General features: G+C 39.2%; 5 protein-coding genes and 3 pseudogenes across 7 annotated transcripts in view; all 8 read right to left on the minus strand.

The window, feature by feature from the left end:
• Positions 1-14801: 14801 nt before the first annotated feature.
• LOC136168599 (hepatitis A virus cellular receptor 1-like) lies at positions 14802-34521 on the minus strand. Of its 2 annotated transcripts, none has more exons than XM_065936258.1 (9): positions 34400-34521; positions 33937-33991; positions 31526-31858; positions 28186-28908; positions 27071-27166; positions 23902-23957; positions 19232-19346; positions 18315-18351; positions 14802-15712 (listed from the first exon to the last, which is right to left on the minus strand). In XM_065936258.1, the coding sequence occupies exons 2-9, from the start codon at positions 33977-33979 to the stop codon at positions 15610-15612; spliced, it is 1506 nt and encodes a 501-aa protein (XP_065792330.1). In that variant the 5' UTR covers positions 33980-33991; positions 34400-34521; the 3' UTR covers positions 14802-15609. The 2 variants fall into 2 exon arrangements, with proteins under 2 accessions (XP_065792330.1, XP_065792338.1); XM_065936266.1 differs by lacking the exon at positions 14802-15712 and adding an exon at positions 18111-18215.
• Positions 22944-23711, minus strand: LOC136168611 (sentrin-specific protease 8). The gene has a single exon (XM_065936288.1). The coding sequence runs from the start codon at positions 23663-23665 to the stop codon at positions 23027-23029; it is 639 nt and encodes a 212-aa protein (XP_065792360.1). The 5' UTR covers positions 23666-23711; the 3' UTR covers positions 22944-23026.
• A 10689-nt stretch (positions 34522-45210) lies between the features above and the next one.
• LOC136158480 (plexin-A1 pseudogene) lies at positions 45211-49944 on the minus strand (annotated as a pseudogene).
• Positions 49945-53553: 3609 nt separating this feature from the next.
• On the minus strand, positions 53554-87581 carry LOC136158492 (hepatitis A virus cellular receptor 1-like). The gene is given in 9 exon segments (XM_065920303.1): positions 53554-53797; positions 71028-71064; positions 72235-72349; positions 76779-76834; positions 79954-80015; positions 81071-81546; positions 81588-81763; positions 85418-85738; positions 87539-87581. Coding segments are annotated over 9 exon segments (1530 nt in total).
• Positions 87582-91072: 3491 nt separating this feature from the next.
• LOC136168618 (beclin-1 pseudogene) lies at positions 91073-92798 on the minus strand (annotated as a pseudogene).
• Positions 92714-106489, minus strand: LOC136158503 (plexin-A1-like; annotated as a pseudogene).
• A 2571-nt stretch (positions 106490-109060) lies between these two features.
• On the minus strand, positions 109061-126647 carry HAVCR2 (hepatitis A virus cellular receptor 2). Of its 2 annotated transcripts, none has more exons than XM_065918990.1 (7): positions 126519-126647; positions 125214-125552; positions 124279-124362; positions 118783-118823; positions 117243-117369; positions 113654-113690; positions 109061-111663 (listed from the first exon to the last, which is right to left on the minus strand). In XM_065918990.1, exons 1-7 carry the CDS (start codon positions 126571-126573, stop codon positions 111504-111506), a joined length of 843 nt encoding a protein of 280 aa, XP_065775062.1. In that variant the 5' UTR covers positions 126574-126647; the 3' UTR covers positions 109061-111503. The 2 variants fall into 2 exon arrangements, with proteins under 2 accessions (XP_065775062.1, XP_065775063.1); XM_065918991.1 differs by lacking the exon at positions 126519-126647 and adding an exon at positions 126203-126254.
• Positions 126648-142260: 15613 nt separating this feature from the next.
• MED7 (mediator complex subunit 7) overlaps positions 142261-144179 on the minus strand; it is a 14850-nt gene continuing 12931 nt past the window's right edge. Inside the window, exon 2 of the mRNA XM_065918992.1 lies at positions 142261-144179. This exon is cut by the window's right edge and continues 1266 nt beyond it. The gene's annotated coding sequence lies outside the window, so the exon portion shown is untranslated.

Here is a 144179-nt window from a genome sequence, read left to right on the forward strand (position 1 = left end):
CATATTAACTTTATAGTCTAATACTTAGAATTATCAAAATTTTAAAAATATTTATTTATTTGACTGCATTGGGTTTCATTGGGGCTTGCAGAATCTTTAGTTGCAGCATGCAAACTCTTAGTTGGGGCACATGGGGTCTAGTTACCTGAGGGATTAAACCCAGGCCCCTGCATTGAAAGCACAGAGTCTTAATCACTGAACCACCAGAGAAGTCCTGAATTTATCCACTTTCAAAAACCTTAATTTCTAGTGAAAACTGAGAAACAAGCAATTACATACTGTCTTTTACTTTAGCATCCCATTGATTGGCAAACTTGAAATACTATTTATAAAAACTCAACATGAAAAGACTAAGATTGTTCAAAATTAGGAAAGGAGCACATCAAGGCTGTATATTGTCACCCTGCTTATTTAACTTACATGCAGAGTACATCATGTGAAATGCTGGGCTGGATGAAGCACAAGCTGGAATCAAGATTGCCAGGAGAAATATCAATAACCTCAGATATGCAGGTGACACCACCCTCATGGCAGAAAGCAAAGAGAAACTAAAGATCTTCTTCATGAAAGTGAAAGAGGAGAGTGAAAAAACTGGCTTAAAACTCAATGTTCGAACAGTGAAGATCATGGCATCTGGTCCAATCACTTCATGGCAAATAGTTGGGGAAACAGTGGAAATAGTGACAGATTTTGTTTTCTTAGGCTTCAAAATCACTGCAGATGGTGACTGCAGCCATGAAATTATAAGACACTTGTTCCTGGAAGAAAAGCTATAACCAGCCTAGACAGCATATTCAAAAACAGAGACATTACTTTGCCAACAAGGGTCCATCTAGTCAAAGCTATGGTTTTTCCAGTGGTCATGTATGGATGTGAGAGTTGGACCATTAAGAAAGTTGAGTGCCGAAGAATTGATGCTTTTGAACTGTAGCGTTGGAGAAGTCACTTGAGAGTCCCTTGAACTTCAAGGAGATCCAACCAGTCAATCCTAAAGGAAATCAGTCCTGAATATTCAATCGAAGGACTCATGCTGAAGCTGAAGCTCCAATACTTTCGCCACCTGATGTGAAGAACTGACTCATTAGAAATGGCACTGATCCTGGGAAAGATTGAGGACTGGAAGAGAAGGGGACAACAGAGGATGAGATGGTTGGGTGGCATCACAGGTCAATCAATACACGTTGGAGAAAGTTCTGGGAGTTGACAATGGACAGGGAAGCCTGGTGTGCTGCAGTCCATGGGGTTGCAGAGTCAGACACAACTGAGAGACTGAACTGAAGATCGTGGCATCCAGGCCTATCACTTTATGGGAAACAGAAGGGGTCAAAGTGGAAACAGTGATAGATTTTCATTCTCGAGTACCAAAATCATTGTGCACGGTGACTGCATGAAATTAAGACACTTGTTCTTTGGAAGAAAAGCTATGACCAACTTAGTGTATTAAAAAGCAGACATATCCCTTTGATGCCAAAGGTCTGTATAGTCAAAGCTGTGGTTTTTCCAGTAGTCATGTGAGAATTGGACCATAAAGAAGGCTGAACACTGAAGAACTGATGCTTTCACATGGTGGTGCTGGAAAAGACTCTGGAGAGTCCCCTGGCCTGCAGGAAGATCAAACCAGTCAAACCTAAGGGAAATCAATCCTGAATATTCATTGAAGGACTGATGCTGAAGCTGAATCTCCAATACTTTGGCCACCTGATGTGAAGAGCTAACTCATTGGAAAGGTCCTGATGCTGGGAAAGATTGAAGACAAAAGGAGAAGAAGGCAGCAGAGGACGAGATGGTTAGATAGCATCACCAACTCAATGGACATGAATTTTAGCAAACTCCGGGAGATAGTGAAGAACAGGGAAACATGATGTCCTGAAGTCATGGGGTCTCAAAGAGTTGGACTAGACTTAGTTACTAAAGAACATAATTTCTAAAATACATGTGCTTTCTTAGAGAAATGTCTCAATGTGGCACCAAATGCATTTATTAATAGTCTTGAATCTTTAGTTTCTCTGCAAAATGATGTCTACATTCAGTAATTAATGTTTCAGTTACCTTGTTTAATTTGGAAGGGGACTTGATATTTAATAAACTTTCTACATTCAACTTAATGTAGGAAAATTCTAAAGTTTCAAGTTGCCAAATTTTAGAGAGACTAGTTATAAGCAGATATTGCTAAAACATGATTATATCTGAAGAGCTTACCTAAAACTTCTTATCTCATTTACAGTTAACAGACATATTTTATAAAAAATTTCATCATACCAACTTATTTTTCTTGCTGACAATAAGATCTTATTATAGTAAATTTAGGTATAATAAAAGCATTAAATTTAATGTTGATGGCTCTAAAAACATGTCTATATTAATTAAACTGATACATTTTTACTTTTACTTCAAATATTAAATACTGAGTATTTCTTAGTTCACATGAACCTAAAATTCATTCAGGTTAATTTCTTTTATATTTCTGAGAATCTATGTAAGTATTTAATTTTCTTTAAGTAAGGTAAAGAGAGGGCATTTACAAGTTAAATTTGGGAATGCTCTCCAGAGGTAGACATATCATATCAATAAGGCTCACACAGACATACAGACAGTTACAACTGGAGATTTCATAGCTTCATTTTTAAAACTTAGTCATGAATCAGGTATTACAATAACTAACAGTTGAAATAAGTTGTTTACTTGCCAGATTTTAAAAAGGTTTCTCCCTTTTTTGCTTAGTCTCAGAAATTAGAGATGGCCTAGATACTAGTTCCTGAGGGCCCTGGTAAAGTCTTTACATCTCAAGGCACCAGAAGAGAAATGCAAACTTCTCCTAGGAGAATCAAGTCCAACTTCCCACCTAATCAGCCAATCCAGATTTCTCCAGTATCTTTCGACCAAACTCCCAGTGTCTTCCAACTTTGGGGAGGTGGGGGAGAGGGGAGCAGCTATCAATTATACACTGCCAAATAAAACTCAGGATCATCAGTCAACAATCAGGAGACGTGAGAACCAAGAAAGGTCTACTCAGATTCATCTGGACTCGTCGAGGAGGAAGACAGACACAAGAGACCCTGCTGGTCTTGAAAGTACCAAGGGCTCTTGATCCTCATAAAGTTCAAGCAAAGGAAAGTCTGGTCTGTGTCTTTTCATGGTCCCCAAAACGGTCAACTGAAATAATAATGCACAGTGTACCTGTGAGTTTCTGTTTTATTTGGAGACTTACTGAGTACAAGGAGATGGCCTCGGGTGGAGGGAGGGGATGTCGGCATGTCTGTGATATTGAAGCTGTGCCGTCAAGGGCACACAGTAGAAGGTTGCTAGTCACAAGGAACAGACATCTCAGTTACCTGATTTTAGGGCTTTTCTAAGGATGGAAAGATGAAAGAAATTTGGATTCATAACATTTTCTCTTGAAAATATCATCTGAAGGCCTAGTCTGCCAGTTTTCCCAGAGCACAGAATGCCTCATTCCTGATCTCTGCCCTGAACTCCTTTCAGGGTGTGTTGAAAGTCAGCTATTGTCGTGGCTACAGATTCAATCCTGGTAGAGCCAAGTGGGGAACAACATTCTTTAGAAGCCACAAGAATTAAGCAAAAATGCAAATAATTATGCCTACCCACTCATTCTACAGGATGTTTCAGGCCACATCTTACTGAGTGATATCAGGAGAATGTTTCAGGAAGCAGAGTCTGGACTAGACAGGTTCAGATCACAGCTCTGTCACTAGATTTCCTCATTTGGAGAATAGCACTGAAAATACTTGCTCTATCTCTATTTTATAAAAGTTCATAAGAACTTTTATTATGAGAAACAAGGCTGTGGGAGCCCTGGCTGGGGGTGCTTCAGTCTGAAGAAGGCCTTGGTTCAAGGAGGTCCAAGTCTCAAAGCTTCCTCGTCCTACTTGAGCACAAGCTCCCTCCTGTTGCTGAGTCTTCACATGCTGTGCCCTGAACTACTTGCTAAAAGTCAACTCTCCCATAAAACCAAGGGGTATGATTATATGTCTATAATAGTCCTCCGAGGCGTCGCAAAAAGTTGGACACAGCCGAGCAACTGAGCACAGCGCAGCTTCATGGTGCTACACACGGGAATTCAAGGAGGTGACGAGCGGCGTTCTGCCAAGGAGTACCTATTTCTGGATACACGCTTTCCTCTTTTTCAGACACTCTTGACCCCACTTCAATCAGCACCAAAGGCTAGGGAGGAAAATCTGAAAGGCCTCATACAAAAGTTGGCCATGCCTTATTTATCTGGGAGACATAGCCAAAGCCCAGTATATCAGTGATAAAAATGTTCTAATTTAATTCAGTTCTAACACTCTTATTAATAATATATTGACAGTAACACGGCATGATTCATTGCATCAAGGATGAAAAATATCCAGAATTGTGCGATCAGGCAGAGACAGGGATAAGGAAGCAACTAATAAAATTGGGCAGAATGATAAAAGTGATAAACTTATAACTGGACTACATCACTACCTGACTTACAACCCTCCTATGGATCTCTCAGGGGAAAATAAAAAATCTAACTCCTTACTCAGATTTACAAAGCCCTAGCACCCGCCAATCTCTCCGATTTCTTTTACCACTCTCTCGTTGCCCACAGGACTCCAACAACTGGAGTTCCTTCAAGTGTATCCCTACTTGAGGACCTTTTCCCAACTGGTGCTTCTCCCTAGATCCCTATTCTTTCACCCCATCATTTTCAAATTGCTTCTATTCATTACGATCCCTGCTTAAATCTCACCTTCTCAGACAGTCCCTTGGTCTTCTATCTAAAGTAGCCAACCAGTCAATGCCTTTTATTCAGTTCTCTGCATTTATTTACCTTGCTTCCTATGATGTATTTGTGTGTGAGAGAGAGAGAGACAGAGAGAAATCGATCTCTCCTCCCTCTTGTACACTAATATCCAATAGAACATTCTATGAAGCTGAAGCTCTATGGGTGTTGTGCAAGCACTTGTACTTTGGCCACTACAATCAAAGAATTAATTATTTTTTCCATTTAACATGATTTATATTTAAGTTTAAATAGACAAACATGGCTGCTATGTTGGATGGCACTCGACATAGACTATAAATAAATCCCTTCAATGTAGGCCTCCCCCTTTCATTCTCTATCCCTGAAAACTTGTTAGGGATTCGACAGGTATTGTCTGAATAAAGTATGAAAGTACAATGGCACAGAGAGAGGCTGTTCATTGGCAGGGGCTGGGGTTTTGGATGGGGGAAGTCTCTTCAAAATGTGCCATAAGAGCTTCACAACTGGAGAATGGGAAATAGGCAAAGGGTGTTTTAAGTGGAAGAAATGATGAGTAAGAGCCAAGACAGGGACATAGAACCAAGGCTCTGTGATGTGCAGTAAGTGCAGTAATTCCATGTGCAGTAATTCCATAGGACTGAATTTTCTGACAAGCTCTCTCCCCTGGAAGCACACACTATGTCCTCAAGGCTCCCAAACAGCACAATGGATTTTTCAATTTGAGCTATTCAACAGTTGCTACTCTAGAATCAACTTTGTGACCCCTTGAAGATACATGACCAGTTGAGGGCTAAGGCTCAGACAGCAAACATGAATTTCCACCTGCTTGCTCCACAGGAAATGAAGCCCCAGCGCAGGCACAGAGAATGAGAGGACCAGACTCACCTTTGAGAAGGAATGCAGCGGCCACTATGGTGAGAAGCGTGAGGACCTATCTGGAAGCTATTGCAATATTTCTGTCTGGGGGTACTTCAGTCTGAAGAAGGCCTTGGTTGGAGGAGGCTCAAGTCTTAGAGCTTTCTAGACCTACTTGAACACAAGTTCCCTCCTGTTGCTGGGCCTTCACACATGCTGTGCCCTGAACTACTTGCTAAAATTCAACCTTTCCATAAAACCAAGATGTATGATTATATGTCTTTAACAGAAGAGAGGAGGGAGAGCAGCTCAGGCCCTGGTTGTTTCAACACAGGACCAGCAGGGCTTCCTGCAGAGTGTGGAGTAACAGCCTAAAGATGACTCCAAGCGATGTGGCCTGAGCAACTGGAAAGCCTGGAGGTACCATCAAATGAGACGGTGTAGCTGTGTGTTACAGTTTGGGAGGAAATATTGTGGACTTCAGACATGTTGAGTTTGAGATTTCTCAGACACCCAAGTGAAAACTGTTCAGTGGAGATGATCTGGGCTGAAAATACTTATTTGAGAGACATCAGCATAGATATGGGATTTTAAAGCCATGAACCAGAGATGATGCTCAGGGAATGTCCTTGGCTTAGGGACTAGGCCCTGGGGCCTTGTGTAAAAGGTGGAGGTGGAAGAGGCACCACCACACACATAGAAACAAGCCCATGAAGCAGGAGGAAAAGTAAAAAGTAAATGGGATCCTAGTGCCGCCAAGTGAAACAAATGCATTAACAAAGAGGCAATGATCATGAATCAAATGCCCCAAAGGAAAGAAATGAGACTTGCCTATAGGACAGAGCAAGCTGGATATCATTAATGACCTTCATAAAAGCAGTTTCAGTAAAGAATAGTTGAATAACTGTCCACTTTCACAATCTATGTCACATATCAAGAAAAGCATTTACAAGGAAATGACTCGAGAGAGGCATCCTCTACCAAACTGCAAGCAGGCTTCGTTGCTAACCAAGACTTCTTGGGATTCTGGATGGTCGACATCCACTGGGAGGGTCACAACCAGAGATTAGCTCCCCAGAAAAGACACACAGCACACCTGAGACGGCGCGCCCATTGTACCCCCAGAAAACAGAGGGTCTGGGACAGGGGAGGTGTTAAAACGCAGCCTCGAATGGGGGGGGGGGGCAACTGTGCTCTCCAAATACCTGGCCACCTGGGCTGCTCGAACCTGGGAAGGGCAGAAAACGCAGGCCCAACCAAGTTTGTGCCTTTGTGGAGTACCTGAGAACCTGAACCTGAGCGGCTTAGACCTGGGAAGTGCATGCAACCCAGGGCCCGCCACAGACAGTTCCCGGCAGAGCAAGCTAGAGCCTGAGCAGCGTAGACTGGGAAAGCACACACGCCATAAGCAGGGGCAAACCCAGTGTGGCGGGACACTGCGAGCACTCCCCACACAGGCCAGCGATAATTGTTTGCAGTTTTCCTCCCTCGCCATAGCACAAATGAACAAGTGAGCCTAAAAAAGTGACCACCACCACCCCCTTGTGTCAGGGCAGAAATTAGACACTGAAGAGACCAGCAAACAGAAGACGCTAAAATAAACAGAGGGAACCACTTTGGAAGTGACAGGCAGAAATTAGACACTGAAGAGACCAGCAAACAGAAGACGCTAAAATAAACAGAGGGAACCACTTTGGAAGTGACAGGTGCAATAGGTTAAAACCCTGTAGTTACCACCAACTGCATAGGAAGGGGCCTATAGATCTTGAGAAGTATAAGCTGGATCAAGGAACCATCTGAAAATGAACTGACCCCATACTGTCTGCAACAGCTCCAGAGAAAGTCCTAGATATATTTTTTACTGTTATCATTTTTTAATTTTCTTAAATTTTTTCTAATTTTGAAGTCCTCCATTACCCCTTTAATTTTCATTTTATAAGCTATTTTAACCTTGCAAAAAAAAAGATTCAATTTTTAAAGCAAAATTCATATATATATATATATATGCATTATAATTTTGTGACTGTTTTGTTTTTTTAATATTGTATTTTTGAGACTGTAACCTCTAGATTTTTAATCTTAGCATTTTGGTAATTGTTATCAATTTTGTACCTTTAAGAACCCAATCTTCAGTACCCATATTTACTTGGGACCGAGATTACTGGCCTGATTGCTCTCCCCCCCTTTTGACTGTCCTTTTTCTCCACCAGGTCGCCTCTATCTCCTCCCTCCCCCTTCTCTTCTCTACCCAACTCTGTGAATCTCTGTGTGTCTGGGTTGTGGAGAACACTTAGGGAGATGATTACTGGCTGGATCTGTCTCTCTCCTCTTGATTCCCCCTTTTACCCTCCTGGCCACCTTTGTCTCCTTCCTCCCTCTTCTCTTCTCTGTGTAACTCCATGAATATCTCTGAGGATCCAGACTGGCTAGTTTGTGCTTTCCCCTTGTGATTCCCCCTCTTCTCCTCCTAGTCACCTCTATCTCCCTCCTCTCTCTTCTCTTCTCCATGTAACTCTGTGACCTCTCTGTGTGTCCTGCACTGTGGGGAAACTTTTCATCATTAACCTAGATGTTTTATCATTGGTGCTGTATAGATGGAGAAGTCTGGAGGCTACTGTAAGAATAAGACTGAAAACCAGAGGCAGGAGGCTTAAGTCCAAATCCTGAGAACAACAGAGAACTCCTGACTCCAGGGAACATTAATCAATGAGCTCATCAAAAACCTCCATACCTACACTGAAACCAAGCACCACCCAAGGGCCAACAAGTTCCAAAGCAAGACATACCACACACATTCTCCAGCAACACAGGAACATAGCCATGAGCTTCAATATACAGGCTGCCCAAAGTCACACCAAACCCACTGACATCTCAAAACTCACTTCTGGACACTCCATTGCATTCAAAAGAGAAGAAATCCAGCTCCACCAACCAGAACACTGACACAAGCTTCCCTAACCAGGAAACCTTGATAGGCCACCCGTCCAACCCCACCCACAGAGAGGAATCTCCACAAAAAAGAGAAACCACTAACTGCCAGAATAAGGAAAGGCCACCTGAAACACAGCAATACAAACAAGATGGAAAGGCACAGAAATACCCAGCAGGTAAAGGAACAGGATAAAAGCCCACAAAACCAAACAAAGGAGGAAGAGGTAGGGAATCTACCTGATAAAGAATTCAAAATAATGATAGTGAAAATGATCCAAAACATTAAAAGCAAAATGGAGTTACAGATAAACAGCCTGGAGACAAGGACCAAGAAGATGCAAGAAATGTTTAACAAGGACCTGGAAGAAATAAAAAAGAGTCAATATATAATGAATAATGCAATAAATGAGATCAAAAACCCTCTGGAGGGAACCAACAGTAGAATAACAGAGGTAGAACATAGAATAAGTGAGGTAGACAATAGAATGTTAGAAATAAATGAAGCAGAGAGGAAAAAAGAAAAATGAATTAAAGACATGAGGACAACCTCAGAGACCTATGGGACAATGATAAACGCCCCAACATTCGAATCATAGGAGTCCCAGAAAAAGAAGACAAACAGCAAGACCATGAGAAAATACTTGAGGAGATAATAGTTGAACACTTCCCTAAAACGGAGAAGGAAATAGTCACCCAAGTCCAAGAAACCAAGAGAGTCCCAAACAGGATACAGCCAAGGCGAAACACCCCAAGACACATATTAATCAAATTAACAAAATCAAACACAAAGAACAAATATTAAAAGCAGCAAGGGAAAAAGAACAAATAACACACAAGGGGATTCCCATAAGGATAACAGCTGATCTTTCAATAGAAACTCCTCAGGCCAGAAGGGAATGGCAGGACATACTTAAAGTGATGAAAGAGAAAAAACTACAGACCAGATTACTGTACCCAGCAAGGATCTCATTCAAATATGAAGGAGAAATCAAAAGCTTTACAGACAAGCAGAGGCTGAGAGAATTCAGCACCACCAAACCAGTTCTTCAACAAATGATAAAGGATCTTCTCTAGACAGGAAACACAGAAAGGGTCTATAAACTTGAACCCAAAACAACAAAGTAAATGACAACGGAATCATACTTATCAATAATTACCTTAAATGTAAATGTGTTGAATGCCCCAACCAAAATCAAAGACTGACTGAATGGATACAAAAAGAAGACCCCTATACATGTTGTCTACAAGAGACTCACCTCGAATCAAGGGACACATACAGACTGAAAGTGAAGGGCTGGAAAAAGATATTCCATGCAAATATTGACCAAAAGAAAGCAGGAGTAGCAATACTCATATCAGATAAAATAGACTGTAAAACAAAGGTTATGAAAAGAGACAAAGAAGGATGCTACTTTGATCAAAGGATCAACCCAAAAAGAAGATACAACAATTATAAATACATATGCACCCAACATAGGAACACACAATATGTAAGACAAATGCTAACAAGTATGAAAGGGAAAAGTAACAGTAACACAATAATAGTGGGAGACTTTAATACCCCCACTCACACCTATGGATAGATCACTAAACAGAAAACTAACAAGGAAACACAAACTTTAATTGATACAATAGACCAGTTAGACCTAACTGATATCTATAGAACATTTCACCCCAAAACAATGAATTTCACCATTTTCTCAAGTGCACATGGAACCTTCTCCAGGATAGATCACATCCTGGGCCAAAAATATAGCCTTGGTAAATTAAAAAAAAAAAAAACACTGAAATCATTCCAAGCATCTTTTCTGATCACAGTGCAGCAAGATTAGATATAAATAATAGGAGAAAAACTATTAAAAGTTCCAACACATGGAGGCTGAACAACATGCTGCTGAATAACAAACAAATCACAGAAGAAATCAAAAAAGAAATCAAAATATGCATAGAAATGACTGAAAATGAAAACACAGCAACCCAAAACCTATGGGACACTGTGAAAGCAGGGCTAAGGGGAAGGTTCATACAATACAGGCTTACCTCAAGAAACAAGAAAAAGTCAAATAAATAACCTAACTCTACACCTAAAGCAATTAGAAAAGGAATAATGAAGAATCCCAGGGTTAGTAGAAGGAAAGAAATCTTAAAAATTAGGGCAGAAATAAATTGAAAGGAAAGAAAAGAGACCATAGTAAAAATCAACAAAGCCAGAAGCTCGTTCTTTGAGAAGATAAATAAAATTGACAAACCATTAGCCAGACTCATCAAGAAACAATGGGAGAAGAACAAATCAACAAGATTAGAAATGATAATGGAGAGATGCCAACAGACAACACAGAAACACAAAGGATCATAAAAGACTACTATCAGCAACTATATGCCAATAAAATGGACAACTTGGAAGAAATGGACAAATTCTTAGAAAAGTACAACTTTCCAAAACTGAACCAGGAAGAAATAGAAAATCTCAACAGATAAATCACAAGCACGGAAATTGAAACTGTAATCAGAAATCTTCCATCAAACAAAAGCCCAGGACCAGACGGTTTCACAGCTGAATTCTAACAAAAATTTAGAGAAGAGCTAATACCTATCCTGATCAAACTCTTCCAAAAAATTGCAGAGGAAGGTAAACTTCCAAACTAATTCTATGAGACCATCATCACCCTAATACCAAAACCAGACAAAGATGCCACAAAAAAAGAAAATGACAGGCCAATATCACTGATGAACATAGATGCAAAAATCCTTAACAAAATTCTAGCAAACAGAATCCAACAACATACTAAAAAGATCATATATCATGACCAAGTGGGTTTTATCCCAAGGATGCAAGCATTCTTCAATATCCACAAATCAATCAACGTAATACACAACACATTAACAAATTGAAAGATAAAACCATATGATTATCTCAATAGATGCAGAGAAAGCCTTTGACAAAATTCAACATCCATTTATGATAATAAAAAAAAAACCTTCCAAAAAGCAGGAAAAGAAAGAACATACTGCAACATAATAAAAGCTATATGTGACAAAGCCACAGCAAACATTATCCTCAATGGTGAAAAATTGAAAGTATTTCCCTTAAAGTCAGGAACAAGACAAGGGTGCCCACTCTCACCACTACAATTCAACATAGTCTTGGAAGTTTTGGCTACAGCAATCAGAGAAGAAAAAGAAATAAAAGTAATCCAGGCTGGAAAAGAAGAAGTAAAACTCTCACTGTTTCCAGATGACATGATCCTCTACATAGAAAACCCTAAAGACTCTTCCAGAAAATTACTAGAGCTAATCAATGAATATAGTAAAGTTGCAGGATATAAAATTAACACAGAGAAATCCCTTGCATTCCTATATACTAACAATGAAAAAACAGAAAGAGAAATATAGGAAACAATACCATTCACCAATGCAACAAAAAGAATAAAATACTTAGGAGTATATCTACCTAAAGAAACAAAAGACCTATACATAGAAAACTATAAAACACTGATGAAAGAAATCAAAGAGGACACAAACAGATGGAGAAACATACATGGATTGGAAGAATCAATATTGTCAAAATGGCTATTCTACCCAAAGCAATCTATAGATTCAATGCAATCCCTATCAAGCTACCAATGATATTTTTCACAGAACTAGAACGAATAATTTCACAGTTTATATGGAAATACAAAAAACCTCGAATAGCCAAAATAATCTTGAGAAAGAAGAATGGAACTGGAGGAATCAACCTGCCTGACTTCAGGCTCTACTACAAAGCCACAGTCATCAAGACAGTATGGTACCGGCACAAAGACAGAAATATAGATCAATGGAACAGAATAGAAAGCCCAGAGATAAATCCACGAACCTATGGACATCTTATCTTTGACAAAGGAGGCAAGGATATACAATGGAAAAAAGACAACCTCTTTAACAAGTGGTGCTGGGAAAACTGGTCAACCACTTGTAAAAGAATGAAACTAGAACACTTTCTAACACCATACACAAAAATAAACTCAAAATGGATGAAAGATCTAAATGTAAGACCAGAAACTATAAAACTCCTAGAGGAGAACATAGGCAAAACACTCTCTGACATAAATCACAGCAAGATCCTCTATGACCCACCTCCCAGAATATTGGAAGTAAAAGCAAAACTAAACAAATGGGACCTAATGAAACTTAAAAGCTTTTGCACTACAAAGGAAGCTATAAGCAAGGTGAAAAGATAGCCCTCAGATTGGGAGAAAATAATAGCAAATGAAGAAACAGATAAAGGATTAATCTCAAAAATATACAAGCAACTCCTGAAGCTCAATTCCAGAAAAATAAATGACCCAATCAAAAAATGGGCCAAAGAACTAAACAGACATTTCTCCAAGGAAGACATACAGATGGCTAACAAACACATGAAAAGATGCTCAACATCACTCATTATCAGAGAAATGCAAATCAAAACCACAAAGAGGTACCATCTCTCGCCAGTCAGAATGGCTGCTATCCAAAAGTCTACAAGCAATAAATGCTGGAGAGGGTGTGCAGAAAAGGGAACCCTCTTACGCTGTTGGTGGGAAGGCAAACTAGTACAGCCACTATGGAGAACAGTGTGGAGATTTCTTACAAAACTGGAAATAGAACTGCAATATGACCAGTAATCTGATGGGCATACACACCGAGGAAACCAGAATTGAAAGAGACACGTGTACCCCAATGTTCATCACAGCACTGTTTATAATAGCCAGGACATGGAAGCAACCTAGATGTCCATCAGTAGACGAATGGATAAGAAAGCTGTGGTACATACACAATGGAATATTAATCAGCCATTACAAAGAATACATTTGAATCAGTTCTAATCAGGTGGATGAAACTGAAGCCTATTATACAGAGTGAAGTAAGCCAGGAAGAAAAACACCAGTACAGCATACTAATGCATATATATGGAATTTAGAAAGATGGTAACAATAACCCTATATGTGAGACAGCAAAAGAGACACAGATGTATAGAACAGTCTTTTGGACTCTGTGGGACAAGGCGGGGGTGGAATAATTTGGAAGAATGGCATTGAAACATGTATATTATCACATGTGAAATGAATTGCCAGTCCAGGTTCGATGCATGAGACAGGGTGCTCGGGGCTGGTGCACTGGGATGACCCAGAGGGATGCGATGGGGAGGAAGGTGGGAGGGGGGTTCAGGATGGGGAACACATGTACACCCGTGGTGGATTCATGTCAATGTATAGCAAAACCACTACAATATTGTAATGTAATTAGCCTCCAATTATTTTCTTTTATTGTTTATAAAGGAATACTTTTTTAAAATTTATTTTTATTAGTTGGAGGCTAATTACTTTCCAATATTGTAGTGGGTTTCGCCATACATTGACATGTATCAGCCATGGATTTACATATGTTCCCCATCCTGATCCCCCCTCCTGCCTCCCTCTTCATCCCATCCCTCTGGGTCTTCCCAGTGCACCAGCGCTGAGCATTTGTCTTATGCATCCAATCTGGGCTGGTGATCTGTTTCACCCATGATAGTATACTTGTTTCAATGTTATTCTTTCAGAACATCCTACCCTTGCCTTCTCCCAGAGTCCCAAAGTCTGTTCTGTATATCTGTGTCTCTTTTTCTGTTTTGCATATAGGGTTATTGTTACCATCTTTTTAAATTCCATATATATGCATTGGTATACTGTATTGGTCTTTATCTTTCTGGCTTATTTCACTCTGTATAATGGGCTCCAGTTTCATACATCTCATTAGAACTGATTCAAATGCATTCTTTTTAATGTTGGCCTCCAATTAAAATAAGTAAATTTATATTTAGGAAAAAATAAACAAGCATCCAGCCCTCATGGACCACTTTTGTGTGAGTAGCTCTGAATGTCCTCCAAATTACTCAAGCATCAGTGATTTTAGGGTTTACTCAAAGTGAAATCTCCAGTCTTTTAACTGCTCATGTAGAAATGCTTCTACATGATTAAAATTATCCTTATATTTAGCCTTTGTCTAATACTTCTGGGAAAACCAAAATTTAACTGCATTGTAAAAAAGAAATATAACACAGGTATTGATTCAATATGAAAAAGACCTTTTATCCTTCCAAAACAATTTCAAAAATCAAAGTGGTTTGAGGACAGTTTAGCATTTTGTAGACACTGGTTAACACTCTCAAACAATACTATTATATTTGCAAACTCTATTTTCTAAAACAGAAAGTCTCTTGCTACTCCCTCCCTCTCTTTTTTTCTTGTATTTATTTCTGCCCTGCCTCATTCTGAAATTCAGAGCCTGCCAGTAGTCAACATAAGCACCTAGAACTATGGCACTGATGTAGCAAAATATCATAAATTATATGACTATAGATTTTCTTCTCCTGGTGTCTTCATGCTCTACTCAATACCATTGCTTCTTCAAACTGCTCAAATACCATCCTCCTCCCAAAGAAAGCATTTAATGCCTTGTATTTCAGAACCCTGAGAAATCAAATTTGTCTATAATGGCAAAATCACACTCATCTCCATTTTTCTATTGCGTAAATAAAAATCTGTACACACCATGATTTGAAACCTTGCGGACCCTAAGAAATATCACATTCAAAATCAGTTGATTTAAAAAAAAAAAAAAAGAAGAAGCATGCAATGCTTGCATGTTAAGTCCTTTAAGTCGCAGACTAGATGTCCTGATTCTAAGTTGAATTCAGGTATTCTTGACAGCCTTGGTAACTGAGGTGGAAGTGTTTTTTTCTATCTTCCCAATGAGAATTCTTGATGGAAAACAGGATTCATGAGGTCTAAAGAGAATGTACAATTCTAAGAAGTATGTTTCATGCTTTGAAGGGACCTCTGCAATGATCAGAAAGTTGGAGCCAATTTAGTATAAAAAATTAGGACTCTTGTGACATAGGTTGACTTTACACAATTGAGCTAGCAACACTCTACCCAGTGCCCCTGACTCATAGGAACGCCATGGGAAACTGACTGAAAAATTGTGCAGCTGATTGAAAGGACTCTGACACGGTATCTCGTCACTGTCTTCTACAGTCAAGGGCATAACACCTTAGAATCTGGATCCAGGACTTAGTGATAGTCATCAATAATGTAGACATTGTCTTCTGCTTGGATAGGCTTCAGAGCTGCATTTTTCAAAGCTCCAATGTGAGAATCTTTCAATGGAATCACGCTGTAAAAGAATAACATGAGTAAGAGAAAAGAAGACCACTTCTCAAGTATGAGCAGCATATTTGTTTACGTTCAGTCAAGCCTGGGTATGTGCATTTCTCAGAGCCCCATTCAAACATCCTATGAAATGAACAGAAGTTCCAGAATTGTGACTATGAAGTTACAGGAAATTATTTTTTATAAGGAGATAGAAAGTCACACCTTTTCGTTTCAAAAAACTCACACTGGTCTCTTTCAAGACACTCGTGCAATAGAACACAAAAATTTATAATCCAAGAAGACAAATACCACACATCAAATTGAAGTACTAAACCAGGATGCACAGTCTCAAAGATGGCCAGGAAATGGTTTGGCTGGCGTTTTTCTAGCTGAGGACTGTGACCCTTTAGCAAATATTATTTAGTGGTATGTATCCTGTATTTAAGATAAATATATATAAGTATACAAAATATCAGAGCATATCAGATGTAGTAAAATAGTATTGCTTCACCTAACTGTGTTCTAGATCAGAATCAAAACTCACAGTCTGCCTTAACAGTCAAAATTAGAAAGCCATGGGTTAGGTGAGTTTTATAACATGAAGACTCACACATCAAGTGTACACAAAGGTCATTTGTGGAGTTTTGATATCAATGCTTTTATAGAAGTTGCCTGTAGTCACTATTTTTATTACCTAAGCCTGTCCAGAAATGATATGAAATGCACTGAATCTTCACTCAGCTCTGATCTTTAAACAGATTAGTCATACATGTGTGGAAACAGGTTAGGTGTCAGCAGCTCAAAATGTGTCAACATGATATAGCTGCCCCAAAAATAACATCATGAGGAAATATACCTTTTTGTTTTGGTTTTGTTTGCTTTTCTATATTATACAGTATCTTCTACAATAAATATTTTCTTTTCTAATTAAAAGATGAAAAACTGAAATTTTAAAGAAGTAAACATTGAAAGAACAAAAATGAACTAAAAGGATGTTATATCATTCATGCTTTTCTGTCTGTAAGGAGTACTTTTTATTTTTTCCACTCTAGGAAGCTGACAGTCAAAAACTCCTAGAAGTCTGGGTTTTGGACTCTAAGAGACCTGCTGTGTGATGTAACCTTGGATGTCACTTAACATCTCTAAAACTGTTTTTTAACTTGTAAACTGAGAATAATACTACTACCTGTGTCACAGGTTTATTACTGTGAAGGGCACGTCTGCGGTAATAAAATCCAGCGTCTATGGAACACTTGCAAAGCTGGAGATTATTCAAGGCATATTTTGTGGACTGGCTCATGTGATTAGGGCTTCCTTGGTGACTCAGACAGTAAAGCGTCTGTCTGCAATGCTGGAGACCTGGGTCCAATCCGTGGGCCAGGAAGATCCCCTGGAGAAGGAAATGGCAACCCACTCCAGTACCCTTGCCTGGAAAATCCCATGAACAGAGGAGCCTGGTAGGCTAACAGTCCATGGGGTTGCAAAGAGTTGGACACCACTGAGCGACTGTACTTACTTACTTACTTGCTTCATGTGATTAACTCAGATGTAGGAAAGATTGGGTACAAACATCCAATGAAAGAGAACTAAGAGTAATGGATGGCAGTTAAAGAGGGACGAATTCAGAATCAAAGAAAGACTTAGCTTAAAGCCCAAGATGGACCAGATGAAACAGTTTATATGGTTGGAAGTAGGGAGTGGTTTCCTACCTTTACAGATGTTTGGGAAAATGACTCCAGGGATGCTTACAAAGAAGATTTAATTTTTTATTGGGTGAAGTGGTAAATTTGCAAAAACTGTAAATTGAAATGCCTGTGAGGCCAGACAGCTAACGTAAATGAACAGAGCAGGCTGGGTATGGAATAATAGGGATGGTGGGAGGCGTGGGGAGTTGGAGGCATGTCCCTACCCACTGCCTTTGCAGGTCTTCAGCCTGCAGGTGTCTTCCTCCAGATTTTTGCAGAGCTGCCTTCTGCTTCTTTGGAGTTCACTCAAATAACCTACTGCTCTGCTCCAGTATTCCCCATGGTATTTCTCTGGAAGTTCTATAAGGCCCTGCTTATTCATTTATATGTTTTCTGCCTGTTCTGCTCATCTTTTTGGAATATACTAGAGATTCAATAGACATGCAATAAACAGAGCACTGAATGAAATTGAAAAACAGTCTAAACAACCCACTCGAATGATCCCTGAGACAATATCTGCAATTTAGTTCTCATGCTCTAAGAGATAACATTTGAGGTGTTGTTTCTGTAGCTGTTATGACACAATTCCAGGGAAACATAGAGATGCTTGGAGAAGGAACTGGCAACCCACTCCAGTATTCTTGTATGGAGAATCCCAGGAACAGAGGAGCCTGGTGGGCTGCCGTCTATGGGGTCGCACAGAGTCAGACACAACTGAAGCGACTTAGCAGCAGCAGCAGCAGCAGCATAGAGATGCCAAAATCATCACTGGAAGGTTGAACAACAATGGAGGTGCTCTATATACTAGATTTTTCTGGATCCAGAGTATAAAATGGAGAACTAAGAAGGAAAAGAGGAGAGGGACAGAGAAATTTTCCTTATGTTTACTAGAGTAAGAACATCAAAAGGCATTACTGACACAAACCATTTCAAACTTACCGTAGTAGCTCCACCTTGCTACCCAGGCAAAAGTATCCTAAATTGGGGGAAAATGAAGAGAAAATTAAACATACAAGCCAAAGAGTTCATGAGATTTTTTTTCCAAACCAGTATATTATTATAGTTTTTACTTTAATATGAGCAAAATCAGTACAGCTCTCAAAGTCTAAAAAAAATTAATTTAGAAGAAAGAATATTTTTAAAAAGAAGGAGAAAAAAATCAATCTGGACCCTAAACTGATAACTCCAACTAACTTCTCTTGAATCTCCAGAAGCCAAATAAGCCCCTTGGTGTAAAGTATCTTGTGATTCGTAGGTTTAGTGTATTGACCAACATGCCCTAGCTTAATTTTTGCCATTATATTTCACTGAAAAAAACCCTGAATATTGCACTTCTCGCATAGAAGATGGGCTTTACAAACTCATACACACACAACTGGTGGAAGGAGACCAGGAGGTATTGGATAACTGTCATCTGAAACCCTTTGTACTTCTCCTAGCTCCAAAATCATGTACCTTCCTCATGTCTCTTGTGCTTCTTCTATTAAGTGGATGCTATAAAACCATCAACAGTTTTACCCCCAATAGGGATAAAAATTTGTTATTGAGGGAATGGGAAAAGAACAAAATGGGAGGGAACAAGTCTTGTATATTACAGTGGGTTTTGACTTCCAAGTATCAGCTATACACAACCAGTGCTTATTTCTCCATATTTAATTTCTCCTATGAATAATTTAAATATCATGTTTATGGAACAATCAATTTAAGATAAATAAAAAATAAGGAAAGAACAAGGTAAGAACCAAGGAAGTTACATGACACTGATATATGGAATATACAGCTACATGCATTTGACTCAAGAATACTCCTGTGGGCTCAAGAATATTCCTCAATATTTTAGTCCTGAGGTGACTTACTTCTCCTAATCCAGAAAACCACAAACATGAGCAACAATGCCAAAATGGTAACAGAGATTCCAATGTAGACTCCCTTGTTGGTGCTCATCCATGTTTCTTGTGCCAGTGCCGCAAGCTACAGAAACATCAGCAGATCAAACACAAAACAGAAAAATAAAACCATCTTGTTAGAGTTATAGGCAGATAACATCTCAGAAAATAGTATACCCAGACACATTATTGTTTATTAGCCCCTGGCTAGTTCTGCATCATGAGGGGTAAGACCAAGCAATGTAAAGTTATAGCGTTATGATGAGATTCTAAGACAACTCAAAATTCAAACTGTATTTGGGGTTGGTGGAAATGTTTACATCTTACTTGCGGTGGTATTTAGACAAGGGTACAGTTTTGTTAAACTCAAACTGTATGCTCCAAATGAGTATGCTCTATTATTATAATTTATACATATTGTAATATAATAAGTTCCTTTCATAAATAATCCTCTTATGATACTAATAAAAAGCAGTTTTGGTCCCTATACAAGTTACCATGGTGGTGCTATCTGAATGTGTTCAGTTCCTGAAACTGGCCTTTAATTAAAACACTTTTTTTAACTAGAATTCAAGATTCTATGTCTTTGTAAATGGGCATGAAAGTAGCTGCTCAGATTCATGGCTCTGCTTAACAATTAAAATGCTGTGCAATTGGGAAAAAAATTCCTAGTGTGAGGGATCATCACGTAAACCCAAAACATACCAGGCCATCATGCCTGCCTCCTCTACATAACTTAATTCTAATTCTAAAGATGTCCCACCAGGTAGGTATTTTAACAGAAAGGAAGTGGAAAATCAGAGAAAAAGATTAAGTCTCAAGTCTCCTCCTGCATAAGAGTTTAATCTCTGGAGTCAGAATCCCAGATTAACTTTTATTTAGTTGCTCTGTGACCCTAGCAAGTTATTTAGCCTCTCCAAACCTCTTTTTCTGTCAAATACAGATTAAATAGGGTTTTGGGGAAAGGTACTTCAGGTTCCTCCTGAAAAACACTATGATGAATACAGAGGAGGGTGACCTAGCCTCTGAGCTGTCCTTGCCTAAACGGAAAACACTCAGTGCCTTGGGAGGGAAAAGCTGTGTTACCACCTTACTTGTAGGAGGTAAAGCAGTTAGAAAGAACACAGGGTTACAGGAAGCAGTCTTTGCTTGCTTTTTAAAAAATATTATGTTACATAAAAACTGGAAGCTCATTTTAGAGTGTGTAGCTCAGGAGTAAGAAAGGAAAACAAAAATCAACCATAATTTCAACATCCAGAAATAGTTTTTATTACCATTTTTCATTACATACCCTTCTAGAATTTTATCTTTCTAGTACTTTCCCTAACAGACACAGTTACACTACCCAATGTATACTACATAATATACATCATTTTATTTTGTGTCTATAAACTATATAATATATATTAATATAAAATTTTTTTTTCACTTTTGGCAATGCTACATGGCATGTGGGATCTTAGTTCCCTGATCAGCCATCGAAACCTGTACTTACTTCATTGGAGGCATGGAGTCTTAATCACTGGACTGTCAGGGAAGTCCCAATGCTATCTGAAAACTTAGTTTTTTCATTTAACAATTGACAATGTCTTCTCATAGCAGTAAGTACACTGCAGTGACAACATTGTTAATGGCAATAAATGGGCATGCTTAATTGATAAGTAATTAATCTCCTATTATGGAACATTTAGGTTGTTTATCATATTTTCATGATTATAAACAGCAGCAAGATATATCTTGTTTATATATCTTTATGTATATGTTCATTCTCTCCTTAAGATGCAGCTCAAGAAGTTGACCTACTGGGTGGAAATATATGCTGCTTGGTTTCAAGATACCTGGGAGACACCTTGATGTCTTCACAGTCAAGACACAAAAAAACCCACGATTGGGCTACCACCTTTTGTGAACTTGCTTCTATATTGCTTATATCATATAGAAGAGATTAACTGCTACTAAATAAACCTGTCCTGCAGGTAACTGAGGTCAAAAACAATCTTATCATTCAGAGTGTGTGTTTCTTTTTTTTAAACCAGCATAAGTCTGACTGACAGGACATTTAAATGGTGGCAGTTCTGCTATTTAACAAGCACAAACAAATTCAGCCCATATCCATCAGATCAATCAGTACCCATATCATCAGTGTAATTAATCTTTCATATCATTCCTACCTGGTAGTGTTCTCATTACACTAAGTTATGCAATATAAGGCCACTTGACATCACATTAACTGCACTTTCCTTGAACATGAATTTCTCTTACAATGTCCATGCTGCAACTTCTCACCACTTGCAATCAAGATTACTCTCATACCTGAATCTGTTCATGTTTTTTGCTTCTAAGAGTTATTTGCACATAGTGAAAGGAAAGTTGTTTTACCCAAGGGATCCAAAAGTAAAAATCTCACTGATAAATTCCTCTAATTTACACACAAAGATGAGGCTTTGATGAACATCATGAGACTATAGCCCCTTGGATTTTTCCCAAGCTAACTGTGGGGAAAGTGTGAGAACAAATTACAGAATTACAAAGTTGTTGAAGACCTTAGGACCTTAATATGTCATCATATGGGGAGGATTATATATAGAAAGACCCAACAGTGGCATCAAATTTTCTCTATAGGAGGAAAGTTGGATTGGAAAAGGATATTAGGGGGCCTATGTTTAAGGAATCGTACTTTCATTGACATAATATTTTTGGTGGGGATGGCCCCCATTCCACTACATCAATTCAAGGCTTGTTATTTCTCTAACAATGATTTAAGTCTTTCTTGGTATGTAATGTTAATTCACTATGCCTTAAATAATTCACACTTTTTTTCTTATTTTATGGGCAGCAGAAATTCTGGTGTATATGTGTGTCTAGAGTAAAATATCACTTTTCAGGTATTTCTAACAAAGTAGGGCATCTATATAGACTTTAAATAAAGTATCCCTATTTCAGAGTCAGATTCTTTTCTTCCTTTATTTTCTTTTTTCTTTTTTTTTTTTTTTTTTTGAAGGAATAGCATTTCATTTTACTCTTGGTTCCACATTTCAAAAACTACATTGTCTGCTTTTTGAATAAAGTGAAAGAGTTGAGAAAGGTCACTTTTTCTCCTTTGTATCTCAAAAATAAACGAACTTTAAGTTTCAGATGCAAAACAAGAGGTCCACCACAGACAATAATTTTAACAAAGTTATTCAAGATTCCCCCTTTCTTAAAGTGCTCCAGGAATTAGATGGGTGACTATGGGCTAACACCATCTTTATCAAGTATTGGCAAAGGTTATAGCTGGCAAAGCCTTTGCTTGTTGAATGGAAGAGGTATCACAGGACTGAGTAACTGATAAAACTTCAATCTTGAATTAGGTTAGGTCTTGATCTGCTTCCAGCTAGTTGATCTCTTGAAATATGCGAGCTGTGCACTAAGTTTTTGGTTGCTCTATGATTTTCTTCTTGCTTGTAAATTTCACATATTCTTAATTTGTTTTACAGATCAATCTTTTTTCTTTGCACTAAACCGATGTGGATAAGGAGCCCAAAAGGGAATTAATCAGTTTTGGTGCATATTTTGAAGACATCTTCACAGAACATATTGCTCTGAAGTTAGGGTTAAAGTGACACTTTCCATTAGGATAATGTGGAGGACAACACTCTCTCAGGAGAAAGTAAGCATTCTAAGCTTTCCTTTCCCAGGCATCTCCCCTCAGGCACTGAGACTTCAGCCATCCAATACATGGGGACAGGCAGAAAGAGACTTCAAAAGTCAAATATATTTCAACAGCTAATTTTTAGCAAGTCTGGCAATGAGATCTTTCCATTCTTCTCTCTTCTTTGTGATGTATGTAGGAGTGAGTAGCTGCAGTAGTGATTCTGGCTGTTGTCTAAAGAAGTTCTGACACAAGGCCTCAGTGTTACATATCACATACATCCCACAGTCATAGCTGTTTTGTTGAGCAGGGGCTTTCTCTTCCACAAAGGCCAGTTTGTCTCCTTTTCTGCCTAAGAAAGCCTCTAGTTTCTCTGCTACCTGTTTTGCATGGAATGTGTTACTACTACCATAAGAATTATAATGAAAAAAGCCATTTTTATCTTGCAGATAAACCAACAAGCTCCAGTGGGTTCCCCCAGCTGCGTGGTTGGAATTATCATTGATGGCTAAAAATATAACTCTCTTATTGGGGATGTCCAAGGGTTCAAGGAACATGGCGATTTCTGCTGGGTTGCCAGTGCACTTGATGAACTGAGTAACTTCGGGGCTGATGAAACAGACGTGGTCAGAGCAGTCATGAAATTGACTGTTGGCAAAGTACTCAAAGGCAAACCCAATAACATGGTCATTGAGCCAGCTTGGAGGATCCAGTAGTGAGACGTCTGATTGCCGCAGTAGACTGTCCATGTAACTCAAGACTACTGGGTCCATCTGGTACTGACCAGGGCTGCTCAGAAATTCCAGAAGCTGCTTCGGGCCTCACCAACCCTACCAGCCTCCAAGCAGCTCTGTACTGGCCGGAAAAGCCTCTTTTCTTCCTTTATTTTCTAAATTAGAAGGAATCAATCTGTGAACTAGTCTGATACTAGAAATCTCTAAATGTAACTTGATTACAGAAGAGACATATAAGTGAATCAGGCTAATAAAATAGGAAGGAATATACTTACAGGTTGATTGTTATGCCAATGGGGATCTGGAGACTGTGTCACAGTGCCATTTCCATCTGCTCAACAAGAAAGAAAATTAATAAGAATTACAAAAAGATATTGAACTTTCCTGCAAACACCAAATATATTCACACTGCCTTTTGGTAATGAAGGGAAAGTTGAATAATCATATGGCCTAATGCTGTAGACATCCCAAGTTAATACCAAGTTACTAACATTTATTAATTTAAGCAGTAAGGTTGTGCTTCTTAACCATTTTGTCATGGACACTTTGAAAATGAACCCTTTTTGTTTCTCTCTGTGGAAAAAAAACTGCATGCTCACGGAAAATTTACTGACAATTTTAGACAAGTCAGAGTGACCCATTCTCAGAACTAGGTTAAAAATTACCAATTACGGGTAAATAATCAATACTTTCATGGAAGCTCAGAAACTTCCAATGAGTGCTCAGAGGTCATTACACATCCAAAGAGCAGAACCACTCTGTTCAAAATGAACATTACATTGGTTTTATACTCAAAATGTGAGTGAAATCCACTAAGATACCTCAAACAGGTGGCATCCAACTCCTACATTATATGCCTGTGTGCCCAGACACTGATCCAAATGTGCTTTAGGAAATATGTTACATCACTCCCAAGGCCAGTATACTTTATACTACCTAAAATTCCAATACAAAAGGATATTATGCCTTAAAATTTTGAATGTCCAAATTTTAATAGTGTTTTGAAATATCTCTTTTGTCACACAGAACATATACTGTTGGCACTTCTAAGCAACTATAGGTCAAATACACAATACTCTCTTTACTGAGGATCTATTAAATACAAGCACTTTACTACCTTATACCAATTTTCTTAATCCAAAATTATAGATGAGATACTGAAATGGTTGAAGTATCCAATTCTACTAAAGGACAAGAGCCTCAGATCATAACCACTGCACACATTATGTTCCTATTCAATGAAAATACTACAGGTCTCAGAGATTCCCATACTACTGACAGAGCTATAAAACCATCATTTTCTAATGGTAGTGAAAATGAACTAATCATATCCCCCTAAATTTTCACATTTTACATTACTGTATCTACAGTTTAAACATTCTGATACTACTTCTTCAAGAGACAAAGACAGTACCTACAGTCTAGTCTCTGTGTATGATTTATGTTATAACCTTAAATCCTTAAGCTATAGAATGAGTGATGTTGTAAAAAAAAAAAATAGGAAGGACTTGAGTCAGATAAAACTTGACTTCAGTACTGACATGTCACTTACTAATGTGACCTTGATCAATGTCCTTTACATACATATTATATACATATGCATGTAAATGTATGTATTTATGTTTCTAGCTGGAGTAACCTTGAACTACAAGCTGTTGATAGCACCCGTCTCATAATTATCACAGTAGATGATGTATGTAGGGTTCTTAACATCATATTACACAAATATCAGGTATCACAATTATGTTGCTATACAACTTAGGAGCAATGGGGAAGGGACACCATGCAATGACTTTTCCAAATATCATGTCTTTCATTCCATACACACATGGAGTGAAAATAAAACAACTTGCTCATGGGCGAACAGCTAGAAACTGCCATGGGCGGGCAGTTGAATTGGAAGCTGTTTGTCTCCGAAGTAGAACTAAATCTTCTCCTCAGTCTGGCAATGGCAAGAAATAAACCTTCCCTGAAAGAATTAAATGAGATAATATACAACAATTTCCTGGCACATGCATCTGAAAAGGAAGGTGCAAGCCATATGAAACCAAAATTCTGTCTGGACTAACATTCTTTGCTTTGTGAGGCTTGAACCCACTGAAGTGTGACTCGGGCACTGTGAGGATTTGGCTGAAGGGCCTCAGAGATGCTGCCAAGACAGCAGCAGTCACAGAAGTCGTGAGGACACAGCTGCTCTTATGTCGGGTCCATGCTGGCAAGTCTACCTTGACCAGGTTTTAGTGACATATTTTAGAGAACAATTTCCCATTTCCTACTTTGTTCGTCCTCTTAGCCTAAAACTGTGGGGTACAGTTGCTCCAACTGCTCTTACCTGTATTTTTATCTGCTTTCTCTTTGTTTTTGTGCCCAGAAACAGTTCACACCAAGGATTCCACTTTCAAAACCAAATGTCACTATTAGCTAATTCCAATTAAATTGGTCCCTCTCTGAGTCCCCCTGCACGTCCATTTTCAATTAAGAGCTTCCTTGACTGATTGGCAAAGATGGCCACCCTGGGTGTCTGCTACATATTAGTACCTCCTGAACATGATGAATCATACACACAAGTCTTACAAAGCCTGACCATGTTTGGATGCTTCACAGGCACATGGACAAATAAGCCTGTTCTACATTACAAAGGGGTTCACATGTGGTGCTCTCCAAATTTACCACCATGGGTAACAGAGTTAGCTGGGAAAGATGACAATTCAATATCATCTTTCTACATTATAGGAAAAACAGACTAATCTTACATCTTAAAAGAATATGGACTTTCCAAAACAAGGGAGAACTGGGAGACTTTTGTAGTGGAATAGCACAATCCTAGTGGGACCTGCCTCTTTGGTTCTGGTGTCCATGTCCTCAACCCAACTCAAAGTGTCCATGTGAAATGAAAGCTCGACAAGGCAGCGGGGGAGCCTCCTGGCTCTGTGTAGTTTCTGGGGCTTAGAGGAAGCATAAACAGGTGACCAGTTTGGTCTGGACCAGTTTGGATTTAATTGTTTTAAGGCTCTGTCCAGGGAAGTACACCTAGGAATAAGTTTAAAGACAAGGCTGATTCATTTTATTTAGAAAAATGTGGATATGCATGTGGATGGTCCCAATCATACAAGCTGCCTATGTCACTCAAATGTACATATTTCTGGACATTCTAAATAACAGTCTAAATTGTCACTCTATCACTTACCTTGTAACTGTGTCCCAAGATCTTTATCTCAAATAATGCTTGTAAGAATAAGTAATATTTCACCCATTTTCCAAAAGATAAAAACAGATTTAAAGAAGGTAATAAGACATTTGTTCAAGTTGCATAGCTGAGTGGAATAGCCATTGTTGGCATTCAAGTCTCGCTTCTCTTATTTCAGAATATGTGCTCTTAACAATGTGCTAACATTTATCAAAATTTGAAAGCTCCCAGGTGTTCAGGAAAGAAACTGACGTTACCTGTTGAACAAGAGTGCCATGGTGAGCTGGTTATGTTTGTTTCATACACGGTAGTAGGCTGGGTTTCTGCTGTCTGAGTTGGAGAAGATAAAGAAGCTATAGGAATGACAAGAATGGAAAAATAGTGTTCAATTGGTGGAGGAAAATTTACACCCCCAGCAGAAATAACAAAACGAAATCAGAAATTACCCTTTGACTCTTTCTTAGAAATATATTAATAGATGCCCTTCACGTATTACCCTGCTATGTAGGCATTTCATTATCATGAATAAATCTGATCTAGGAATGATCTGAGAGTTTAACAACATAATTAATTATTTCACATTTTATATTTCTTTTGTTGTTCAGTTGCTAAGTCGTGTCTGACTCTTTGCAACCCCATGACGCAGCTTGCCATGCTTCCCTGTCCTTCTCTGTCTCCTGGAGTTTGCTCAAACTCATGTCCATTGAGTCAGTGATACTGTCTAACCATGTCATTCTCTGCCACCCTCTTCTCCTGTTCCCTTCAATCTTTCCTAGCATCAGGGTCTTTTCCAATGAGTCAGCTATTCAATAAGGTGGCCAAAGTATTGGAGCTTCAGCTTTAACCTCAGTCTTGGGGTTGTCATAAGAATTAAGGAGCCTAATACTCATAAAGCAGTTAGCATGTTTCCTGACACAGGAAAGAGAGTAAGCATTAACTTCACTGAAATCTTATCCTCAAGTGTTGGGTTAGGCTTCAAAACGGATTAAAAGGTCTCTATTCAGAACTCCTTGTAAGACAGAATCTCATTCACTTGGCCCTGTTCTGGCACCCTTATTTTTTCCTCATAATTCTATGTTAAACTGGGCTAAAGGCACCATCCTTTGTATATGTTCATGACCAGTGGTCTGGCTTTTTTTTATTTTTGCTATTAATGATTCCTTTGAGAATCTAATAAAAACCATAGATCCCTCTCACTCTGAAAATGCTTAAAGATACAAAAGATGAAGTGGTTCGCAGATTCTGTGAAGCCAGGTTTGGGAACCTGTTAAGAATCCTTACCCTAGATTCTACATCTCCCTTAACATAGTACCCTGGATGTAGTATATCCTCTCCTTTAAAACCTCTTGCACTTAGAAGCATTTTTGCTTACCTGGCTGGAGGTCCCTTGTGGGTGCTGGCACTGGAAGAGAAGTAGAGGACCTCGCTGTCACTGGAGCAGTGGTGACCGTCATGTTTGGAGTGGTGGTGTTGATTGTTGATGGCATAGCAATGGTGGTGGTTGTTGGAGCAGTTGTGACCACGGTGGTTGGAGTAGTGGTGGTGCTGGTTGTTGAAGTTGTGGTGGTTGTTGTTTTGGGGGTAGTAGTGGTGGTTGTTGGAATAGTGGTAGATGTTCTTGGAGTAGTAGTAATGGTTGTCTTTCTTGTAGTGGTGGTTGTTCTTGGAGAAGTGGTGGAGGTGGTAGTGGTTGTTGGAGTCCTGGTGGTTGTTTTTGGGGTAGTAGTGGTGGTTTTTCGAATAGTGGTAGTCGTTCTTGGAGAAGTAGTAACGGCTGTCTTTCTTGTAGTGGTGGTTGTTCTTGGAGTAGTGGTGGATCTGGTAGTGGTTGTTGGAATCCTGGTGGTTATTTTTGGGGTAGTAGTGGTAGTTGTTCGAATAGTGGTAGTCGTTCTTGGAGAAGTAGTAACGGTTGTCTTTCTTGTAGTGGTGGTTGTTCTTGGAGTACTGGTGGTAGTTGTAGTGGTTCTTGGAGTAGTGGTGGTGGTGGTAGTGGTTCTTGGAGTAGTGGTGGTGGTGGTAGTGGTTCTTGGAGTAGTGGTGGTGGTGGTAGTGGTTCTTGGAGTAGTGGTGGTCGTTGTTGTTGTAGGTGGAGCTAGAAATCAACATGAAAGCAAGGATTCATTAAGCGGCAGGAAACAAGAGACTTGTGCTGGGCCTGTGCACCAACACAACCAAGGAGACTGTCCCCAGGCAGAACTCAGCACTTATCTCCCATGAACTCCAAGTTCTTGTCATTGGTCAACTAGAACCTGTGACTGAGGAGGGAGTGAAGACATGGTCACAACAAGGCAACAGCTGCATTTAAAGGATAATATTGCGGGAGGTGTTGATATTAAAAAATGACACATGGGACTTGTGTTGAAGCACTTTGTAAAGACTAGTCATACATATCAGATTTACATATCTTCATAAACATCTGTGAGGAAAGGAAAAGTGTCTACAGCCTGAAGCTATCTTTGTCTTCTTAGCAGTACATGACTGGAACACAAATAATAGTTCCCAAGAACCAGAATATTGACCAAATAAACAGCATTCACTTCTGTCAGTTCTAAGGGTACCCTCCCAACATATCTGCATCCTAAATGTGGATTAATTCACATCATTAACATACAGTGGATAACACAGATGCCATTTGCCACCTGGGAAGCCCTGAAAACAGTCATAGATAGTATATATATGAATGGATGGGGCTGTGTTCTAATAAACCTTTATTATTTAAAAAAAAAAAAACTGTTGGTGACCTTATTTTATAATCTGATCTGGTCCTAAGGCTAATGTATGCTGACCTGGGTCTAATAGTGTAGTTAAAGATTTTGAAGAACAGTGCAGTCTCAATCCCCTCCCTTCAGTTTGAAATGAAACCTAAAAAAAAAAAAAAAAGAGGAAGCAAGAAAAAAATCTGATCAAAGGAGTATAACAAGAAGGAAATTTAATCAGCTTATTTCACTAATGTTCCTTGCTCAGGAGTAAATATTTCCTAAGGAAGAATGTAGGAAACTAAGGCTAGGAAAAGCTGCTGTGGAAGAGACCTATGAGATGTTGAAAGTAAGTGTACTCTGTGAAAAGAGCAAGAAAACTTAAGTAAAGTATTGGGTTGGAGGCAGAGAGTCACTTTGGCTCAGTTATGAACCTGTTTCCCACTGGACAGAACAGTGACTTTGCAAATATTCATCTGTTAAAGAATTTCTAAGCACTATAAATGTCCCCTATTAATTTCTTTCTTTATCACTTAAAAAAAAAAGTATTCCTCCAGACCAATCATATAATTTCACAACTCCAAACATAATCTCTTCTCCACACACAGCCTCCTGCCACATGTGTATAGTACCAGCATCTTTTGGCTTTCTTAAATTGCCTCCAAGATGTTTCCCCAGAGTCAGCTATTTTCTGCATCAGAATTGACCTTCTTTTACTTGCCTTCATCAAATAACCTAAGTGTCCTTGATGAAGATAGGAAAAATTATGAAACTGAAATATCAAGTTCATTTAAATTAAAAAAGAGACCAGGGAGGTGGGAGGGGGGGATCGGGATGGGGAATACGTGTAACTCTATGGCTGGTTCGTGTCAATGTATGACAAAACCCACTGAAATGTTGTGAAGTAATTGGCCTAAAACTAATAAAATAAAATTAAAAAAAAAAAAGAGAGACCTAACTTATACAGGCTCTGAGTATTGGGTTCCGTTTTCATTAGAAACTTTAGTAGGAGAATACTTACTATCAAAGAGCACCAGGAACCAGGAAATCCTTTAGAACCTGCTCCTTTCACCAAGTGGTAAGAAAAATTAAAAGTCTACATCAACATAGAAAAACATAAGTTTTCCAGACTTTTGGATTTCACAAAATTCCTTAAAGCCAAAATTGAACAGTTATTGAGTGAAAGTGTTCTCATATTGCAATAGGGCAATTTTAATTTTTATACAAGGAATTGAGTGATATGATGTGAGTGAAAGTGAAAGTCACACAGTTGGGTGCAACTCTTTGTGACTCCATGGACTATACAGTTCATGGGATTCTCCAGGCCATAATACTGCAGTGGGTAGCCATTCCCTTCTCTAGGAGATCTTCCCAACTCAGGGATCGAAGCCAGGTCTCCCGGTTTGCAGGCTGATTCTTTACCAGCTTAGCCATGATATGGTGTGAATTGTGCTTCAAAAAATCCAAGGACAGAGGAAGGGGATGAAACTATATAGGCTCTTTCAATGTATATGCAACAAAATCACATTGACAACTGTCAAAATCAAATGATACATTTATTTGACAAGACCTTATATTACCTGTTTTGTATGTGTGAAACTCTCTATGAGTCTTAACATGTTAAGAAAGAACATTTGAAAATTCTCTGAAGAAATGACCTCAAAGAAAAGGTCAGATTTTCAAGAAGAAGAAATTCAGCTCCATAAAAATACTCACTATATCTCAGTGTGGAACAGTGAATGCTTTTTCATGAACCAACTACTATTCCTGAAGCACTGCTCAGGAGACAGTTTGCTGACTGGGAAGATCCTCTAGCCTATGGTCTTGAATCAAGGTTACTCAACACTTCACTCTATACAAATACAAGATATTCAGTTGAAGAGTTGTTAGAAAACAACATCATAGGGAACTTTTCTTTCCCTACTAAAGGAAAAGAAAGTTAATATCAGACAGAAAACTCTTATCTCTGGGAACCCACAGAAAGTGATCAAAGAAGTAGGAAGATAAGCTCACCTGGATTTACCCTCAACTCTAGGGTGGTTTTTATGTCATTGAACCACCCTCTCACCTCAATTCGGCAACAATACAAGCCACTGTCAGACAGGGCAGCATTGTTTATGGTCAAAGACACATCTCTTCCGCCAATATTTCCATTTAGCTGGTAACGTCCATCCCTCCGATAGGTGACTCTGTAGCCATCAGTCCAGATGATGTTAGTTCCGCAATTAAGCCAAGGACATGCCCCTCGGCCCCAGCACATGCTTGTGACTTCACCATTATAGTAGCAGGGTAGAGTGACAGACTGACCCGCCACTGCAGTCACTCGGTGGTAAGAGGTTACAGCATCTGTAAATAAAGAGACACCAGAGCATGCATCTCAAAATTTTAACTTTAATTTTATTTTCATTTTGTTCTTTATATAGCTTATGTGGTTTGAAATTATCTAACCATATTTTGAGTTTTTGAATTTAATATATGCATTTTTCTTGTAAACATATTCTTTAGCAGTGTTATTGTTAACCAGATATATTTGAGGATGAAACGTCATATAAACATTTTTCTGTACTCAGGATTACTTCCTAATAGGACAGATTTATGAGAGAAACTATCAGGAATTTAAAGTGCAGAAATATGTCCAGTCTTCTGGTGAATATGATTCCAATTCCTCTCCAAAAGGTTTGAAACAAACGACACTCCAGTAATGAATCAGTGTGTGTGCATTTCATCCTGTGTTTGGCAGGTATCTGCTTACTAAATTTTAATACATACAGGTGGTATTTCCTCTCCCCTAGATTCAATCACAGTCTCAGTTGAAATCTGATTTTAAAAATGTATTAAATCTAAAATTTTGATTTTCAATTTTATTGCGATTTTTTAATGGATATGTAAAAAATTTCACCTCACAAATCTTTTCTAAGTTAAAGAAAAAACATCGAATATTCTACTTACAGCATCATTGGCTAGAAGGCAGAAGACAAGTAAATTCTTTAGAAATCAGTTTTTAGATAAAAGGGTTTATAATACTCTCAGAAGGAATGAATGCTTATAATGGGCTTTTTTGGTTTTGTTTAGCTGCTAATATGTATTGGACTTTTTGCTACCCCGCCAGCCTGCTCTGTTTATGGAATTTCCCAGGCAATAATACTGGAGTGGGTTGCCATTTCCTTCTCCAGGGGATCTTCCCAACTCTGGAATCAAGCCCATGTCTCCTGCATTGGTAGGTGGATTCTTTACCACTGAGCCACCTGGGAAACCCAGCATGGGATTTAGGATGATTAAAAAACATTCAGGCAGGGATCCCTTCTTGTAAGTTGATGACTGTCCTGCAATGGAGTACTGTCCAGTTAGCCAGGGGAAATCAAACAATTGGACAATATTCAATCAAACAGTAAACTTCACCTCTTAAACACAAACAGGCAGGAAAACTCTTTCCTGCAGTAGAGGTTTAAAACACTGTATTGCCAAATGAAGTCTGAGTGGTCCTTAAAAGAAATCTGAGATTCAACAACCAGTCATAGTTAGAACTGGGCTGTAAGTCTGGGAAATGCTCTGGGAATAAAACACTCATTGTTATATAAAATAAGTCCACTTTTTATTACTGGAATTCTGATTATGTTTAAGTTTGCTTAATATCATTTTTGAATTATAAAGGTAATTTATATGCTGATTATAGAAAGTTGTTACAGAATATAATTTTAAAATGTACTTTTCGTCATATTCCTACCTCTAGAGATTTTTTAATGATTATGTCTATTCCTAAAAATTTCCCCTATCTCCCAGAATGTTAGGATATGAGATAAATAATTGTGTTTATTAAAAATTAGTTTTTTTGTTTATTGATTAAAAAACAAAATTTTGAAAAAAAAAAAATTTTGGCCACATGGCACTACATGTGGGATCTTAGTTCCCCCACCAGGGATAGAACTCGTGCTTCCTGCATTGGAAACACACAGTTTTAACCACTGGAAATCCAGGGAAGTTCAAATTTTTTTTTTTTTAAAGAAACAGTTACACATAGTTAAAAAAATCAAAAAGTACAAAATGGTACAATAAAAGACTCATCTCCTTCCCACCCATCCCCATTTCTTCTTCCATCCCTTGTCCACAGTTACACTTTCTAACATACAATTGAGTACTTCATGCATACACAACCATCTACCTACTCTTTTTTTTAATTTAAACACAAACAGCAACATAAGCTGTACTGTACTGCAGGATGCCTTATTCACATACTCATAGATTTTTAAATTCTTAGCATTTAGCAATTTCTTTGGCTTAAGTTTTCAGCTTGGTTCTTTGCTCACTAGTGGATCCCATTACCTTTGACAAAGCCCTAGGTGTTAACATCTACTTTCCTCCAGTGCCCCCCCAAACCACCCCCTACATCCTTGGGGTTCCAGAGCACAATCCACTTATTCACTTACCTGGCAGGAGTAGGAGGCCCAGGATGGCTACCCAAGGATGCATGATGCTATTGGCCTGAAGGAAAGAGAAAGCAGACTGCTTGGTGTGGCCCTCAATCAGATGGGATCAGAACAAGTCTTAATTCTCAGATGGCACCTTCTCCTTTCACCCTTACAGGGTGAATCCCATAAACCTGCCTGCTGGAAGCAAGACCACACTTGCAAATGCTTCCGCTCTCTGTCTGCTCCAGGTGGCTAAGAGGTCTGCCCCTTCCAACAGGCAGGCACAGGTGTCCTCTGAAACATCCTTACTTACACAGCTCCTTTCCTGCACTTAGAGCCCACGCTGACTCTAGGTGCTGACAGAGGAGACAAGGGAGCAAACACAAAGGAAAGGAGAGGAAGGCTCAGCAGGAACACCAGAGCAAAGCCCAGACTTCCCATGGCAAAGCTGCACTTATCCTTAGCCTTGAAGATGAGTCACCTGGTTTTCTGGCGAGAGGAGGGTACTTCTTCCTTTGTGGTCACAGTGGCTAGTCCCCAGCCTTAGTCAAACCTTCAAATGTCCACTGAGCTAAGAACTCAGAGTTGTGAGTTTCACTTATGGCTCAGGAGACTGCCTCTCAGATAGCTCTGAGGAGCCACACCCAAGAGGGGTGGAGAGATAAGCTTCTATGTGATTTTGGAGGAGAACAACCAAACATCTCAGTAGAAGGTTGCCACTAGGTACAAGAAACAAATACCTCAATTAATGCCTTTAGCATTTTTCTAAGTACAGGAAGATGAAACTTGGATTCATAAAAGTTTCTCCTGCAAACATCTAACTATCTGAAGGCTTGTTTTACCAGTTTTCCCAGAGCACAGAGGACTTCTTTTTGGATCACTGCACTGAATTCCTTTCAGGGTATATGGAGTGTCAGTGACCACAGGGGCTAGTGACTTAATTCTTACAGAACCAGATGGCTAGGGACACTCCTTAGCTGCCAGTGCCCCCTCATGGTCATAAATTCAACCATGATTTAGGAGGCAGCTCATGGCCACTCTATCCCACAGTGCAGAGAATACCTTTTCTCAGTCAGGCCAGTATTCTGATGATCTTCAGTGTGGTATTACTGGACTAGGCACTACTAAGAGTAGACAAAAGTCTTTGGACCACATGTCTTTCAAATCTGTTTCGGTCCAAGCAGAATCCCGTGTTGCTTCTTCCTGTATGTAGAGCTACACTATAACAATCTTGAGTTCATAAATAAATGTTCACATGTATAGCTCTTAAATAAATATATATACACAAGTTGCCTAGTCATCATTTTTATCAGAGGCTTAGTCACCCATTTAGTAATGCAAGAAATCACAATCTTGTAAAATAGGCCAAATGCAAGTAACATAGCTAGTAGCAGCACTAGGGTCATAAGTAAATATTTAGGCCAAGAGTTTCAATTAGGTGTGATCCAGTATATTACCAGCTCATCTGACTCAATCTGTCTTGTACAAATCACTGTCTTAAAGGGAATGAAATACTTGTATTGTTCACAAGGCATCCAGCCTAATTCCCTAGTGTTATTAGGCTGATTATCCTTAGTTCAACTATTCCCAATGTAAGGGAGCTTTTAAACTTAAATGATTTAAATAATCTGGTGGGAGTCATATAAATCCACCCTGTAACTGAAGGAGGGTCCCTCCTAATAATCAGGAAGTTATATTTGCTGACTGAAATTTAGTTTGTTATTATTGAGCTTGAGCAACTTTAAAAGAAAATTCATATTATAGCCATGGTCAGAGAAAGTACCACTGACTGGCCAAGTGAGGGAGTCCTGTCTGGAATATCAACAGTCGCCTGAACAGAACTGTAGCTTTCTTCTGGAATAAATTTCCTAAGGGTCATCCAATTAGACCTGTGGAGAGGAGAAATCCACCAAGGTAACCCAGAAGTACTAGATTAGATAACTGGTCATAAGCCTAACAATTGGATTAATTTTTAAACTCTGTGTAAGGCTTATACCATGATAAAAAAAAAAAACATGCATTTATGAAAAGGTACAAGAAATTATCAAAAATAATTATATAATTATATCCATATTTCTATAATTATATAATATGACATTATTATCTAATGTAACTATTATGCTGAACTGTAACTAATCATACAGGTCAGATTGGGAATCTAGGGATAGCTGTCCACTTCTGATGTTGTCTTCTTTTTGTCTTGGTGTCAGTGTAGTTTCTCCTCTGTTTGAAATTTTTTTAAGGTGAGTCTAAGGGCTCCATTGCAAGAACTCTTTCTAAGTGGAAAATACAAATCCAAAAGTCAATTTCTTTCATTTGTTCTGTGCACCAGTTAATCAAGAATACCTGACAAGTGTCCTTTGATCAAGGTTGGAGACAGTCCTTTAAATTATGCCTTTCCAAAATGCATAATCTTCTGGTTATACCTCATGGGGCATCTGATATTCATCCAAAGACAAATTACAGTGATATGCTTCAGAAACAAACGTAGAGTATCCTTTTAATAATTCAATTAAACTTTATAATAACGTAACCTAACAACAGGGGTCTATCTAGGAAGTGAGTCTTTGGCAGTACATACAGACCTAAATTAACAATACTAGAATTTAATATCCATATGTGTAATTTTTCTCTCTAAAATTATGCTGACATCTATCAAATAAAGGCAAATTAAGAGTAATTTTTTTGCAAAAATAAGTCTGCTTTCAGTAAACTTGGCCTGATTACTTATATAAGTGTAATTGATCATACAATCCTTTTAAAAATTGGTTTAGGTGGAACTTTTTATTAAGAATCTCAGATTGAATTTTTAAAAGGTTTCTTTCTCAAGGCGAGAAAAGTCATCCCAAGGGCATGCCATCAGATCCCACCTGTGATACCTATAGATCTGGATTAATTTCTCTCTTTTCAGTGTTCCAAAGTGTCTTCAGATTCCTACAACTGTCAGGAGGTGGACTTTTTTTTTTTACTTGATAAGTCTGCTAGCAAACTAAGAGTTTACAATTTTGGAGGGATCAGGTAGAAATAAAAGACAAATGTTTCAATTTTGCTTACAAAGGTATCACTAACCAAATTGCTGTAAGTCATAATTAGTTTAAGGGGAAAGGTTTCCTTATACCTGGAAAACAAATTAACAAGCAGTAATATCTCAGAACAGAAAAACCATAAAATCTGTAACAATGTTCTTCAGTTCACTCAGTCCTACGTAACTAATTCTTGATCTTTTGTTAACAGTTTCATAAAGCTTTTAAAAGCTTGCACTTGTCAAAATCCTTTCTGTGATTTTTCTTGAAAATCATGCATTTTTGCAAAGGCATTGGGACCAAAGAGTAACTGTCTGTGAACAACAAAGAATTTTAAAGACATGGTTAAAGATCCGATTGTGATGCAATTGACAAACTTTTATACTCCTGTGACAGAACATTTTAAGATAATAATCAGAATTAAGACTGATAACATTTTACTATGACGTACCAGATTCTTAGGAATTCCAATAATTTCTAGGGTATCTAAAACATGTCCCCATACAATATAGCCTAAGGATGTTTATCACCATCCGTTTGAAATGCTTCCCATGCAGTTTAACATAACATATAACCCTAGTTAGTTTAATATTTTAATCTTTGATAAAGAGAGAAAACAATTCCCTTAGGTGTTTCAGGACCTTCTGGAAAATCTCAAAGTAAGCTAAAGGTCAATGAACTTCAAGTAGAATTTGATCTCTGGCAAGATTGTCAAAAATATCAAAAGACTTTAAAAAAACACTTGGTCAGGTGGCATCAGAGATCACTGTGAAACAATACTTATTCACTTAGCCAAGAAGCAATAAAATATTTCAAAGGCAAATACAGAAAGCTATTTAAAAATTACTTAAAATACAAAGAAAATTAACAATCTGTTACAAAAAGTAGATCAATATTCTTAAGAAAACTCTAACCTCTTAATAGAGAGAAACCAAATTCAGGCTTTGTACCATTTTGCCTTTAATATTGAAATTCATTTGCCCAATTAAATTAATTCTAACCTTAGTTCTGCCCAAACAAAATCCTTTCTAAAGTTTCATTTTTCCTCTCAACCCTACACATTTCTATACTTATAATAATCTGTCTCTTCTTTCTTATTTAGAAATAACTAGCAGTAGAACAAAATTATTTATTTTCCTTAATAAATGCATTTTTATTTCATATATCTTCTTCTTACTTGCATACAAAGCTGTTTTCCATATCACCTTTATAGTCTAATTAATTAGAATTATCAAATTTTTAAAAATATTTATTTATTTAACTGTATTGGGTCTTCATTGGGACATGCAGGATCTTTAGTGGCAGCATGCAAGTTCTTAGTTGGGGCACATGGGGTCTAGTTCCCTGACCAGGGATCAAACCCAGGCCCCTGCATTGAAAGCAGTCTTAATCACTGAACCGCCAGAGAAGTCCTGAATTATCGACTTTCAAAAACCTTAATTTCTAGTGAAAACTGAGAAGCAAGAAATTACATACTGTCTTTTACTTTAGCATCCCATAGATTGGCAAACTTGAAAAACTATTTATATAAACTCAACATGAAGAAAATAAGATCATTCAAAATTAGGAAAGGAGTACATCAAGGCTGTATATTGTCACCCTGTTTATTTAACTTACATGCAGAGCACATCATGAGAAATGCTGGACTGGATGAAGCACAAGCTGGAATCAAGATTGCCAGGCGAAATATCAACAACTTCAGATAGGTGAATGATACCATTTTAATGGCAGAAAGCAAAGAGAAACTGAAGAGCCTATTGATCAAAGTGAAAGAGAGTGAAAAAGCCAGCTTAAAACTCAGTGTTCGAAAAATGAAGATCATGGCATCTGGTCCAATCACTTGATGGCAAATAGTTGGGGAAACAATGGAAATAGTGACAGACTTTATTTTCTTAGGCTCCAAACTCACTGCAGATGGTGACTACAGCCATGAAATTATAAGACACTTGTTCCTTGGAAGAAAAGCTATAACCAACCTAGACAGCATATTCAAAAACAGAGACTTTACTTTGCCAACAAGGGTCCATCAAGTCAAAGCTATGGTTTTTTCAGTAGTCATGTAAAGATATGAGAGTTGGACCATAAAGAAAGTTGACCACCAAAGAATTGATGCTCTTGAACTGCAGTGTTGGAGAAGACTCTTGAGAGTCCTTTGAACATCAAGGAGATCCAACCAGTGAATCCTAAAGGAAATCAGTCCTGAATATTCAATCGAAGGACTCATGCTGAAGCTGAAGCTCCAATGCTTTTGCCACCTGATGTGAAGAACTGACTCGTTAGAAATGGCTCTGATGCTGGGAAAGATTGAGGACTGGAGGAGAAGGGGACGACAGAGGATGAGATGGTTGGATGGCATCACAGACTCGATGGACATGTAATTGAGGAAGCTTTGGGAGTTGATGATGGACAGGGAAGTCTGGTATGCTGCAGTCCATGGGGTTGCAAAGAGTCGGGCAGAACTGAGAGACTGAACTGAAGATCCTGGCATCCAGTCCCCTCACTTTAGGGCAAATAGAAGGGGGCAAAGTGGAAGCAGTGACAGATTTTCTTATCTTGAGTACCAAAATCATTGTGGATGGTGACTGCAGCCATGAAATTAAAAGACACTTGCTTTTTGGAAGAAAAGCTATGACCAGTCTAGACAGTGTACTGAAAAGCAGAGACATCCCTTTTTTGCCAAAGGTCTGTATAGTCAAAGCTGTGGTTTTTCCAGTAGTCATGTGAGAGTTGGACCATAAAAAGGCTGAATACTGAAGAACTGATGCTTTCAAATTGTGGTGCTGGAAAAGACTCTGGAGAGTCCCCTGGACTGCAGGAAGTACAAACCAGTCAAACCTAAAGGAAATCAACCCTGAATATTCATTGAAGGATTGATCTTAAAGCTGAATCTCCAATACTTTGGCCACCTGATGCAAAGAGCTGACTCATTGGAAAGGTCCTGATGCTGGGAAAGATTGAAGACAAAAAGAGAAGAAGGCAGCAGCGGATGAGATGGTTAGATAGCATCACCAACTCAATGGACATGAATTTTAGCAAACTCCGGGAGATAGTGAAGGACAGGGAGGCATGGTGTACTGAAGTTATGGGGTCACAAAGAGTTGGACTAGACTTAGTGACTAAACAACATAATTTCTAAAATACGTGTGCTTTCTTAGAGAAAATGTTGCAATATGGCACCAAATGTATTTATTAATAGTCCTGAATCTTTAGTTTCTCTGCAAAATGATGTCTACATTCACTAATTAATGTGGACAAGGCTCTGTGATGTGCAGTAAGTGTACAATCCCATAAGACTGAATTTTCTGACAAGCTGTCTACCACGGGAGCCCCCACTATGTTTTCAAGGCTCCCAAACAGCACAATGGAGTTTTTCAATTTGAGCTATTCAATAGTTGCTACTCTAGAATCAACTTTGTGACCCCTGAAGATACATGACCAGTTGAGGGATAAGGCTCAGACAGCAAACATGAATTTCCAGCTGCTTACTCCACAGGAAATGAAGCCCCAGTGCAGGCACAGAGAATGAGAGGATCAGACTCACCTTTGAGAAGGAATGCAGCGGCCACTATGGTGAGAAGCGTGAGGACCTGTCTGGAAGCTACTGCAATATTTCTGTCTGGGGGTGCTTTAGTCTGAAGAAGGCCTTGGTTGGTGGAGGCCCAAGTCTTAGAGCTTCCTCAACCTACTTGAACACAAGCTCCCTCCTGTTGCTGGGCCTTCACACATGCTGTGCCCTGAACTACTTGCTAAAAATCAACCCTTCCATGAAACTAAGATGTATGATTATATGTCTTTAACAGAAGAGAGGAGTGAGAGCAGCTCAGGCCCTGGTTGTTTCAACACAGGACCAGGAGGGCTTCCTGCAGAGTGTGGAGTAACAGCCTAAAGATGACTCCAAGCGATGTGGCCTGAGCAACTGGAAAGACAGGAGGTACCACCAAATGAGATGGGGTAGCTGTTTGGGAGGAAATAATGTGGACTTCAGACACGCTGAGTTTGAGATTTCTCAGACACCCAAGTGAAAACTGTTCAGGAGAGACGATCTGGGCTGAAAATATTTATTTCAGAGACATCAGCATAGAAATGGAATTTTAAAGCCATGAACCAGAGTTGATGCTCAGGGAATGTCCTTGGCTTAGGGACTAGGGCCTGGGGCCTTGTGCAAAAGGTGGAGGTGGAAGAGGCACCACCACACACATAGAAACAAGCCAATGAAGCAGGAGGAAAAGTAAAAAGTAAATGGGATACTACTGCAGCCAAGTGAAACAAATGCATTAACAAAGAGGCAATGATCATGAATCAAATGCCACAAAGGAAAGAAATGAGACTTGCCTATAGGACAGAGCAAGCTGGAGATCATTAATGACCTTCATAAAAGCATTTTCAGTAGAGAATAACTAAATGACTATTCACTTTCACAATCTATGTTACATCTCAAGAAAAGTGTTTACGAGGAAAGGGAAAATCAAAAGAGAATGAACAATGAAGTCAGGGAACTCTTTCAAGGAAATTTGTGACAAAAAATAAAAGGAAGGGGGAGTTTGGAAGTAGGGTTAAGAGAAAGATGATAAAAATAACAGCATGTTTGTATTATCTGGAGATGAATGAGTGGAAGAATTGATTTGGGCAAGGAAAAAATGCATGGAGTAATAGAGAAACAGAATTCACTGTCCAATAAGGGGATTCTACTTAGAGATGACTGGGGATAGCACATCTTCAAGAGCAAATGGACGAGGGACTCAAACACGACCATTTGGAAGTGCTGAGGTGCCTCTGGAAGCAAGGGGTCATGAAGGCAAGACCAGCCCAGGAGGCCAATGGTCTCCAGCTCTCTGCAGTTGCCCACCATGAGGAAGAACCCACATCAGGGGATAGCTATTTTTTAAATCTTCTCCAGTATTTAAATAATTCCATCAATAGGAATTGCAAAAAGCCACAAGAAAATATCAGGCTTCCCCTTTACATTTTAGAAATATTTGACTTTACAAACCACAGATTAATGAACAAAATTGTTCACAGAGATACACATACTCCTCTTACCATTTTCTTGATACTTATAACACCCATCTAACAGTTAAGAGAGACTCAGCAAAGGGATGTATTGACTCTAACTCACACAGCTTCTGTTGGTTTGTTTGTTCCCCTTCCCTGCCTCCTGGGATTTTAGTTTCCCAATCACAGAGCCATTCCACACCCCCTGCAGTGGAACCTCTGAGTCCTGCCACTGAACACTCATGGAATTTCGCACACAGCTTTCAAGTGAGCCTCAATGAGTATTCCTTCCTCCAAAGGTACCACACATTTCTGCTCAGGTTTCTTTTCCTCTCTCTTTCCCTCACTGATGTTGCCCAGGAAAAGCTTAAATAATTCCAATGTGTAAGTCCATGATTCTATTTAAATGAGGATTCCTCTCTCAAGAGATACAAATCCATTTTATATGAACTACCCAATTTCTATTGGTTCATTCATCATTGTATTAAGATTCCATATTTTACTGAGAAAGTTCAAGCAGCAAAGTTCCAGCTTTCTCTTCAGCGTAAGACAGGATTGTACTTACAGGTGGATGTAAGTACATCCATTGATGAACTTGGATTCAATCTGTGATTGGGAAATCCCACAAGCCATGCAGGGGGACCATAAAAACAAACAAAAGCTGTGTGACTCAGTCAATACACCCCTTTGCTGAGTGAAGAGAAGTACTGTACTTTCCAGAGGATTGTACTTACAGGTGAGTTAGGAGGTAGCTTTCCAGCTTCTCTGGTGGTCTGTCACTGATTCTGTCTCTTTTCTCCTTATGGATAAAGATGGAATTCTAGTTAGTCCTAATCTCCTTGCCACACCTTTCCAGAGAATGTTGGGAAGTATCTTTAGAAGTTGAACTTCTCTAGTCTGCCCGTGTTTTGGCTGGATTTGATCCAGTCACTAAATAGATTAATGGGAGATTTTAGTAATCTGGAATAGAATTTACTCTCTGCTAGGCTGCTTTTATTTTTTAATTGAAGTAGAGTGGATGTACAATATTATATAAGTTAGAGGTGTATAACATAGTGATTCACAATTTTTTAAGGTTATGCTCCATTTACAGCTATTATAAAGCATTGGCTGCTGTACAATATGTGTTGTACAATATGTCCTTGTAGCTTATTTCATACCTAGTGGTTAATATCCTTTAACCTCCTACCGCTGTTTCCTCTCCCCCATTCCCTCTCCCACTGGTAATCACTAGCTTCTTCTCTATATTTGTGAGTCTGTTTCCTCTTCAATTATATTGACTAGTCTGTTTATCTTTTAGATTCCACATGTAAGTTATTTCAGTAATACAGTATTTGTCTTTCTCTGACTTGTTTCACTAAGCATAATACCCTCCAAATACACCCAAGCTGTTGCAAATGGCAACATTGTGTAGGTATATATACACACTGTAACTTCTTTATCCATTCATATTTATGGACAATTAGGTTGCTCCCATCTAATCTTGGCAATTGTAAATCAGGTTTCTATGAATATTGGTGTGCATATATTTTTTGAATTATTGATTTTTTTTGGTGGGGGGATATATAACCAGGAGTGGAATTGCTGGGTCATACCATAGTCCCATTTTTAGTTTTCTTATAAATCTCCATACTGTTTTCAACTAAGGATGCACTAATTTACATTCCCACCAACAGTATACAAGGGTTGTCTTTTCTCCATATTCGCCAACATTTGTATTTGTGATTTTATTTATGAAAGCCATTCTGACAGGTTTGAGGTGATACCTCCATGTGGTTTTGACATTTTGATTTACATTTCCCTGAAGAATAATAATGTCAACATGTGCCTCTTGGCCATCTGCATGACCCCTTTGGAAAAATGTCTACTCAGGTCTTCTGTCCATCTTTTAACATGGTTGTTTTTTGATGGTTTATATATTTTGGATATTAACCCTTTATTTGTCATATCATTTGCAAATAATTTCTACCTTTCATTATGTAGCCTTGTTGTTTTGTGATGGTTTCCTTTGTTGAGCAAAAGCTTTTAAGTTTAATTAGTCCCCATTTACTTTTGTTTTTGTTTCTCTTGTTTTAAAAGGAGAAGATGAAAGAAAACATAGCTTTTTTTTTTTTTTTAATGCACAAGCTTTCTAATTCAGCATGTATTCTTTTGCTTGCTGACTGCAACATGGGTCAGTTGCAGACAGCAACTGGTCATAGCATCCTGCTGCCAACCAGACCATTGGGTGTGACCTGAGACCTCAACACTCCCAGCTGCCTGAGCAACGTAAGCAGAAGTCCATTGTTCCCCTAAAACATGAGCAACGGCCCCCAGATGGCCCCTTGCTCCAAGGGGTCAGCATGCTGTTGGGAGCCAGACTGAAGCCTCTGAAAGGTTGGTGGTGGGTCAGGGAGTGGGGAAGAGGGTGGCCATGACTGCTCCTGGGACCTCTACAGCTGAGAGCTCAGCCTGAGGCAGGGTGTGGGGGATGCAGGGCATGGTGAGGGGGAATAAATGAGAAAAACATACACTCATGACCAGGAGCACCAGGCCCCAATAGCTCCCAGAGGCACAGCCCTGAGGACATAACAGGAAGTCTCTTGGGCCCTGGGTGGAGCCATCCTGCAACCCCTCCATAGGATGGACCCAGGGCCTCTCTCTGGGTGAGGTCGATGTGTCACTCCAACCTCAGCCATGGACAGCATGTGGTGAATCAAGAATTTGGGGGTTCTGAGTGTGTAGCGATGAGCATAGGGGTGCTGAAACATAGCAGGTGGGTGGTGATAGCCCAGACAGACTTTAGCTCATCATGACAGAGCCCTGGGCATTCAGTCTCCCCCCTGGGCCACCAGTCAGGCCCATGTCCTTAGACTCTGAGCAGGAAGCCAGGCTCAGCTGAACACTCCCAGCCCCTGGGCCTAGTCCTGGCCTTGGCAACCTGGTCTCTCTCTCCCAGAGGATCCAGCCTCACCTCCAGAGCCTTAGCAGTCAGCTTATTGGCCCAAGAAGGCCCCTGGTCACACCTGGGTTTCCCAACCCCATGGCAAGCAATTCTGGACATAGAGGTTACTTCAGGCATCGTCTCATCCACATCAATTAGGAACTAGGACCCTGGCTAGCTCCAGGGGGGGTTAGTGCCAAGGGGACCAGAACTGGACTCATGGCCCCCAGCACAGGGCCCCCGGCACAGTTGGGACCAGGCCTCTTCTACAGAACTCCCAGCTCTGGCTGCTTGATAGGGGCCAGCCCCAAATTCACTCAAGGCCCCCTGGTCAGATGGTCATAGGCCCCGGACTCAGCTACTCCGGGGTACGGTGTCTACTACTTGCTCCAGCTTGCTCCAAAGCAGCCGCCACCAGGTCTGCTTATCTTTCTCCAGGGCTGTGTCGGGGTCTCATCCTCGTACTTGGTGATGTAAGAGTAGATCTCATCCAGGACACTCATGCTATTGAATTGACTCTGGTCCAATGTGAGATATGCACTGTTATCCAGGTAGCTGATGGCAGACCATCCTGGTGATGCTGGCATAGTAAATCTCCACCTCGCTCTTGTAGCTAAGGATGTCCCTGGTGTAGAGTAGCTTCTGGGAGGGCAAGTCCTTGCCCAGCTTGTGTTCAGATGTGGAGCAGGAGTCCATGAAGGCCTAGGCCACCACTGACAGGCAGGCGTCAGTGCTGCTGCTCTTGTAGATGTTGAATAGCACCTGTTGTTTCTTGATCATGTTCAACCAGAAGCACAGGAGCAGGCAGTTTTTCTTCCAGGTGTGATGCATATCTACATCAGGTATCTGGTGCTGATTGGCCTGCTCATCCAGGAAACCAAACGTGTACTTGATGGCCAGCAGCAGGTCTGAGCCCCAGTGCATGCTGAAGATGATTTGGGAAAGGGCATCCATGAGCTTCATTATCATGCCCTTGATGGCCAGAAACCACATGAGGAAGATTGAAGACCGTCTTGCTGCCTCAGGTGCCACTGAGCTGTTCTAGGTGTTCATGGTTCTTGACAAGGAACACTGCTACTTTTTATACCAAAGAGTGCTCTGCCCATGTTTTACTCTGGGAGTTCCATGGTGTCTGGTCTATTTATGTCTTTAACCCATTTTATTTTTGTATGTGATATTAAAGATGTTCTAATTTCATTCTTCTACCTGTACCTGTCCAGTTTTCCCAGCACCAATTTTTGAAGGCTGTCTTTTCTCCATTGTCTATTCTTGCCTCTCTTGTCATTGATTAATTGACCAAAAGTATATGATTCTGAATTCTCCATCCTCTTCCATTGATATGTGTATCTATTGAGTCAGTACCATAATGTTTGATTACTACAGATTTGTAATATAGTCTGAAGTTGGGGAGTATGGTTTCTCCACCTCTGTTCTCTGTCTCAGTAATGCTTTGGCCTTTTGGGGTCTTTTGTATTTCCACATAAATTTTAAAATTGTTCCTATTTCTTTGAAAGATATCATTGGCATTTTGGTAGGGATTGTATTGAATCCATAAATCGCCTTCGGTAGTATGATCCTTTTAACAATATTAATTCTTCCAATCCAAGAACATGGTATAACATCCCATCTGTATTATCCTCAGTAGTTTTCCAAGTACAGGTCTTTCACCTCCTTAGGTAGTTTTATTCTAGGAATTTTATTCTTTTTGAAGTAGGCTGTTTTTAAAAGATTACAGGTCTTGATTCAGGGTCAGATTTAGGCCTGAGAAGTCATATGAACTTTGAGACTGTTTGTACAAAAAAGGACTTTAACTATGTGGGGCCAAACCTCTGATTCGTACATGAATAAACTGAGGACCAGAGAGAAATAGAGGAGAGCACCCACAGAAATCACTCGGGACCAATGCAGAAGTGAAAGCCAGGTTCACCTACCCCTACTCCACTGTTCCTCTTCCTCAACAAACATTATTTCACCTGTGTTTTTTGTTGTTGTTTGCACCACTCAGCTTGTGGGATCTTAGTTCCCCAACAAGGGATATAAAGACACAGCCTCTGCAATCAAAGTTCAGTCCTAACTAGTGAACTGCCAGGGAATTCCCATTTATTTCACTAAATATTCATCAAGCATCCCATACTAACCAATGGAACATTTTAAGTAGATAAAGCAAACCCACAATCTCCACCCTTCAAAGTTTAGGAAAACAAGCCACCACTTTCAGTATGAATGAAGTCATCATAGGAAACAAGCTTATGGTTCAAGGGCAAGGTGGAGTTACAGTAGGAATATACAGTTAACAGATACACACTACTATACATAAAATAAACAAGCAACAAAGTTTTACTGTATAGCATAGGAAACTGGTGACTCAGATGGTAAAGAATTCGCCTGTAAGCAAGAGAGCCAGGTTAGATCCCTGGGTTGGGAAGATTCCCTGGAGAAGGGAATGACTACCCACTCCCAGTATTCTTCCCATGGACAGAAGAGCCTGGCAAGCCACAGTCCATGGAGCTGCAAAGAGTCAGACATGACTGAGTGACTTACATTTCACACTATAGGGAAATATATTCATTGTCTTGCAATAAACTGTAAAGGAAAAGAATCTGAAATACATCCACACATACACATGTGAATCACTTTGCTATAAACCTGAAACTAACATAATACTGTAAATCAACTGTACTTCAATTTAAATTACAGGAGTCAAGTTACACTGTGCCCCAATACAATTTATATGCCTCTCTCACATATTAATACCATGTCCACTGATGTCCCAGGTTTTGAAGTTGTGAGTGAGAGGACGTCAGAAAATGGAATGTGAGCTGAGTGAGCTCCTGCTCACACAGCTAGAGGCGCTGCCTAGTGTGAAACAGAACATCTCCCCAAATTATGAGATGATGGGTCCTTTTTCTTCCTCCCCAAAACCCAAACAACCTTTTCTACTTAAAACACTGACATCAGTGATTTGTTTCGGAATGAAAACTTTCACTTTTAGCTATGTGCTTTGCTGCATTATCACATGATTGCAAGTCATTTCCTCTGCATCCATTAGGGAAGATGGGTGGGTCAAAAAAACAAACCATGATAGCACTGGGCTTTCATCAGATGGTTAGGGTAATTTTCTGAAGGACTCGGTACTCTTCCAAACCAAGCCCACTGCAAGACTTGGGCCCAGTTGAACTCCTGTGTTAGTAGAAGTTATTCAAAATGTATGCTGAGCTTTGTCAAAAGTTTTTTTTTTTTCCCATTTATTTTTATTAGTTGGAGGCTAATTACTTTACAATATTGTAGTGGTTTTTGCCATACATTGTCAAAAGTTTTGTCAAGGCACTGCATTTGTAGTGAACATTGGGACTTACCACACTGACAATAGAACCCTCCAATTGTTAACTAGCTATGTTGCTAAAGAATGTCAACATTTTTTGGACTCTGTGGGAGAAGGCGAGGGTGGGATGTTTCGAGAGAACAGCATTGAAACATGTATATTATCTATGGTGAAACAGATCACCAGCCCAGGTTCGATGCATGAGACAAGTGCTCGGGCCTGGTGCACCGGGAGACCCAGAGGGATCAGGTAGAGAGGGAGGTGGGAGGGGGGATTGGGATGGGGAATACATGTAACTCCATGGGTGATTCATGTCAATGTATGACAAAACCCACTTCAATACTGTAAAGCAATTAGCCTCCAACTAATAAAAATAAACGAAAAAAAAAAGTGTCAACATTTTAAAATTTCAAAACGTCAAACATCAAAAATCAAAAATGAATTATTTTGAGTGAAAGGAACACTATTGAAATAAATTGCTTTCAAAAATGACTGCCTTCAGAAAAAACATACATTTAGTCATATACTGAATGGTATATTTCCTTAAAAATATACTATTGTTCTATTGTCATGATACTTCAAATACAATCACATCCTTTGCCACAACAATTCCATGTCCAGAATCATAAATATTGGAAGTATACAAATGCACATAAATTTTTGTATATTTGAAATGGGGGGAAAAAAAAACTAAACATCTATGTGTGGGGAAGTGATTTAATAGATTAAGCACCTTTGTCCTACTTAATACCACATAGCTGTCTAAGTAAAGGCTGTTGTCCCATTCTCACAGGGAAAGATGAGCTTCTGTAAGTAGTGGAAAAAATTAGGTTACCGTGTGTGTGTATGAGTGAAAGAGAGAGAGAGAAATTAAGAGAATAGCCCAGAACTTTCCTAAATCTAGAGCCACTAGCCACTAGTGGCTATTGAGCACTTAAGAAGTGACTAGTCAGAATGAACATGTCCTCTAAAAGGAAAATACTCACTAAACTATGACGACTTAAAATGAAGAAAACAAAACAAAACAAAAACAAAAACAAAGAAAACAAAAACACTGCATATCTACTGGACAATGCTGACCTAGGATTGTTCCTGGGGAGTAGGACTGGGGAAAAATTTTGATGGAGAGGCCAGGGAATAGGGATTTCCACCTTTAATCATTTTTCAGAAAACACTTAACTTAAATTTTAAAAATCAGAGTAGGAATCCAAGCAAAATTTATAGTTTAGTTGATATTATGTATTAGTCTTAATTTCTTAGTTTGACAAATGGTACCATGGTTATGTAAGCTGTTAACCAAGAAAAAAAAAATTTCTGAATACAGGAACTCTGTACTATCATTGCAATTTTTCTGCAAATCTCAAATTATTTCAAAATAAAAATCTAAAAAAAAACGATGAGAAAAACAAGCACTCTAACAAGATGTATCTTCTGCTTAGAGACTCTTACTAGGAGTCTCAAAGTACCTACTGTAAAGTAACTCGCCTACCCACAGTTCCTTGTAAACACATTTGCTTCAAACAAGGCAGCTAGGATTACAAAATACCATGTTGCTTAGCTCCCACCTGAAATTCCGTCAAGTCCAAAAACTCGTTTCTCCCTTGGTGATTAGAAGTTGTCTGGCTGCTGCTTAGGTACCAGGAATTGTTGCTGGAGTAGGAGGCTTGCTCAGAGAACAGGAATGGTGCCGGCTCTCCAAAGACTTCACTGGGGCCTGGGCAGCTAGAAGTTTTCAAAGCCCCTTCACTTGCTCCTTGCTGTCTCATTGGCTCCTTGCTTCAGCCCTTGGACTAAAGCAACACCAAGGTCAAGAGGTTTTGCTAAGATCTCATCCTGAACTTTGAGATTTAAAAAATGAATACAAAAATGAATATTATAACAACCTTCACTTATATTTATACAGGTGTTACTTTCTACTTAAAGGTTTCCAGAACAAGAAACTAAACTCAGCATCCAAATGATTAGGAATGGCAGGTAAAACTGGATAACAAAATTAAAAACAGATTTGATATAGATATATAGATATATGGTTATTTCAGAACAGGCCAAATGAACATAAATTTAAACACTGCATTGCAGTGTAAAATACTTTTATTTTATATGAGGTAGGTTTAAAAGGCATGAAATGTGGAAATTACAAAGGACAACATGTCAGATTGTCATGAGGCATGTTGTTAAGTATAGACTATAAAGCTCTAACAAAATATTTTCCAAAGGTGACCCACCCACAAAACAATTATGTTAAAAATAATGTGGGTATCTAAACAGACATTCTACCACCACAACCACACCTGCATGGCTTAAATAATTTTTTTAAACATCACTACTTTCTCTGGAAAAAGAGTCACACCATAAGCAGAAGGAGCTTGACTAAGAATTTACGAAAGAAAACTGCTACTATGTATATGAGTGACCTTTATAATTATAGGCAATACAACTGAAAAAAAGATGTAGAGCATCTAGAATCTTGAAAGTCATATTTTTGACTCATTCTCTACTGCACAGTTTTTCCACTGAAAACTGCTTAAAATCTGAGCTCCCCTTAAGCTTAAGAATTCTCTAATCAAGTGTTCCAGGTGCCTCTCTCATTTTCCCCTCTTTCCAGCTGATTTCCAGAAAAGAATGACAAAATTCTTCAAAATTACAGATCTAGGGCATTTTTACTTACCTCTGAAAAGACTTTCTCAGTAGAAATCTAGAGACAAAATTAATTTGTATGCAGTTAAAAAAAAATTTCGAACTTAATTGAAAATTAAATTTAAATGGAAATAAACATAAGGGGATGTTCCCAAATAAATGAATGACAAGTCAAACCACTTGGAATTTCTGCCTTGGGAATTCTAACACTAACAGTGATAGGCAGATAAAGCATGGCAATATCTTAAATTTTCAGTCTGAAAAGATCAGGGAACGTCTTTATGCCCTGTGGGTGTCTATGGCAGAGATCTAGGAGAAAAATTTTTAAGGTACTTCTAAGAAAAAAACCACACATTCAATCTTTTTATGTTGTTTCTAATTAAGTTACCACTTGTCGTCACCCAGACTCTTTGGGGGTTCCATGATAGTTTGTTATCCTTCTGCCATCTTCCTCATTACAAATGACTGAAACAGAGTTGATCCTACCCTGAAAACCAGGATCCCAATCCCTGCTGGAACCACTCTTGACACATCTAGAGTGATGCTACACACTACTGCTGGCTGTGACCCTGAACTTATCCAAAGTCTTCATTTCTTTCTATGAGGAGGAGGGTGGACAGGAAAACACTGCGATCATACTTAAATCAAATTTTTTATTACAAAAAAATAGAGAAAATGATTCAAACAGTTATAGAAGCACATAAAAGGAAAAAGTGAAACTCTTGACTATTTGCCCCTGTGGAATAACCATATTAATTTGGAATATGCTTCTGGAATACTTTACAGTAAAAAGAAAAAAATAGAACTAACTACACTATTCTAGAACCTTTTTCTTTTTATTAGCAATATAGATTTCTCCTTTGACAATTAACATAAGCTCTGTGAAACTAGGGATTTTGTCTGTTTCCTTCACTGCTATATTTATAGGAACTAAAACACTGTCTGGCACAAAGTAGGTGCCAAAACATGTTCACTAAATGAATGAATAAGATCCTCCTTCCTGTCAGATCAGTCACAAGTTCCATGGGGTCAGGGATGTGTTTATTTGGTCTCTGTGATCCCAGCACCAGAGAACCTGGCACAAGGTAAGCACTTAGCTTCTGTTGAACTAGCAAAACAGCTCAAGGATGAAACTACCTAATTTTTTTTTTAACTGTTCCAGTGTGTTGACAATACCACAATAACCAGCTATTCCCCAATTCATGGAAAAAGTCTCTCACAAACACTGTTGCAATAGTTGCTCTTTACATTGTTTAAAGTTTGTTTTTTTAGGATAAGAATCCTTATTTTTAAAAAAAGAAAGAAAGAAAGAATCTCTTTTGTGGGGCAATCATTGACCTGGTTTAAATGAGTTTTGAAATCTCTTCCATCAAAAATTTCATAAATTAAAAACACTTAAGATTAATTTTTCAGTTTGTTTAAATGCCACTGACTGGAACTCTGCAAAATGATCTCCCTTTCAAATCACCAGTAGAAAACCAATGCTTCCCAATCCTGTCTAGATGCAACCTGGACACTGTAACAAACAGGCTGCCTGCATCCTTGGTGACCAATATCTCCTGCATGCAACACAGCAGCAGTTTAGTCATCACCCAGAGAAGGCAATTTTTAGGCAGGTCTCTATTGTTGATTCATCCAGCAAAAGGAGAAAGGAGACAGGAGAGTAACAGACTTCCAGGGCCTGAGCTGGAAGAAGATGCTGAGAAACTAAGAGCTGGACAAGACCAGAAACAGGAGCTTAAGAGTATTTTTGAGTTCCCCAACAAGTGAATGTACAGAGCTCTATCTGAACTCTCCAATGGAAAAGTTTTTCCAGAAATTTACCTTTCTGCTTATTTAATTTTCTCACTCCAAAGATATTAGGTAAATCTCTATTGTGTGTCAGAGTTGTGCCATAACTGGGAAGGAAAAAAACAGGCAAGATGGACCTACTATCCACCATCCTGGCACTGAAGCTTAAGGACCATTGTCGAAGCACAAAGGGATCTAACTGAAAAATTAAGACAGCTCGAGACCTTTACCTACTTTGCAACAGGGAACAGAATTTCTGTCCTAGTCACTGCTTCTTCTTTTATGAAAAACCCTGCTGCGTTTCTCTCCGTGAATGGAGAAGTCGGTCAGAGATCTTTCCCTTTGAGTACACCCCAAGCAAAACTGGTCAACACACACTGAGCGTACTTCCCTTTTCTCCAGGAGCATCTGCCATAGCACAGGCCTTGCTGGGCCATCTTCTTAACTGAGGCCAAGGAGAACTGTGCTTTGGCACTTACTGTTGCAGAGTCAACATTAAAGAAGTATAAAACGTGAGGCTTTTAGGGAATCAAGACGATCTAGTCCTACTCCAGTAGTTTCCTAACCCGTTCTGTGGATCACAGAGCTCTTTGAGAATCAGTGACCCATTTAGACTTCCTGTATGGAAAAAGACACACATATATCTCAGCACGTAATTTCCCCTGTATTTTCAGGAGTTTCAGGGACATACAATGTAATCAAATATCTAGAATTCCAGAGATCCCATATTAGGAATTCTTACTCTCTGTAAAAGCCCACTTGAGCGCTAATGTCCCAGTTAGCAGTCTCTGAGTTGGGGGGGTGGAACACAGAGGCAATGTAGTGCCTGGGTATTACCACACAGGTCCCAGCTCAATCCTCGAGTGAGCTAAGTTATCTTTAAAATGTGGAAAAGCTCTGCTTGGTGGCCAAGGACAGAATTTCTAAAATCAGTCAGCTGAGCCATCTCATGGTTTCAAAGAAGACAACACCAAGCCCCAAAGTAAACTGGCTGAATCTGGTGGCGTTGAAAGGTGACAGCGTCTCAGAGGCTGTTAGGATTGCTGCCTACTCTTGATGGAGCAGCAATACTCGTATGGATCCTCCACTTCATATACATTTTCCTCAATGATATAGATGTTTTCCTCTGGGTGCATCCCCTCTGCTGCATTTGCCAACCCTGAAGGAGCAAGGTTGGCCAAAGTGATGAGGCTGTGGAAATAAAGTATTGTAGTTGAGTTAAGCATTTTCTGGACAACATGTAATAGAATGGAGAGAACGGGCTTTGCTGAAGAGTTAGCAACCAAGGCAGTATACGATCCTTGATCAGGTCCTGACTAGGAAGGGAAAATATAAAATAGCAATGAAATAGTCTGGGGAATAGTCTGTACAAATTCAAACTACTCTGGATTTTCTTAGGTATAAAAGTGAAATTGTGTTACCTTAGAGAATATACTTATTCTGAGAGAATATATTTATTTACAGACTAAAGTGTTTATAGGAAGTGTCAAGATGTCTAAAACACCTGGTTCAGAAAAGAACATAATTGTATACATAAAAAGAGAAACAAAGTAAATGTGACAAAATATCATATAACATGCTCAAATTGCTTTGTTATTTCAATTATTATGTGGGTTTAAACAATTCCAAAAAGAAAAAGGAATGTGTTATGGATCCAGTGAGAGTTGAGTTTGAATTCTACCTCTGTTGCTTACCATCCATATGATCTAGGCTAAGTCAGATTTGCCTTTTCCATCTATTCATTCAAGAACTATTTAGTGTGTTACACACTGAGCCTATGCATCAAGAGATACAATAGTGAACAAAACACAAAAAGCTCCTGGAGGCACAAACATTATATCATTTATATGTGAAAATTAAAAACTTACAAATAGGTTTATTTATAAAACAGAAACAGGCTCACAGACACAGAAGACAAACTTATGGTTGCCAAATTAAGAGGGGATGACAGATAAATTAGGAGTATGGAATGAACAGATACATACCACTAAGATGACCTTTAAGCTCAGTTCTGAAAGAAGAGAATGAGTCAGCCAAATGAAGAACCAGGGTGAGCATCTAGGTGGAGTAAAGCCCTGGTAAAGATGGTGATAAGTGGCTGAAACTGAAAGCATGACTGGAATAAAAGAGTGGCACAAGATGAGGTCTGAAATGGAGGTTAGGCGAGATACTACAGGACCCTAAAAGTCATAATCAGGAGCTTGGGTTTTATCCTAAGACATAAGAAATAACTGAAGGCCAGAAATGTGATATAACTGGGTTTCAAGAAAATCACTTTGGTTGCTATGTGGAGAATGAACTAAAAGGACGTATGAAAAAAAGAGCAGGTAAGTAAAGAACTGTCTCAGGGTAAGATAGTGACAGAGAGGCACAGAATCATGAATGGATTTTAGATATATTTTGGGAAAAGTGCAAGAAGTGAATGTGGATTGTGTGTAGTTGGGACTGTGTGTTAGGAGTGAAGAAAGAGAGAATTCAAGGATGGCTTCTAGCTCAGGCAACCAGTTGGATGCTAGTGAAACACTATGATGAAGACCCAGAGAGGGGGTGTAGAGTTTTAAAAAGGTGGAATATGGACTCTAGTGCTCCTTTTTGGACACATTAAGGTGAGAGACAAATAAGTGGAGATGACACCTGAACAGCTGGACAATCAGTACCAACATCCTTGAGTGCTGAAAACAGAAACTAAGGATGACATTTAAGTTTATAGAAATATAGGTTGTCATCAACCAGAGGGTATGGAGAGAGGAAAAACACCAGCTCTGGGGAATCTCAACACCTAAAGATCATGCTGAAGAAGAGAAAATAATAAAAATGACTGAAAAAGAGTGGCCAAACTGAGAGTGGTGCTTCAGAAAGTCAAGAGAAGGAAGATTTCTTTGGAATGAGTGAGGGTCAACTGAGTTGAATATTACTGAAAGCTGGATGTACTGCATTGAAGACAGAGGTATTTACTGGGTTTATCAAAATGGAGATCACTGAGCTTGAACTAAAATTACTTCCATGGCAATTCAGGTGTAGAAGCTAAATGGGGGGTGGGGATGTTTGAAGAGTACAGAGGAATGAAATGTAGGAATAACTCATCTGAGAAATATGCCTGTGAAGGAGAGGAGAGAAAGGGGAGTAGCTGGAGAGAAATGTGTGAACTAGATCTTGTGATCTTATTTTTATGCTAATAAAAAAAAAGCATAAAGAGGAATGGAGAGAGAGATGTTTCCAGAGAAAGCGATCAAAGGGAGAAGGAAGTGATGGCTATGGCAAAGTAGTTGAAACAGGCTTTTAATTCTTCATCAGTGCAGTGAGAAGGGAGGGAGGTTTGAACAGCAGTGAAATATGTGATGCTCATCTCAGACACTGCACTAAGAAGATACAAGATTGCTGCACATTTCTTAGTGCCAATTTATGGCTTTGATGTCATGATTAAAAATGTGTCACCCCGGTTGTGTGATTTTCTCTAGCAGCTTATAGGGAAAAGACTGCAAATTGTACACAACTTTCTCATCTATTCTTCTAAGTAGTCATGTTTTGAGTTTTGGCAGTAAACAAATGTGTGTACAAAACATGACTTCTACTCCTCATCAACCTCTTTCCACACCCTTTTACACAAACCATAACGGTCCCCAATAAACAACCCTTGGCAGAACTGAAAAAAGTGGGTGTTATCAATGCTCCTTATCAACCTGTAGACTCCATATTCATGTGGTCAATTCCCAAACTCCACTGCTACCTCTCCATAAACTCAGGTAAGTGGGAGTGAGTAGCTTCTTCCTCTGTACAATTCATTTACCATTAACGGCAGAATAACAAAAGGGTAAGCGGGACAGCCCTGGTTTCAAATCCTTTATCAATTAACAGTATCACATTGGACTAAAAGTTACTTAACCATACAACACAATGGCTCTCCAACTGGTAAATGAGAACAATATTAGTACCTTTCTCAACAGGGTAATTATGAGAATTTAATGCACATAAAGCACTTGGAAGCATAATGCACATAAGCCACACACGATCAGCAGCTCATTCTGGTTTTCCCTGGACTGTCCCAGTTTTAGCTCTGAAAACCCACATATTCGGACGCCCCCTTCACTCCTGGGAACTTTTGGAATCATTTGTAATCCTACACACAGCTGATGTTTACGGATGAGTAAGAAAGATTACTAAAATAATAGAGGTATAATTCCTTGGCTTCTGCCGCAAAGAGTAGAGAATATATCACAATTATTAAAGTATGTGAGGCTTTCGGAGTGATGGAAGTGTTTGGTCATTGATTGTGGTGATCGTTGCCTGAGTGAAATCATCTACAAAAATTCATTAAGTTGGACACATTTTAAATATACAGTTTATCTCATATAAATTATAATTATTTTTAAAAAATAAACATAAGTAACTGAGAAGTAAAATGTTTGCTGAGTGCCACAATGGAGGAAAATAACAAATGCTGCAACCTTGACCATGACCCAGTGTTAAAGGAACCTGCTACCCCTCTTTAAAGAACCACACTTAAGAAATAAATTAGAAAATGCATAGAAGGAAGTGATTGCTGATTCATGAATTTAAAAGATTTATGTTCTTTACAAAATAAGAAAACAGGTACTAGAATCAACCTGCCTGAATCTGAAATCCAGCTTTGCCACTTACTGGTTCTGAAACCTTGAGAAAACCTTGAAAGTTTACCATCTCTAAGTGTTACTCTCCTCTGCCGTAAAAAATGGGAATAACAGTACCATCTACCTTATAAGATGGTGGCGATGATAAATATAAACATGCTTGTGACATGGTAAGCATCGATTAAAACCGAGCTATTATTAATCTTGCGGTTTGAAAGGACTAAAGAGTATTCATTCTAATTGATACAATCTAATAATTAAAATATCTAGGTTTGGGTTCTTTCCTATATTAACAGGTCCTTATCAGAGGGAGAGAAAAGCACCATCAAATAATTTACATTTGAGAATGAAACCACCAGAGATAAGAATCAGAGCCAGGAAAAAACATTTTGGGGGCGGTCCTAAGATGGCAGAATAGGACGGGAGATCACTTTCTCCCCTACAAATTCATCAAAAGAACATTTGAAGGCTGAGCAAATTCCACAAAACTTCTGAATGCTGGCAGAGTACATCAGGGACCCATAAAGGCAGCCCATTTTCTTCGAAAGTAGATTTTTTGCCTAACGGCAACTCCCAGCGGAGAAGCAGCCCAGATGCTCACATAGGCCACTAGCAAGCAGGGGCTGGAGAAAGAGGCCCAGGCTGCATTGCTTAGGGTAAGGACCAGGCTACATGCCCCGAGGGCAATCTGACTGAACTAACTTGAGATAGCTTCCCAGACTGTGGGACAGCTATCCCACAAAAAGTCCTAACCAAGGACATCACCAGGCCCGCTCACAGAACAAAAGACTGAGCAGAACTAGCCAATTGTGGACTGGTCCACCCCCACCAGAAACAGGCAGGCGAGGGCAGCCAGAGCTGGAAGGAGGCAATCGCGACCCCAGAGAGGCATCCTCTACCAAACTGCAAGCAGGATTCATTGTGAATGAAGACTTCTTGGGATTCTGGTTGGTCGACATCCACTGGGAGGGTCACAACCAGAGATCAGCTCCCCAGAAGAGACACACGGCACACCTGAGAAGGCGCGCCCGTTGTACACCCAGAAAACAGAGGGTCTGGGATGGGGGAGGCATTCAGACATAGCCTCCAATGGGGGACAACTGTGCTCGCCAAACACCTGGTCACCTGAGCTGCTCAGACCTGGGAAGGGCAGAAAACGCAGGCCCAGCCAAGTCTGCGCCTTTGTGGAGTACCCCAGAACCTGAACCTGAGCGGCTTAGACCTGGGAAGTGCATGCAACCCAGGGCCCGCCACAGACAGTTCCTGGCAGAGCAATCTAGAGCCTGAGCAGCGTAGACTGGGAAATCACACACGCCATGAGCAGGGACAAACCCAGTGTGGCGGGACACTGTGAGCACTCCCCATACAGGCCAGCGATATTTGTTTGCAGTTTTCCTCCCTCGCCATAGCACGAATGAACTTGTGAGCCTAAAAAAGTGACCACCACCACCCCCTTGTGTCAGGGCAGAAATTAGACACTGAAGAGACCAGCAAACAGAAGAAGCTAAAATAAACAGAGGGAAGCGCTTTGGAAGTGACAGGTGCAATAGATTAAAACCCAGTAGTTACCACCGACTACATAGGAAGGGGCCTATAGATCTTGAGACGTATAAACTGGATCAAGGAACTATCTGAAAATGAACTGACCCCACACTGTCTGCAACAGCTCCAGAGAAAGTCCTAGATATATGTTTTACTATTATCATTTTTTAAATTTACTTAAATTTTTTCTAATTTTTAAGTCCTCTATTACTACTTTAATTTTCATTTTTATAACCTACTATTACCTTGCAAAAAAAAAAAACCCTATTTTTAAAGCAAACTTCATATATATATATATAATAATTTTTGTGACACTGTTTTTTTTCTTAATATTGTATTTTTGAGAATCTAACCTCTAGATTTTTAATCTTTGCTTTTTGCTTTGTTATCAACTTTGTACCTTTAAGAACCCAATCTTCAGTACCCATTTATACTTAGGAGCGAGACTACTGGCCTGATAACTCTCTTCCCCTTTTGACTGTCCTTTTTCTCCACCAGGTCGCCTCTATCTCCTCCCTCCCCTTCTCTTCTCTACCCAACTCTGTGAATCTCTTTCTGTCTTCCGGGCTGTGGAGAACACTTAGGGAACAGATTACTGGCTGGATCTGTCTCTCTCCTTTTGATTTCCCCCTTTATCCTCCTGGCTACCTCTGTCTCCTTCCTCCCTCTTCTCTGTGTGACTCCGTGAACATCTCTGAGGGATTCAGACTGTGGAGAGTACATAGGTAAGTCATTACTGGCTAGCTTGCTCTCTCCCATTTTGATTCCCCCTCTTCTCCTCCTAGTCACCTCTATCCCCCTCCTCTCTCTTCTCTTCTCCATGTAACTCTGTGTAACTCTCAAGGTGTCCCACACTGTGGAGAAACTTTTCATCATTAACCTAGATGTTTTATCATTGGTGCTGTATAGATGGAGAAGTCTGGAGGCTACTGTAAGAATAAGACTGAAAACCAGAGGCAGGAGGCTTAAGTCCAAATCCTGAGAACAACACAGAACTCCTGACTCCAGGGAACATTAATCAATAAGAGCTCATCAAAAGCCTCCATACCCACACTGAAACCAAGCACCACCCAAGGGCCAACAAGTTCCAAAGCAAGACATACCACACAAATTCTCCAGCAACACAGGAACATAGCCCTGAGCTTCAATATACAGGCTGCCCAAAGTCACACCAAACCCACTGACATCTCAAAACTCACTTCATTGCACTCCAGAGAGAAGAAATCCAGTTCCACCCACCAGAACACTGACACAAGCTTCCCTAACCAGGAAACCTTGACAAGCTACCCATCCAACCCCACCCACAGCTAGGAACCTCCACAATAAAGAAGAACCACAAACTACCAGAATACATAAGGCCACTCCAAACACCGCAATATAAACAAGAAGGAAAGGCAGAGAAATACCCAGCGGGTAAAGGAACAGGATAAATGCTCACCAAACCAAACAAAAGAGGAAGAGATAGGGAATCTACCTGATAAAGAATTCAAAATAATGATAGTGAAAATGATCCAAAATCTTGAAAACCAAATGGAGTTAAATAGCCTGGAGACAAGGGTTGAGAAGATGCAAGAAAGGATTAACAAGGACCTAGAAGAAATAAAAAAGTGTCAATATATAATGAATAATGCAATAAATGAGATCAAAATCCCTCTGGAGGGAGCCAACAGTAGAATAACGGAGGCAGAAGACAGGATAAGTGAGGTGGAAGATAGAATGTTAGAAATAAATGAAACAGAGAGGAAAAAAGAAAAATGAATTAAAAGACGTGAGGACAACCTCGGAGACCTCTGGAACAATGTTAAACGCCCCAACATTCGAATCATAGGAGTCCCAGAAGAAGAAGACAAAGAGAAAGATCATGAGAAAATACTTGAGGAGATAATAGTTGAACACTTCCCAAAAATGGGGAAGGAAATAGTCACCCAAGTCCAAGAAACCCAGAGAGTCCCAAAAAGGATACACCCAAGGTGAAACACTCCAAACACATATTGATTAAATTAACAAACATCAAACACAAAGAACAAATATTAAAAGCAGGAAGGGAAAAAGAACAAATAACACACAGGGGGGTTCCCATAAGGATAACAGTTGATCTTTCAATAGAAACTCCTCAGGCCAGAAGGGAATGGCAGGACATACTTAAAGTGATGAAAGAGAAAAACCTACAGCCCAGATTACTGTACCCAGCAAGGATCTCATTCAAATATGAAGGAGAAATCAAAAGCTTTACAGAGAAGCAGAGGCTGAGAGAATTCAGCACCACCAAACCAGTTCTTCAACAAATGCTAAAGGATCTTCTCTAGACAGGAAACACAGAAAGGGTGTACAAACTCGAACCCAAAACAACAAAGTAAATGGCAACGGGATCATACTTATCAATAATCACCTTAAATGTAAATGTGTTGAATGCTCCAACCAAAAAACAAAACTGGCTGAATGGATACAAAAACAAGACCCTATATATGTTGTCTACAAGAGATCCACTTCAAAAAAAGGGACACATAGAGACTGAAAGTGAAGGGCTGGAAAAAGATATTCCATGCAAATATTGACCAAAAGAAAGCAGGAGTAGCAATACTCATATCAGATAAAATAAACTTTAAAACAAAGGCTGTGAAAATAGACAAATAAGGACACTACATAATGATCAAAGAATCAACCAAAGAAGAAGATGTAACAATTATAAATATATATGCACCCAACATAGGAGCACCACAATATGTAAGACAAATGCTAACAAGTATGAAAGGGGAAAGTAACAGTAGCACAATAATAGTGGGAGACTTTAATATCCCCACTCACACCTATGGATAGATCAACTAAACAGAAAATTAACAAGGAAACACAAACTTTAAATGATACAATAGACCAGTAAGACCTAACTGATATCTATAGAACATTTCACCCCAAAACAATGAATTTCACCTTTTTCTCAAGTGCACATGGAACCTTCTCCAGGATAGATCACATCCTGGGCCATAAATATAGCCTTGGTAAATTCAAAAAAACTGAAATCATTCCAAGCATCTTTTCTGACCACAATGCAGTAAGATTAGATGTCAATTACAGGAGAAAAACTATTAAAAATACCAACACATAGAGGCTGAACAACATGCTGCTGAATAACCAAAAAATCACAGAAGATATCAAAAAAGAAATCAAAATATGCATAGAAATGAATGAAAATGAAAACACAGCAACCCAAAACCTATGGGACACTGTAATAGCAGTGCTAAGGGGAAGCTGCATAACAATATAGGTTTACCTCAAGAAGCAAGAAAAAAGTCAAATAAATAACCTAACTCTACACCTAAAGCAACTAGAAAAAGAAGAAATGAAGAACCCCAGGGTTAGTAGAAGGAAGAAAACCTTACTATGACAAAACCGACTGCAATGGTGTGAAGTAATTAGCCTCCAACTAATAAAAATAATTAAAAAAAAAAAAGAAAACCTTAAAAATTAGGGCAGAAATAAATGCAAAGGAAACAAAAGAGACCATAGCAAAAATCAACAAAGCCAAAAGCTCATTCTTTCAGAAGATAAATAAAATTGACAAACCATTAGCCAAACTCATCAAGAAACAAAGGGAAAAGAATCAAATCAACAAAAATAGAAATGAAAATGGAGAGATCCCAACAGAAAACACGGAAATACAAAGGATCATAAAAGACTACTATCAGCAACTATATGCCAATAAAATGGACAACTTGGAAGAAATGGACAAATTCTTAGAAAAGTACAACCTTCCAAAACTGAACCAGGAAGAAATAGAAAATCTCAACAGGCATATCACAAGCATGGAAATTGACACTGTAATCAGAAATCTTCCAGCAAACAAAAGCCCAGGACCAGATGGCTTCACAGCTGAATTCTACCAAAAATTTAGAGAAGAGCTAACACCTATCCTGCTCAAACTCTTCCAGAAGTTTGCAGAGGAAGGTAAACTTCCAAACTCATTCTATGAGGCCACCAACACCCTAATACCAAAACCAGACAAAGATGCCACAAAAAAAGAAAACAACAGGCCAATATCACTGATGAACATAGATGCAAAAATCCTTAACAAAATTCTAGCAAACAGAATCCAACAACATATTAAAAAGATCATACATCATGACCAAGTGGGCTTTATCCCATGGATTCAAGGATTCTTCAATGTCCACAAATCAATCGATGTAATACATCACATTAACAACTTCAAAGATAAAAACCATATGATTATCTCAATAGATGCAGAGAAAGCCTTTGACAAATTTCAACATCCATGTATGATTAAAAAAAAAAAAAAAAAAAAAAACCCTCTGGAAAGCAGGAATAGAAGGAACATACCTCAACATAACAAAAGCTATATATGACAAACCCACAGCAAACAGCATCCTCAATGGTGAAAAATTGAAAGCATTTCCCTTAAAGTCAGGAACAAGACAAGGGTGCCCACTCTCACCACAACAATTCAAAATAGTTTTGGAAGTTTTGGCCACAGCAATCAGAGCAGAAAAAGAAATAAAAGGAATCCAGGCTGGAAAAGAAGAAGTAAAACTCTCACTGTTTGCAGATGACATGATCCCCTACATAGAAAACCCTAAAGACTCCAACAGAAAATTACTAGACCTAACTAATGAATATAGTAAAGTTGCAGGATATAAAATCAACACACAGACATCCCTTGCATTCCTATACACTAACAATGAGAAAACAGAAAGAGAAATATAGGAAAAAATTCCATTTGCCATTGCAACCAAAAAAAATAAAATACTTAGGAATATATCTACCTAAAGAAAGAAAAGACCTACATATAGAAAACTAAAAAACACCAGTGAAAGAAATCAAAGAGGACACAAATAGATGGAAAAATATACTGTGTTCATGGATCAGAAGAATCAATATAGTGAAAATAAGTATAGTACCCAAAGCTATCTATAGATTCAAGGCAATCCCTATCAAGCTACCAGCGGTACTTTTCATAGAACTAGAACAAATAATTTCACAATCTGTATGGAAATACGAAAAACCTCAAATAGCCAAAGCAATCTTGAGAAAGAAGAATCGAACTGAAGGAAACAACCTGCCTGATTTCAGGCTCTACTACAAAGCTACAGTCATCAAGACAGCATGGTTCTGGCACCAAGACAGAAATATAGATCAATAGAACAGAATAGAAAGCCCAGAGATAAGCCCACACACCTATGGACACCTTATCTTCAACAAAGGTGGCAAGGATATACAATGGAGAAAAGATAATCTCTTTAACGAGTGATGCTGGGAAAACTGGTCAGCCACTTGTAAAAGAATGAAACTACAACACTTTCTAACACCATACACAAAAATAAACTCAAAATGGATTAAAGATCTAAATGTAAGACCAGAAACTATAAAATTCCTAGAGGAGAACATAGGCAAAACACTCTGTGACATAAATCACAGCAGGATCCTCTATGACTCACCTCCCAGAGTAATGGAAATAAAAGCAAAATTAAACAAATGGGACCTAACTAAACTGAAAAGCTTTTGCATAACAAAGGAAACTATAAGCAAGGTGAAAAGACAGCCTTCCAAATGGGAGAAAATAATAGCAAATGAAGCAACTGACAAAGAATTAATCTCAACTATATGCAAGCAACTCCTGAAGCTCAATTACAGAAAAATGAACGACCCAATCAAAAAGTAGGCCAAAGAACTAAACAGACATTTCTCCAAAGGAGATATACAAATGTCTAATAAACACATGAAAAGATGCTCAACATCACTCATTATCAGAGAAATGCAAATCAAAACCACAAAGAGGTACCATCTCATGCCAGTCAGAATGGCTGCTATCCAAAAGTCTACAAGCAATAAATGCTGGAGAGGGTGTGCAGAAAAGGGAACCCTCTTACACTGTTGGTGGGAATGCAAACTAGTACAGTCACTATGGAGAACAGTGTGGAGATTTCTTTTTAAAATGGAAATAGAACTGCCATAGGACCAGCAATCCAACTGCTGGGCATACACACCGAGGAAACCAGAATTGAAAGAGACACGTGTACCCCAATGTTCATCACAGCACTGTTTATAATAGCCAGGGCACGGAAGCAACCTAGATGTCCATCAGTGGACGAATGGGTAAGAAAGCAGTGGTACATATACACAATGGAATATTACTCAGTTATTAACAAGAAAACATTTGAATCAGTTCTAACGAGGTGGCTGAAACTGGACCCTATTATACAGAGTGAAGACAGCCAGAAAGAAAAACACCAGTACAGTATACTAATGCATATATATGGAATTAAGAAAGATGGTAACAATAACCCTATATGCGAGATAGGAAAAAAGACACAGATATATAGAACAGTCTTTTGGATTGTGTGGGGGAGAGTGAGGGTGGGATGTTGAGAGAATGGCATTGAAACATGTATATTATCATATGTGAAATGAATTGCCAGTCCAGATTTGATGCATGAGACAGGGTGCTCGGGGCTGGTGCACTGGGATGACCCAGAGTGATGGGATGGGGAAGAAAGTGGGGGGGGGGGGTGTTCAGGATGGGGAACACATGTACATCTGTGGCAGATTCATGTCGATGTATTGCAAAACCACTACAATATTGTAAAGTAATTTGCCTCCAATTAAAATAAATAAATTTATATTTAAAAAAAAGCATCCAAGCTTCATGGACCACTTTGGTGTGAGTAGCTCTGAATGTCCCCCAAATTACTCAAGCATGAGTTATTTCAGGGTTTACTCAAAGTGAAATTAATCTCCAGTCTTTTAACTGCTCGTGTAGAAATGCCTCTAAATGATTAAAATTATCCTTACATTTAGCCTTTGTCTAATACTTCTGGGAAAACTAAAATTTAATTGAGTTGTAAAAAAGAAATATAACACAGGTATTGACTCAATATGAAAAAGACCTTTTATCCTTCCAAAACAATTTCAAAAATCAAAGTGGTTTGAGGACAGTTTAGCATTTTGTAGACACTGGTAACACTCTCAAACAATACTATTATATTTGCAAACTCTATTTTCTAAAACAGAAAGTCTCTTTTGCTACTCCCCCCGTCTCTTTTTTTCCTATATTTATTTCTGCCCTGCCTCATTCTAAAAACCAGAGCCTGCCAGTTGTCAACATAAGCACCTAGAACTGTGGCATGGATGTAGCAAAAATATCATAAATTATATGGCTATTGATATTCTTCTCCTGGTGTCTTCATGGTCTACTCAATACCATTGCTTCTTCAAACTGCTCAAATACCATCCTCCTCCCAAAGAAAGCATTTAACACCTTGTATTTCAGAACCCTGAGAAATCAAATTTGTCTATAATGGTAAAATCACACTCACCTTCATTTTTCTATTGGATAAATAAAAATCTGTACACACCATGATTTGAAACCTTGGGGATGCTGAGCAAAATCACATTTGGAGTCAGTTGATTTAACAAAAAAAAAGGACAATCATAAAACGCTTGCACATTCAGTCCTTTAAGTCTCAGGCTAGATGTCCTGATTCTAAGTTGAATTCAGGTATTCTTGACAGCCTTGGTAACTGAGGTAGAAGTGTTTCTTTTCTATCTTCCCAATGAGAATTCTTGATGGAAAACAGGATTCATGAGGTCTAAAGAGAATGTACAATTCTAAGAAGTATGTTTCATGCTTTGAAGGGACCTCTGCAATGATCAGAAAGTTGGAGCCAATTTAGTATAAAAAATTAGGACTCTGTGACATAGGTTGACTTTACACAGTTGAGCTAGCATCACTCTACCCAGTGTCCCTGATTCTTAGGAATGCAATGGGTGACTGACTGAAAAACTGTGCAGCTGATTGAAAGGACTCTGACACGGTATCTGGTCACTGTCTTCTACAGTCAAGGGCATAACACCCTAGAATCTTGATCCAGAACTTAGTGATAGTCATCAACAATATAGACATTGTCTTCTGCTTGGATAGGCTTCAGACCTGCATTTTTCAAAGCTCCAATGCGAGAATCTTTCAATGGAATCACACTGTAAAAGAATAACATGAGTAAGAGAAAAGATCATTTCTCAAGTATGAGCAGCCTATTTGTTTATGTTCATCCAAGCCTGGGTATTTGAATTTCTCAGAGACCTATTCAAACTTGCCATGAAATGAATAGAAGCTTCCAGAATTGTGAATATGAAGTTACAGGAAAATATTTTTTATAAGGAGGTAGAAAGTCACACCTTTTGGTTTCAAAATCTCACACTGGTCTCTTTCAAGACACTCATGCAATAGAACACAAAAATTTATAATCCAAGAAGACAAATACCACACATCAAATTGAAGTACTAAACCAGGATGCACAGTCTCAAAGATGGCCAGGAAATGGTTTGGCTGGTGCTTTTCTAGCTGAGGACTGTGACCATTTAGCAAATGTTATTTAGTGGTATGTATCCCGTATTTGACTCATTGGAAATGATCCTGATACTGGGAGTGATTGGGGCAGGAGGAGAAGGGGACGACAGAGGATGAGATGGTTGGATGGCATCACCGACTCGAGGGACATGGGTTTGAGTAAACTCTGGGAGTTGGTGATGGACAGGGACGCCTGGCGTGCTGCAATGAATGGGGTCACAAAGAGTTGGACACGACTGAGTGACTGAACTGAACTAAACTGAACTGATCCTGTATTTAAGATAAATATATATAAGTCTACAAAATATCAGAGCATATCAGATGTAGTAAAATAGTATTGCTTCACCTAAGTCTGATGCTGTAAAGAGCAATATTGCATAGGAACCTGGAATGTTAGGGCCATGAATCAAGGCAAACTGGAAGTGGTCAAACAGGAGATGGCAAGAGTGAACGTCGACATTCTAGGAATCAGCGAACTAAAATGGACTTGAATGGGTGAATTTAACTCAAATGACCATTATATCTACTACTGTGGGCAGGAATCCCTTAGAAGAAATGGAGTAGCCATCATGGTCAACAGAAGAGTCCAAAATGCAGTACTTGAATGCAATCTCAAAAATGACAGAATGATCTCTGTTTGTTTCCAAGGCAAACCATTCAATATCACGGTAATCCAAACCTACGCCCCAACCAGTAACACTGAAAAAGCTGAAGTTGAATGCTTCTATGAAGACCTACAAGACCTTTTAGAACTAACATCCAAAAAAGATGTCCTTTTCATTATAGGGGACTGGAATGCAAAAGCAGGAAGTCAAGAAACACTTAGAGAAACAGGCAAATTTGGCCTTGGGAGTACAGAATGAAGCAGGGCAAAGGCTAATAGAGTTTTGCCAAGAGAACACACTGGTTATAGCAAACACCCTCTTCAAACAACACAAGAGAAGACTCTACACATGGACATCACCAGATGGTCAACACTGAAATCAGATTGATTATATCCTTTGGAGCCAAAGATGGAGAAGCTCTATAGAGTCAGCAAAAACAAGACCGGGAGCTCAGATCATGAACCCCTTATTGCCAAATTCAGACGTAAATTGAAGAAAGTAGGGAAAAGCATTAGACCATTCAGGTATGCCCTAAATCAAATCCCTTATGACTATATAGTGGAAGTGAAAAATAGATTTAAGGGACTAGATCTGATAGAGTGCCTGATGAACTATGGACAGAGGTTCGTGATATTGTACAGGAGACAAGGATCAAGACCATTCCCATGGAAAAGAAATGCAAAAAGGCAAAATGGCTGTCTGAGGAGGCCTTACAAATAGCTGTGAAAAGAAGAGAAGTGAAAAGCAAAGGAGAAAAGGAAAGATGTTCCCATTTGAATGCAGAGTTCCATAGAATAGCAAGGAGAGATAAGAAAATCATCCTCGGCGATCAGTGCAAAGAAATAGAGGAAAACAACAGAATGGGAAAGACTAGAGATCTCGTCAAGAAAATTAGAGATACCAAGGGAAAATTTCATGCAAAGACAGGTTCGATAAAGGTCAGAAATGGTATGGACCTGAGATAAGCAGAACATATGAAGAAGAGGTGGCAAGAATACACAGAAGAACTGTACAAAAATATCCTAATGACCCTGATAATCATGATGGTGTGATCCCTCACCTAGAGCCAGACATCCTGGAATGTGAAGTCAGGCGGGCCTTAGAAAACATCACTATAAACAAAGCCAGTGGAGGTAATGGAATTCTAGTTGAGCTTTTTCAAATCCTGAAGGATGATGCTGTGAAAGTGCTGCACTCAATATGCCAGTAAATTTGGAAAACTCAGCAGTGGCCACAGGACTGGAAAAGGTCAGTTTTCATTCCAATCCCAAAGAAAGGCAATCCCAAGGAATTGCTCAAACTACTGCACAATTGCACTCATCTCAAACACTAGTAAAGTAATGCTCAAAATTCTCCAAGCCAGGTTTCAGCAATATGTGAACCTTGAACTTCCAGAAGTTCAAGCTCGTTTTAGAAAAGGTAGAGGAAACAGAGATCAAATTGCCAACATCCAGTGGATCATCAAAAAAGCAAGAGTTCCAAAAAAACATCTATTTCTACTTCATTGACTAAGCAAAAGTCTTTGACTGTGTGGATCACAATAAGCTGTGGAAAATTATTTAAGAGATGGGAATACCAGACCACCTGACCCACTGCTCGAGAAACCTATATGCAGGTCAGGAAGCAAACTGGAAATAGAACTGCCATATGACCCAGCAATTCCACTGCTGGGCATACACACTGAGGAATCCAGATCTGAAAGAGACACGTGCACCCCAATGTTCATCGCAGCACTGTTTATAATAGCCAGGACATGGAAGCAACCCAGATGCCCATCAGCAGATGAATGGATAAGGAAGCTGTGGTACATATACACCATGGAATATTATTCAGCCATTAAAAAGAATACATTTGAATCAGTTCTAATAAGATGGATGAAACTGGAGCCCATTATACAGAGTGAAGTAAGCCAGAAAGATAAAGAACATTACAGTATACTAACACATATATATGGAATTTAGAAAGATGGTAACGATGGCCCTATATGCAGGGCAGAAGAAGAGACGCAGAAGTACAGAACAGACTTTTGAACTCTGTGGGAGAAGGTGAGGGTGGGATGTTTTGAAAGAACAGCATGTATATTATCTGTGGTGAAACAGACCACCAGCCCAGGTGGGATGCATGAGTCAAGTGCTCGGGCCTGTTGGGCTGGGAAGACCCAGAGGAATCGGGTGGAGAGGGAGGTGGGATGGGGGACGGGGATGGGGAATACGTGTAACTCTATGGCTTATTCATATCAATGTATGACAAAACCCACTGAAAAATAAAAAATAAAAAAAAATAAAAAATAAATAAAAATAAAAAAAGAACTGTACATGGAACAACAGACTGGTTCCAAATAGGATGTGGAGTACGTCAAGGCTATATATTGTCACCTTGCTTATTTAACTTATATGCAGAGTACATCATGAGAAACGGTGGGCTGGAAGAAGCACAAGCTGGAATCAAGATTGCCAGGAGGAATATCAATAACCTCAGATAAGCAGATGACACCACCCTTATGGCAGAAAGAGAAGAGGAACTAAAAAGCATCTTGATGAAAGTGAAAGAGGAGAGTGAAAAAGTTGGTTTAAAGCTCAACATTTGGAAAACTAAGATCATGGCACCTGGTCCAATCATTTCATGGGAAATAGATGAGGAAACAGTGGAATAGTGTCAGACTTTATTTTTGGGGGCTCCAAAATCACTGCAGATGGTGATTGCAACCATGAAATTCAAAGATGCTTACTCCTTGGAAGGAAAGCTATGACCAACCTAGATAGTGTATTAAAAAGCAGAGACAGTACTTTGCCAACAAAGGTCCATCTAGTCAAGGTTATGGTTTCTCCAGCGGTCCAGCACTGAATGAAATCACATAACAAACTAAACAACCCATTTAAATTATCCCTGAAACAATACCTGCAATTAATTTTCTTGCTCTAAGAGACAACGTTTGAGGTGTTATTTCTGTAGCACTTATGACACAATTCCAGGGAAATATAGAGATGCTTGGAAATGGCAACCCACTCCAGTATTCTTGCATGGAGAATCCCAGGGACAGAGAAGCCTAGTGGGCTGCGGTCTATGGGGTCGCACAGAGTCGGACACGACTGAAGTGACTTAGCAGCAGCAGCAGCAGCATAGAGATGCTAAAATCATCACTGGAAGGTTGAACAGCAATGGAGGTGCTCTATATACTAGATTTTTCAGGATCCAGAGAATAAAATGGAGGACTCGGAAGGAAAAGAGAAGAGGGACAGAGAAATTTTCCTTAGGTTTACTAGAGTAAGAACATCAAAAGGCATTACTAACACAAACCATTTCAAACTTACCGTAGTAGCTCCGCCTTGTTACCCAGGCAAAAATATCCTAAATTGAGGGGAAAATGAAGAGAAAATTAAACATGCAAGCCAAAGAGTTCATGAAAAATTTTTTCCAAACTAGTACATTATTACAATTATTACTTTAATATGAGCAAAATCAGTACAGTTCTCAGAGTATAAAAAAAAATAATTTAGAAGAAAGAACATTTTTGAAAAGAAGGAGAAAAAAATTCAATCTGGACCCTAACCTGATTAACTCCAGGTAACTTCTCTTGAATCTCTAGGAGCCAAGTAAGCCCCTTGGTGTAAAGTATCTTGTGATTCATAGGTTTAGTGTATTGACCTACATGCCCTAGCTTACATTAATGCCATTATATTTCACTGAAAAAATCCTGAATATTGCACTTCTCCCATAGATGACAGGTTTTACACACTCATACACACACAGCTGGTGGAAGGAGACCAGGAGGTGTTGGATGACTGTCATGTGAAACCTTTGTACTTCTCCTAGCACTGAAATCATGTACACTCCTAATGTCTCTTGTGCTTCTTCTAGTAAGTGGGTGTTACAAAACCATCATCAGTTTTACCCCCGATAGGGATAAAAATTTGTTATTGAGGGAATGGGAAAAGAACAAAATGGGAGGGAAAAATTTTGTATATTACAGTGGCTTTTGACTTCCAAATCTCAACTTTACACTGCTGCTGCTGCTGCTAAGTCGCTTCAGTTGTGTCCGATTTTGTGCGACCCCATGGACGGCAGCCGACCAGGCTCCCCCATCCCTGGGATTGTCCAGGCAAGAACACTGGAGTGGGTTACCATTTCCTTCTCCAATGCATGAAAGTGAAAAGTGAAAGTGAAGTCGCTCAGCCATGTCTGGCTCTTCAGGACCCCGTGGACTGCAACCTACCAGGCTCCTCCATCCATGGGATTTTCCAGGCAAGAGTATTGGAGTGGGGTGCCAGCGCCTACTCCAACTTTACACAACCAGTGATAATTTCTCCATATTTAATTTCTCCTATGAATAATTTAAATATCATGTTTATGGAAGAATCAATTTAAGATAAATAAAAAATAAGGAAAGAACAAGGTAAGAACCAAGGAATTTAGGTGAAACTGATATCATATAGAATGTACAGCTACATGCATTTGGCTCAAGAATACTCCTATGGGCTCAAGAATATTCCTTAATATTTCAGTCCTGAGGTGACTTACTTCTCCTAATCCAGAAAACCACAAACATGAGCAACAATGCCAAAATGGTAACAGAGATTCCAATGTAGACTCCCTTGTTGGTGCTCATCCATGTTTCTTGTACCAGCGCCCCAAGCTACAGAAACATCAGCAGATCAAACACAAAACAGAAAAATAAAACCATCTTGTTAGAGTTATAGGCAGATAACATCTCAGAAAATAATATACCCAGACACATTATTGTTTATTGGCCCCTGGCTAGTTCTGGATCATGAGGGGTAAGACCAAATGATGTAAAGTTATAGCCTTATGATGAAATTCTAAGACAACTCAAAATTCAAACTGTATTTGGGGGTGGTGGAAATGTTTACATCTTACTTGTGGTGGTATTTAGAGAAGGGTACAGATTTGTTAAAACTCAAACCATATGCTTCAAATGAGTGTGCTTTATTATTATAGTTTATATATATTGTAAAAATAATAAGCTCTTTTCATAAATATGCTAATTAAAAACAATTTTGGTCCCTATACAACTTACCATGGTGGTGCTATCTGAATGTGTTCAGTTCCTGAAACTGGCCATTAATTAAAACACTTTTTTGAACTAGAATTCAAGATTCTGTGTCTTTGTAAATGGGCGTTAAAGGCTGCTCAGATTCATGGCTCTGCTTAATAATTAAAATGCTGTGCAATTGGGAAAAAAATTCCTTGTGTGAGGGATCATCATGTCCTAGAGTAAATCCAAAATATACCAGGCCATCATGCTTGCCTCCTTTACATAGCTTAATTCTAATTCTAAAGATGTCCCACCAGGTAGGTATTTTAACAGAAAGGAAGTGGAAAATCAGAGAAAAAGATTAAGTCTCAAGTCTCCTCCTGCCTAAGAGTTTAATCTCTGGAGTCAGAATCCCAGATTAACTTTTATTTAGTTGCTCTGTGACCCTAGCAAGTTACTTAGCCTCTCCAAACCTCTTTTTCTGTCAAATGCAGATTAAATAGGGTTTGGGGGAAAGGTACTTCAGGTACCTCCTGATAAACACTGTGAGGAATACAGAGGAGGGTGCCCTAGCCTCTGAGCTGTCCTTGCCTAAATGGAAAACAGTCAGTGCCTTGAGAAGGAAAAGCTGTGTTACCACCTTACTTGTGGGAGGTAAAGCAGTTAGAAAGAACACAGGGTTACAGGAAGCAGTCTTTGCTTGCTTTTTAAAAAATATTATGTTACATAAAAACAGGAAGTTCATTTTAGAGTGTGCAGCTCAGGAGTAAGAAAGGAAAACAAAAATCAACCATAATTTCAACATCTAGAATTAGTTACTATTACCATTTTTCATTACATACCCTCCTAGAATTTTATCTTTCTAGTACTTTTCTTAACGGAAACAGTTACCCTATCCAATGCATACTACACTATATACATCATTTTATTTTACATCTATAAACTATATAATATATATATATTTGTTTTTTGGTTTTTTGGGTTTTTTTTCAGTTTTGGCAATGCTACATGGCATGTGGGATCTTAGTTCCCTGATCAGCCATTAAACCTGTACTTACTTCATTGGAGGCATGGACTCTTAATCATTGGACTGTCAGGGAAGTCCCAATGCTATTTGAAAACTTAGTTTTTTCATTTAACAATTGACTCTGTCTTCTCATGGCAGTAAGTACACTGCAGTGACAACATTGCTAATGGCAATAAATGGGCATGCTTAATTGAGAAGTAATTAATCTCCTATTATGGAATGTTTAGGTTGTTTGTCACATTTTCATGATAATAAACAGCAGCAATGTATATCTTCTTTTATACATCTTTATGTATATGTTCATTCTCTCCTTAAGATGCAGCTCAAGAAGTTGACCTACTGGGTGGAAATATATGCTGCTTGGTTTTAAGATACCCGGGAAACGCCTTGATATCTTCACAGTCAAGACACAAAAAGCCCACGATTGTGCCACCACCTATTGCGAACTTGCTTCTATATTGCTTATATTATATAGAAGAGATTAACTGCTACTAAATATACCTGTCCTGCAGGTAACTGAGGTCAAAAACAATCTTATCATTCAGAGTGTTTGTTTCTTTTTTTTTAAAACTAGCCTAAATCTGACTGACAGGACATTTACATGGTGGCAGTTCTGCTATTCAACAAGCACAAACAAATTCAGCCCATATCCATCAGATCAATCAGCACCCATCTCATCAGAGTGATTAATCTTTCATATCATTCCTACCTGTTAGTATTCTCATTGTCACCAAGTTATGCAATATAAGGCCATTTGATGTCACATTAACCCCACTTTGCCTGAACTTGAATTTCTCTTACAATGTCCATGCTGCAACTTCTCACCACTTGCAATCAAGATTACTCTCTGAATCTGTTCATGAATCTGTTCATGTTTCTTGCTTCTAAGAGTTATTTGCACATAGTGAAAGGAAAGTTGTTTCACCCAAGGGAGCCAAAAGTAAAAATCTCACTGATAAGTTCTTCTAACTTACGCACGAAGATGAGGCTTTCATGAACATCATGAGACTATAGTCCCTTGGATTTTCCCAAGCTAATTGTGGGAAAGGTGCAAGAACAAATTACAGAATTACAAAGTTGTTGAAGACCTTAGGACCTTAACATGTCATCATATGGGGAGGACATATATAGAAAGACCCAACAGTGGCCTCAAATTTTCTCTATAGGAGGAAAATTGGGTTGGAAAAGGATATTAGGGAGGCTATGTTTAAGGAATCACACTTTCATTGACATAACATTTTTGGTGGGGATGGCCCCCATTCCACTATATCAATTCAAGGCATGTTATTTCTCTAACAATGATCTACGGCTTTCTTGGTATGTAATGTTAATTCACTATGCCTGAAATAATTCTGCCAGGAGCCATTATGGGAGATCCCACCCATGACGAGGTCATGAAGAAAATACCTGACACACAAGGTCGTTCAGGATCCCATCCATGACGAGGTCATGAGGATAAAACCTGACACATAAGGCAATTCAGGATACAAGGGACCCTCCAGGTTGGCCTTGGCCTCTACCCCACCCTGTATCCTCCCCCCTTTTCTGTTGTTGTTCTTGTTTGCCCTGCTGCAGATTCTTGTGTTGCCTGCCGAGAGCTCTCCTGCTCCTCTTTCATTGAATAAAAACCAACTTAAAACCCTAATTAATAAATCTCCTAGATGCTGGTACCCTATGAAGGGGCCAGGGATGAAAGAAATACTTCAATTCAAACCCTTTGGCTGGCATTCTGGCTTGTTTGATAAATGTGTGCTTCCCATTGCAAGAGATTAGCTGGTGACTTCTTGCAGGTAGTTAACTTTTAGACTAAGAGCCTGTTTTGTGCTATATCTGCTGTTTTTGCAGTCCTTTGCATTTCTGTTCCATAATAATGTAATCCTATCTGGTTCCCATAGAGATGAGGCCTAATAGAAAGTAAATAGATTAACCACAAATAAGACAGAGTCAGCTACTGAAGTTGCTTAAAGTTACACCAGGTGCAAGCCATAAATTGTCAATAGGCCTGAAGGCCAAAAGATATTATACATAGAGATTAACCATAAAAAAGGCCCCAATAGGCACAGAGCCCTTTGGGGGGTGAGGAAGCCCTATTAGAGAACACAAAAAATATTATTTTGAAAGTGGTTATTGGATCAACATTTGATTGCTGTTAATGTGCTGAGGTTGTGCAGTGGAAACTATTGTTAATATAGTTAAAGATCTAGAAAAATAAGAGTTTAGCCCTAGTGTAAAAACAATAAGATAATTGTTAATTTTAACTAGGAGTGCTGAACAGGGGCTGCCTAGCGTCTTTGTGTGTTAAACTTTTTAGATAAAGTTAGCTGAGAACTTCTGCAAAAAGACTGATCTTTGTGTTAACAGGATTGTATTTCTACTAAGTTACAAACTGCTGTACCATGAGATCGCCACTTTTCTGTTTTCTGCTAAGCTCAAGGCCAAAAGATAATGTACAAAAAAAAAAATCTATGGAAAAGACTCTCATAAACAAAAAAGTATGCAGAGAACACCTGGCTTTGTAGAGGACAAGCTGATGTAATGTTAAACTAAGTCTGTGTGCTTTTCTTCCCCTTAGAAATGTACTAACTTAGGGTATAAAAGCTATGGTGAAAAATAAAGCACGGGCCAGACTCTGCTGCACATCCCGGTCTGGTCTCGCTCTTTCTCTCTGTCTCTCTCTCTCTCTCTCTCTCACTTCCCCATTCATCCTGAGGGTTCCCCTGGATCCTGCTGGGGCAAGGACCCAGGCATAATTCACTCTTTTTTTCTTATTTTCTGGTCAGCAGAAAATCTGTCCTGGGTGTATATGTGTGTCTAGAGTAAAATATCACTTTCCAGGTCTTCCTAACAAAGTAGTACACCTATGTAGACTTTTAAAATTAATTAAAGTATCCCTATTTAAGAATCAGATTCTTCCTTTATTTTCTAAATTAGAAAGAATCAATCTGTGGACTAGTCTGACAATAATAATCTCTAAATGTAACTTGATTACAGAAGAGACATATAAGTGAATCAGGCTAATAAAATAGGAAGGAATATGCTTACAGTTTGATTGTTATGCCACTGGGGATCTGGAGACTGTGTCACAGTGCCATTTCCATCTGCTCAACATGAAAGAAAATTAATAAGAATTACAAAAAGATATTGAACTTTCCTGCAAACACCAAATATATTCACACTGCCTTTTGGTAATGAAGGGAAAGTTGAATAATCATATGGCCTAATGCTGTAGACATCCCAAGTTAATACCAAGTTACTAACATTTATTAATTTAAGCAGTAAGGTTGTGCCTCTTAACCATTTTGTCATGGACCCCTTGAAAATGAACCCTTTTTTTTCCTCCCTATGGAAAAAAAATTGCATGCTCACAGAAAATTTACTGACAATTTTAGACAAGTCAGAGTGACCCATTCTCAGAACTAGGTTAAAAATTACCAATTACAGAAAAGTAATCAATACTTTCATGGCAGCTCAGAAACTTCCAGTGAGTGCTCAGAGGTCATTACACATCCAAACAGCAGAACCACTCTGCTCAAAATGAACATTACATTGGTTTTACATTCAAAATGTGAGTGAAATGCACTAAGATACCTCAAACAGGTGGCATCCAACTCCTACATTATATGCCTGTGTACCCAGACACTGATCCAAATGTGCTTTAGAAAATATGTTACATCATTCCCAAGGCCAGTATACTTTATACTACCTAAAAATCCCAATATAAAAGGATACATTGCCTTAAAGTTTTGAATGTCCAAATTTTAATAGTGTTTTGAAATATCTCTTTAGTCACACAGAACATATACTGTTGGCCCTTCTAAGCAACTATAGGTCAAATACAGGATTCTCGCTTTACCGAGTATCTATTATAGACAAGCACTTTACTACCTTATACCAATTTTCTTAATCCGAAATTTTAGATGAGGTGCTAAAATGGTTGAAGTTTCCAACTATACTAAAGGACAAAAGCCTCAAATTGTAACCACTGCACACATTATGTTCCCATTCAATGAAAATACTGCAGGTCTCAGAGATTCCCATACTACTGACAGAGATATAAAATCATCATTTTCTAATGGTAGTGAAATCATGAACTAAACATATCCCCCTAAGTTTTCAAACTTTACATTACTGTATCTACAATTTAAACATTCTGACACTACTTCCTCAAGAGACAAAGACAGTATCTACAGTCTAGTCTCTGTGTATGATTTATATTATAACCTTAAATCCTTAAGCTATAGAATGAGTGATGTTGTAAAAAAATAGCGAGGACTTGAGTCAGATAAAACTTGACTTCAGTGCTGACATGTCACTTACCAATGTGACCTTGATCAATGTCCTTTACATACACATTATATATATATATATGCATGTAAATTTTGTATTTATATTTCTAGCTGGAGTAACCTTGAACTACAAGCTGTTGATAGCACCCGTCTCATAAAGTTGTCACATTAGATGATGCATGTAAGGTGCTTAACACCATATTAAACAAATATCAGGTATCACAATTATGTTGCAAATATAACAATAGGAGCAATGGGGAAGGGACACCAAGCAAAGGATTTTCCAAATATCACGTCTTTCATTCCTTACAAACATGTAGTGAGGAATGAAACCACTTGCCCATGGGCGTGCAGTTTGAAACTGCCATTGGCGGGCAGTTGAATTGGAAGCTGTTTGTTTCCGAAGTAAAACTAAATGTCTTCCTTAGTCTGGCAATGGCAAGAAATAAACCTTCCCTGAAAAAATTAAATGAGATAATATACAACAATTTGCTGGCACAAGCATCTGAAAGGTAGATGCAGGCCATATGAAACCAAAATTCTTTCTGGACTAAACTTCTTTGCTTTGTGAGGCTTTAACCCACTGAAATGTGACTCGGGCATTGTGAGGATTTGGCTGAAGGGCCTCAGAGATGCTGCCAAGACAGCAGCAGTCACAGAAGTCGTGAGGACACAGCTGCTCTTATGTCGGGTCCATGCGGGCAAGTCTACCTTGACCAGGTTTTAGTGACATATTTTAGAGAACAATTTCCCATTTCCTACTTTGTTCTTCCTCTTAGCCTAAAAGTGTGGGGTACAGTTGCTCCAACTGCTCTTACCTGTATTTTTATCTGCTTTCTCTTTGTTTTTGTGCCCAGAAACAGTTCACACCAAGGATTCCACTTTCAAAACCAAATGTCACTATTAGCTAATTCCAATTAAATTGGTCCCTCTCTGAGTCCCGCTGCATGTCCATTTTCAATTAAGAGCTTCCTTGACTGATTGGCAAAGTAGGCTACCCTGGGTGTCTGCTACATAATAGTACCTCCTGAACATGATGAATCATACACACAAGTCTTACAAAGCCTGACCGTGTTTAGATGCTTCACAGGCACATGGACAAATAAGCCAGTTCTGCATTACAAAGGGGTTCACATGTGGTGCTCTCCAAATTTACCACCATGGGTAACAGAGTTAGCTGGGAAAGATGACAATTCAATATCATCTTTCTACATTATAGGAAAAACAGACTAATCTTACATCTCAAAAGAATATGGACTTTCCAAAACAAGGGAGAACTGGGAGACTTTTGGAGTGGAATAGCACAATCCTAGTGGGACCTGCCTCTTTGGTTCTGGTGTCCATGTCCTCAACCCAACTCAAAGTGTCCATGTGAAATGAAAGCTTGACAAGGCAGCGGAAGAGCCTCCTGGCTCTGTGTAGTTTCTGGGGCTTAGAGGAAGCATAAACAGGTGACCAGTTTGGTCTGGACCAGTTTGGATTTAATTGTTTTAAGGCTCTGTCCAGGGAAGTACACCTAGGAATAAGTTTAAAGGCAAGGCTGATTCATTTTATTTAGAAAAATGTGGACATGCATGTGGATGGTCCCAAATCATATAAGCTGCCTATGTCACTCAAATGTACATATTTCTGGACATTCTAAGTACCAGTCATAATGGCCACACTATCACTTACCTTGTAAATGTGTCCAAAGATCTTTATCTCAAATAATGCTTGGAAGAATAAGTAATATTTCACCCATTTTCCAAAGGATAAAAACAGATTCAAAGAGGGTAATAAGACATTTGTTCAAGTTGCATAGCTGAGTGGAATAGCCATTGTTGGCATTCAAGTCATGCTTCTCTTATTTTAGAATATGTGCTCTTAACAATGTGCTAATATTTATCAAAATTTGAAAGCTCCCAGGTGTTCAGGAAAGAAACTGAAGTTACCTGTTGAACAAGAGTGCCATGGTGAGCTGGTTATGTTTGTTTCATACACGGTAGTAGGCTGTCTCAGTTGGAGAAGAAAAAGAAGCTATACGAATGACAAGAATAGAAAAATAGTGTTCAATTAGTTGAGGAAATTTACACCCTCAGCAGAAATAACAAACAAAACTAAATCAGAAATTACCCTTGACTCTTTCTTAGAAATATATTAATAGATATCTTTGACGTATTACCCTGCTATGTAGGCATTTAATTATCATGAATAAATCCGATCTAGATAATGATCTGAGAGCTTAACAACAGAATTATTTCACTTTTTATATTTCTGTTGTTGTTCAGTTGCTAAGTCGTGTCTGACTCTTTGCAACCCCATGACTGCAGCATCCCATGCTTCCCTGTCCTTCTCTGTCTCCTGGAGTTTGCTCAAACTCATGTCCATTGAGTCAGCGATACTGTTTAACCATCTCATTTTCTGCCAGCCTCTTCTCCTTTTGCCTTCAATCTTCCCATCATTGGGGTCTTTTTCAATGAGTCAGCTGTTTGCTTAAGGTGGCCAAATTATTGGAGCTTCAGCTTTAGCATCAGTCCTGGGGTTGTCATAAGAATTAAGGGGCTTAATACTTATAAAGCAGTTAGCATGTTTCCTGACACAGGAAAGAGAGTAAGCATTAACTTCACTGAAATCTTATCCTCAAGTGTTGGGTTAGGCTTCAAAATGGATTAAATGTTCTCTATTCCGAGCTCCTTATAAGACAGAATCTCATTCACTTGGCCCTGTTCTGGCACCCTTATTTTTTCCTCATAATTCTATGTTAAGCTGGGCTGAATGCACCATCCTTCTTAGATGTCCACGACCAGTGGTCTGGTTTTTTTTTTTTTACTATTAATGATTCCTTTGAGAATCTAACAAAAACCATAGATCCCTCTCACTCTGAAAATGCTTACAGATACAAAAGATGAATATAAGAGGATACAAGTGGTTCACAGATTCTGTGAAGCCAGGTTTGGAAACCTGTTAAGAATCCCTACTCTAGATTGTACATCTGCCTTAACACAGGGCCCTGAGTGGTGTATATTGTCTACTTTAATAACTTCTGCACTTAGAAGTACTTTTGCTTACCTGGCTGGAGGTCCCTTGTGGGTGCTGGCATTGGAAAAGCAGAAGTAGAGGACCTCGCTGTCACTGGAGCAGTGGTGACCATCATGGTTGGAGTTGTGGTGGTGATTGTTGTTGGCACAACAGGGGTGGTAGCTGTTGGAGCAGTGGTGACCACTGTGGTTGGAGTAGTGGTGTTCGTGGTTGTTGGAGTTGTGTTGGTTGTTGTTTTGGGGGTAGTAGTGGTGGTTGATGGAATAGTGGTACTCGTTCTTGTAGTAATAGTAATGGTTGTCTTTCTTGTAGTGGTGGTTGGTCTTGGAGTAGTGGTTGTGGTGATGGTGCTTGTTGGAGTCCTGGTGGTTGTTGCTTTGGGGGTAGTAGTGGTGGTTCTCCAAATAGATTTTCGAATAGTTGTTCTTCTTGGGGTCGTAGTGGTGGTTCTCCGAACAGATTTTCGAATAGTTGTTCTTCTTGGGGTAGTAGTTTTTCGAGTAGTTCTTTGAATAGTTTTTCAATTAATTATTCTTCTTGGGGTAGTAGTGATGGGTCTTTGAACAGTGGTAGTCGTTCTTGGAGTAGTAGTAATGGTTGTCTTTCTTGCAGTGGTGGTAGTGGTTCTTGGAGTAGTGTTGGTGGTGGTGGTAGTGGTTCTTGGGGTAGTGGTGGTGGTTGTAGTTGTAGTAGTGGTGGTGGTCATTGTTGTTGTAGGTGGAGCTAGAAATCAACATGAAAGCAGGGATTCATCAAGCAGCAGGCAACAAGAGACTCGTGCTGGGCCTGTGCACCAACACAACCAAGGAGACTGTCCCCAGGCAGAACTCAGCACTTATCTCCCATGAATTCCAAGTTCTAGTCATTGGTCAACTAGAACCTGTGACTGAGGAGGGAGTGAAGACAGGTCACAAGGCAACAGCTGCATTTAAAGGATGATATTGTGGGAGGTGTTGATATTAAAAAATGACACATGGGATTTGTGTTGAAGCACTTTGTAAAGACTAGTCATACATATCAGATTTACATATCTTCATAAACATCTGTGAGGGAGGGAAAAGTGTCTAGAGCCTGAAGCTGTCTTTGCCCTCTCAGCAGTACATGACTAGAACACAAATAGTAGTTCCCAAGAACCAGAATATTGACCAAATAAATAGCGCTCACTTCTGTCAGTTCTATGGGTACCCTCCCAACATATCTTCATCTTAAATGTGGATTAATTCACATCATTATATACGATGGATAACACAGATGCCATATGTCACCTGGGAAGCCCTGAAAACATAGATAGTATATACATGAATGGACGGGGCTGTGTTCTAATAAAACTTTATTTATTAAAAAAATATATATAAACTTAGAAGCTTTTGCACAACAAAGGAAACTATACATAGGTGAAAAGACAGCCTTCAGACTGGGAGAAAATAATAGCAAATGATGAAACAGACAATGAATTAATCTCAAAAATATACAAGCAACTCCTGCAGCTCAATTCCAGAAAAATAAATGACCCAATCAAAAAATGGGTCAAAGAACTAAACAGACATTTCTTCAAAGAAGACATTCAGATGGCTAACAAACACATGAAAAGATGCTCAACATCACTCATTATCAGAGAAATGCAAATCAAAACCACAATGAGGTACCATTACACGCCAGTCAGGATGGCTGCTATCCAAAAGTCTGCAAGCAATAAATGCTGGAGAGGCTGTGGAGAAAAGGGAACCCGCTTATGCTGTTGGTGGGAATGCAAACCAGTACAGTCACTATGGAGAACAGTGTGGAGATTCCTTAAAAAACTAGAAATAGAACTGCCGTATGACTCAGCAATCCCACTCCTGGGCATACACACCGAGGAAACCAGATCTGAAAGAGACACATGCACCCCAATGTTCATCGCAGCACGGTTTATAATTGCCAAGACATGGAAGTAACCTAGATGTCCATCGAGAGATGAATAGATAAGGAAGCTATGGTACATATACACAATGGAATATTACTCAGCCATTAAAAAGAATTCATTTGAATCAGTTCTAATGAGATGGATGAAACTGGAGCTAATTATACAGACTGAAGTAAGCTGGAAAGATAAAAACCAATACAGTATACTAATGCATATATATGGAATTTTAAAAGATGGTAACGATAACCCTATATGCAAAACAGAAAAAGAGACACAGATGTACAGAACAGACTTTGGGACTCTGTGGGAGAAGGAGAGAGTGGGATGTTCTGAGAGAATAGCATTGAAACAAGTATACTATCAAGGGTGAAACAGATCACCAGCCCAGGTTGGATGCATAAGACAAGTGCTCAGGGCTGGTGCACTGGGAAGACCCAGAGGGATGGGATGGAGAGGGAGGCGGGAGGGGGGGTTCGGGATGGGGAACACATGTAAATCCATGGCTGATACATGTCAAAGTATGGCAAAAACCACTACAATATTGTAAACTAATTAGCCTCCAACTAATAAAAATATATGAAAATAATAAAAAAAATTTTTTTTAAAGATAAGACTGAAGAAACTACAAGGAAAAAAAATGACTGTTGGTGAGCTTATTTTATAATGTGATCTGGTCCTATGACTACTGTTTGCTGACCTGGGTCTAATAGTGTAGTTAAAGATTTTGAAGAGCAGTGCAGTCTCAATCCTCTCCCTTCAGTTTGAAATGAAAGCTAAAAAAAAAAAAAAAGAAGAAGCAAGAAAAAAACCTGATCAAAGGAGTATAACAAGGAAGAAATTTAATCAGCTTGTTTCACTAATGTGCCTTGCTCAGCAGTAAATATTTCCTAAGGAAGAAGGTAGGAAACTAAGGCTAGGAAAAGCTGCTGAGGAAGAGCCCTAAGAGAGGTTGAAAGTAAGCGCATTCTGTGAAAAGTGCAAGAAAACTTAAGTAAAGTATTGGGTTAGAGGCAGAGAGTCACTTTGGCTCAGTTATGAACCCATTTCCCACTGGACAGAGCAGTGACTTTGCAAATATTCCTCTATTAAAGAATTTATTAGCACTATAAATATCCCCTACTAATTTCTTTCATTATCACTTAAAAAAAAGTATTCCTCAGGACCAATCATATAATTTCACAACTCCAAAAATAATCTCTTCTCCACACACAGCCTCCTGCCACATGTGTATAGCACCAACATCTTTTGGCTTTCTTATATTGCCTCCAAGATGCTTCCCCAGAGTCAGCTATTTTCTGCATCAGAATTGACCTTCTTTTACTTGCCTTCATCAAATAACCTAAGTGTCCTTGATGAAGTTAGGAAAAATTATGAAACTGAAATATCAAGTTCACTTAAATTAAAAAAGAGACCTACCTTATAAAGGCTCTGAATATTGGGTTTTGTTTTCGTTAGAAACTTTAGTGGGAGAATACTTACTGTGAAAGAGCACCAGAAACCAGGAAATCCTTTAGAATCTGCTCCTTTCACCAAGTGGTAAGAAAAATTAAAATGTCTACATCAAGATAGAAAAACATAAACTTCCAAGACTTTTGCATTTCATAAAATTCTTAAATGCCAAAAGTGAACAGTTATTGAGATGAAAATGTTCTCATATGGCAATAGGGCAATTTTAATTTTTAAACAACCCATTTAGTGATATGATGTGAGTGAAAGTGAAAGTCACACAGTTGGGTGCAACTCTTTGTGACTCCATGGACTATACAGTTCATGGGATTCTCCAGGCCATAATACTGCAGTGGGTAGCCACTCCCTTCTCTAGGAGATCTTCCCAACTCAGGGATCGAAGCCATTGCTTCCGCATTGCAGGCTGATTCTTTACCAGCTTAGCCATGATATAGTGTGAATTGTGCTTCAAAAAAATCAAAGGGCAGAGGAAGGGGATGAAACTATATAGGCTCTTTCAATGTATATGCTACAAAATCACATTGACAATTGTCAAAACCAAATGATACATCTATTTGACAGGACCTTATATTACCTGTTTTGTATGTGTGAAACTCTCTGAGTCTTAACATGTTAAGAAAGAACATTTGAAAAATCTCTGAAGAAATGACCTCAGAGAAAAGGTCAGATTTTCAAGAAGAAGAAATTCAGCTCCATAAAAATACTCACTATATCTCAGTGTGGAACAGTGAATGCTTTTTCATGAACCAACTACTATTCCTGAAGCACTGCTCAGGAGACAGTTTGCTGACTGGGATGATCCTCTAGCCTATGGTCTTGAATCAAGGTTAGTCTTAACATCTCACTCTACACAAATACAAGATATTCAGTTGAAGAGTTATTAGAAAACAACATCATAGGGAACTTTTCTTTCCCTACTAAAGGAAAAGAAAGTTAATATCAGACAGAAAACTCTTATCTCTGGGAACCCACATAAAGTGATCAAAGAAGTAGGAAGATAAGCTCACCTGGATTTACCCTCAACTCTATGTCATTGAACCACCCTCTCACCTCAATTCGGCAACAATACAAGCCACTGTCAGACAGGGCAGCATTGTTTATGGTCAAAGACACATCTCTTCCACCAATATGTCCATTTAGCTGGTAACGTCCATCCCTCCGATAGGTGACTCTGTAGCCATCAGTCCAGATGATGTTAGTTCCGCAATCAAGCCAAGCACATGCCCCTCGGCCCCAGCACATGCTTGTGACTTCACCATTATAGTAGCAGGGTAGAGTGACAGACTGACCCGCCACTGCAGTCACTCGGTGGTAAGAGGTTACAGCATCTGTAAATAAAGAGACACCAGAGCATGCATCTCAAAATTTTAACTTTAATTTTAACTTTAATTTTATTTTCAGTTTGTTCTTTATATAGCTTATGTGGTTTGAAATTATCTAACCATATTTTGAGTTTTTGAATTTAACATATGCATTTTTCTTGTAAACATATTCTTTAGCAGTGTTAATATTAACCAGATATATCCGAGGATGAAGCATCATATAAACATTTTTCTGTATTCAGGATTATTTACTAATAGGACAGATTTAAGAGATAAAGTATCAGGATAAAGGGCAGAAATATGTTCAGTCCTTTGGTGAATATGATTCCAATTCCTCTCCAAAAGGTTTGAAACAAACGACACTCCAGTAATGCACCAGTGTGTGTGCATTTCATCCTGTGTTTGGCAGGTATCTGCTTACTAAATGTTAATACTTACAGGTGGTATTTCCTCTCCCCTAGATTCAATCACTGTCTCAGTTGAAATCTGATTTAATAACTGTATTTGTCTAAAATTTTGATTTTCAATTTCATTGCAATTTTTTAAATGGCTATGCAAAAAAGTTCACCTCACAAATCTCTAAGTTAAAGAAAAAACATCGAATATTCTACTTACAGCATCATTGGCTAGAAGGCAGAAGCCAAGTAAATTCTTTAGAAATCAGTTTTTAGAAAAAAGGGTTTATAATACTGTCAGAAGGAACTGAGGCTTATAATAGGCTTTGTTGGTTTTGTTTAGTTGCTAAGTTGTATTGGGGTCTTTGCCACCCCATGGGCTGTAGCCCACCAGCCTGCTCTGTTCATGGAATTTCCCAGGCAAGAATACTGGAGTGGGTTGCCATTTCCTTCTCCAGGGGATCTTCCCAACTCTGGGATCAAGCCCATGTCTCCTGCATTGGTAGGTGGATTCTTTACCACTGAGCCACCTGGGAAGCCCAGCATGGGATTTAGGATCGATTAAAAAACATTCAAGCAGGGATCCCATGAGTTGGTGACTATCCTGCAATGGAGCACTGTCCAGTTAGCCAGGGGAAATTAAACAATTGGACAATATTCAATCAAACAGTAAACTTTACCTCTTAAACACAAACAGGCAGGAAAACTCTCTCCATATTCTTACCTCTAGAGATTTTTTTAAAATTTAGGATACGTTTACTCCTAAAAATTTCCCCTATTTCATAGAATGTTAAAATATGAGATAAACTAAACAACTTTGCTTATTAAATATTATATTTTTTTGTTTATTGATTAAAAAAAAATATTTGGCCACATGGCACCGCATGTGGGATCTTAGTTCCCCCACTAGGGAGAGAACTTGTGCTTCCTGCATTGGAAACACAAAGTTCTAACCACTGGAAATCCAGGGAAGTTCAAATATTTTCTTTTTAAAAGAAACAATTACACATGGTTAAAAAAATCAAAAAAGTACAAAATGGTACAATAAATGACTTCCCACCCATCCCCATTTCGTCTTCCCACCCTCGTTCACAGTTACGCTTTCTTACATAAACTTGAGTAGTTCATGCATACACAACCATCTACCTACTCTTTTTTTTAATTTTAAACACAAACAGCAACATAAGCTGTACTGTACTGCAGCATGCCTTATTCACCTACCCATAGATTTTTAAATTCTTAGCATTTAGCAATTTCTTTGGCTTAAGTTTTCAGCTTAGTTCTTTGCTCACTAGTGGATCCCATTACCTTTGACAAAGCCCTAGGTGTTAACATCTACCTTCCTCCCCGCCCCCCCAAACCGCCCCCTACATCCTTGGGGTTCCAGAGCACAATCCACTTATTCACTTACCTGGCAGGAGTAGGAGGCCCAGGATGGCTACCCAAGGATGCATGATGCTATTGGCCTGAAGGAAAGAGAAAGCAGACTGCTTGGTGTGGCCCTCAATCAGATGGGATCAGAACAAGTCTTAATTCTCAGATGGTACCTTCTCCTTTCACCCTTACAGGGTGAATCCCATAAGCCTGCCTGCTGGAAGCAAGACCACATTTGCAAATGCTTCCGCTCTCTGTCTGCTCCAGGTGGCTGAGAGTTCTGCCCCTTCCAACAGGCAGGCACAGCTGTCCTCTGAAACATCCCTACTTACACAGCTCCTTTTCTGCACTTAGAGCCCACGCTGACTCTAGGTGCTGACAGAGGAGACAAGGGAGCAAACACAAAGGAAAGGAGAGGAAGGCTCAGCAGGAACACCAGAGCAAGCTCAGACTTCCCATGGCAAAGCTACACTTATCCTTAGCCTTGAAGATGAGTCACCTGGCTTTCTGGTGAGAGGAGGGTACTTCTTCCTTTGTGGTCACAGTGGCTAGTCCCCATCCTTAGTCAAACCTTCAAATGTCCACTAGCTAAGAACTCAGAGTTGTGAGTTTCACTTATGGCTCAGGAGACTGCCTCTCAGATAGCTCTGAGGAGCCACACCCAAGAGGGGTGGAGAGATAAGCTTCTATGTGATTTTGGAGGAGAACAACCAAACATCTCAGTAGAAGGTTGCCACTAGGTACAAGAAACAAATACCTCAATTAATGCCTTTAGCATTTTTCTAAGTACGGAAGATGAAACTTGGATTCATAAAAGTTTCTCCTGCAAACATCTAACTATCTGAAGGCTTGTTTTACCAGTTTTCCCAGAGTACAGAGGACTTCTTTTTGGATCACTGCACTGAATTCCTTTCAGGGTATATGGAGTATCAGTGACTACAGGGGCTAGTGACTTAATTCTTACAGAACCAGATGGCTAGGGACACTCCTTAGCTGCCAGTGCCCCCTCATGGTCATAAATTCAACCATGATTTAGGAGGCAGTTCATGGCCACTCTATCCCATAGTGCAGAGAATACCTTTTCTCAGGCCAGTATTCTGATGATCTTCAGTGTGGTATTACTGGACTAGGCACTGCTAAGAGTAGACAAAAGACTTTGGACCACATGTCTTTCAAATCTGTTTTGGTTCAAGCAGAATCCTGTGTTGCTTCTTCCTGTATGTAGAGCTACACTATAACAATCTTGAGTTCATAAATAAATGTTCACATGTATAGCTCTTAAATAAATATATATATCCAAGTTGCCTAGTCATCATTTTTATCAGAGGCTTAGTTACACATTTAGTAATGCAAGAAATCACAATCTTGTAAAATAGGCCAAGTGCAAGTAACATAGCTAGTAGCAGCACTAGGCTCATAAGTAAATATTCAGGCCAAGAGTTTCAATTAGGTGTGATCCAGTATATTACCAGCTCATCTGACTCAGTCTGTCCTATACAAATCACTGTCTTAAAGGGAATGAAATACTTGTATTGTTCACAAGGCATCTAGCCTAATTTCCTAGTGTTATTAGGTTGATTATCTTTAGTTTAACCGTTCCCAATATAATGGAACTTTTAAACTTAAATGATTTAAATAATCTGGTGGGAGTCATATAAATTCACCCTGTAACTGAAGGAGGGTCCCTCCTAATAATCAGGAAGTTATATTTGCTGACTGAAATTTAGTTTGTTGTTACTCAGCTTGAGCAACTTTAAAAGGAAATTCTTATTATAGCCATGGTCAGAGAAAGTACCACTGACTGGCCAAGTGAGGGAGTCCTGTCTAGGAATATCAATAGCTGCCCAAACAGAACTATAGCTTTCTTCTGGAATAAACTTCCTAAGCGTCATCCAATTAGACCTGTGGAGAGGAGAAATCCACCAAGGTAACCCAGAAGTACTAGATTAGGTAACTGATCATAAACCTAACAACTGGATTAATTTTTAAACTCTGTGTAAGACTTACACCATGATAAAAAAAAAAAAACATGCATTTATGAAAAGGTACAAGAAATTATCAAAAATAATTATAATATATAATTATATCCATATTTCCATAATTATATAATATGACATTATTATCTAATGTAACTATTATGCTAAAAACACTGTAACTAATCATACAGGTCAGATCGGGAATCTAGGGATAGCTCTCCATTTCTGATGTTGTCTTCTCTTTGTCTTGGTGTGAGTGTAGTTTCTCCTCTGTTTCAACTTTGTTTTAAGGTGAGTCTAAGGCCTCCAGGGCAAGAACCTTTTAAGTGGAAAATACTTTTGGATTTGTATTTCGCTTGTTCTGTGCACTAGTTCAATTTCTTTCATTTGTTCTGTGCATGAGTTAGTCAAGAATATCTGACAAGTGTCCTTTGATCGAGGTTGGAGACAGTCCTTTAAATGATGCCTTTCCAAAATACGTAATTTTCTTGTTATAGCTCATGGGGCATCTGATATTCATCCAAAGATAGATTCCAGTGATAAGTTTCAGAAACAAACTTAGAGTGTCCTTTTAATCATTCAATTAAACTTTATAATAATGTAATCTAACAACAGGGGTGTCTCGGAAGTGAGTCTTGGGCAGTAAATACAGACCTAAATTAACAATACTAGAATTTAATATCCATATATGTAATTTTTCTCTCTAAAATTATGCTGATATCTATCAAATATAGTGAAATTAAGAGTAATTTTTTTGCAAAAATAAGTCTGCTTTCAGTAAACTTGGCCTGATTACTTATATAAGTGTAAGTGATCATACAATCCTTTTTTTTTTCAGTGAAATTAGTTTATTTTTGTTTAACAAGGTATTTATGTCTTTTCTTTAACTGTTCATTTTATTAAGACAGAACCTCAGACATGGAAATTAGTATTAATCAGGGGCTCAAATACTGAGATCATATGGGTGACCCTGACTGAACATCAAGGATGTTGACTTTATTTCCCCTTAAAATTAATTTAACATCTCTGTTCTGTTATGGAGAGCTACACAAATAGGGCTTTCTCTACAGGTATCTATTTTTCCATTAAGAGTCTTTTTAAAAAACTAGCACCCACCTCTACACATATTTCAACAGACTTTCCACATACCTGCACTTGAACTCAATTCTTCCAGAATACAAAGTACTCTATTTTAGTTAAAGAAAAACCCAACAGTGCACCTCTGGGCAGTTATAAGACTGCAGTTGATCTTTTATTACAAATAATTAAATCTCTCCACCAAGGTCTCAAACAGTATCAAACACCATTTCATATCTCTTAACACAGAGCAGAGCAAGCATTCAGTACTAGAACCAAGTAAGAAGTGTTAAATTTCAAGCTTCTGATCACATCACACAGTGACCAAAGCTTGGGTCATTTTCTCATGTTATCCAACTGAGCATCTCACACTTCTTGTCCTCTCGGTGGAGACAAAAGTTTCTAGTTCATGTTTTAAGCGCAGGAAGTTGAGAGAGACAAACTCCAGTGAAAACACATCAATCTCAATTCAACTCAGTTGGAAAAAAAAAAAAAGCAAACTTAAATTATCTGTTTTGAGGGAACAAAAGGAAAGGAAAGCATGGGGTTAAGAGTCAAAATTGTGACAAAGACCAGATGCTATACACGGCATGTTGTAGTTCTGGAAACTATCTGTTATATGATATTTTAAAATAAAGTGGCTTTTGTGGATTTTTTTCTCTTTTGGTATTGTAAACATATGCTGTTTAATAGTACCCGAATTTAGCACTTTCTTTTTTTCCAAACAAAACAAAATTGAAAGCCTTTAAGGCAAACGACCTCCTAAGGAAAAAAGAAAGTCATTGTTATAAAACTGTGAGGATATTCAAGCAAGACCCCACTTAAGATTCGTCAGCATAAACTTGAGAGCTTTTGTCCACTGTTCCTCTGAGTTAAACTGAGTTTTGATGGAATAGGAGCCACCACTGCCTCCTGTGTCTTCAATTTTGCCTTTCTTCACATCCATCCTGTAAGGAAGGCAAAAACGTGTCTCGCCTTTCTCAACTTCTTCTTTGAACTGCTGCACACAGTCCAGGAAAGCCACCATTGCATGGTCAAACTTGTTGTCCCAGAAAAACCGCAGCCCCCCTGAACAGTACAATGGCAACTCCTTAGATTTGTCTGTCAGAGACTCCAGGTATGAATGGTTTCCATAGGGAACAAGTCGATACCTCTGAAATTTCAGACCCATCTTATTGGCCAGGGCGTGGAGCAGCAACACTGTCTAGCCCCAAGCAGCATTAATCTCATTCCATTCCACTGGAACACTGGGCAGCCGACCCAGTCTAAAGTTATTGATTGTACCAAACTGTCCACTATGCCAAATGTGGAAGGTTGCATTAAAGACGTTGGTTTTCTTCAGCTTGTCCAGCTGCATCTGGGCATAACGCATCTGGTTTTCTACATTCTTCAGCTCATCATCCAGTTCTAGCTGTTGTCTTTTAAATTCACTGTATTCCCTTTGATACTGAGCTTCCTTCTGATCCAACCTCTCAGCCTCAGCTTGGACCTTCTTGAGATTTTCCGCCACTATCTTCCTGTTCTTTTCCGTCTTCCAGCTCTTGGATCAGCCTCTCCTCCTCTAATGCCAGCTCGTTTAGTTCTAATCCAAGCTGTTCACTGTCATCTTCATTCATTTGCTCTAAGATCTCCAAACAGCATTTGTAGTTCTGACATTCATTTTCAGTGATGTTGAGCTGAGTGTCCAGCTGGTCTAAGAGAATGTCTGTGCATTCCTCACACAGGGGGTGATCCACATCTGTCTGGCCTGACATGATGTCAAAAAGGTCTCCAGTGACCTTTAGTCTTTGGCTGAGGTTCTCCATGGTGCCGCCATCGGATGCCTCCCCAATCAGAATGAAGTTGTTGGCACTTTCTGTGGACATCATCCTGGCTGGGGGGATGAATCTGCAAGAGACACCATCCTGGCGAGTTTCAATAAATGGCTCCTCTCCTGAGTTAGCCCCTTCCTCCTGGGGTCTCTCCTGGTTTCAGCTGGGCTGTGGCAAGTAATGGAGCTGTGAGCTCCTGGATGGTGACACGGTCCAGGATCTTGAAGCTCGTGTCCAGTTTCAGAGGCTGGCTGCACCGCTGACACACGAAGCTCACCTGCATGGTGCTGCTGGATGTCTTAGACCCCTCCATCCCTCGGGACCCGGAGCCCGCCACCCTGATCCGGTCTACCGCGGGGATACCGCGGCCTCGGGTCTGTCTGAGAGTGGGACTTCCAAGACTGCCATTGCCCAGCCTTCAGCTACTTCCCGGTCCGCCGGGGGAGGACTTCCATACAATCCGTTTTAAAATTGGTTTAGGTGGAACTTTTTATAAAGAATCTCAGATTGAATTTTTTAAAAGCTTCTTTCTCAAGGCAAGAAAAGTCATCCCAGAGACATGCCATCAGATCCCACCTGTGATACCCACAGATCTGGATTAATTTCTCTCTTCTCAGTGTTCCAGAGTGCATCAGATTCCTACAACTCTCAGGAGGTGGACTTTCTTATTTACTTGATAAGTCTGCTAGCAACCTAATGATTTACAATTTTGGAGGGATCAGGTAGAAATAAAAGATAAATGTTTCAATTTTGCTTACAAAGGTATCACTAACCAAATTGCTGTAAGTCATAATTAGTTTAAGGGGAAAGGTTTCCTTATACTGGGAAAACAGATTAAAAAGTAGTAATATTTCAGACCAGAAAAACCATAAAATCTATAACCATGTTCTTCAGTTCACTCAGTCCTACGTAACTAATTCTTGATTTTTGTTAACAGTTTTATAAAGCTTTTAAAAGCCTGCTCTTGTCAAAAATCCTTTCTGTAAATTTTCTTGAAAATGAAGCAAAATGAAATGAAACAAAAATCAATGAAAATGATGCAAAGGCATGAGGATCAAACAATAACTGTCTGTGAACAACAAAGAATTTTAAAGACATGGTTAAAGATTCGATTGTGATGCAATTGACAAACTATTTTACTCCTGTGACAGAACATTTTAAGATAATAATCAGAATTAAGACTGATAACATTTTACTATGACATACCAGATTCTTAGGAATTCCAATAATTTCTAGAGTATATAAAACATTTCCCTGGACAATATAGCCTAGGGATGTTTATCACCATCCATTTGAAATGCTTCCCATGAAATTTAACATACCATATAAGCCTAGTTAGTTTAATATTTTAATCTTTAATAAAGAGAGAAAATAATTCCCTTAGGTACTTCAGGACCTTCTGGAAAATCTCAAAGTAAGCTAAAGGTCAAATGAACTTCAAGTAGAATTTGACCTCTGGCAAGTTTGCCAAAAATATCAAAAGGCTTTAAAGAAGCACTTCATCAGATGGCATCAGAGATCACTGTGAAACAATACTTATTCACTTTACCAAGAAAAAATAAAATATTTCAAAGGCAAACACAGAAAGTTATAAAAAACTTTACTTAAAATACAAAGAAAATTAACAATCTGTTACAAAAAGTAGATCAATATTCTTAAGAAAACTCTCCCCTCTTAATAGAGAAATCAAATTCAGGTTTTGTACCACTTTACCTTTAATACTGAAATTCATTTGCCCAATTAAATTAATTCTAACCTTAGTTCTGCCCAAACATAAAATCCTTTCTAAAGTTTCTTTTTTCCTCTCAAACCTACACTTTTCTATACTTACAATAATCTGTCTCTTCTTTCTTATTTAGAAATAACTAGCAGTAGAACAAAATTATTTTCTTTTTCCTTAATAAAATGCATTTTTATTTCATATATCTTACTTACATACAAAGATGTTTGCCATATTAACTTTATAGTCTAATTAGTTAGAATTATCAAATTTTTTAAAATATTTATTCATTTGACTGCACTGGGTCTTCATTGGGGCATGCAAGATCTTTAGTTGCAGCATGCAAGCTCTTAGTTGGGCTACATGGGGTCTAGTTCCCTGACCAGGGATCAAACCCAGGCCCATGCACTGAAAGCAGAGTCTTAAACACTGAACTGCCAGAGAAGTCCTGAATTATCCACTTTCAAAAACCTTAATTTCTAGTGAAAACTGAGAAGCAAGCAATTACATACTGTCTTTTACTTTAGCATCCCATTGATTAACAAACTTGAAATACTATTTATAAAAGCTCAACGTGAAAAAACTAACATCATTCAAGGAGTACATCAAGGGTGTATATTGTCACCCTGCTTATTTATCTTACATGCAGAGTACATCATGTGAAATGATGGGCTTGATAAAGCACAAGCTGGAATCAAGATTGCCAGGAGAAATATCAATAACCTCAGATATGCAGATGACATCACCCTCATGGCAGAAAGCAAAGAGAAACTGAAGAGCCTCTTGATGAAAGTGAAAGAGGAGAGTGAAAAAGCCAGCTTAAAACTCAGTGTTCGAAAAATGAAGATCATGGCATCTGGTTCATTCACTTTATGGCAAATAGTTGGGGAAACAATGGAAACAGTGACAGACTTTATTTTCTTAGGCTCCAAACTCACTGCAGATGGTGACTACAGCCATGAAATTACAAGACACTTGTTCCTCGGAAGAAAAGCTATAACCAACCTAGACAGCATATTCAAAAACAGAGACTTTACTTTGCCAAAATAGGTTCATCTAATCAAAACTATGGTTTTTCCAGTAGTTATGTATAGATGTGAGATTTGGACCGTAAAGAAAGTTGAGCACCAAAAAAAAAAAAAAAAGAAAGAAAGTTGAGCACCAAAGAATTGATGCTTTCGAACTGTAGTGTTGGAGAAGAATCTCGAGAGTCCTTTGAACTCCAAGGAGATCCAACCAGTCAATCCTAAAGGAAATCAGTCCTGAATATTCAATCGAAGGACTCATGCTGAAGCTGAAGCTCCAATACTTTGGACACCTGATGTGAAGAACTGACTCATTAGAAATGGCTCTGATGCTGGGAAAGATTGAAGACTGAAGGAGAAGGGGACGACAGAGGATGAGATGGTTGGATGGCATCACAGACTCGATGGACATGCCTTTGAGCAAGATTTGGGAGTTGGTGATGGACAGGGAAGTCTGGTATACTACAGTCCATGGGGTTGCAAAGAGTCGGGCAGAATTGAGACTGAACTGAAGATCCTGGCTTCCAGTCCCTTCACTTTATGGCAAATAGAAGTGGGCAAAGTGGAAGCAGTGACAGATTTTCTTTTCTTACTACCAAAATCATTGTGGATGGTGACTGCAGCCATGAAATTAAAAGACACTTACTCTTTGGAAGAAAAGCTATGACCAGCCTAGACAGTGTATTAAAAAGAAGAGACATCCCTTTGCTGTCAAAGGTCCATATAGTGAAAGCTGTGGTTTTTCCAGTAGTCATGTGAGGTTGGACCATAAAGAAGACTGAACAATGAAGAACTGATGCTTTCAAATTGTGGTGCTGGAAAAGACTCTGGAGAGTCCCCTAGACTGCAGGAAGATCAAACCAGTCAAACCTAAAGGAAATCAATCCTGAAAATACATTGAAGGACTGATGCTGAAGCTGAATCTCCAATACTTTGACCACCTGATGCGAAGGGCTGACTCATTGGAAAGGTCCTGATGCTGGGAAAGATTGAAGACAAAAGGAGAAGAAGGCAGCAGAGGATGAGATGGTTAGATAGCATCACCAACTCAATGGACATGAATTTTAGCAAACTCCGGGATATAGTGAAGGACAGGGAAGCATGGTATCCTGATGTTATGGGGTCACAAAGAGTTGAACTAGATGTAGTGACTAAACAACATAATTTCTAAAATACGTGTGCTTTCTTAGAGAAAATGTTGCAATATGGCAACAAACGTATTTATTAATAGTCCTGTTCTTCAGTTTCTCTGAAAAATGATGTCTACATTCACTAATTAATGTGGACAAGGCTCTGTGATGTGCAGTAAATGTACAATACCATAAGACTGAATTTTCTGACAAGCTGTTTACCACAGGAGTCCCACTATGTCCTCATGGCTCCCTAACAGCACAATGGAGTTTTTCAATTTGAGCTATTCAACAGTTGCTACTCTAGAATCAACTTTGTGACCCCTTGAAGATACATGACCAGTTGAGGGATAAGGCTCAGGCAGCAAACATGAATTTCCAGCTGCTTACTCCACAGGAAATGAAGCCCCAGCGCAGGCACAGAGAATGACAAGACCAGACTCACCTTTGAGAAGGAATGCAGCGGCCACTATGGTGAGAAGTGTGAGGACCTGTCTGGAAGCTACTGCAATATTTCTGTCTGGGGGTGCTTCAGTCTGAAGAAGGCCTTGGTTGGAGGAGGCCCAAGTATTAGAGCTTCCTAGACCTACTTGAACACAAGCTCCCTCCTGTTGATGAGCCTTCACACATGCTGTGCCCTGAACTACTTGCTAAAAATCAACCCTTCCATAAAACCAAGATGTATGATTATATGTCTTTAACAGAGGAGAGGAGGGAGAGCAGCTCAGACCCTGGTTGTTTCAACACAGGACCAGCAGGACCTCCTGCAGAGTGTGGAGTAACAGCCTAAAGATGACTCCAAGCGATGTGGCCTGAGCAACTGGAAAGACTGGAGGTGCAACCAAATGAGATGGCATAGCTGTGTGTTACAGTTTGGGAAGAAATATTGTGGACTTCAGACATGTTTGTGTTTGAGATTTCTCAGACACCCAACTGAAAACTGTTCAGGAGAGATGATCTGGGCTGAAAATATTCATTTTAGAGACATCAGCATAGAAATGGGATTTTAAAGCCATGAACCAGGGTTGATGCTCAGGGAATGTCCTTGGCTTAAAGACTAGGCCCTGGGGCCTTGTGCAAAAGGTGGAGGTGGAAGAGGCACCATCACACACATAGAATAGCTGAATGACTGTTCACTTTCACAATCTATGTTACATCTCAAGAAAAGTGTTTACAAGGAAAGGGAAAATCAAAAGAGAACTAAAAATTGAAGCCAGGGAACTCTTTCAAGGAATTTTTTGACAAAAAATAAAAGGAAGGGGGAGTTTGGAAGTAGGATTAAAAGAAAGATGATAAAAATAACAGCATGTTTGTATGATCTGGAGATGACTGAGTGGAAGAATTGATTTGGGCAAGGAAAAAATGCATGGAGCAATAGAGGGACAGAATTCACTGTCCAATTAGGGGATTCTACTTAGAGATGACTGGGGATAGCACATCTTCAAGAGCAAATGGACGAGGGACTCAAACACTACCATTTGGAAGTGCTGAGGTGCCTCTGGAAGCAAGGGGTCATGAAAGCAAGACCAGCCCAGGAGGCCAATGGTCTCCAGCTCTCTGCAGTTGCCCACCATGAGGAAGAACCCACATCAGGGGATAGCTATTTTTTAAATCTTCTCCAGTATTTAAATAATCCCATCATTTATCTTCCCCATTTTAAAGCATTCAGGGGTTTCCTAACCAAAGTTGAAACTCTAAAAGCTGCCCAAAAAAGACTTCCCAAGCTAGCCACACCCTTCCTTCTATCCCAATCCTAACAAAACTCCAAGCCAAAACTTGTCCTTGCTAATCTTTGCAAGATCAAGTTTCTAACACATACAAGAATACTATTAAACCTGCAAAAGTCAGAAGCAAATATTAGACTACTCCTCCTTTACATTTTACAAATATTTTAACTTTACAAACCACAGACATTGATGAACAAAATTATTCACAGAGATACACGTACCCTTATTCCCATTTACTTGACATTATGTAACACCCATCTAACAGATAAGACAATCCCAAAGAATACTCAAAGTACTGCACAATTGAACTCTTCTCACAGGCTAGAAAAGTAATGCTCAAAATTTTCCAAGCCAGGCTTTAGCAATATGTGAACTGTGAACTTTCAGATGTTCAACCTGGTTTTGGAAAAGGCAGAGAAACCAGAGATCAAATTGCCAATATTCGCTGGATCATTGAAAAAAGTAAGAGAATTCCAGAAAAACATCTATTTCTGCTTTATTGACTATGCCAGGGTCTTTGACTGTGTGAATCACAATAAACTGTGGAAAATTCTGAAAGAGATGGGAATACAAGACCACCTGACCTGCCTCTTGAGAAACCTGTATGCAGGTCAGGAAGCAACAGTTAGAACTGGACATGGAACAACAGACTGGTTACAAATAGGAAAAGGAGTACATTAAGGCTGTATATTGTCACCCTGCTTATTTAACTTATCTGCAGAGTACATCATGAGAAACACTGGGCTGGAAGAAGCACAAGCTGGAATCAAGATTGCTGGGAGAAATATCAATAACCTCAGTTATGCAGATGACACCACCCTTATAGCAGAAAGTGAAGAGGAACTAAAAAGCCTCTTGATGAAAGCAAAAGAGGAGAGTGAAAAAGTTGGCTTAAAGCTCAACATTCAGAAAACGAAGATCATGGCATATAGTCCCATCACTTCGCGGGAAATAGATGCAGAAACAGTGGAAACAGTGGCTAACTTTATTTTGGGGGGCTCCAAAATCACTGCAGATGGTGATTGCAGCTGTGAAATGAAAAGTAACTTACTCCTTGAAAGGAAAGTTATGACCAACCTAGATAGCATATAAAAAGCAGAGACATTACCTTGTCAACAAAGGTCCATCTAGTCAAGGGTATGGTTTTTCCAGTGGTCATGTATGGATGTGAGAGTTGGACTGTGAAGAAAGCTGAGCGCCGAAAAATTGATGTTTTTGAACTATGGTGTTGGAGAAGACTTTTGAGAGTCCCTTGGACTGCAAGGATATCCGACCAGTCCATCCTAAAGGAGATCCGTCCTGGGTGTTCATTGGAAGGACTGATGTTGAAGCTGAAACTCCAGTACTTTGGCCACCTGATGAGAAGAGTTAACTCGTTATAAAAGACCCTGATGCTAGGAGGAACTGGGGGCAGGAGGAGAAGGGGACGTCAGAGGATGAGATGGCTGGATAGCATCACTGACTGATGGACATGAGTTTGAATAAACTCCAGGAGTTGGTGATAGACATGGAGGCCTGGTGTGCTGCGATTCATAAGGTCGCAAAGAGTCAGACAGGACTGAGTGACTGAACTGAACAGATAAGGAGCGACTCAGCAAAGGGATGTATTGACTCTAACTCACACAGCTTCTGTTGGTTGGTTTGTTCCCCTTGCCTGCCTTGTGGGATTTCAGTTTCCCATTCACAGATTGAATCCACGGCCCTGCAGTGGAAGCTCTGAGTCCTACCACTAAACCCTCATGGAATTTCCCACACAGCATTCAAGTGAGCCTCAACGAGTATTCCTTCCTCCAAAGGTACCACACATTTCTGCTCAGGTTTCTTTTCCTCTCTCTTTCCCTCACTGATGTTGTCCAGGAAAAGTTTAAACAATTCCAATGTGTAAGTCCATGATTCTATTTAAATGAGGATTCCTCTCTCAAGAGATACAAATCCATTTTATATGAACTACCCAATTTCTACTGGTTCATTCATCATTGTATTAAGATTCTATATTTTACTGAGAAAGTTCAAGCAGCAAAGTTCCAGCTTTCTCTTCAGCGTAAGACAGAATTGTACTTAAAGGTGGATGTAAATACATCCATCGATGAACTTGGATTCGATCTGTGATTGGGAAATCCCACAAGCCATGCAGGGGGACCAAAAAAGCAAACAAAAGCTGTGTGACTCAGTCAATACACCCCTTTGCTGAGTGAAGAGAAGTATAGTACTTTCCAGAGGATTGTACTTACAGGTGAGTTAGGAGGTAGCTTTCCAGCTTCTCTGGTGGTCTGTCACTGATTCTGTCTCTTTTCTCCTTATCGATAAAGGTGGAATTCTAGTTAGTCCTAATCTCCTTGCCACACCTTTCCAGAGAATGTTGGGAAGTATCTTCAGAAGTTGAACTTCTCTAGTCTGCCAGTCTTTTTGCTGGATTTGATCCAGTCACTAAATAGATTACCAGGAGATTTTAGTGACCTGGAACAGCATTTGCTCTCTGGACAGGGAGGCCTGGCGTGCTGCGATTCATGGGGTCGCAAGGAGTCAGACATGACTGAGCGACTGAACTGAGGCTGCTTTTATTTTTTAATTGAGGTAGAGTGGATGTACAATATTCTATAAGTTACAGGTGTATAATGTAGTGATTCATTACAGCTATCCATTTGCAGCTGTTATAAAGCATTGGCTGCTGTACAATATGTGTTGTACAATATATCCTTGTAGCTTGTTTTATACCTAATGTTTTAATACCTTTTAACCCCCTACTGTTGTTTCCTCTCCCCCATTCCCTCTCCCACTGGTAACCACTAGTTTGTTCTCTATATTTGTGAGTCTGTTTCCTCTTCAATTATATTGACTAGTCTGTTTATCTTTTAGATTCCACATGTAAGTTATTTCAGTAATACAGTATTTGTCTTTCTCTGACTTGTTTCACTAAGCATAATACCCTCCAAATCCACCCAAGCTGTTGCAAATGGCAACATTGTGCATGTATATATACACACTGTAACTTCTTTATCCATTCATGTTTATGGACAATTAGGTTGCTTTTGTATCTTGGCAACTGTAAACAAGGCTGCTATGAATATTGGGGTGCATATATCTTTTTGAATTATTGCTTTTTTGGGGGGATATATAACCAGGGGTGGAATTGCTGGGTCATAACATAGTCCCATTATTAGTTTTCTTATAAACCTCCATATTGTTTTCCACTAGGGATGTACTAATTTACATTCCCAACAACAGTATACAAGGGTTCTCTTTTCTCCCTATCCTTGCCAACATTTGTTTTTGTGTTCTTTTTTATGAAAGCCATTCTGACAGGTGTGACTGATACCTCATTGTGATTTTGACATTTTGATTTATATTTCCCTGAAGAATAATAATGTCAAACATGTGCCTCTTGGCCATCTGCATGATCCCTTTGGAAAAATGCCTACTCAGGTCTTCTGTCCATCTTTTAACTTGGTTGTTTTTTTGACATTGAGTTGTATGAACTGTTTATATATTTTGGATGTTAGCCCTTTATTAGTCATATCATTTGCAAATAATTTCTACCTTTCATTATATTGCCTTTTTGTTTTGATGGTTTCCTTTGCTGTGCAAAACCTTTTAAGTTTAATTAGTCCTCATTTATTTTTGGTTTTGTTTCTCTTGCTTTAAAAGGAGCAGATGAAAGAAAACATAGCTTTTTTTTTTTTTTTTAATGCACAGGTTTTCTAATTCAACATGTATTCTCTTGCTTGCTGACTGCAACATGGGGAAGACCCAAACTCCAGACCCTCTGGTCACAGCATCCTGCTGCCAACCAGGCCATTGGGTGTGACCTGAGACCTCAACACTCCCAGCTGCCTGAGCAACATTAGCAGGAGTCCATTGTTCCCCTAAAACATGAGCAACGGCCCCCAGATGGCCCCTTGCTCCAAGGGGTCAGCATGCTGTTGGGAGCCAGACTGAAGCCTCTGAAAGGTTGGTGGCGGGTCAGGGAGTGGGGAAGAGGGTGGCCATGACTGCTCCTGGGACCTCTACAGCTGAGAGCTCAGCTTGAGGCAGGGTGTGGGGGATGCAGGACATGGTGAGGGGGAATAAATGAGAAAAACATACACTCATGACCAGGAGCTCCAGGCCCCAATAGCTCCAACGTGAGATATGCACTGTTATCCAGGTAGCTGATGGCAGGCCATCCTAGTGATGTTGGCATAGTAAATCTCCACCTAGCTCTTGTAGCTAAGGATGTCCCTGGTGTAGAGCAGCTTCTGGGAGGGCAAGTCCTTGCCCAGCTTGTGTTCAGATGTGGAGCAGGAGTCCACAAAGGCCTAGGCCACCACTGACAGGCAGGCGTCAGTGCTGCTCTTGTAGATGTTGAATAGCACCTGTCGGTTCTTGATCATGTTCAACCAGAAGCACAGGAGCAGGCAGTTTTTCTTCCAGGTGTGATGCGTATCTGCATCAGGTATCTCGTGCCGATCGCTCTGCTTATCCAGGAAATCAAGCACATACTTGATGGCCAGCAGCAGGTCTGAGCCCCAGTGCATGCTGAAGATGGTTGGGAAGAGGGCATCCATGCACTTCTGTAGCATGCCCTTGATGGCCAGAAGCTGCATCAGGAAAACCTCGAAGACCGTCTTGCTGTCTCAGGTGCCACTGAGCTGTTCCAGGTGGTCATGGTTCTTGACAAGGAACACTGCTACTTTTTATACCAAAGAGTGCTCTGCCCATGTTTTACTCTGGGAGTTCAATGGTTTCTGGTCTGTTTATGTCTTTAACCCATTATATATTTTTATGTGATATTAAAGATGTTCTAATTTCATTCTTCTACCTGTACCTGTCCAGTTTTCCCAGCACCAATTTTTGAAGGCTGTCTTTTCTCCATTGTCTATTCTTGCCTCTTTTGTCATTGATTAATTGACCAGAAGTATATGATTCTGAATTCTCCATCCTCTTCCATTGATCTGTGGGTCTATTGAGCCAATAGCAGGTTTTGATCACCATAGCTTTGTAATATAGTATGAAGTTGGGGAGTGTGATTTCTCCAACTCTGTTCTCTTTCTCAATAGTGTTTTGGCCTTTTAGGGTCTTTTGTATTTCCATATAAATTTTAAAATTGTTCCTAATACTTTGAAAGACACCACTGGTATTTTGGTAGGGATTGTATTGAATCTATAAATTGCCTTGGGTAATTTTAAAATATTAATTAGTGTTAAATATTAAATATATTGTTATTATTGATAATTTAGTAAACTAAATTTTATGATATATTTATATATTATATTTATATAATAAATAACATATAAAATGTATAAATATTTATATATTTATATGAATTTTTATGTGTATTAAATATTATAATTAATATGTAACAATATTAATTATTTTAACAATCATTTTAACAATATTAATGCTTCCAATCCAAGAACAGGTTATAACCTTCCATCTGTATTATCTTCAGTAGTTTTCCAAGTACAGGTCTTTCACCTCCTTAGGCAGTTTTATACTAGGAATTTTATTCTTTTTGAAGTAGGCTGTTTTTAAGATTCAGTACAGGTCTTGATTTAGGGTCAGACTTTAGGCCTGAGAAGTCATATGAACTTTGAGACTGTTTATACAAGAAGGGACTTTAACTACGTGGGGCCAAACCTCTTGATTCGTATGTGAATAAACTGAGGACAAGAGAGAAATAGAGGAGAGCACCCACAGAAATCACTCGGGACCAATGCAGAAGTGAAAGCCAGGTTCACCTACCCCTACTCCACTGTTTCTCTTCCTCAACAAACATTATTTCACCAATGTTTTCTGTTGTTGTTGTTCGCACCACTCAGCTTGTAGGATCTTAATTCCCCAACCAGGGATAAAAACCCACAGCCTCTGCAATCAAAGTTCTGAGTCCTAACCAGCGAATTGCCAGGGAATTCCTATTTATTTCACCAAATATTCATCAAGCATCCCATACTAACCAATGGAACATTTTAAGTAGATAAAGCAAACCCACAATCTCCACCCTCATAAGTTTAGGAAAACAAGCCACCACTTTCAGTATGAATGAAGTCATCATAGGTAACAAGCTTATGGTTACCAAAGGGGAAGCTAGGAGTTACAGTAGGAGTATACAGTTAACAGATACACACTACTATACATAAAATAGACAAGCAACAAAGATTTACTGTATAGCATAGGAAACTGGTGACTCAGATGGTAAAGAATTCGCCTGCAAGCAAGAGAGCCAGGTTAGATCCCTGGGTTGGGAAGATTCCCTGGAGAAGGGAATGACTACCCACTCCCAGTATTCTTCCCATGGACAGAAGAGCCTGGCAAGCCACAGCCTATGGAGCTGCAAAGAGTCAGACATGACTGAGTGACTTACATTTCACACTATAGGGAAATATATTCATTGTCTTGCAATAAACTATAATGGAAAAGAATCTGAAATACATCCACACACATACATGTGAGTCATTTTGCTATAAACCTGAAACTAACATAATACTGTAAATCAACTGTACTTCAATTTAAAATAAAGGAATCAAGTTACACTGTGCCCCAATACAATTTATATGCCTCTCTCACATATTAATACCATGCCCACTGATGTCCCAGGCTTTGAAGTTGTGAGTGAGAGGACATCAGAAAATGGAATGTGAGCTGAGTGAGCTCCTGCTCACACAGCTAGAGGCACTGCCTAGTGTGAAACAGAACATCTCCCCAAATTATGAGATGACAGGTCCTTTTTCTTCGTCCCCAAAACCCAAACAATCTTTTCTACTTAAAAACACTCACATCAGAGATTTGTTTGGGGGTGAAAACTTTCACTTTTAGCTATGTGCCTTCCTGCATTATCACATGATTGCAAGTCATTTCCTCTGCATCCATTTTAGGGAAGATGGGTAGGTCAAAAAAAAAAAAAAAACACATATGATAGCACTAGGCTGTCATCAGATAAGGTTAAGGGAATTTTCTGAAGGACTCAGTACTCTTCCAAACCAAGCCCACTGCAAGACTTTGGCACCAGATGAACTCCTGTGCTAGTAGAATTTATTCAAAATGTATGCTGAGCTTTGTCAAAAGTTTTGTCAAGGCACTACAATTGTAGTGAACATTGGGACTTACCACACTGACAACAGAACCCTCTGTTAACCAGCTATGTTCGAAAGAATGTCAACATTTTAAAATTTCAAAACCTCAAACGTCAAAAATCAAAAATGAATTATTTCGAGTGAAAGGAACACTATTGAAATAAATTGCTTTCAAAAATGACTGCCTTCTGAAAAAAACATACATTTAGTAATATACTGAATGGTGTATTTCTTTAAAAATATACTATGTTCTATTGTCAGGATACTTCAAATACAATCACATCCTTTGACACAACAATTCCATGTCCAGAATCATAAATATTGGAAGTGTACAAATGCACATAGGTTTTTGTATATCTGAAATGGGGGGGGGGGGGAACTAAACATCTATGTGTGGAGAAGTGATTTAATAGATTAAGCACATTTTTTCTACTTAATACTACATAGCTGTCTAAGTAAAGGCTGTTGTCCCATTCTCACAGGGAATGATGAGCTTCTGTAAGTACTGGAAAAAATCAGGTTACTGTGTTTGTGTATGAGTGAAAGAGAGAGAGAAAATAAGAGAATAGCCCAGAACTTTCCTAAATCTAGAGCCACTAGCCACATGTGCCTGTTGAGCACTTAAAAAGTGACTAGTCAGAATGGAGGTGTCCTCTAAATGGAAAATACTCACTGAAGTATTTGTGAAGACTTAAAATGAAGAAAAAAAAACAAAACAACAACAATAAGAAAGAAAACAAAAACACTGCATTTCTACTGGACAGTACTGACCTAGGACTGTTCCTGGGGAGTAGGACTGGGGAAAAATTTTGATGGAGAGGCCAGGGAATAGGGATTTCCACCTTTAATTATTTTTCAGAAAGCATTTAACTTAAAATTTTAAAAATCAGAGTAGGAATCCAAGCAAAATTTATACTTTAGTTAATATTATGTGTCAGTCTTAATTTCTTAGTTTTGACAAATGGCACCACGGTTATCTAAGCTGTTAACCAAAAAACAAACAAACAAACAAAAAAACCTGCTGAAAACAGGAACTCTGTACTATCATTGCAATTTTTCTGCAAATCTCAAATTATTTCAAAATAAAAATCCAAAAAAAAACAACGAGGGATATAAGCACTCTAACAAGATGTATCTTCTCCTTAGAGGTTCTTCCTTGGAGTCTCAAAGTACTTACTGTAAAGTAACTCACCTACCCACAGTTCCTTGTAAACACATTTCCTTGAAACAAGATAGCTAGGATTACAAAATATCATATTTCTTAGCTCCCACCTGAAATTCCATCAATTCAGAAAACTCCTTTCTCCCTTGGTGATTAGAAGCTGTCTGGCTGCTGCTTAGGTACCAGGAATTTTTGCTGCAGTAGGAGGTTTGCTCAGAGAACAGGAATGGTGCCACCTCTCCAAGGACTTCACTGAGGCCTGGGCAGCTAGAAGTTTTCAAAGCCCCTTCATTTGCTACTTGCTGCCTCATTGGCTCCTTGCTTCAGCCCTCAGACTAAACCAACACTGTCAAGAGACTTTTGCAAAGATCTCATCGTGAACTTTGAGATAAAAAGAAATGAATCAAAAATCAATATTATTACCATAACAACCTTCACCTATATTTATACAGGTGTTACTTTTTACTTAAAGGTTTCCAGAACAAGAACTAAACTCAAAATGCAAATGAGTAGGAATGGCAGGTAAAACTGGATAACAAAATTTAAAACAGATTTGATATAGTTTTCATTCCAATCCCAAAGAAAGGCAATGCCAAAGAATGCTCAAAATACCACACAATTCCACTTATCTCACACGTTAGTAAAGTCATACTCAAAATTCTTCAAGTCGGCTTCAGCAATATGTGAACTATGAACTTTCAGACGTTCAAGCTGGTTTTAGAAAAGGCAGAGGAAACAGAGATCAAATTGCCAACATCCACTGGATCATCGCAAAAGCAAGAGAGGTCCAGAAAAACATCTATTTCTGCTTTATTGACTATGCCAAAGCCTTTGACTCTGTGAATGACAATAAACTGTGGAAAATTCTGAAAGAGATGGGAATACCAGACCACCTGACCTACCTCTTGAGAAACCTATAAGCAGGTCAGGAAGCAACAGTTAGAACAGGACATGGAACAACCAACTGGTTCCAATAGGAAAAGGAGTACATCAAGGCTGTATATTGTCACCCTGCTTATTTAACTTATATGCAGAGTACATCATGAGAAACGCTGGGCTGGAAGAAGCACAAGCTGGAATTAAGATTGCTGGGAGAAATATCAATAACCTCAGATGTGCAGATGACACCACCCTTATGGCAGAAAGTGAAGAGGAACTAAAAAGCCTCTTGATGAAAGTGAAAGAGGAGAGTGAAAAAGTTGGCTTAAAGCTCAACATTCAGAAAACTAAATTCATGGCATCTGGTCCCACCACTTCATGGGAAATAGATGGGGAAACGGTGGAAACAGTGGCTGACTTTATTTTTTGGAGCTCCAAAATCACTGCAGATGGTGACTGCAACTGTGAAGTTAAAAGACACTTATTCCTTGGAAGGAAAGTTACAACCAAACAAGATAGCATATTAAAAAGCAGAGACAATACTTGCCAACAAAGGTCCGTCTAGTCAAGGCTATGGTTTCTCCAGTGGTCATGTACGGATGTGAGAGTTGGACTGTGAAGAAAGCTGAGCATGAAGAATTGATGCTTTAGAACTGTCTTGTTGGAGAAGACTCTCGAGAGTCCCTTGGACTGCAAGGATATCCGACCAGTCTATCCTAAAGATCAGTCCTGGGTGTTCATTGGAAGGACTGATGCTGAAGCAGAAACTCCAATACTTTGGCCATCTCATGCGAAGACTTGACTCATTGGAAAAGATCCTGATGCTAGGATCGATTGGGGGCAGGAGGAGCGGGGACAACAGAAGATGAGATGGTTGGATGGCATCACCAACTCGACGGACATGGGTTTGAGTAAACTCTGGGAGTGGATGATGGACAGGAAGGCCTGGCTTGCTGTGATTCATGGGGTCACAAAAGAGTCGGACACGACTAAACGACTGAACTGAACTGAACTGATAGATATATGGTTATTTCAGAACGGGCCAAATGAAGATAAATTTAAACACTGCATTGCAGTGTAAAATACTTTTATTTTACATGAAGTAGGGTTAAAAGGCATTAAATGTAGAAATTACAAAGGACAACATGTCAGATTATCATGAGGCATGTTGTTAAGTATATACTATAAAGCTCTAACAAAATATTTTCCAAAGGTGACCCACCCACAAAACAATTATATTAAAAATAATGTGGGTATTTAAACAGACATTCTACCACCACAACCACACCTGCATGACTTAAATAATTTTTTTAAACATCACTACTTTCTCTAGAAAAAGAGTCACACCATAAGCAGAAGATGCTTGACTAAGAATTATGAAAAAAAAACCTGCTACTATGTAAATGAATGACCTTTATAATTACAGGCAATACAACTGAAAAAAAGATGTAGAGCATCTAGAATCTTGAAGGTCACATTTCTGACTCATTCTCTACTGCACAGCTTTTCCACTGAAAACTGGTTAAAATCTTGAGCTCCCCTTAAGCTTGAGAACACTCCAAAAAAGTGCCCCAGCTCCCTCTCTCCTTTTCCCCTCTTTCCAGCTGAGTTCCAGAAAAGAAGGATGAAAATCTTTAAACTTACAAATCTAGGGCATTTCTACTTACCTCTGGAAAGACTTTCTCAGTAGAAATCTGGAGATAAAATTAATTTGTATTCAGTTAAAAAAAAATTCAAACTTAAGTGAAAATTAAATTTAAATGGAAATAAACATAAGGGGATGTTCCCAAATAAATGAATGACAAAACCACTTGGAATTTCTGCTTTGGGAATTCTAACACTAAAAGTGATAGGCAGATAAAGCATGGCACTATCTTAAATTTTTAGTCTGAAAAGATCAGGGAACCTCTTCAGGCCCTGTGGGTGTCTATGGCAGAGATCTAGGAGAAAAATTTCAAAGGCACTTCTAAAAGAAAAACCACACATTCTATCTTTTTATGTTGTTTCTAATTAAGTTACCACTTGTCGTCACCCAGACCCTTTGGGGGTTCCATGATAGCTTGTTATCCTTCTGCCATCTTTCTAATTACAAATCACTGATACACAGTTGATCCTACCCTGAAAACCAGAGTCCCAATCCCTGCTGGAACCACTCTTGACACATCTAGAATGATGCTACACACTACTGCTGGCTGTGACCCTGAACTTATCCAAAGTCTTCATTTCTTTCTATGAGGGGAAGGGTGGACAGGAAAACACTGCAATCATACTTAAACCAAATTTTTTATTACAAAAAAATGGAGAAAATTATTCAAACAATTATAGAAGCACATAAAAGGAAAAAGTGAAACTCTTGACTATTTGCCCCTGTGGAATAACCATATTAACTTTGGAATATGCTTCGGGAATATTTTACAGTAAAATAAAAAAATAGAATTAACTATTCTAGAACCTTTTTCTTTTTATTAGCAATATAGATTTCTCCTTTGACTAGTAACACAAGCTCTGTGAAACTAGGCATTTTGTCTGTTTCCTTCACTGCTATATTTCTAGGAACTAAAACACTGTCTGGCACAAAGTAGGTGCCAAAACATTTTCACTGCATGAATGAATGAAATCCTCCTTCCTATCAGATCAGTCACAAATTTCATGGGGTCAGGGATGTGTCTGTTTGGTCTCTGTGATCCCAGCACCAGAGAACCTGGCACAAGGTAAGCACTTAGTATCTGTTGAACTAGCAAAACAACTCAATGATGAAACCACCTAAATTTTTTTTAACTGTTCCAGTGTGTTGACAATACCACAATAATCAGCTATTCCCCAATTCATGGAAAAAGTCTCTCACAAACACTGTTGCAATAGTTGTTCTTATATATATATATGCTTGTTTAAAGACATTTTTAGGATAAGAATTACTTTTGAAAAAAAAAAAAAACCTTTTGTGAGGCAATCGCTGACCTGGTTTAAATGTGTTCTAAAACCTCTTGCCTCTAGAATTTCATAAATTAAAAACACTTAAGATTAATTTTTCAGTTTGTTTGAAAGTCACTGCCTGGAACTTTGAAAAATGATCTCCCTTTCAAATCTCCAGTAGAAAAACGAATGCTTCCCAATCCTGTCTAGATGCAACCTGGACACTGTAACAAACAGGCTGCCTGCATCCTTGGTGACCAACATCTCTTGTATGCAACACAGTAGCAGTTTAGTCATCACCTGGAGAAGGCCATTTTCAGGCAGGTCTCTATTGTTGATTCATCCAGCAGAAAGGAGAAAGGAGACAGGAGAGTAACAGACTTCCAGGGCCTGAGCTGGAAGAAGATGCTGAGAAACTAAGAGCTGGACAAGACCAGAAACAGAAGCTTAAGAGTATTTTTGAGTTCCCCAACAAGTGAACATACAGAGCTCTATCTGAACTCTCCAATGGAAAAGTTTTTCCAGAAATTTACCTTTCTGCTTATTTAATTTTCTCACTCCAAAGATATTAAGTAAATTTCTATTGTGTGTCAGAGTTGTGCCATAACTGGGAAGGAAAAAAACAGGCAAGATGGACCTACTATCCACCATCCTGGCACTGAAGCTTAAGGACCACTGTCGAAGCACAAAGGGATCTAACTGAAAAATTAAGACGGCTCGAGACCTTTACCTACTTTGCAACAGGGAACAGAATTTCTGTCTTAGTCACTGCTTCTTCTTTTATGAAAAACCCTGCTGCGTTTCTCTCCGTGAATGGAGAAGTCGGTCAGAGATCTTTCCCTTTGAGTACACCCCAAGCAAAACTGGTCAACACACACTGAGCGTACTTCCCTTTTCTCCAGGAGCATCTGCCACACCACAGGCCTTGCTGGGCCATCTTCTTAACTGAGGCCAAGAAGAACTGTGCTTTGGCACTTACTGTTGCAGAGTCAACATTAAAGAAATATAAAACGTGAGGCTTTTAGGGAATCAAGACAATCTAGTCCTACTCCAGTAGTTTCCTAACCCGCTCTGTGGATCACAGAGCTCTTTGAGAATCAGTGACCCATTTAGACTTCCTGTATGGAAAAAGACACACATATATCTCAGCACGTAATTTCCCCTGTATTTTCAGGAGTTTCAGGGACACACAATGTAATCAAATATCTAGAATTCCAGAGATCCCATATTAGGAATTCTTACTCTCTGTAAAAGCCCACTTGAGCGCTAATGTCCCAGTTAGCAGTCTCTGAGTTGGGGGGGTGGAACACAGAGGCAATGTAGTGCCTGGGTATTACCACACAGGTCCCAGCTCAATCCTCGAGTGAGCTAGTTATCTTTAAAATGTGGAAAAGCTCTGCTTGGTGGCCAAGGACAGAATTTCTAAAATCAGTCAGCTGAGCCATCTCATGGTTTCAAAGAAGACAACACCAAGCCCCAAAGTAAACTGGCTGAATCTGGTGGCGTTGAAAGGTGACAGCGTCTCAGAGGCTGTTAGGATTGCTGCCCACTCTTGACGGAGCAGCAATACTCGTATGGATCCTCCACTTCATATACATTTTCCTCAATGATATAGATGTTTTCCTCTGGGTGCATCCCCTCTGCTGCTGCATTTGCCAACCCTGAAGGAGCAAGGTTGGCCAAAGTGATGAGGCTGTGGAAATAAAGTATTGTAGTTGAGTTAAGCATTTTCTGGACAACATGTAATAGAATGGAGAGAACGGGCTTTGCTGAAGAGTTAGCAACCAAGGCAGTATACGATCCTTGATCAGGTCCTGACTAGGAAGGGAAAATATAAAATAGCAATGAAATAGTCTGGGGAATAGTCTGTACAAATTCAAACTACTCTGGATTTTCTTAGGTATAAAAGTGAAATTGTGTTACCTTAGAGAATATACTTATTCTGAGAGAATATATTTATTTACAGACTAAAGTGTTTATAGGAAGTGTCAAGATGTCTAAAACACCTGGTTCAGAAAAGAACATAATTGTATACATAAAAAGAGAAACAAAGTAAATGTGACAAAATATCATATAACATGCTCAAATTGCTTTGTTATTTCAATTATTATGTGGGTTTAAACAATTCCAAAAAGAAAAAGGAATGTGTTATGGATCCAGTGAGAGTTGAGTTTGAATTCTACCTCTGTTGCTTACCATCCATATGATCTAGGCTAAGTCAGATTTGCCTTTTCCATCTATTCATTCAAGAACTATTTAGTGTGTTACACACTGAGCCTATGCATCAAGAGATACAACAGTGAACAAAACACAAAAAGCTCCTGGAGGCTGTATATCAGTAAACTTAGGGTGTTAGGGTCCTCATCTATACAATGGGAATAAGTACTCTTTTCTCACAGGGCTGCTGTAAGGAACATTTATCCATTCAATCCTCAAATACTTATGAAGTGTGTACTAAGAATCAGGTGTGCACTAGGGGATATAGTTGTTAATGTGGCTGATAAGTTCCTAATTTTCTATGGAGTTTACATTTATAGGTAGACATAAAACATTAACCCAATAATTTCATAAAGAATGAACTAGTAGTACATGTAAATGTAAATATTACCTATGATATTATACCATTTCAGGTTTCAGCTCTAATAAATACTGGTTAGAGATCATATAAAGCCACTGATGATTAAATGTTCTATTTGGTCTTATTTGACTTTTTTACTGCAGACTATTTTGTCTTCATAACTACACCATCTCCTGTGTGTGAATGCTAAGTCATTTCAGTCGTGTCCAACTCTTTATGATCCTAGGGACTGTAGCCTTCCAGGCTCCTCTGTCCATGGGATTCTCCAGGCAAGAGTGGGTTGCCATGCCCTCTTCCAGGGGATCATCCCGACCCATGGAGTGAACCTGCATCTCTTATGTCTCCTGCACTGGCAGGCAGGTTCTTCACCACTAGCATCACTTAGATTTAGTCTAAAATTACTAGTGGTTCAGACAGTATTCAGTGGACAGAATCTTTTTTTTCTTAATAATATTTCATTCTGCCAACGTACCAAATGTCACAGAAACGCAGTAAAAGCTATATAAGCTTGTGCATGTGTAGTGTAGTGTAGTTAGGAATGGAGACTAATTCTGCAATATGATAGACAAGCAGTTTCCAACTCTGTTTCTACATCACAATTACCTAGAAAGTGTTTAGAACACTAAGGGCTTCCCTGGTGGGTCAGATAGTAAAGAATCCGCCTGCAATGCAAGAGACCCAAGTTTGATCCCTGAGTTGGGAAGATCCCCTGGAGAAGGGAATGGCTACCCACTCCAGTATTCATTCCTGGAGAATTCCATGAACAGAGGAGCCTGGTGGGCTACAGTTCATGGGGTCACAAAGAGTCAGACACAACAGAGCAACTAACTCTCACTTTTTCACTATGATGAGACCTCATCCCCAAAGATTCTGATTCATTTGCTCTGGGGTAGACAAATATGTTTAAGTGCCCTAGGTGATTCTGATAGGCAATCAGAGTTAAGAAGAACCAGGCTGGGTTATAAAAAGCTCTGAGAGTAGATTCTGAGCTTCTTGTTCACTTCTGGAAACAATGGCCACCTAGAACCTGGGTGCAGTAGGTGCTCAATCAGCTGAAGTGTCATCCAAGATTCCCACCTTCTCCTCCCCTACACATTATTCTTACCTTGAATTTTGTATCTTCTCTTTTCTATCAGAATACCCTAAGCAGAAAGGCAAAGAAAAGTTAATTTAAAATGCTTTAATAAAATCAATGAGATAAAAAACAAAACGGGCTAACTGGAGGCAGATTGTTTAGGGAAATCTGGTCTACCAGTTAAGATTGAATTCCATCAAACCACTGATATGTATCTTGGTTTATTACATAAACTGTGGTAGAAAGTAATAAAGATGTGTTTTCATATTTAACAAATGTAGGGAATGCCTACTACATACTTGGTAGTATGCTAAGCACCAGGGACACAGAAAATGAATTATGAGCCCTGACATCATTAAGCTTGTCTTCCAGTGGGGAGGCATTTCAGAAAAAAAAAGTATAGAGAAAAAATACTTTCAAACTGTGATGTGACAGAAAGAAAAGTACTGCAGCAAAATGAATTAACCCAGAGATTATCATACTGAGTGAAATAAGACAGAGAAAGGCAGATACTGTATCATTTATATGTGAAAACTAAAAACATTGCAAATAGTTTTATTTACAAAACAGAAGAGACTCACAGACACAGAAGACAAACTTATGGTTGCCAAAGGGAAAAGGGGAGGAGAGATAAATTAGGAGTATGGAATGAACAGATACATACCACTAAGATGACCTTTAAGCTCAGTTCTGAAAGAAGAGAGTGAGTCAGCCAAATGAAGAACCAGGGTGAGCATCTGGATTAAGTAAAGCCCTGGTAAAGATGGTGATAAGTGGCTGAAACTGAAAGCATGACTGGAATAAAAGAGTGGCACAAGATGAGGTCTGAAATGGAGGCTGGGCTAGACTATTGACCCTAGAAGTCATAATCAGGAGCTTGAGTTTTATCCTAAGACATAAGAAATAACTGAAGGCCAGAAATGTGATATAACTGGGTTTCAAGAAAATCACTTTGGTTGCTATGTGGAGAATGAACTAAAAGGAGGTGTGATAAAAAGAGCAGTCAGTCATAGTCATGAACTGCCTCAGAGTAAGGCAGTGACAGAGAGGCACAGAATCATGAACAGATTTTAGATATGTTTTGGGAAAAGTGCAGGAAGTGAATGTGGATTGTGTGTAGTTGGGACTGTGTGTTAGGAGTGAAGAAGTGGAGAATTCAAGGATGGCTTCTAGCTCAGGCAACCAGTTGGATGGTAGTGAAACACTATGATGAAAACCCAGCGAAGGGGGGTAGGGTTTTAAAAAGATGGAATATAGACCCTAGAGCTCATTTTTGGACACATTAAGGTGAGAGACAAATAAGTGGAGATGACACCTGAACAGCTGGACAATCAGTACCAACATCCTTGAGTGCTGAAGACAGAAACTAAGGATGACATTTAAGTTTATAGAAATATAGGTTATCATCAACCAAAGGGTATGGAGAGAGAAAAAACACCAGCTCTGGGGAATCTCAACACCTAAAAATCATGCTGAAGAAGAGAAAATAATAAAAATGACTGAAAAAGAGTGGCCAAACTGAGAGTGTTCTTTCAGAAGTCAAGAGAAGGAAGACTTCTTTGGAGTGAGTAAGGGTCAACTGAGTTGAATATTACTGAAAGCTGGATGTACTGCATTGAAGACAGAGGTATTTACTGGGTTTATCAAAATGGAGATCACTGAGCTTGAACTAAAATTACTTCCATGGCAATTCAGGTGTAGAAGCTAAATGGGGGGTGGGGATGTTTGAAGAGTACAGAGGAATGAAATGTAGGAATAACTCATCTGAGAAACATGCCTGTGAAGGAGAGGAGAGAAATGGGAGTAGCTGGAGAGGAATGTGTGAACTAGATCTTATTTTTACACTAATAAAAAAAAAAGCATAAATAGGAATGGAGAGAGAGATGACTCTGGAGAAAGTGATCAAAGGGAGAAGGAAATCATAGCTATGGCAAAGTAGTTGAAACAGGCTTTTAATACTTCATCAGCGCAGTGAGAAGGCAGGGAGGTTTGAGCAGCAGTGAAATATGTGATGCTCATCTCAGACACTGCACTAAGAAGATACAAGATTGCTGCACATTTCTTAGTGCCAATTTATGGCTTTGATGTCATGATTAAAAACCTGTCACTCTGGCTGTGTGATTTTCTCTAGCAGCTTATAGGGAAAAGACTGCAAATTGTACACAACTTTCTCATCTATTCTTCTAAGTAGCCATGTTTTGAGTTTTGGCAGTAATCACACGTGTGTACAAAACATGACTTCTCCTACTCCTCATCAACCTCTTTCTACACTCTTTTACACAAACCATAACAGTCTCCAATATCCAGGCCTTGGCAGAACTGAAAAAGTGGGTGTTATCAATGCTCCTTATCAACCTGTAGACTCCATATTCATGTGGTCAATTCCCAAACTCCACTGCTACCTCTCCATAAACTCAGGTAAGTGGGAGTGAGTAGCTTCTTCCTCTAAACAATTCATTTACCATTAACAGCAGAATAACAAAAAGGTAGGATAGCCCTTTTCAGGATAGCTCTGGTTTCAAATCCTTTAACAATTAACAGTGCCATGTTGGACTAAATGTTACTTAACCTTTCAACACAGTGGCTCTCCAACTGGTAAATGAGAATATTAGTACCTTTTTCAACAGGGTAATTATGAGGATTTCATGCACATAAAGCATTTGGAAGCTTTAAGCCACACAGGATGAGGAGCTCATCCCAGTTTTCCCTGGACTGTCCCAGTTTTAGCACTGAAAACCCACATATTCAGACCCCCTCTTCAGTCCTGGGAAGTTTCGGAATCATTTGTAATCCTACACACAGTTGATGCTTACGAATGAGTAAGAAAGGCTACTAAAATAATAGAGGTATAAGGCCTTGGCCTCTGCCCCAAAGAGAAGAGAATATATCACAATTATTAAAGTCTGTGAGACTTTCGGAGTGATGGAAGTGTTTGGTCATTGACTGTGGTGATGGTTTCCTGAGTGAAATCATCTACAAAAGTTCATTAAGTGACACATTTTAAATATACAGTTTATCGCATATAAATTATATTTATTTTTTTAAAATAAACATAAGTAACTGAGAAGTAAAATGTTTGCTGAGTGCCACAATGGAGGAAAATAACAAATGCTGCAACCTTGACCATGACGCAGTGTTAAAGGAACCTGCTGCCCCTCTTTAAAGAACCACACCTGAGATAAATAAGATAGAAAGCGCATAGAAGGAAGTGATTGCTGATTCATGAATTAAAAGATTTATGTTCTTTACAAAATAAGAAAACAGGTACTAGAATCAACCTGCCTGAATCTGAATTCCAGCTTTGCCACTTACTGATTCTGAAACCTTGAGAAAACCTTGAAAGTTTACCATCTCTAAGTGTTACTCTCCTCTGATGTAAAAAATGGGGATAACAGTACTACCTACCTTATAAGATGGTGACAATGATAAATAAAAACATGCTTGTGACATGGTAAGCACTGATTAAAATCGGGCTATTATTAATCCTGTGGTTTGAAAGGACTAAAGAGTATTCATTCTAATCAATATAACCTAATAATTATAATATCTAGGTTTGGGTTGGCTCCTATATTAACAGTTCCTTATCAGAGGGAGAGAGAAGCACCATCAAGTGACTTACATTTGAGAATGAAACCACCAGAGATAAGAATCAGAGCCAGCCCAGCAGAGACTCCTGCTCCTATGTAGAGGCCTGTGGTGGTGGTGGCACCCATGTCTTGTAACTCAGTAGCCAGTGTGGATATTTCCTACGGAAATGCAAACAGAATTACAGCAAATGGCCAGAAACCCATTGTCTGCCCAGGTAATCTCACAATTTATGCATCAGACCAGCCCTTTCACAGTGTCCCAAGAATGCAGGGACCTTGAAATGACTCAGGATCTGTCCCCTTTTAGACAAGCTTCAAACCACCCAAAGTGATTAACTGAAGTTTTGGAGTTAGCAAGAGAATAAGATAAGCTTGTCTGTGCTGTGGGTGGAGAAGTAGCCTTAGTAAAAAAACACGCTCCTAATTTCCCCCAAAAAAATGAACATTAAAGTGGAACACTATTTATCTAAGACTCCCTCGTGTTTCCAAGGAGTTTCAGAGAGGTCTAAATTTGATGTTGTGCCATAAAATTCCAATTTCCACAGAAAGATAGTGATTTAAAAGCTAGGAATTTGCAGCCTGACAGTCTTGGGTTCAAATCCCAGTTCCGTCACCAAAGAGCAGAGCCATCTTGTAAAGTTATCAGGAAAATTAAGTGACAAGAAACAGAAAACGCTTGGCACAGAGCCTGGTACAGGATAAATGTTCAGTCAATGGTAGCTTTTATTGCTATTGCTCTACATCCTGCTTCTAAAAGCTCAGTTCATGTTCCCCCTTTAAAAAGAGTAACAGCAAACTCTTTTAAAACAACATCAAGCAATTAAGTCCTCCATTTATTCAACACACATATACTGCAAGTGCACTATGCAAACGTGTCCTAAGCAGTGAGGCACAAAGAGGTATTTAAAAGGCAGTCCTGGATTGCAAAGACTGCAGGACAAACACAAAATACTTGAGAGTGAGTCAGACTGAGACAAATGAATGCAGACTCCCGGGTATATCCTCAAACAATTTCCCAGTCACTGCTATCAGATTGTTTTCTAGTGGTTTTCCCTTTCACTCTGAGAAGGTGGGAGACATTAAAATGGTGGTTGACTGAAATACTGCTTTGTTTTTAGTTAGATATGTAAGTTCTTACCTTAGAATATTCCTGACTGGTGCCTTGTCATAAATAAATAAATTTAAACAAACAATCTTTCTCATTAGGGTAGAAATGTTAACAAGGAAAAACACTACTCTCAGGAGATGCAGGGTGTCTGAACCCTCCACAGTAGTATACAGTTGTGAAATTTCAGGATAAGAACAAAATGCTAGTGCTTCTTCCTTTTGGTTTTCCAGCACCTACTATGTGCCAGGCACTTTTATATGCATCATATCATTCCATCCTTACAACAGGCCTCTGCAGTTACAATTGTCATCAGCAACATGTTATATCAGCAACAGCTTCAAGGAACCCAAAGCCAAGGGAGATTAGGCAATTTTCCCCAAGAAAAGAGTGGACAGGAAGGAAGTCTAAAGTCATACTTTTTTCTTTGAGTTGAGCATGAGCTCAGCTCACACACAGTTACTTACTGTCTGATTTTTATTATGGAGGGTCTCCAGTGTCTGTGTCTCTACCACAAAGAAGAAAAATAGCCAAAACAGTTAGAAACAATCTTTTATATGCAGTTTGTTGGGTTTTTTTAAGCTGACTATAATTCTATTTGAAATTAATTCTACTTCATACTCTTCACAATAATTAACTGAGAAACCAACAGAATTTATTGAACACTTACAAATCAACTCTAAGATGACCACATTTTTTCACCCAGATAACAAACCAAACTACCTATGTTCTATGAAATGGAGACTTCTTCTGGGAAGACATATTTTGAATATGTGATTTGTTGTGTCCATAGGACCTAAAAGGGTCTGCAAAATTCTAACAACATTGACAAAAAACAAGCAGGCATTATAATTAGACTTCTTTTTTAGATCAAATGACTGCTCTTTAATATTTATTTTGTTCATTTTTTAACTGACATATTCTTGATTTACAATGTCGTGTTAGTTTCAGGTATACAGTAAAGTGATTCAGAATATATATATTCTTTTTCAGATTTTTTTTCCCTTACAGGCTATTACAACTTATTGAGTATAGTTTCCTGTGCTATACAGCAGATCTTTGGTGGTTATCTATTTCATATATCTGTGTGCTCATTCACTCAGTCATGATCAACTCTTCAAGACCTCATGGACTGTAGCCTGCCAGGCTTCTCTGTTTATGGAACTTTTCCAGCCAAGAATACCAGAGTGGGTTGTCATTTCTTACTCCAGGGGATCTTCCTGATCCAGGGATTGAACCCCATCTCTTGCATCTCATGCATTAGCACGTGGATTCTTTACCACTAGGGCCAACTGGGATGCCTCTTATACATTAATCCCGAACTGCTAATTTATCCCTCCTTCACCCTTTTCCCTTTTGGTAGCCATCAGTTTATTTCCTATGTCTATGAGTCTATTTCTGTTTTCTAAGTAAGTTCATATGTAGAATCTTTTTTAGATTCCATATATAAGCAATATGATATGACATCTGCCTTTCTCTGTCTGGCTTACTTCACTTAGTATGATAATCTCAAAGTCCACCCATGTTGCTGCAAATGGCATTATTTCATTTTTATAACTAAGTAATATTCCATTGTATAGATGTCCATCAACAAATGAATGGATAAAGCTGTGGCATGATTAGACTCTGAAAGGTAAGGAAAGTTAATTTTCTCAAAACCATTTAACATCTACTCATTAGGAGAGGGGGTATTTTGTTCCCTAAAAAATGAAAATAATAATAACTGTAACTATAATTTACTATGAATAGGCATTGTGTTAAATTCTTCAAGTGAAGAATTTAGCACTCATTTAGCACTCAAAACAACTATCTTAAAGTAGGGACTATCTGTCCCACTATCCAGAGGAAGAAGCTGAGAATTAGGAAGCTAGATGACTTACCCAAGGTCATACAGCTTAGCGAATAACAGAAATGGCCTTCCAATTTAGGTCTGCATGGCCTTAAGTACACACTCTTAACTATGCTGCCTCCAACAATGCTCACCTCGGCACTGTGATTACTAAGCTCATCATGTTGCCCAGATCCCAGCTCACTTTCTTTCCTTTTTAGGCATTTATTTATTTATCTGCCTATCCATTCAATGAACATATATTACATCCCCACTCTATGCCAGGCACAGAGGACAGAACAGTGAACAAGATGGGCATAGGCCCTTATCTCATAAACAATGCATTTTAAAAACCAATTAATCATCAGCCTTGGGAAGATTAAGCATGCAAACTCATTTTTGGTTGAGTCAGAGGCTCTGAAACTGCCTAAATGTCACGGTCACTTGCTGGAGGCTTCAAAGTCTAAGCCTTTTAATGCAAAACTCCTGGCATACAGGCTCTGATTTTAATATTATAAAAGCATATTCTCAGCCTAAAGTTTTGTTTGTTTATTTTTTAAGAAAAGGAAAGACATTATCTGCCATTTACTTTTGCTCCTATTACAAAAAGGAATTTAAGAACCACACTTGTGGAACTACTAAGTAAACTACACATACAATATTTTCTAGTGTAAATCTAGTTTCTGCTTCCCTACAATTACTTTTCTTGGCTTAAATGGTAAGACTGTCTGGCTTCTAGCTTTTTTTTTTTAAACTTCATTTTACAGTGAAAATGATCAATAAACTAGAGCACTATTGGGTTATCACAGCTTATTTTCACATAGATTGTTATCAACCAAGATGGGTGGGACAGATGAAGGAAGTTACAGTGTGTTTCCTAGAGGACCCAAGACTGGGGGAGCAGGTTGATGATCTTAAAAGTACACAAGCTTAATATTTACCATCTAGCATGCTTTAGGTGCCTGACACAGTGCTTAGTACTTTACATGCACAATATCTTTTCATCTTCACCACAACGTTGTTCTTGTTCAATCACTAAGTCATGTCCGACTCTGCAACCCCATGAACTGCAGCACATCAGGCTTCCCTGTCCTATACTATCTCCATGAGATTGCTCAGATTCATGTCCATTGAGTAAGTGATGCCATCCAACCATCTCATCCTCTGTAACCCCTCCTCTTGTCCTCAATATTTTCCAAAATCAGGGTCTTCCCAATGAGTCAGCTCTTCACTTCAGGTGACCAAAGTATTGGAGCTTCAGCACCAGTCTTTCCAAAGAATATGCAGGGTTGATTTCCTTTAGGATTGACTGGTTTGATTTCCTTGCTGTCCAAGGGACTCTCAAGAGTCTTCTCCAACACTACATTTCAAAAGCATCAGTTCTTCAGCGCTCAGCCTTCTGCATGGTCCAACTCTCACATCCATACATGACTACTGGAAAAACCATTTTGACTATACAGTCCTTTGTCAGCAAAGTCATGTCTCTGCTTTTTAGAACACTGTCGAGAGCTGTCATTGCTTTTCTTCAAAGAAGCAAGCATCTTTTAATTCCATGGCTGCAGTCACTGTGCACAAAGTACTATTACTTTCTCAGTTTTCAAATGAAGAAGTCTCAGAGAGGTATTTTGTCCAAGATCGCATAGCTATTAACTGGCTACGAGATTTAAATCAAGTCTACTTACAGAGCTAAGGATTCATCTGTGATCCAGTCCTGCTTTCTTCAGGTGGAAGAGATATTTCATTTGTCCAATATTCAAAGTAGGTTTAGGAACTTCAAAGACCCTTGGAACCCTTACTTTGTAAAGGATCCTCTCCACTTTATAGCAAGTATATTATATGTACCCACATTCCACATTAAAGAAAGGGTGTGTACAACTACACACAAGTTGACTTGCAGGTAATTAACTGGTATAATGTCACATACTATAGTCATACCATTAAATACTAATTAATTTCAACTTTTCATTTTATTTCCGAAGTTTGGAGCCATTGCCTTTTTGTGTTTAAGTATTTTCTCAGGCCTTTGAAAAGCTCAGAGATTGTAGGCACTCTGCCTATATTCCCAGGTGCAAAAGATGGACCCATTCTGTTGCCCTAAAGGGAAGGAACACACAAGTAAAACCTGAAGTGAAGGCCACTTCTGGTTATGATACAGACACCTCAAAAAATGTGCACTGCCTTGTGAGAAAGTTACTTCTCTATCTGGGAAGGTGTGTGGGTCACACAGCAAATGTCTACTTGGGCGTGACATTCTAAAGAGCACTGAAACTCATGATGGGTAAGTGGGATTCCCACCATCCCCTTCAAGGTCTACAACCATGGAATTCTTTAAAATATAACAATGACATATGATAAACACTTGGTATGATTTAATTAGCTCACTATTTGGGTGATCATCTGTTTCCACCATATTTAATTTCCTTACTAATTGCATGAGAGATGTTGGTATCCAGTGACTAAAGAACCAACAAAAAGATTCAACCTCTAGAGAACTGACATTAATATTTAAAATAACTAATATTTGAGTGCTTTCTCTGGGCAGGGTATTATGCATTATGCTTAGTGCTTTTCATATGTCATCACATCAATCTTTACAATAGTCTTATGACAGGCACTGGAAATTAACCTCATTATAGAGGTAAGGAAATTGAGCCTCACAGAGTTTGAGCAACAAAACTGAGTTTATAAAACTAACGCAAAGAGCTGAGATTAGAACCCATTCCGCCTATCACTGAAGTGCTGTGCTGCGCTGTGTTTTTTCAGTCGTGTCCAACTCTCTGCAACCGTATGGACCTTGGCCTGCCAGGCTCCTCTGTCCATGGGATTCTCCAGGCAAAAATACTGAGTGGGTTGCCATGTCCTTCTCCAGTGAATCTTCCTGACCCAGGGATTGAACCGTCATCTCTTGTGTCTCCTGCATTTCAGGCAGGTTCTTTACCCACTGAGTCGCCTGGGAAGCCCATCACTGGAGTAGTACTTAACTGCAATCTCATTCTGCCTCTAGATCTTACTGAAAACGACAATAACTAATATGTACTGAGTATGTACCATGATCAGACTCTGGGCTAAGCACTTAAGACACACTTCCTTATTTAAATCTGAGAGATTTAACAGATTAGGATTTGGAATTTACCTATTATTAAATTTTAGGGCTTTCCTGGTTGCTCAGCATAAAGAATCCACCTGCCAATTCAGAATACATGAGTTCAATTCCTGGGTCTGGAAGATCCCCTGGAGAAGGAAACGGCAACCCACTCTAGTATTCTTGCTTGGGAAATTTCATGGACAGGAGCTTGATGGGCTACAGTCCATGTCGTCACAAAAGAGCCAAACATGACTTAGCAACTAGACAACAACAACAACAACCTCACTTTACAGAATCAAAGACTATGCTTTGGAGAGTTTAGAGAGACCAGGACTCCTCCCTGATCAATGTGACTTGAGGTCTGCTCTGTCAACCCTATCTTCTTTCTAGAGCACTGTGGAAAATACTTGTTGAAATACCTGAAGGATTTTGCTGCTCCTTCTGAGGTCAGAATCTGAGGAAGATGATGGACTTTATTCCAGTTACAAGTAACTCTTGGAATAGCCTAATCCAAATTATCCCAAACATGAACTGAGGCCAATACATGACAAAACATCATCCATACAGGAGTAAATCAGAAAATAATAAGGAAACATAATGAGTTTTTCATTAAACTTATATAAGAGTATCCTCTTTCTTTTTTTAAACAGGGGGATATCAATAGTAGAAAGTAGAAATCTTTTTTTCCCTTGTTTGGCAAAATACAAAGCTCATCAAAAATCTTTTTCAGGAATCAGGTGAATTACTAGGTGGTGAAATCCAAGTCTCTGAACTCATTCCTCAGACAGAAGAGGAAGCTGCTATCCAGAGAAGTGAAAGGCTTTAGCTCAGGTAGAGGGCTGTTCATGACTAATTCAGAATCCCAGCCTGGGGCTCTTTCTTCCCAGCATAAATTTACTTTCACCCCGTCCTTACCTCTGTCACTATCTTGGATGCACAGAAATATTCGTGCCTCCACTCAAACTATTTTCTCGTATTTTCCCCGTATTCTAAATCCTCTGAACTCAGAAACCAACTAAAGGTTTCCTCCTAAACACCATGTGTAATTACCTGAGACAGGTCCCTTTGTGGTGAGCATCCTTGGAAAGGCTGTAGTGATGTCCCTCCATGGAGTCCAAGCTGGAGTGACCTTGGCTAAAGTCAGAAACCAACGTAAGGATGAGGCTTCTCTGAGAGCAGAAAAGCGGCAACAGAAAAAAATTGTAAACACAACAATAGAAGAGATACACATGCTAAACTTCCAAACCTACCTGAACACCTTCGTTGAGAGTATATGACACTCAGAATGTCTGACAGAGGTGTGTTACATCATTATTATCACAGTCTAATTGTTAATAATAAAACTTACAGTCATAGTAAATGCTTTCCACAAAACATGTCATAAAATCCTCCCAGTGGCCTCTAGGGTAGATAGTATTATATTTTAGAGAGGAAGAGGTCACAGAGTTTAAATAACTTGACCAAGATTACACAGCTGGAAAGAAGCAGTATTAAATTTGAACTTAGCTCCATCAACCACTAAGTACACGTTCTACAAGCATTAAAACATGAAAGCATATGTACCCCCTCTCGCCCACACAGGCAGAGTCCGGTGCTTCTCAATCCTGGCTGCACATGGGGGAGAATCTCTGGGGGGAGACTTTGTAAAACTCCCATGCTCAGGCTCCATCCACCTCCAGAAATGCTGATTTCCCTGGTTTAGGGGTGGCGCCCTAGCATCTGTGGAAGTCAAAAGGCTCCCCAGGTGATTCCAATGACCAGTCAGGTACTCAGACCACTAATCTAGCACTTTCCTTCATTCTATGGCCATGAGGTTCAAAACAGATAGAGGGAATTAAACACGGTTGGATCTGTTAAACTTTAGGTCTTAGGGACCCAACTGGAGGGCTGTAATTGGGAAGACCAAAGGTGAGATCAGTCAGCATATTTAATATGATCCACAGGCAAATCTCATTCAGAAAGAAGGTATGCAAAAGTCTACTCACCTGGTTTGATGATCAAATCCAGGTTTGATTTTCGATCATTCATCGGCCCTGGGAATTGGATCCGGCAGCAATAGGTCCCACTGTCAGCTAAAGTCACATTCTTTATGGTTAAGGTCACGTCTCCTTTGTGCAAATCCCTCTTTAGTAGGTATCTGCTGGATGTCTGAAAGGTCACATTCCTTCCATCAGTCCTGAGCACCAAACTGTAACATTCAAACACAGGGCAGGGTCCCCTGCCCCAGCACACAGGCACGAGATTCTCAGTGGTAGCTGGAGAGTAGGTGCAGGGCAGATCAGCATTCTGACCCACCTGAGACACATATGCCCCTTTCAAAGAACCTGCATAAAGAGGGAAAGAGAGCAGTGAGAGAGGCTGGTCCATTTCAAGAAAACTGCAAGCAATGCTTTGCAGAATAAAGAGGAAACCACTGCTGCTATCCTGCTTGGAGAACAGTTCACTATTGCAATGATTCTCAGACTTAAGGGGCACCAGAATCACCAGAAAGCCTTGTTCAAACAGAGATAGCTGGGCTCAACTGCTATTGAGTTCCCCATTCAATAGTTCTCGGGTGGGGCCCAAGAATTGTATTTCTAACAAGTTCCCAGGACACGCTCAGGATATGGTTCATCTTAGAACCTCACTTTGAGAACCAGTGCCCCAGGAGAGGATCGTGGCCTGGTCCTGTGAACATCGAAGGGCACTGCTGGTGGAAACAGATAATCAGCAGTGGGTCACTGTCAGCCAGGAAAAGAGCTCACCCATTTAGGTTAGTCGTCTATTCACAAACTCAGGGCAGTTATCCTAACACAAAACTCTCTCTTCTTTTTTCCTTTTTTTAATCAAACACCAGTCACATAATGAATAAAAACCCTTGGCTGAATAAGAAGTTAATGTATGGCTGTTCTTAGGTTTAAAATTTATATAAACTACACATTAATATACACACATATTCAAGCAGTATAAAAAGTATATGAAAACTCTCCCATACCCTGCTGTTTTCCATTTCCCAGCTCCCTTTCCCAGAGAAGCATTCATGTATTTCCATTCCCCTGTGACACACACAAAAACAAGTCCAATATATCCATTTTTCTGTTCCTTGCTTTCTTCAATTAACATTATGATTTAAAGATATCTCATATCATTATGTTTCATCAGCTTTGCTATTTGTATCATGGATATATCACAATTTCTTTACCCACTACTCTGCTGGTGGACATTTAGGTTGCTTCCAAACTTTTGCTTATTACAATGACCATCCTTGCATCTTTATCTTGCACTATCCAACTGCAAAAATCCAGACTTACTTGTAAGCAGTAGCAGCATGAGCAGGACCCAGTCAAAAAACAGATGTGAAAACATGGGTTCTGAAGAAGAAAGTCAAACAATGGCTCTGTTTAGGTTCCGTTTTAATTCTCCTATCCAACTGAGTATTTCCTGGAACTGTCTCTCCTCCCAAGTCACAGGAGCAGTGGCCACTCTCCAGACTGCTGGCCCAGCACAGTAGGCATTTGACTACCAATCACTTCTCTCAACACTGTCATCTACAATGACAGCAAAGGAAATGCTAGTTCTCCCTCATGCTAGACCACACACATCCTGTGAAGACTGACATTTACCCTGTCCTCATCAAGGAAGAGGAAGCAATACTCAGAGGAAGAAAAGTGTTACTCTGTCAAGTGTCTCTTGGCAAGCAGAGTGAGCCCTCTACTATCTCCAGTGAAATAATAGTCCTCTGTCTGAAATGGACAGTGTTCACTGGGAACACAGGTAGAAATACATCACTCGTACAGTCATCAATCAAGTCAGTCAGCTGGTGAGTCCTGTGACCAATGTTTATGAAGCATCTACTATTTGTCAAGAACTGGAGGAGGAACTGGGAAATACCACCATGAATGAATGGCCAGATTCTTTCTTTATTCTTTTGGCCATGCCATGTGACTTGTAGGATCTTAGTTCCCCAACCAGGGATCGAACCCATGCCCCCTGCATTGGAAGTGTGCATTCTTAACCACTGAACTGCCAGGGAAATCCCTGGCCTGTTCCTTATCCTCACATTTAGGTGCCCTTTCTATTCCAATCATGAAACTAATTCTTAGCCTTGCTCTAATACAAATTGAGCTATGTCATATAAGCTTACCAGGTTGGCCTCCCCATTTATAAAATTTATAACATGAGGAAACTGTGTTAGGTGATATATGCATAGCTGCTCTAATATTCTGACTTTGACCTGAACTTTCAAAACTCTTCCACCAAGGAAAAATGCATTCCTTCCTGCAATGATTCTTTCCCCCTCCTGCTGGGGGAACTGAGGGCACCTCGATATTCTATTTCCTCTCATATACACTAGATGTCCCCTCTCCTTCCATCCCAGGGGTTTTGGGCATCGTCAGAAAGTGTTGAACCACACTCTCCATTACTGAGGTTAACATCACAGACTCAAACAGTCTCAACTCTGGGAGAGTGATTTTTGTCTGGAAATCTTAAAAGCAAACATCTATTTATAAAAGGGAAGTGAGCTCTCAGATGGAATAGTTTCTGAAAACCCTGTGGTCTTCCTCTGTCTTCTGTGCCTGAATTTCCTTGTCACTCACTTTAAATGTTACTCAATGCATTTATTATAAATATCCAGCTTATTCTGTGTGTGTACCTTTATAGTGCCACAAAGTTAGTGGTGACTCAAGAGATCACGTTCAATTTTTTCATGGTATAGACAAGGAAACTGAGACCTGAAAAGACCGATTTGCCCAAAGGTGTATGACTGTTCATTTCAAGCAAGAACACGAATTTCCCTAAGAACCAGATTGTTTTCCCACTGTAAACTATGTTTCATAAATTTCATATTTGCCCTTACTATGTCTGCCCACATACTTAATAACAACAAGCAAATGTATATATTCAAGTGTAAGGTAGATTTGATTAAACATGGGGTCAGAGGTTAGATTTACTAACAGCATGCATGAGTCCAAGCAAAACTCTTAAAAGTTTCAGGCCTCACATTTTGTGTTCTGATTTTGGTTTGTTTTGTTTCTTATTATTATTACTGTGTCCTCTATCCATCTCTAGAATTACTACTGGATCCAACTTAATAAAAGTTTAACAACTGAAACTTTCCTGGGAATCCACCTGCCAATGAAGGGAACACAGGTTCAATCCCCATAGCCCAGGAAGATCTCACATGCTGTGGAACAACTAAGCCCACATATAGCAGCAAAGACCCAGGACAGCCTAAATAAATAAAATTATTTTTAAAATGAAATTACTTACTAGTGAGGCTTTAGGAAAAAATTAACAATGTATTAATTCATTGAAGTCTAGACATGAAGGTGCCTAGAAAACTACTCTAGCCCCTTTCTTTTTCTCTGTGTATGCAGGACTTTTTCTGAATATTGTCATTTTCACTTAACTTTTATTTCTTGATTTTTTAACTGTTTAGGCAACATATACAAATGGCTAAAGTTTAAAGCAATATAAAAAACTTACATTGAAAAGCTTCATTCTCACCCCTTCAAGTTCACCAGTTTTCCCCACCCACCCAATAGGTTTCTATTTTCATAAATCTTTTGTGTATCCTCCCAATGCAAACAAAAGCAAATAGAGTATATATTCTTATTTCTCCCTTTTTCAGAGTATATATTCTTATTTCTCCCTTTTTCAGACAAAAAAGCATAACACATTTTGCAATTTGCATTTTCCATTTACTATTTTATATAAATTTTCTGACATATCAAAAGCAGAGAGAATAGTACACACTCTCAATACACAAATTCAAAATTATCAAACTTTTCTTTTAAAACAAATCCCATATGTCATGTTATTTCACCCTTATAGACGTCAATGTGCATCTTGTTTTTTAAAAATTGACACTCTGCTAATTACCATTATCACATAAGACAAAATTAATAATGATGTCTTCAGTTCAGTTGAGTCGCTCAGTCGTGTCCGACTTTTTGCGACCCCATGAATCGCAGCACGCCAGGCCTCCCTGTCCATAACCAACTCCCGAAGCTCACTCAAACTCATGTCCATCGAGTCAGTGATACCATCCAGCCATCTCATCCTCTGTCGGCCCCTTCTCCTCCTGCCCCCAATTCCTCCCAGCATCAGGGTCTTTTCCAGTAAGCCAACTCTTCGCATGAGGTGGCCAAAGTACTGGATTTTCAGCTTCAGCATCAGTCCTTCCAATGAACACCCAGGACTGATCTCCTTTAGGATGGACTGGTCGGATATCCTTGCAGTCCAAGGGACTCTCAAAAGTCTTCTCCAACACCATAGTTCAAAAACATCAATTTTTCGGCGCTCAGTTTTCTTCACAGTCCAACTCTCACATCCATATCTGACCAGTGGAAAAACCATAGCCTTGACCAGATGGACCTTTGTTGGCAAAGTATTGTCTCTGCTTTTTAATATGCTATCTAGGTTGGTCACAACTTTCCTTCCAAGGAGTAAGTGTCTTTTAATTTCATGGCTGCAGTCACCATCTGCAGTGATTTTGGAGCCCCCAAAAATAAAGTCTGTCACTGTTTCCCCACCTATTTGCCATGAAACCATGGGACAAGATCGCCATGATCTTAGTTTTCTGAATGTTAAGCTTTAAGCCAACTTTTTCACTCTCCTCTTTCACTTTCATCAAGAGGTTCTTTAGTTCTTCTTCACTTTCTGCCATAAGGGTGGTGTCATCTGCATATCTGAGGTTATTGATATTTCTCCTGGCAATCTTGATTCCAGTTTGTGCTTCCTCCAGCCCAGCGTTTCTCATGATGTACTCTGCATGTAAGTTAAATAAGCACGGTGACAATATACAGCCTTGACGTACTCTTTTCTCTATTTGGAACCAGTCTGTTGTTCTGTGTCCAGTTATAACTGTTGCTTCCTGACCTGCATACAGATTTCTCAACAGGCAGGTCAGGTGGTCGGGTAATTCCACCTCTTCAAGAATTTTCCAGAGATTGTTGCGGTCCACACAGTCATGAAGATGAATAAAATTGCTTCCAAACTCTATGTGAGATGTAGAACAAGCAAGACCAGATGGGACCAGAGGGGTGAGTGAAAAGGAGGAGTGGATAATGACATTCAAGTTTTGGGCTTCAGTAACAATGTGAATGAGGGTGTCATTCACCAAGATAAAAATAACTCAGCAATTGTATGTACTAGCCCCAAAATATGCTTAAATAAATCCTGAGAACCTTCAAAAAAAAAAAAAAAAAAAGAATACTGGAGTGGGTTGCCATTTCCTCCTCCACAGGTTATAACCCTTAAGTGTCTTTTAATCAAGGCCAGTCTTCCCTCCTTGCCTCCCTGCCTGTCATTGACAAGTTGTACCCAATAATGGTGGGTTTGTTTTCTTGTGTCTTTTCATTTAAACTATTCCTCTTTTCTTTGTATTTCCTATAAATGTAACTTAGCTCTAGAGATTTGGTTAGATTCAGGCTTAATTCTTTGGCAAGAACACACAGCTGGTGCTAACTCCATCACAATTGTCTGGTTGTGCCACATCTAGAGATGCTAAGATCTATCAGCTTGCATCTTTCTTTTTCAACTTCATATTCTACTCTGAGCATTTCTCCATTTCAGTTCATATAGAATGTTCTTGTTCTTTATTATGGCTACACAGATCTTACTGGGTGAAAACACTGGTGGAAATAATAGTGATTATTCTTTTGAAAGGAATATATCACATCTCAATTTATTATAAAGATGACCATAAAAGACCCATGAAGGTCTGTGATTCTTTAATAATGTACAAGAAAAGCTTACTTTTTAAAAGGAGCCATTGAATGTATTTTTGGTAAAGAAGTCTTCCATATTGTAATATTTTCTATATTCTGTTTATTAACAGAAACTCATATCATGAATTTTCTTAAGGGCTTGTTGAAAGTTGTCTATAATTATGTGGAGGGATAACTACAAAATAAAACTACTACATATGATACTACTATATAAGTTAAATGTTTTGTTTTCTCCCTCTGTCAGCAGGAAAAGTGGCAGAAAATCTCAGACTCCTTAAAGATAGCCTCCAAACACTAAACGGAAACATTAGAATTATGTGTAATTAGACTTCACATTTGTAGATAACTAAGGGGCCACTTGATGGGCTTCCCAGATGGCTCAGTGGTAAAGAATCCACCTGTCAAAGCAGAAGACATGGATTTGATCCCTGAATCAGGAAGATCCCTTAGAGAAGGAAATGGCAACCCACTCCAGTATTCTTGCCTGGGAAATCCCATGAACAGAGAAGCCTGGTGCGCTACAATTCGTGGAGTTGCAAGAGAGTCAGACATATGACAAGAGACAAGGGGCCACTTGACAAAATTTATAAAACAAAAGTGAGAGAATTTTACTCAGATCAGAAGACAGGAAAACATGGGTGAGACAGATAAGATCACCTGGAAAACTCAGTTCACTTACATCTACCCTATACAATGGGAGAACTGCAATTGACTAGATAATGGGGAGATAGATAGTAATGCCCACTAGAGCTGGAATCCTACACATACTTAATTTGAATCGAAAATTCTCTCATTTAAATCACAGCATTTCAGTTAGGTTCCATGTACCATTAGCGCCAAAATTTTGCAAAGGCAGACACTGAGGTTGGATATAAAGGGTAAGAAGTTAAGCAACTCTGAGCCTGATCTTGACCTACTGATTACAGCTAGCCATGTGACTTCCCTTTAAAGGGACTGTAACCTTATGTGTCTGTACAATACTTGAAAAACTTTTATTATATAAGTCATAGTCACTGTAGAAAACTGTGAAAAATAAGAATAAATAAATAAAATAAAGGCCAGACCCCGGTACCTTGAAATATCCACTATCACCAAAACAGTAATATTTTTCTCCTTTCAGATATTTTTTATAAATTTCTCTCTATATGTGTTAACGCCATACCTCTGGTATGTCTATCACCACTCAGAAAGTCTTACTCATGGACAATTGTGAATATCCTGAATTCACTGGGACCCAGGAAAAGGTACAAAACATTTCTTTACACTCCCTATTAAATTACCTATCAGTTTGTAGACTGCATCTCAGATGATGCAGTCTACAAACTGCATCGATGCAAGCCTTTTTATTTTAATTTGTGTGGTCTTAGTGCTTTCATTGGAGAAGGCAATGGCACCCCACTCCAGTGCTCTTGCCTGGAAAATCCCATGGACGGTGGAGCCTGGTAGGCTGCAGTCCAGGGGGTCGCGAAGAGTTGGACACGACTGAGCAACTTCACTTTCACTTTTCACTTGCCTTCATCGGAGAAGGCAATGGCAACCCACTCCAGTGTTCTTGCCTGGAGAATCCCAGGGATGGGGGAGCCTGGTGGGCGCCGTCTATGGGGTCGCACAGTCGGACACGACTGAAGCAACTTCGCAGCAGTGCTTTCATTTGCATCAAAGTTCAACATTGCCTTCTGCACCTGGTCCCAGCACTGACAAAGCTACTTCATCTCTCTCATCCAGGTCTCTTAGGGTTAGCTACAAAACAAATACATTTCTTCCTTGCTACTGCCCACCTCTCAAAGCATGACTTGGTGTTCTTTTGCCAACAAAGACTTCTTTCACCAAAGACCCTATACTTTACTTATGTTGCAGATGCCTGAAAATGCAACTCAAATTAGCTTAAACTATGGATTTATTGACTGATGTTATTGAAAAGTGTAGCTTCAAGCAAAGCTTGGCTCAATGGCCCCAGTGAAAACATCAGGGACCTGATTTCTAGCTGTCCTGGCATTGGTGCCTTCAGCAGATCCTAGTGTCCCTCTCCCATCCCTTCAGAGCACATATCTGCATACCAAGAACATCTCTTGGCCACTCTCCCACAAGCCCATGGATGCACATTCCCTGAAACACCCAAATTGGGTTACAGACTCATTCTTGAACAATCTGTGTCTATAGGGTCAAAAGGGACTAATTAGGTAAGGCCTGGGTCACCAAATCTCATGCTCTGAAAGTGAGAGAAGGGTGGTTACCCTAAAGAAAAAAGTGTGGTGCATTTTAACAGGAGAAATGGATGCTGGGCAGCAGAAGCAAATATCCACTACAGAAGAAGCAAATGTCTCCCAGAAAGGGATGGGGTGGTGGGGAGATGGGGAAAGAAACCTTGATCCTCCAAATGTGGATGGCTCTTTTTCTTACAAAAAGGGTATTTTACTAACATAGTGCTTTTTTAAGGACTTCCCTGGTGGCTCAGGCGGTAAAGCATCTGCCTGCAATGCGGGAGACCTGGGTTTGATCCTTGGGTCGGGAAGATCCCCTGGAGAAGGAAATGGCAACCCACTCCAGTACTCTTGCCTGGAAAATCCCATGGACTGAGGAGCGTGGTAGGCTACAGTTCATGGGGTTGCAAAGAGTTGGACATGACTGAGCGACTTCACTTTCTAGTGCTTTTTAACTTAAAAAGGACATATTCTTCACAACCCCAGGGAGATGCTAAAGAGCTCTCTTGTCTCTAGAGTTTTTATATTTAGTAACTCTGGATGAGTGTCAGAGAGATTTTGCAGTCACACTCAAACCAACATCAGAGTCAGCTCAGCGCTTCTCCTGCTCAGGTAATCAAACCTCTTCAGAGGGGAAGATATGGGAGGGGTGTGAAATAATTAACCGTTGATAACTCATCGAGGCTCCCAGTAACGAAACTGAAAAGCATGAAAACCATCAAGAAAATTCTATTGCACTATATGTGAGTCACTGTGGGAACTCCTACCTGAGGTTTCAACTTGAAATGCCAGTCCCAGTCTCCTCCAGCGTGATGCTGCTGCGGGAGTGGTGAGTGGTTACTCACCACGAGCATGTTCTCCAATACGGCAATTCTTTGTGTTCATTATTTTTTTGCTCCAGGTTCAGACAGTAAAGCTAATCATCCTTCTCAGTTTAACAGACATACTCCTCATCAGTCCCAGTGAGGATTCTCTCTTATTTTATTTCATTTTACTATTTCCCCACTTTGTCTCTGACTCACAGTCTCATTTCTTTCATCTCATGGGCATCCACTTCACACAAGAATGCTGAAGTTTTCTAAAGTGTTTATTCCAGCTTATACTCTTACTGGCAGTGAGAACTCTTAACACCCTACATCTCTGACAATATCAGGACTGTCACACTTTTTAATTTTTTCCTATGAGTGTATGATGATGTCACAGTATGGCCTTAAGGTTAAACTACTCTGTTTAATGGGAAACGGTAAAGATGTACAGAACACTGCATAAACTTAAATTTATAGTTTACCAATACTTAGAAAGCAAACAAACAAGTAACCAGGACCCAAAACAAAAAATAAAACATAGCCAATCTCCTAAAGTCCCTCTGACCTCTACTTCTTTCCCAAACACAAAACCTTCCTCCTGTCCTATAGGCAATCGCTACTCGAAATTTTTCAGTAATTGCTTGTTTTTAATAGCTTTACCATTGAGGTAATGCATCCTAAAATTATATGTATAATTTTGCTTGTTTTTGAACATCATATAGTGAAATCAAATTGTCTATAGGCTTTTGCATCTTGCTTCTTTAACAGTGTACTTGTGAGATCCATTCATGCAGCTTTGTATCTCTGTGGGGTGTATTTATTACTGAATAGTTTTCCTGGGACTGGATATGTCTCAAATTGTTTATTAATTTCAAAATGAATATTTCATCTTGTTTCAGTTTTCAGGAACAATGTCACCCTGGGCATTCTCATTTATGAATTCATGGTAGACACATAGGAGCTTCTCTGGAGCATACTTCTGACAGTGGAATTAGTAGGTCAGAGGGTATATATGTTTTGAGCCTTATTAGATAAGGCCTGTTTCCAAGACATCTACCAGTAGGGTATGAGTTTCTCTTATTCCACATCCTTCTCAACAGTTGGTATTGCGAGATTTTTTTTTTTTTTAGCCAAACTGGTAAAGGATATGATGATGGCTTCTCACTGTTGTGAGTAAAAAGTGAAGTTGCTTAGTTGGGTCCATCTCTTTGCGACCCCATGGACTATAACCTATCAGGCTCCTCCAACCACAGGATTTTCCAGGCAAGAATACTGGAGTGGGTTGCCATTGCCTTCTCCAGGGGATCTTCCAGACGCAGGGATCAAACCTGGGTATCCTGCATTGCAGGCAGACGCTTTACCATCTGAGCCACCAGGGAAATAGTCACTAACAAGGTTAATGAGCATCTTTTCTTTGGTTTATGAACCACATGGATCTAGGGAGTGGAGGGGTACAAATGCTTATATGAGTCTTTTGCTTATTTTTTCTGTTGGGTTTCTCAGTTTTTTATTGATGCATATGAGTAATTTATATACTCAGGATACCACTCCTCTGCTGGCTTAATCTGTTATTAATATGTTCTCCCATTTTGTGGCTTTTCACTTATTAATTGTATGCTTTTTTAATACAATATCTTAATTCAAATGTAGTAAAATTTACTAGCTTTTTCTTTGGTGGGTTATATTTCCCGTATTTTATTTAAGAAGACTTCTCTTATCCAGAGATGATGAAAATGTTCACCGAACATTACTTTATAATTTTGTTTTTTACTGTCAGGACTTTAATTTTGCCAGTATTGATTTATATATATTTTTGTCCTAGCCCCATTTATTGAAAATTCCAGCATTTTCCCACTACTTTGCATGCCATCTCTGCTATATTTGAAAAATCATACAGGGATGAATCTGGTTTTTGGTTTTCAAGTCTGTTCCAACAGTATATCTGTCTTTCCTTCTGTCAGTATAAAACATTAACTATTGCAGCCTTATGGGACATGTTGATGTCCCCAAAGGCAAATCCTCCACTTAGTTTTTTTATCAATAGTATCTTGGCTGTATGGGTCTCTTGTACTTCCCTCCTACACATTTTAGAACCATTGCATCAAATTAAAACAAAACCAAAAAAAAAGATAGTAAAACTTTGACTAGCTTGCATTGAATCTGCAGATCAATGTGGATGAAATTTGATCTCTTTACATTGAGTGTTCCATTCCATAAACACGCTTTATCTCTGCTTACATTTAGATTTTCTTTAATGCCTCAATAAAAATTTAAAATATTCTCCCTAGTGGTCTTCAGCTTATTTCTTAATGTTTTTTCCTGGGCATTTCTTATCAATAGATGCTATTTTTCATAGAACCTTCTTTTTTTCTATGTTAATTTTCTAATTTTATTGACACATAGTGAACTTACAATGTTGTGTTAATTTAAAACTTTTGTTTGTTGCTGGTATTCTGAAATGCACTTTATTTTTGAATGCTGATTTTTTCCTCCAACCAATGAACTTTTTTATTAATAACTAGTTCAGTTCAGTCACCCAGTTGTGTCCAACTCTTTGTGACCCCATGGACTGCAGCATGCGAGGCTTCCCTGTCCACCAACTCTCAAGTTTGAGCTTACTCAAACTCATGTCCATTGAGTCGGTGATGCCATCCAACCATCTCATCTTCTGTCATCCCCTTCTCCGCCTGCCTTCAATCTTTCCCAGCATCAGGGTCTTTTCCAATGAGTCAGTTCTTTGCATCAGGTGGCCAAAGTATTGGAGTTTGAGCTTCAACATCAGTCCTTCCAATGAATATTCAGGACTGATTTTCTTTAGGATTGACTGGTTTGATCTCCTTGCAGGCCAAGGGACTCTCAAGAGTCTTCTCCAACACCACAGTTCAAAAGCATCAATTCTTCAGCACTCAGATTTCTTTATAGTCCAACTCTCACATCCATACATGACTACTGGAAAAACCATAGCTTTGACTTGACGGACCTTTGTTGGCAATTAATAAATTACATGTAGATAATTTATTAATAAAACCATAGTCAAAGTTATGTGAGATGGACCACACAGAAGGCTGAGTGCCAAAGAACTGATGCTTTCGAACTGTGGTTCTGGAGAAGACTTCTGAGAATCCCTTGGACAAGGAGATCAAACCAGTCAATCCTAAAGGAAATCAGTCCTGAATGTTCATTGGAGGACTGATGCTGAAGCTGAAGCTCCAGTACTTTGGCCACCTGATGCAAAGAACTGACTCACTGGAAAAGACGCTGATGATGGGAAAGACTGAAGGCAGGAAGAGAAGGGAACAACAGAGGATGAGATGGTTGGATGGCATCACCGACTCAATGGACATGAGTTTGAGCAAGCTCCAGGAGATGGTGAAGGACAGAGAAGCCTGGTGTGCTGTAGTCCATGGGGTCACAAAAAGTCAGACACGACTGAGTGACTGAAGAGCTATCTGTAGATTACACTGAATTCTCTATGTAGTCAACCATATTTTCTGCAAATAATGACAGTTCAGTTTTTTCTTCTTCTTCAACCCTACATTTTTCTTACCCCATGTTAGGCAATGTGTACATATTTAATGGAAGTTTTGATAGCAAGCATCCTTGTTTCATTACAGCTCTTAAAGGTTTCACCTTTCACCTTGGGTATGATACACACTGTAGATTTTATACAGCTACTATTTATTACATTAAGAAAGCTCTCTTCTATTCCTAAACATTCTAAATTTTTCCTTTTTCATGAATGGATACTAAATTTTATATATGTTTTGCTACAGACTACATCTTCTATTCTACATTTTTAAAATAAACACAGATTGACCATAAAGATCACATTTTATCTTTACTTGTTTATTATGGTCTCATAAAAACAACTGGGGTATCTTCCGTTTCCCCTTTTTCTATTCCGAGTCTGTATTTTTTTTTTCTAAGTGTTTGATAGGACTTGTCAGCAAAACTATTTGAACTTAAAAGTTTTCTGAGATTTTGAAAACTTTCTTCTTAATCATTAGAAAGCTATTAAAGTTTCCTACTCTTAAGCCTGTATAGTTTTATAAGAATTTATCCATTTTACCCAAATTATCAAATTTTTTGGTATAAAGTTATCCATATTTTATTATCTTATTGTCTATCAAATCTATAGTGATGTCCCTTTTTCATTTCTGCTGATTATTTATGGCTTCCTCTTTTTTTTTTAACCACTCTTCCCTTTAGGTAGTAATGAGTCAGAGCCCCAGGCTCATGCACCACTGAAGCCTTTCAGACACCGACTCAGCCCTTCCAGATCAGATGCTTCTTCACAGATGATTAGCAAGCCTAAAACCTGAGTATGTTGCTTGGGGACAAATAAGTTTCAGAAAGAATTAGCATGGGCCTTCATTTTTGACACTAGATGGTAAATACCCTGTGTGCTGTATTGTGCTATCATATCCAACTCTTTACAACCCCACAGACTGTAGCCCATCAGGCTCCTCTGTCCACAGAATTTTCCAGGCAGGAATACTGGAGTGGGTTGCCATCTTCTACTCCAAGGCATCTTCCCAACCCAAGGGTCGAACCCACGTCTCTTGTGTCTCCTGCATTGGCAGGCAGATTCTTTACCACTGTACCACCTGGGCTTCCCAACTACTCTATGAGATGGCTCTATAATCATAGCTAAGGAAACTGAATGTCATGGTGGTTAGTATTTCAAACCGGGGTTACAGTGCTAGTACACACAAGAGCTCAAATTCTACCATGTCTTATTCTTTTTCTCTTCTCTTTTAAACCTTATTTTTAACTCAGTCATTTACTAGCCAAAGTATCTTCAATGTGTAGCAAGTTACATCTTCATTCATAAAATTGTTTTTAACATTTTTCCAATCTGAGTATGGAGAGACAGACAGACAAACATATACCAACTCAGACTATACTCAGCAACTTGCTGTTACTATATATGGAATATACTTTCACAACAGTACTCCCATTCTTAACGGCTCTTAACGAGTGCATGGTATTCATAGTATACCTTCATGCTTGTTGAATGACTGAAAAATTGTGAAAATAAAGACCCAAAGGCACCTTTCCTTGTAGTTATGATACAGTGTATTCCAAACCAGCCATGTCTCCCCCTCCCAATCCCCGACTCCCGTCCTTTCAATGTCCTCCCTTATTCCCAACCTACAGAATGGCAGGGAGCCAGCAGCTTCACAGATGGTGCTTCACAGCTTGATGCTCAGCAGATGTGAGAAGCATTTTTCTGTCATCATCTATTCAGAACTAACCAACAGTGTCTGAGGTCTTCCTCAGGTCTTGTACAGGCAGCCCTGAGAGAAAACCTCTAATCAAAAAAAAAAAAAGAGAACTCTTATTCACAACATAGTAGTGATTATTTTGAAACACCTATACCCTTTTCTCTCCATGAGAAAAAAAATTGTAGGCCACAGCAGATACAGCATCTCACTCATTAAATACAAAGTTCAGTATTACAATCAGCATCTATGGAGTTTCTCCATCTGAGTCCCCTCTTCCGCCACCCAGCTACAGCTCCTAAACAAGAGGTAACAGTGCCACTTACTGTTGGACTCATCACATTACAGTCTGAAACCAGTTCCTCAATTTTGGATTCTAAATGCCAAATGCAATCAGCAGGAAAAGTAACAGTTGACCTTTGAGAGCTTACTAAGTACCAGAAATTACGCTGAGTGCTCTGTAGCCATAATCTTACTTCAGCCCTAGAACAAATCTATAATTTTTATTTTGCAGTTATTAAGTGGTTTTATGAAAACATCCCAGGGTTAAGAATCCAATCACCTAGATCAGACCCTCTGGCCAAATTCATTCGGCTGCCTGTTTTGTACATTCCACAAGATAGGAATTATTTCTAACACGTTTAAATGCTTTGGAAAAAAATCAAAAGAATATTTCATAACATGTAAAAATTATTTAAACTCAAGTTTCAATCTCCATATCTAAAGTTGGAACACAGCATTCTCATTTGTGTACATATTTTCTATGGCTGCATTTGTACCGCAGTAGAGGAGCAATTACAATGGCTAAAAAAATGTTAACTCCGGACCTAGATTCTAATCTGTATACACCACCTGAGCAAACCACAAAACAGATCCCCACTTTCATAAAGTGGGGGTGATACCTACTTAGAGGGAGTTTTAGGAAGGTTAGTGCTTAAGCGCACAGTATCTCAAGACAGCAGCAGAATTCAACATAAATGCTTTAAAATGTTCAAAAGGAGCTCATAATTTCCATCTGCAAACTTCCTTCCTCAGTCTAAATACCATGTGATGTATAAAATAAGAATTTTGGGGTTAAAATATCAGATTCCACTCTTGACTCTGCTACTTACTACCTAGGATTTATTAAATACATGATGCCACAGTAGCAGCAGCAGAAAGATAATAAAGTATGAAGGCAGGCTTTGAAAGTAGAACATTTCAACCCTGGCTTTGCCACTCACTGCTTGGTGACCTTGGATAAATGACACCCCTCTGAGTCTCCACTCCTTCATCTGAAATATGGTGTAAAAATCATGATTTTAATGGGCTGTTTTAAGGATAAACAGCTTTTCGTATATTAAGTGATTAGAACAGTGCCAACTAAGTGCTTTATATGCATGCTATTATATGTTACAACTTAGGGCAGGGTGCCCCAAAATATTTCCAATGGCATACTGAACTAAGAAATGGCCAATACAAGAGCAACACTCTGACCCTCTCCCAACCCCAATTTCCCCCACCCCCCAACCCCGCACCGTTTCCCCTGAAGCAAAAAACAAACCTCTCCCATGAAAGGTGCACTCACCACAGTGAAGGGAAAAGGACACCCTTATCACCAGAGATAAGGAATTTGAGCTGAAAAGTCTATATAAATAAACCTTGTTACCTCTTTATTACTCCAAGCCCAAATTGTTTAGATTCTTCATTGAGCACATGCCAATTCCTCACAAATTCAGTGTTTGTCTAAAGAATATAAGTGCTCTGGCTACTTCTTAGGTCCCATTGCTGAGACCTCTGTGTACAGGAATTAAAATTTTCTCCTATTAATTTGTCTTGTGTCAGTTTTATTATTAGTCCAATCACAAGAACTCAAGAGGGGTAAAGGGGGAAATTCCCCTCTCTCCCCAACACTTCCCGTCAGATTTAGGATAGAACAAACTCCCTTCCTTGGCATTCTAAGTCCTGTAACCTGCCACCATCTTCTTCTCTAGCTCCAACCTTCTCCCTCCCTATGGTGTGGCCCTAACAGCCTTTTCCTTCAAAATTATGCCAACTCTTGTCTCAAGAGATACTTGTACTTGCTGTTTCCTGTGACCTCAGGACAGGTCTTTTCTCTCAAATACAACACAGCACAGTGGAAATGGTCTTCCACAACCCTTAACAATTTCAAACACAGAAACAACTTGAGAAAATAATGTGGACAAGGCATTTTGAGTAGGAAATAGAAATGTATTGGAAGCAAGATTCTTGTTATAATGGCTGAATGGTTAATCCAAGAATTTATGCCTTCAAAAATTAACCTATTTGTGTTCCTGTTTCTTTCATTTTCCTTCCCACTCTTCATACCCCCAGGAACTAAACCACTGTCAGGAATAAAGAGGACCATGATATCCACTAAATGAATAGAGCAAATAAATGGACTTAAACAGAGGGGTGGACCACCTCCTTCCATACATTAACATGTTGGGATCTATCATATTCTTACAGAATCTTCCCCCTGCCCCCCGCCAGCTGAATGGCCCAGCTGATATCAGGAATGCCACCCTTAACTTCTCCCTCCCACCTTTTTTTTTTTTGGGAGACAACTCCCAGACACTAGTACAGAAAGACTTAACACTCAGGAACTGTTAGCACACATGTTCTCCACTCATACCATCAAAGAAGTTGGTTTGTATAGAATGACATTAACAGAAAAGTCAAAGGAGGGACAAAGGGTTCTGGACCAGGTTTGAGTCTCAGTTGCCCTAAAGAACCTCCAAGTCCTCTTCATGGTTTGGATGTTTAACTTTCCCCTCAATCATGTAACACATGATTTCATGTGTTAGGGATCTCATAAATCTTTAATTTCATAAATTTAAAAGGATTTCATAATCCTTTCAGTAAATTCATCTTTTGCTTAAACTACTAGTAGAGAGTACTGAGTAATGCAATCCTTTATCCTATGGCACAGCAATCACCTACAAACTTCTTAAAACCAATTTCAGGGCCCCACTCTAGAACAAGGAAACCAGAATCCTTATAGTCTGGGTCCCAGCACTGGTAATACCCTGGTAATACCTTCAGATATTCCACTGCAAGGTATCAATCTAAGGAATATTCATTATGATCAGGTGTACAAAGATGTATTTTAATCTTCACAGAGTCTTTACATACACTTTGAAATTTGTAACAACTATCAGACCACTGGTGTTCTTTCATCCCATTATAACAGCAGGAGTTCACATCAGAATTCTTTAGTTTATGTCAAGTTCCACCCTGACAGATCTACAAGATCATATCCCCTCAAAGTCAGAATTTAAGATTTCACATGAAATTTTAATCTCTTACTCTTTCTCAACAAACAAACATACACAAATAATGTTGTGACTCTCTTAAGGATGTGATAGTGATAATGTGATTCAGTTAGTTTTTTCCATGCAAGGATTTGCAAAGTTGGTTTTGTACCTCAGTGTTATAAGACGGTTGTGGTCAAAGGAGATTCCTTCAGAGAGCTGCTAAAGTGTTATGTTATGTCTACCTTATTCTGCCACAGGGAGATGAGGGGGTTTCCTTCCCCCTTCAATTTAAACTTAATACAGCCCAGACTGTGTCTCCTAGAGTCTATGGAGCCCAAAAATCAATACCAAACACATATCAGGAAAAAACAAATGAGACTTGCCAACTATCTGCTTAACAGAAAGGTTGTCTACTTGAAAGTTACACAGTCATGTCTGACTCTTTGTGATCCCATGGACTGTAGCCTGCCTGGCTCCTCTGTCCATGGAATTCTCCAGGCAAGAGTACTAGAGTGGGTTGCCATTTCCTTTTCCAGGGCATCCTCCTGACCCAAGGATCAAATCCAGCACTGCAGGCAGATTCTTTAGCAACTGAGCCACTAGGGAAGCCAAATTTTTTTTTTAAGACAGGCAAGAGGCCCATGGACAGAGAGGGGTGGCCCCACTTGCCAAGAACGTCTGTCCCTCGTCTGGCACAGCTTAGGCCCAGTCCAGGAGAGTTTGCAGAACAGGCTATCTACTTGGGAACAGCCTAAACACCCCAAAATTTTAAAGAAAAGGATAAATGAGTGTCTCACACACAGAACTAACCCATGGCCACTTTAAACCGGACTTTGCCAGTTTACTTGGGAAAAGGCCTTACCATTAGTAGGGATTCTTAGGCTTGAGCCTGCACGGGAATCACCTGAGAGCTCTTTAACACAGTTTGTTGAGTCCCACTTCTAGAATTCACTTTAGCATGGCTGGGGTGGACCTGAGAATTTGCATAACCAGTCCCCAAGTGATGCCAATGCTGCTGGTCTAGCATTATGCTATGAGAATCACTCAAAGCATATTTCTAAATGTGCTTTATTAAGAGGAAGGCTGGTAGAAACCCTGAAATACAAGGGGGACTCTCCATCAAGATTTCAGTGGAAGAGGGGTTGGAGAACAGAAAAGAGAAGTGCTGAAATGAAATCTCAGTGCTCAAAACAACAATACAACAAAATAACAACAGTAAGTTGACTTCTTATTCGCATGGTGAAGTTAAATCAGCAGGGGTGAGGAGAGGGGTGGGACAGGGGGTGGGGGGGAGGGTGGAGTTAAAATGAAAGGAGGTCCTAGTCTTCAGGCGTTCAAGGATCCAAAATGACCAAACTTTTGCCATCTTCAAGGGGCTTCCAAAGTTTTCCTGGGTGTGACCATCAAACCAGCAGATGAGAAGAGAATGGTGGGTGATATAGGAAACTTTTATGGGGCAGGCCTGGATTTTTATATCATATTCCACTGCTAAGAACTCAGTTGCGTGGCCTCACAGAGATGCACAGGGAATGGAGAACCATAGTTTCTGGCAAGGCATGTCTCAGGGGAGTAAGAATCTCTGGTGGAGATCCAGCGATCTCTGCCACCAAACCCCCTTTCCATTGCAGGCTTCCAGCTTAAAGCAAGTCTGAATCTAGGAAATGTAGTACAGATAATTTACATGGACATTTTAATGATTAAAGTGAATGTTTATAACTAAAAGTGATCAAAGGGCTTCTTAGGGACTGGA

This window comes from Muntiacus reevesi, chromosome 1 (assembly GCF_963930625.1).
Source record: "Muntiacus reevesi chromosome 1, mMunRee1.1, whole genome shotgun sequence".
Taxonomy (NCBI): domain Eukaryota; kingdom Metazoa; phylum Chordata; class Mammalia; order Artiodactyla; family Cervidae; genus Muntiacus; species Muntiacus reevesi.

Coding starts and splice junctions, on each gene's coding strand:
- LOC136168611 (XM_065936288.1), bottom strand. CDS start 23,665: ATGGACCCAGTAGTCTTGAGTTACATGGACAGTCTACTGCGGCAATCA.
- LOC136168599 (XM_065936258.1), bottom strand. CDS start 33,979: ATGCATCCTTGGGTAGCCATCCTGGGCCTCCTACTCCTGCCAG. Junction 28,909..31,525: donor AGAGTTGAGGGTAAATCCAG/GTGAGCTTATCT, acceptor GTTGATTTCTAG/CTCCACCTACAACAACAACG. Junction 18,352..19,231: donor GGTTTTCTGGATTAGGAGAA/GTAAGTCACCTC, acceptor CCCCCAATTTAG/GATACTTTTGCCTGGGTAGC.
- HAVCR2 (XM_065918990.1), bottom strand. CDS start 126,573: ATGTTTTCACATCTGTTTTTTGACTGGGTCCTGCTCATGCTGCTACTG. Junction 118,824..124,278: donor CACAAAGGGACCTGTCTCAG/GTAATTACACAT, acceptor TCTTTGTGGTAG/AGACACAGACACTGGAGACC. Junction 111,664..113,653: donor GAGAAGATACAAAATTCAAG/GTAAGAATAATG, acceptor TTATTTCCACAG/CCTCATCACTTTGGCCAACC.